Genomic DNA, 140,210 nt, shown 5'->3' with positions numbered 1-140,210 from the left:
CTCTCTCTCTCTCTCTCATCAAATCTGTGCCATCATTCAATAAGATGATGGCTGTTCCTGATTTGGCCTCCACATAATGTTCCATTCTCCCTTGGTTCCCTTGCATCCAAATATCAGTCAACCTTTGCAATGAAAATATATAAACTCTGCCTAGGCTTAAAATTCCAATGATTCACAACCGTCTGAGAGAGGAAATCCCTCTCCATTGCCATCTTAATGCATGGTTACTGCCTTAGTCTGAAATTTCATGCTCTTACTTTAGATATTTCTCCTGGGGTTTTTTTTAATCCTTGCTATTTCTTTATTTCCATCATTAATACCCCAATTTCACCCTTCAGTGGACCACACCTACTTGTTCTCTGGTTTTCAGTTGCTAGATTACTCTCATACCCTTATCTTTTCACTCAATTTAGTTTACAAAAGTTTCCAAAAAATTTACAATCCTTTGGTTGACAACTGATTTTCTCTGCATTTCTAAAGATAGACACAAAAAGCTGGAGTAACTCTACGGGACAGGCAGCATCTCTGGAGAGAAGGAATGGGTGATGTTTCAGGTCGAGACCCTTCTTCAGACTGGTTAGGGATAAGGAAATAACAGATATAGATGGTGATGTGGAGAGATAAAGAACAATGAATGAAAGATATGCAAAAAAGTAACAATGATAAAGGAACAGGCCATTGTTCGCTGTTTGTTGGGTGAAAATTAGAAGCTAGTGCAACTTGGGTGGGGGAGAGAGAAAGAGATGGAATGCCGGGGCTACCTGAAGTGAGAGAAATCAATATTCATACCACTGGGCTGTAAACAGCCCAAGAGAAATATGAGATGTTGTTCCTCCAATTTGCGTTTTGCCTCACTCTGACAATAGAGGAGACCTAGGACAGAAAGGTCTGTGTAGGAATGGGAAGGAGAATTAAAGTGTCCAGCAACCGGGAGATCAGGTAGGTTCAGGCGGGCTGAGCAAAGGTGTTCCGCGAAACGATCGCCCAGTCTGCGTTTGGTCTCACCAATGTATAAGAGTCCACATCTTGAACAACGGATACAGAAGATGAGGTTGGAGGAGGTGCAAGTGAACCTCTGCCTAACCTGAGATGGGTCCCTGGACGGAGTCGAGGGAGGAGGTATAGCGACAGGTGTTGCATCTTCTGTGGTTGCAGCGGAAGTTACCTGGGGAGGGGGTGGTTTGGGAGAAAGGGATGAGTTAACCAGGGGAATGGTCTCTGCAAAAAGCGGAAATGTTTCCTTCATGTTGATCCCATTCTTAACATTCTTAGTTCACCATGGATGGTGTTATTGCTGAAATTTATGAATTAACTCCTTAAATCATTGCCAGTGGTTTCCTCGCATTTTAATCTATTTTCCAATTCCTGTCACAAAGTGGGATCTAATTGTATGTGGAGCCGTATTTTTCCTCATTGAGGAACATGTTGTAGGTTGTTCACATACATCTCCCACCCAGTGGACTACATTCATGGCACATCCTGATAGAAATGGATTGGGATAAAGACCCCAAACCACAAAAGGCCTCATTCTGGTGGTGTCTGAATACTGGGTGAAGGGCCACAAGAAACTGAGCACTCTGTACGAACTTTGCAGGAATCCCAAGTAATCCTCATTATAGTGGACATAAGGTGAAATGCAGCCGTGAAGAGATCCTACAACCAGTTTACCATTCTCATTCTGTTGGATTAGCTGTGTTTATTTCATTCACCATATTAGTTTTGTGGTCTGACGTGTCACAAATCTGTCCAACTTGGCTCCAGGGTCTAGCGCAGACAGCTCTTTAAGTTAATTGGGTTATTGCTTGTATAATGGAACCTGGACAGAGAAACTGTTCTCTTCAGTAAATAAATTAAAGTTGTGATAAACACAAATAAACTCTTCCACGATTCACATCATCGATAGGTCAATGAATGTATTTAGCGAGTGCTGCCGATGCTTTTGTTGGGGATGCATCTTAGCTTTATTGAATAAAGGGATCAAACAGGAAGGTGACTTGGGAGTTACAATTCGTCCAAGTGCTCTGAAAAAAGAAAAAAAACAGCCAGCTTTCACATTTCCTGACCTTCTTGGAAAGTTGGCAGGTGTAATCGCTGAGTGGGGCTGGGCTGTGAAACAAGTCATGGTGGGGGTTTTCCTGGCAATGCTGATTATAGGCTCACTCACTCAACGTTCCTCTAACCTCTGGGGTATGTCAGAGGTAGCCAAACCTCAGCAACTGAGGAGCAAAACAATGGCAAGTCACGGTAAGCTTAATATAATTTATTCTATGAAGAGAATTTGTGCTGAAGAATAAGCCACGTGGTACTAAGATCCAGTTACAGAAGTATATATCTGCCATAGATCACCATGCCAAATAGGACGTGTGTCCATAGACCTGGCCCCAGTGTGATGGGTGCAGTAATGTCTTTGATTAATCTAGATAATTTAAATACAAATCCAATACATAAAAGGCATTGACATAAATGAGCATAAATTGTTAGATTGCCATTAACTGTTCACATTGTTAATTCTGGCTTGCACATATTTGTACTCAAACACCTACACTTCTCTGCCACTCCTGAGGAAGAGTCGGAATGGATCACTGGCATTGCTTCTCCTCAAACCCCAGGCATCTTCTCCAGTCTGTCTGCTGCAGAGCATTTTCCGATGTCCTCCTCCTGTGGCTCCCTGTGTATTCTCCCCACTTCACTCCCACCAACAATCACAGCAACTGTCCCCCAACAGAGCTTCCACCCAAACCCATCCACCTATTTTAAGGCGGGGCTGTGGAGTCGGAGTTGGAGCAATTTTGGTGTTGCTTGAGTCGGAGTCGGAAAAAAAGTGCCGACTCCGACCTTAACATAAATTTCAGAGACTATGTCAATCGGAAAGAAACCCCACTTTTTCAACATACTGTACACTTTATTTCCACCCGAGAGAATGAGAAATCACATCAGATTTTGCAAAATATTTAGATAAAATTGAACAGTCGAGCGCAAAGCGTTCCTGTTTAAACTTGCGAAGACAGCCTTTTGATGTTATTAAGCAAGATTTTCTTGGTGGTTTAAAAGTAGAGAAATATGATTGCACATCTAAACTTACAGTACTAGAAGTCATCCCTGCTTATCCAGAAAGAGTAAAATTTGCAGCTATGGTAGTAACAGCCACACCACCCACTCACGTCAGCGTGGAGAGACTGTTCGATTAGGAAAAGGGGAGATGCAACGAGACTTGGGCGTCATGGTACACCAGTCATTGAAAGTAGGCATGCAGGTGCAGCAGGCAGTGAAGAAAGCGAATGGTATGTTAGTATTCATAGCAAAAGGATTTGAGTATAGGAGCAGGGAGATTCTACTGCAGTTGTACATGGTCTTGGTGAGTCCACACCTGGAGTATTGCGTACAGTTTTGGTCTCTTAATCTGAGGAAGGACATTCTTGCCATAGAGGGAGTACAGAGAAGGTTCACCAGACTGATTCCTGGGATGTCAGGACTTTCATATGAAGAAAAACTGGATAGACTCGGCTTGTACTCGCTAGAATTTAGAAGATTGGGGGGGGATCTTATAGAAACTTACATAATTCTTAAGGGGTTGGACAGGCTAGATGCAGGAAGATTGTTCCCGATGTTGGGGAAGTCCAGAACAAGGGGTCACAGTTTAAGGATAAAGGGGAAATCTTTTAGGACCGAGATGAGAAAAACATTTTTTACACAGAGAGTGTTGAATCTCTGGAATTCTCTGCCACAGAAGGTAGTTGAGGCCAGTTCATTGGCTATATTTAAGAGGGAGTTAGATGTGGCCTTGTGGCTAAAGGGATCAGGGGGTATGGAGAGAAGGCAGGTACAGGATACTGAGTTGGATGATCAGCTATGATCATCATCATCACTGACACTTTCAAACTCCTTGGAACCCACATCAGCAACAACCTCAAATGGAGGACAAACGCAGACCACATCTATGGAAAAGCCCAGCAAAGACTTTTTCATCTCCGACTGCTAAGGAAGTTCAGAGTAAGGTCTCATCTCATGCTCCGCTTCTATACAGCCATCATCGAAAGCATCCTCACTTCATCCATCACAGTCTGGTTCGGCAGTCTCGACTCACTCTTCTGGAAGAAATTACAGCGCATCATCAACAGAGCATCCAAAATTATTGGCTTACCCCTTCCATCACTTGAATCACTCTACCATAAACGGACACTTCACAAAGCCCGCAAGATCATCTCTGACCCCACTCACCCTGCACACTATGCCTTTCAGCTACTGCCCTCTGGGAGGCGTTACAGGTCAATTGCCTCCAAAACAAACCGCTTCAAAAACAGTTTCATTCCCACTGCAATTAACTTTTTAAACTCTGGACGGTGAGGAAATACAAATAAGCATGGCCCTTATGTATTATGTAATGTGTCTGTTTGTATGTATATCTATGTTACAAGTTTAATGTTTGATGAAATGTTGGAACCTGAAATCAGCTGTACTGATAACAAATTCCACCAGCCTGGCTGTGTGGTCATTAAAATACAATACAATACAATACAATACAATATTGAATGGCGGTGCAGGCACGAAGGGCCGAATGGCCTACTCCTGCACCTATTTTCTATGTTTCTATGTTCTCCGCTCTGAAAATAATTAAATCAGATTTAAGGGCTTCAAGAGGATCTGGCAGAAGTAATTCTGTTCCTAAGGACATGTTATTAATAAATTTTTGGTATGTACTTTTGTAGCACAATTAACTATCTATGCATTTAGCTTTGCACTTGAGATTTCTTTTGTCGTAATTTAGACATTTAGCTCATACCTGTGGCCTTAGTTTAATAAACATTTGGAGTTTAGGCAGTGCAACGTAGGTTCAGGCAGTGCAGCGTAGGTTCAAGAGATTGATCCCTGGGATGGCGGGAATGTCATATGAGGAAAGATTGAAAAGACTAGGCTTGTATTCACTGGAGTTTAGAAGGATGAGGGGGATCTTATAGAAACATATAAAATTATAAAAGGACTGGACAGGCTAGATGCAGGAAATATGTTCCCAATGTTGGGTGAGTCCAGAATGAGAGGCCACAGTCTTAGAATAAAGGGGAGGCCATTTAGGACTGAGGTGAGAAAAAACTTTTTCACCCAGAGATTTGTGAATTTGTGGAATTCCCTGCCACAGAGGGTAGTGGAGGCCAAATCACTGGATGGATTTAAGAGAGAGTTAGATAGAGCTCTTGTGGAATCAAGGGATATGGGGAGAAGGCAGGCACGGGTTATTGATTGGGGACGATCAGCCATGATCAATGAATGGCTCGAAGGGCTGAATGCCCTCCTCCTGCACCTATTTTCTATGTTTCTATGTAATGCTTTTATAATTTTTACTTAATTCAATGGAATTTTAATTTTGTCATAGTCCTATATGTAATTTTCTTTTCTTTTAGCAGAATTATTATATATTTTTTTCAATAATAACCAATTAAAAAGCTACAATATTAGCTACAACCACTAGACTCAAAACTTTAAGGACATGGGTTTAAAAGGTAGCCTGATGATTCATGTAATTCTTATGAAATGCCATCTTGTATAATGTCAACATAGCAGATTTAGAATTATTATACCTAGGGGTCGGAATCGGAGTCAGAGTCAGTCGGAGTCGGGTGTTTTGGGTATCGACTCCACGGCCCTGTTTTAAGGTGCATCTTTAATTCACCTAACTAAAGCATCCATATTTGGCCTTCCAATAGGTAGACACAAAATGCTGGAGTAACTTGGGACAGGCAGTATCTCTGGAGAGAAGTAATGGATGATGTTTTGGGTCGAGACCCTTCTTCAGACTTCTTCATTCTGAAGAAGGGTCTCGACCTGAAATGTCACCCATTACTTCTCTCCAGAATTGCTGCCTGTCCCGCTGAGTTACTCCAGCATTTTGTGCCTATCTTCGGTGTAAACCAGCATCTGCAGTTCCTTCCTACACATTTGCCCTTCCAATATCCTTTCAATTGCTGAGGTGATTTCAATTGCTGAGGGAATGTTCACAAATATGTTGCAGGTGATATAGTGCAGGGTGTGGGGCAGGTGATTATAACAGAGTGAAAGTGATTAGTAGAATATCCCAAATACCAGGAGACAAAGGCAACAAAATGATGTCAGAGCTGTATCAAGCACAGAGTATCAAGCACGGAGGTTCCCGGAGGTTTTTGTCAGTCTCCGTACCTGCTTCCACTACCTACAACCTCCGGCAACCACCTGCAACCTCCGAGAACCGCACGGAAACCTTGGGTGAGGCGCAAAGTCTCCAGAGGTTTCCGTTCAGGTTTCCGAAGTGGGACAGGGGCATAAAAAAAGGAACAATATACATACTGTTAAACATGGCACAGCAGTGAAATGATAGAGTCACTGCCTTACAGCTCCAGAGTCCCAGATTCAATCTTGACCACAGATGCTGTCTCTACGGAGTTCGTACGTTCTACCCATGACCTCGTGGGTTTTCTCCGGGTGCTCCGGTTTCCTCCCACACTACAAAGACGTACAGGTTTATAGGTTGATTGTCCCTAGTGTGTAGAATAGTGCAAGTTTATGGGTTGATCGCTAGTCGGCACGGGCTTGGTGGGCCGAAGGGCCTGTTTCCATGCTGTATCGATAAAGTCTAAAGTAACATGGAACAGTACAGCACAGGAACGGGCCCTTCAGCCCACGATGTTCATGCTGGACATGACGCCAAGCTAAGCTGATCTCATCTGCCTGTAGCTGATCAATATCCCTCTATTTCCTGCACTTATGTGTGTCTATCTGAAATCATCTTAAACACCACTATTGTATCTATTGCTCAATGGCGGCGCTGTGATACAGCTGCGGCTCGCCTGCAGTCTGTCTGTTTTTACTTTTTGTGTTGTTTTTTTTGTCTAGTTTAGTAATTTTTTTGGTTATTAGGTGGTGTTATGTGTGTGGGGGGAGGGTGAAACAGATCTTTCTGTCTCTCCCTTCGGGGGAATGCGACTTTTTGTCGTATCCCCCTTCTCTTCCCCCGTCTGCGCTGAGGCCTAATGGCGGAGCTGGCGGCCTCCAACCTGCGACCGACCTCGAGGGTCCGGAGGTAGAGCCAGCCAGGACTCACCAACGCGAGGCTGTCCGTCTTCGAGCTGCGGCGGCGTTCGGGCAGCGGCACGATTCGGCGCTCCGGTGAGGGCGGACGGCGCGGGGCTGAGACACTCCCGTGCGGCCGGCACGGCTACTGGCTGGAAGGCGCTCCCGTGTGAGCAGCCCGGTGCAGGGCTGAGACGCTGCCGTGTGGGCGGACCGGCTCCCGGCTGGAAGGTGCTCTCGTGGGGGCAGCCCGGTGCGGGGCTGAGACGCTGCCGTGTGGGTGGCCTGGCTATCGGCTGGAAGGCGCTCCGGTGAGGGCGGCACGGCTACCGGCTGGAAGGTGCTCCCGTGGGGGCAGCCGGGTGCGGGGCTGAGACGCTGCCTTGTGGGCGGCCCGGTGCGGGGCGGAGACGGTGCTACGGCGGCTGAGGCGGCGTTCTGGCGGCGGCGACCTGGATCCGGGGCTCGGCCGCGGGCCAGTGGAGGACAATGTCGGGAGCTCGCAGGTCACAGGCTGGTGCCTGTTTTCCGGAGCACCCGTTGCAACAGCTGCGGGCAGCTTCGACCACCCCCCGGGCCGCGGAGCTTGAACCGCGGGACTGATGCCATCGCCCGGTGGGGTATCGCCTCGGCGCAGAGGGAGAAGAGGAGGGAAGAGACAGTAACTCTAAGACTTTTGCCTCCATCACAGTGAGGAGGTGTTTGGTGAACTCACTGTGGTGGATGTTAATTTGTGTTTATTGTGTTTTGTTATTATTACATGTATGGCTGCAGGCAACAGCATTTCGTTCAGACCGAAAGGTCTGAATGACAAATAAAGGATTCAATTCAATGTAGTACTCAGATGATGGTTTACCTAGGAAAGAAATAAAATGCTGGAGTAACTCAGTTAGGCAGCATCACTGCAAGAACATGATGTTTTGGGTCAGAACCCTTCTTTAGACTGATTGCAGCGGTCAAAAAAAAATTGTAGGTCTCACAGAACTCCTGTCCGAGAGAGGGAGAAATCTACTTCAAAGTATGCATGCCTGGAGGAGTCTTTGCAGTGGAACAGCCAACATATAGAAACACTGAAGAAGGGTTTCAGCCAGAAACGTTGCCTATTTCCTTCGCTCCATAGATGCTGCTGCACCCGCTGAGTTTCTCCAGCATTTTTGTGTACCTTCGATCTTCCAGCATCTGCAGTTCCTTCTTGAACATATAGAAACACTGAACTGCAGATGCTAGTTTACCATGGAAAGACACAACTTAGCGGGTCAGGCAGCATCCCTGGAGAATGTGTATAGGTGATATTTCAGGTTGGGATCCTTCTTGAAACTAATTGCAGGGTCTGGGCCCAGATGAAACATCACCAACAATTAAATGATAGAGATTGTTTCCTTTTGAACGATGAAGGTTGAGAGGAGGTATGATGGGGGGAGGTGAGGTTATGAGCTTTAGAGAGGGTTGAAGGAAGCTGTTCCCTTTCTCAACTGATTCAGGGACCAGTATCACATATTTAAACTTTAGGCTGAAAGTTACAGGGATGTTTGAATGGAATGAAGGGTTGTGGCTGGGTGTGTGTGCATGTAGGTGTGTGGGTGTGTGGGTGTGTGTGGGTGTGTGGGTGTGTGTGTGTGTGTAGTGTGTGGGTGTGTGTGTGTGATGTGTGTGTGTGTGTGGGTGTGTGGGTGTGTGGGTGTGTGGGTGTGTGGGTGTGTGGTTGTGTGGATGTGTGTGGGTGTGTGGGCGTGTGTGTGTGTGGGTGTGTGTGGGCATGTGGGTGTGTGTGTGGGTGTGTGGGAAGTGGTGCTGATCTGGAGTTTGGATGTAATAGCACATGTATTGTAAGAAAAGTAACGTGGGTTGCATGGAAGATGCTGGAGAAGGGGACAGATGAAGTTTCTGTACTTAAAAGCACGCATGGTGCTGGAGTCACTCAGCTGGTCAGGCAGCATGTATGGAAAACATGTATAGGTCAAGACTCTACTACAGTCTTGTGACCCCTAAACGTCACCTATCCATGTTACTCCAGCATTTTCTGATTTTTTGTGTATTAACCAGCACCTGCAGTTGACTGTTTCTACATTTTGAAGTTTCTGTACGATAGCTGGACAGACTTATGGGCCTGCCCCACTTAGGTGGCTTTTTAGGCGACTGCAGGAGACTTTGCAGTGGCCACATGGTCGCCACATGTTCGTGGGTGGTTGCCAGGGAGTTGCCTTCATGGTCGTGAGGAGTTCCCATATTTTGGGAACTAGTCGCGGCCTCATTATGGCGCCGAGAATTTTTCAACAAAGTCGCCATGGGGAGTCGCGAGAATTCTCGAGCCGTAGGTTGGTCGCAAAGTGGTCCTAGTGGGTTGCCAGGAGGTCAAAGGTTCTCGGAGGTTCTCGTAGGATGGAGCCGGTACAGACCGGTGATTTTCATTTGCTCATTGCGGGAAAAAAAAGGTAAGCAGTAGTTTTCAGAACCGAGGAATGTTAAATATCTTCCGAACGTCACAGCCGTGTATCTCTGGCTTCTTAAAAGTTGTTGCCACCCCTTCTCCCCCATTCTCTCCCCTTCTCCCTCCTTCTCCCTCCTTATCCCCCCTCTCCCCCCCTTCTCCTCCACTTCTCCTCCCCCTCTCCCCCCCTCTTTTAAAGGACTTACCGTACACTGTGCTTTAGCTGTCTTAATTAAAGCGCCAACCTTCCTGTTCATCGCAGTGTGTGTCTGTATCACCCTGGCTTTGCATTGTGGGAATTTTTTAGACAGCGCTCCCTCACTTGCCCTGGCCCCCGCCTTTGAGATGTGTGTGATTGTGTGTGTGTGTGTATTCAACTCTGACAGTCGCCGTTCCAGTTCCCGGTTTTTCAGGCGACTACCAGCCACTTGACAGTCGCCGGCAATCAGCTGAAAAATTGCCTAAGTTGGACAGGCTGAGAGGTGTTCTATGTCACATTGTGATCTTGTGGTTCAAACTGTCCCAGGCCAGGTACAGCACAGACACAAAATACAATAACACCAACGTCCATCATGCATTCCAGGCATTGCACGGATTAAAAGCAGTTTAGCCCTTCCACTGCATCACCAGGCACCCCATGAGCAGGCAGAGACGGCAGAGGTTAAATAGACAGGGAATAAAGCCATGACTACACAACCTCTTTAAGCATTCTGTTGACCCTATTACCTCTATCAACTGACGTGTCGAACAAAAGACTCTAAACCAAGGTTTAGTTTAGTTCAGTACAACTTAATCTTTATTAACACTCGAGTAACTTTGAACATGCATGTAAACAATTGACTTCTAATAATTTTGCATTTACGTTATTATATCAACTTATCACTTAAACTAAATCACGAAACTCATGACTTGGAGTCACATATTACCCGTATGAATTCAGATTCACTCTGGTAGGGTGTTTGTCTTCTCTGAGCTATGAACTCAGGTCGCTCCTTCTTGTGATGATTGTTCCTGGGTTGTCGCTGCCGATCTCAGACTGCCCTTCTTTTATACAATTTTTCCTTCACTCCTAAAGGAAGCCTTTGTTCTAACCCAAGGCTCTCACAATTCTAAAGTCAATCATTTCGAGTTGCCACTCATCCAAGTGCTGAATAAACAAAACGCATCTTCGTTCCTTATCAGGCTAGAGAGTTCTTAATTATGTGTTCAAAAGGGAACTGCAGATGCTGGAATATCAAAGGTACACAAAATTGCTGGGGAAACTCAGCGGGTGCAGCAGCATCTATGGAGCGAAGGAAATAGGCGAAGTTTCGGGCCGAAACCCTTCTTCAGACTGATGGGGGGTGGGGGGGGGGGGAAAGAAATAAGGAAAAGGGGAGGAGGAGGAGGAGGAGGAGGAGCCCGAGGGCGGGCGGATGGGAGGGTGGGAGGAGACAGCTAGAGGGTTAAGGAAGGGGAGGAGACAGCAAGGGCTAGCCAAATTGGGAGAATTCAATGTTAATGCCATAAGGACGCAAGGTCCCCAGACGGAATATGGGGTGCTGTTCCTCCAATTTCCGCTGTTGCTCACTCTGGCAATGGAGGAGACCCAGGACAGAGAGGTCGGACTGGGAATGGGAGGGGGAGTTGAAGTGCTGAGCCACCGGGAGGTCAGGTAGGTTATTGCGGACTGAGCGGAGATGTTCGGCGAAACGATCGCCCAACCTACGCTTGGTCTCACCGATGTAAATCAGCTGACATCTAGAGCAGCGGATGCAGTAGATGAGGTTGGAGGAGATACAGGTGAACCTTTGTCGCACCTGGAACGACTGCTTGGGACCTTGAATGGAGTCAAGGGGGGAGGTGAAGGGACAGGTGTTGCATTTCTTGCGGCACGAGTTCTTAATTATGTTGCCTGGTCATATTTCCATTCTCATCATACAGTTTCTTTGCAAAATGGCCGTTCCCAGACACTTTATCTTCTCAAGGCTATACTGCCTAGCCATGAAGTCACTCACAGCTCTGTTCTCATCAGATGTCCATCACATGACCATTTTCACAGTGTTTCTTTGTTCTTCTGTTCCCAGGGTTTGGCTCTGTGTCTCCAGCTAGTGTAATCCTCCCAAAGCCTGTCGACTGAATAACATCCAGTCCCAGGCTATAATTCACAGACCACATTCACCATAGATTAGACGTGGGAAAAATTATCTTCAACAATACATCCCAGGAAGCAGTAAATCACAGATAATGTGGAGCGTAAAATAACTCATCACGACTTTCACATCCATGCAGTCTAATCCATGCCAAAGCTGCAATTGCCTACAAAAGGTTTTACTTTATTATAGGAATTTAGGGACTAGAGTACTTAGCTCTGTACCTTCCACTCCCACAGCTTCAGTACTTGAGTACTCCAGATCTGTGCCTCAACTCAGTTTAGCTGTATCTTTTGAATATCAGCTAAAGTCCAGCAATTATTTGTTATACACGGTCAAAATTTGTTGCTGTGATCTGGTTTGGACAGCGATAGACGACTTGAATTCCTTAGCACCAAAAATTTTGACATGGCCAAATGAAATAAGAATAAAAGGATGGCAAGGGAAGGAATGGGTCCCCTTAAAGATAAGTTTGTGTGTGTGTGTGTGTGTGTGTGTATAAAGATAAGTTTAGTTCAGTCAGTTCAGTTTAGTTTATTGTCATGTGTATCGAGGTAGTGTGAAAAAACTTTTGTTATGGTCGAACCAACCAGAAGTGCATGGCTATCTTTGTGTAGACATGGGGGAGATGTAAAATGTATATTTCTCATCCATTTTTACGGAGGAGAAGATCATGGACACTAAAGAATTCAGGTATAAAAAGTTATGTCTTAGTTCATATACAAATTATGCAGCTATGGAAACAATGTCATAAAGTTGGAAAGGCTGTGGAAGAGATTTGCCAGGAAGTTATCTGGACTTGTGGACTTGAATTATAGGGAGAGGTTGGATAGGGTGGGACTTATTTCTTTGGAACGTAGAAAACCTTATTGAGATGTACATGTTCATGAGGGGCATGCATAAAATGAACAGTCACAGTCTCTATCCCAGGGTAAATGTTTCTATAACTGTAGGGGGCATGGAATTAAAGTGATTGGGGAGATATTTAAGAAGAACCACATGGGCAACCTTTCCAGTCAGAGAGTAATCCATATATGGAATGAGCTGCCATAGGAAGCAATAAAAGCAGATATAATTATGACATTTAAAATATATTCGGAAAAATATATATGGATAGGAAATAGTCATTGTGTCATCGAGTCATAATGTTGATCAAGATGCCCCATCTACATTGGCCTAACCCAGTTTGGCCCATATCCCTCTAAATCTGTCCTCTCCATGTACCTGGCCTAATGTCTTTTAAAACTTGTACCTGCTTCAACAACCCACTATGGCAGTTCAGTCCATTAACCAATTAACCTGTGTGAAAATGTTGGCCCTCTGGTTCTTGATGTTCCCACTCTGGGTAAAAGACTCGTTGCATCTACCCTATCCATTCCCCTCATGTTAAGAGGGCCATGGGGTCAGGTGCAGATAAATGAGACTGGCTCAATATTCCAAAGTGGTTGACATGGACAAGGTGGGCCGAAGGTCCTGTTTCTGCATTGCATAGCTCTGTTACATTATGATTCTACAACACAATAAAATATATTATTTAATAAAGAGGAATGTCTGCTAATAATTAGAGCTCAGAATGACCAATGTTGCCAAAATTCCCTTTTGGAACTGATATAGAAACAAGGCTTCAGCTGATTCCAGGAATATTGGCAAGAGCAACATATTGCAGTCAAATTAATTTCAGTTCAATTTCTGCCAATCTTAGTTTCAATATTTATGTTCAGAAATTGGCTCCAAATTATTTCCCTTTTCGCCAGTACCAGAGGTAGACAATCGACTAATCCTGACTAGACAGAAGCAAGGGAGCTTCAATCTAATGACACATAAAATGAGCAGATGTTAAAAATCTAAAATAAAAGCAGAAGATGCTGGCAATATTATGATGGAAATGTAGCAGGACAAGCCAGATCTGTGGAAGGAGGAACGAGTTAACATTTCAGTTTGAAGACCTTCGTTATAGCCGGGAAGGAGACAAAAGAAGTTGTTAGGATGTGGTGAGGGAGGGTCTGATTGGGTAATTGTATCTGTGATATTGGCTCAGCTTGTTTTTCTTTATCTTTTTATTCTTTATTTTTATCCATCTGGGAGTGGAAGATATGCCTAGATTAATAGCCCTGTCCCACGGTGCGAGTTCATTCTAAGAGCTCACCCGAGTAAAAAAAAAATCAAACTCGTGGTAAGCACGGAGAATGAACGTAGCGGGTCGTCGGAGCTCGGGGACGTCTCTTAGCGCTAACGGCAGGTACTCGGGAAGACTCGCTAACGGCAGGTAAGCACGGGAAGACTCGTGAAGCTTTTTCAACATGATGAAAAATGTCCACGAGAGCCCCGAATACCGACGAGTGGCCATTACGGTAAATCTCTGAGTTTGAATCAGGGCAAACTCGGGAGAACTCTTGGAATGAACTCGTACAGTGGGACAGGGATTTAACCTGCTGGTCAAATCCTCCTGCTCTGCATCTTGCAACTTCTACATTCTTCTGCGTAGTATCTGCAGTTCCTTGTGTCTCCATTATTTTATCCGTGTTTTTTTGTCTATGTTCACTCTAACTACTCCATTCACACATTGACAAGATAACATTGTTCACATCTTAGCTCCATGGTCACCGTGGTTTTATCCTATCAGAAACGTTCTTCCTCCCTCCAGTTCAGAGAGTTCTAGGTTTGTTACCTAGAATTGGAGAAATCAATGTTCATACCATTGGACTCAAGAATATGAGTTGCTGTCCTCCAGTTTGTGTGTGGCCTCACTCTGGCAATGGAGGTGGCCCAGGATAGAAAAGTAAGTGTGGGAATGGGATGGGGAGTTAAAATGGTTTGCAGCCAGAAAATCCAGCAGGCCTTGGCAGACTGAGCATTAGTGTTTATGGATTTATGAACTCATGATATGTGTAGCTTTATTGTTCAAAAAAATGGAAATAATACGAAGGAAGTGTAGGTTTTCCTTATGGTTTGTTGTCCATGAAAGGTACTAGCCTCCCAGTTTCGCATGTCAATGATCCAATTGAAACGAGGCCTGGTGGACGTAGATGTTTGAAGGTGTGATGTTAGCTGGGAGGTGTTAGCGGAAAGCCCTGCTAGTTGCAATGCTGACTGCAGGTCAGGTGGTGGTTATGGCGGTGCAGCGGTAGAGATGTTGCTTTACAGCGAATGCAATGCCTCAGATCCGGGTTTCATCCCGACTACTGGTGCTATCTATATGGAGTTTGTATCTCCGAGATCTTCGGTTTCCTCCCACACTCCAAAGACATACAAGTTTGTAGGTTAATTGGCTTGGTAAATGTAAAAATTGTCCCTAGTGTGAGTAGGATAGTATTAATGTGCGGGGATCGCTGGTCGGCGCGGACCCAGTGGGCCGAAGGGCCTGTTTCAGCGCTATATCTCTAAAGTAAACTAAAGGTTCCAGGGCTGTGGGGCAGCAGTTTAAGAGAGCATTGACCATGGTTTTTAATACAAAGAAATGCAGAGGCAGGGAGGTGCTTGACCTATTTTTCAGATACAACCACTATTTCTCTGCAATTCACATTCACAGGTCAGTCCCATGCTCAAGGATGGAATCCATTTAAAGTAGTCACAGTAGTCACACTTAATGTGTACGAATGAACTGCGGATGCTGGTTTAAACCAAAGAAAGACACAAAAAGCTGGAGTAACTCAGCGGGTCAGGCAGCATCTCTGGAGAGAAGGAATGGGTGACGTTTCGCGTCGAGACCTTTCTTCAGACTGGTTAGGCATAAGGGAAACAAGAGATATAGACGGTGATGTGGAGAGATAAAGAACAATGAATGAAAGATATGCAAAAAAGTCACGATGATAAAGGAACAGGCCCTTGTAAGCTGTTTGTTGGGGGAAAGTTGGGTGTGAGTTGGGTGGGGGAGGGATAGAAACAGAGGGAATGCCGTGGCTACCTGAAGTGAGAGAAATCAATATTCATACCACTGGGCTGTAAGCTGCCCAAGCGAAATATGAGATGTTCCTCTAATTTACGTTTAGCCTCACTCAGACAATGGAGGAGACCGAGGACAGAAAGGTCTGTGTAGGAATGGGAAGGAGAATTAAAGTGTCCAGCAAACGGGAGATCAGGTTGGTTCAGGCGGGCTGAGCGAAGGTGTTCCACAAAACGATCGCCCAGTCTGCGTTTGGTCTCGCCGATGTGTAAGAGTCCACATCTTGAACAACAGATACAGTAGATGAGCTTGGAGGAGGTTCAAATGATCCTCTTCTTATCCTGAAAGGACTGTCGGGGTCCCTGGACAGAATCGAGGGAGGAGGTGTAGGGACAGGTGTTGCATCGTCTGCAGTTGCAGGGGAAGGTACCTGGGGAGGGGATGGTTTGGGTGGGAAGGGATGAGTTAACTGGGGAGTTTCGGAGGGAACGGTCTCTGCGGTAGGCGGAAAGTGGTGGAGATGGGAAAATGTGGCTAGTGATGGGATCCCATTGGAGGTGGCGAACATTTTGTAGGATTATGTATTGTATGCAACGGTTAATGGGGTGGAAGGTAAGGACTAGGGAGACTCTGTGTCTGTTGCGACTAGGGGGAGGGGGAGCAAGTATAAGCTGCAGGGTACCGAGGAGACATGAGTGAGGGCCTCATCTATAATGGGATAGGGGAACCCCCATTCCCTAAAGAATAAAGACATCTCGGATGTTCTAGTATGGAACACCTCATCTTGGGCACAGATGCGGCATAGATGGAGGAATTGGGAGTAGGGGATAGTCTTTGCAGGAAGCAGGGTGGGAAGAAGTGTAATCAAGATAGTTGTGGGAGTCAGTGGGTTTGTAATAGACGTCAATTTCCTGCGATGGAGACTGTGAGATCAAGAAAGGGGAGGGAGGTGTTGGAGATGATCCAGGTAAATTTGAGTGCAGGATGAAAATTGGTGGTGAAGTTAATGAAGTCCATGAGTTCTGGATGGGTGCAGCAGGTAGCACCGATGCAGTTGTCAATGTAATCGAGATAGAGTTCGGGGATAGGGCCAGTGTACGCTGGAACAGGGATTGTTCAATTTCTCTCACGTCACCTAGCCCCTGCATTCCCTCTCTCTCTATCCCTCCCCATCCAAGTCGAACTAGTTTCTCATTTTCACCCTACAAACAACTAACAATGGCCTGTTTCCCTTATCATCGTTACTTTTTTGCATATCTTTCATTATTTGTTCTTTATCTCTCCACATCACCGTCTGCAGTATTCCTCTCATTTCCCTCATCCAGAACCTGTCTGAAGAAGGGTCTCGACCCGAAACGCCACCCATTCCTTCTCTCCAGAGATGCTGCCTGTCCCACTGAGTTACTCCAGCATTTTGCGTCTTTCTGTGGTCACACTTAAACCTATTGTAGACCATTAAATCCACTACTAACACATGAATGTTCTGCTGGATACATTTCTCACACATCAGCCGTTTGCTCTGGGCTGCACCTTTTGCTGATATATAAACTGACAGCTCACAACTTACCCTGATGCTATGATAATAGACTGAGTTTAAACCTTGAGATTTACTGGAAAATAGTGAATGGTTTTGACTTATTCAGTCAGGCATATAATGCAGAAAATCAGCCCAGTTAAAACATGACAAGTGTTTACCTCCTCAGGGAAATACTGAAGCTGTATAATGCTGTGGTTTGCATAAGTTTGTGTTTTTAAATTGTTGATCTAACAATAGTTTTGACTTGTGGACTCCAGTCTGCTGTGGACTCTACAGCCAACACGAGGACTTTGACAGAGTACCGATTGCATGATGTGGACGCACATGCAAGGATTGTGGTGGTTCCAGTGCTGGCATAAGCACATTCCTGAACTCAGCAACTCATTGCCAGAGCCCTAATCTGCCTGCATGTGATGTGCAGGCATCACCCATGTCAGCTTAATTGCTTGGATGGGGTTGTTCAGATTTGCACACTCCACACCTTCCATGATCAGACTGCAGCTCATCCTCATTAGTCCAGTGAAGAGAGACGGGACTCAGATCTGTGTTTTTTTTCCTGTATCCCCTGACTTCCCTTCCACTGTGTACATTTAATTGAGGATGGAGTAGACTCCCCATCTGCTCTGACAAACTGCAGCTGCCACCTCCACTCCTCCGTTCCCATTGTTGCATTGCAGGCTCCATCGTTAAATCATTTAAGTGAAATCATTAAATATCTTAAATATATTGTTGTTATACACTATGTCCAGTTGTGGAGTAAGGAAAGGATATGACAGCAATCTTATATCTGTGCAAAGGTTGCTGCTGTGGATCAATTCACTTGTTTTGGATGATTGCATTTGCTCAGAGCTGTCTAGATGTTACAGTAACTTCATTTTAATGGTACTTTACTTATCTTCTTCCTTTCACTGTTTCCTCCTTTTTCTTTGGATCTCTTGAGGACAGAACAGAACAGTTTTTAGTTTAGAGATACAGCACGGAAACAGGCCCTTCAGCCCACTGAGTCCATGCCGACCAGCAATCCCTGCACAATAACACTATCCTACACATAATAAGGACAATTTACAATTTTACCAAGCCAATTAACCAACAAACTTGTATGACTTTAGAGTGTGGGGTAAACTGGAGCAACGGAAGACAACCCACGCAGGTCAAGGGGAGAACGTAAATACTCCAAACACTGCACCCATATCCAGGAATGAACCTGCAAGTCTGGCGCTGTAAAGGCCCTGTCCCACTTACGTGACCTTGGCACGCAAATTCCGCGACCTCGTCGTCGCGTTGAGGCGCACGGGCATCGTATGGCCACGCGGGGCAGGTCGCATTGAGAAGCGCGGAAGGGTGTGTAGTTGTGCGCGACATTGCGCGGCGCTCCGAAATTTTTGTAGCGAACAAAATCTTCGCGCACCACCGCCTTGTCACGTAACTGACGGCCAAAGTGGGACAGGCCCAAGACCCTGGCACGACGCAACGTCTGACCTTCAACAGCAGCAGAAGCAGGCAAACAATCGGCGAGCTCGGCCTGGGGCTCATGGCCGTTGCGGTCCGGATCCGCCCCCACTTCTACTTCCAGAGCGGGGCCAAGAAAATTGAAGATAGACACAAAATGCTCGAGTAACTCAGCGGGACCGGCAGCATCTCTGGAGAGAAGGAATGGATGACGTTTTGGGTCAAGACCCTTCTTTCAGACTGAAGAAGAGTCTCGACCCAAAACATCAACCATCGCTTCTCTCCAGAGATGCTGCCGGTCCCGCTGAGTTACTCCTGCATTTTGTGTCCATCTTCAAATGACGTAATGCGCTCCAGACGGCTGTGCGGGCGCATGAAGTCGCGCGAAACCTTCGCGGGACCGTCGCGCCTCAGTGCAACCACGAGGTCGCGTAATTAGCGTGCCAAGGACATGTAAGTGGGACAGGGGCTTAAGGCAGAAACTCTACTGCTCCGCCCAGGGTGATTACGGCAAACCTGTGGTTATGGCATCCAATAGCAGGTCCAAATAATCTACTGGAAAATAAGATAAAATCTCATCACGGTAATAAGAGAATTTTCAAGGTTCAAGATCAGTTTATTGTCACATGTACCAATTAAGGTACAGTGACATTTGAGTCACAATACAGCCATACTATGTGAAAAGCAACAAGACACACAGCCCCATAAAAGTTAATGTAAACATCCACCACAGTGGATTCCACATTCCTCACTGTGATGGAATCAATAAAGTTCACTCTTCCTCTTTGATCTCTCGTGGTCGGGGGAGTCAAACCATCTGCAGTCGGGGCGATCAAAGCCCCTGCAGCCGACGATCGAAGCCCCCATCGGGGTGATCGAAACTCCCGCGTCGGGGTGGTTGAAACTCTCACCGCGGCATGGAGCTCCCGAGTCAGCCTCTTCTTACCAGAGACAGCGGGCTTCACGCTGTTAAAGTCCACAGGCCCCGTGGTTGGAGCTTCGATTCCCGGTAAAAGATCGCAAGCTCCGCGATGTTAAAGTCCTGCGACTTGGAGCGCCCATCGGTCTCCAGGAAAGGCCGCCAACTTCACGATGTCAGTGGGGGCGGAGATACGATACGGAAACAAATCGCATCTCCGTTAAGGTAAGAGGTTGAAAAAAGGTTTCTCCCAACACCCCCTCCCCCACGTAAAACAAACCAAGGAACACTAAAACACACTTTCAAACACATGCTAAAAATAACAAAACGAAGAAAGGACAGACCAAGTTGGCGAGGCAGCCACTGAATTAACTTTAAAAAAAATTTATTCATTTAAAGGTTAGTCTCTGTAAATGAGACCACTGAGCTATTGAAATGTCATACAGACCCAATCACATCAGTAGCTTCCTTCAGGGATAAAAACGTGGTTGTATGACTCCTGCCTCTTGATAGTATGATACCCATGGCAAACTACTTGAAAGAATGATGTAGCTGCTGCAGATGAAGAGTCCTGGGGACAATCACTACTGGCCTTGCCAACAAGATCAGTCTGAAGAAGGGTCTCGACCCGAAATGTCGCGAATTCCTTCTCTCCATTGATGCTGCCTCACCCGTTGAGTTTCTCCAGCATTTTGTGTCAACCGACAATTTCTACCTCCCGATAAAGGATTTATAAGTGACTAGACCAAGTGCAGAATGTGTGAAAATGGGAAGGCTGTGGCCTAGCGTTTGGAAGAAGATAGGAAAACCAGATTGACACAGAGACACATCGTGGGCACAAACACAAACAATAGGAAGCCTTTTAGTATTATGTATAGATTTCTGTAGGTTTCTAGAATGGAAAGGGGAGTATTAGGAGCAGGGGCCTATCAAACTTCCCCTTTAATCTAAACACTGCATTTTTGAAAATCTTGAACGTTATTTTTTGTGAACATAAGAAATAGAAACCAGAGTTGCCCATTGAGCCCCTCAAACCTGCTCAAATGTGATCTACCGTATCCCTAACTCCACCTTCCTCCCTGGCCTTATACACTCAACCTCCTTTACATCAAATATAAGTCTTGGTTATGAATATATTCAGTGACTCTGCCTCCGCAGCTCTCCAGGGCAGAGAATCCCAAACGATTCATGATCCTGTCTCATTATTCCAAAACATCCTAGGTCCTGGCCCAAATACCTCCTTGACAGGAAATGTCTGACCATCACCAAAGACATACAGGTTTGTAGGTTGGCTTGGTATAATTGTTTCCATGCTGTATCTCTAAACTAATCTAAACTAAATCACCAAATGTCATTATTCTGAATAAACCTCAGGACCTTGTGGCGTGGGGGATCGGGTGAAGGAGTGATGTGGATGGGATGGTCTTTCTCCTAGCCTGCCTCATACATTCTGGGATGAGTAGTGTGGCTGCAGGATCCACTGTGATTCGAGGCTAGGATCCACTGCAGAAACCTGTCTGGATTTCTGCAGTCACAAGTGGTAGGAGCAGAATTGGGCCACTCGGCCCATCAAGTCTACTCCGCCATTGATGGCTGATCTATCTCTCCCTCCTAACCCCATTCTCCTGCCTTCTCTCCATAATCTCTGACAGTCAGGGCACACAGAGCAATTGACGTGGACTGGCCGGTGTGGTGGAAGGGTGCCCTCTGGGCCTGGGTCAGTCATCGGTGGTGACAGGCCAGAGCCCTTCAACCTTTCAGACACTAATGACGGCCAAAGTTTAAAAAAAATAATGTTTCTTAAATATGGTCAGAAACGTTGGATAATATTAAACAATCAATAAACCGCTCATTCATGTTCAAAGTGATGTCATCCAAACCATTTTTTGCATTCAGTACCAGACATCAATGTCTCTTTTAGAGGACATGGGATAACTGTTTCCATTCTGACAAATCCAAGCCCGGGAATCCTTGCCATGTAAAAACCAAAGAAAGTTCGATGTTTTTATCTTACCAAATTCCATCTGGCAGCTTTAGCTGCAAGCTATTTTCCTGTGACTGGTTATGAGCTTGCTGCGTGTGTGTGAGGTCGAGAGATTTGGCAGGCAGACAACACTTCATAAAGTGGAATAAAGAAGGGGAAATGATGCAGCAGATCGACAGCAGCCAGTTCCTGCTCCACACAGCTTCTTCATGCATTTCACCACACCACTCTTTCCTCCAGGACTGTGTGAACTGCAGATGATTTCTTCAGAATGGCCTTGGATCTTGTGTTGACATAATATCAAGAAGTCCTGGCTTCTATCGGTTTGAACTCTTCCATTGAATCTGGTTCAGGGACTACATTCTTGGATGGATTTTATATGCAAAATATTTTGTTTCGATCACTCATCTTTCTGAAAGATTAAGCGTATGTGGACAGTGACTCTGACCCAGGATATATTGAGACGGGAGTCCCTTGCATTCTGGAGCCACAATGAATTCAGTGCTGTCTGCTGCAGTAATGCTGCTCCTCACTCAGGTTGCACACAGTCTCCCCACCTTTTACCACAGGGGGTGGCTGCGGCTGCTGCACGAAGGGGATGGGTGTGGGGTGTGCCAGCCAGAGCTGTGCCCCCCGCTCGCTGTCTGTGTGGCGGGCACAGTGCAGGATGTGTGTGACTGCTGCCCCGAATGTGGCAACGCCGAGGGACAAATCTGTGACCTGGACAACACCAACCACTTCTACGGAAGGTGTGGAGAAGACTTGGAGTGCCAGCTCGACACCAATGTCCTCGTCTCTGGAGACATCCCTGAACCCCAGTGTACATGCCGATCACAGGAGAGTGTATGTGCGTCGGATAGAATGACTTACAGCAACATCTGCAGACTGAAGGAAGCATTTCATAGTGGCATGCATGGCAATCTCAGCCTCACGCACGACGGGCCGTGTGAATCAGGTAACCATTCACTACTCTGTCCTAATGTGCTCTTTACAGCCTTTTCCTCCAGATTGTTTGAGCATCTTACAACATCTGTTTCAATTTATTGCATCAGTGGGTTTTTTCTGATTGTGTTCCCATCATGTACCGAGAAGCAGTATATTGTTCTGATCGGGTATTAACCATGTTAATATATTCCTAGATTCCGGGAATTATACATCTGAGAGACAGACCCTTCACCCACATTGTCCATGTTGACCACATGGTCACATAGTCACAGGGTATTAGATTCATCCAGCAAGTAAACAGGCCCTTCAGTCTAACGCATCAATGCTGACCATGGTGACCAGAAGAGCTACCACCACTCATCTCCCTTTGTCCTATCTACCTTTCAACCTTTTCTATTCATGTCTTTTAAATGTTGTCATTATATCTATCTCCACTACCTCCTCTGGCAGATTGTTTCATATATCAACCCACTCTCAGTGTGAAAATACTTGCCCCTCTGGTTCCCTCTCATCTTACAAGACATGTATGCCCTCTAGCTTTAGAATCCTCTACCCTGGAAAGCGGACAATAACCTTTCACTTTCTCTATATCTCTCATAATGTTATCTGTGTAACATCACCCCTTGCTCCAGGAAACAAAGCCCAGCCCTAATTATAACTCAAGCCATCCATTTGCAGTAACACTCTCATGAAACTGTTCTTCACCCTTTCAGCTAAATAACTAACTTCCTACAGCCAGGTGACTAGAACAGCTCACAGTATTCCAGGTGGATTCTCACTAATGTCTTGCATGTCTTGCATGACATCCCAGTTCCAATGTTCAATGCCATGACTGATAATGGCTCGCTTGCCAACTGCTGTCTTCACCACCCTGTCTAACTGTATACACCTAAGCCTCTCTATTCTACAACACTCTCCAGGATATTACCATTTACTTGTAAACCCTGCCCTGTTTTAATTGTCCAAATTGTAACATCTCACACTTGTCTGAAGTAAATTCTGCCTTTTTCCCAATTGACTATATCTGTGAATTTAGATTTTCATTAAACATTTATACTGAGATTATTCAGTGCATTTCCACAGATCACATTACAATTCAAAATAAAGCTGTGTGATGGGCTTTATTCTTTGGAGCGCAGAAGGTTAAGGGGGGACTTGATAGAGGTCTTTAAAATGATGAGAGGGATAGACAGAGTTGACGTGGATAAGCTTTTCCCATTGAGAGTAGGGAAGATTCAAACAAGGGAACATGACTTGAGAATTAAGGGACTGAAGTTTAGAGGTAACATGAGGGGGAACTTCTTTACTCAGAGAGTGGTAGCTGTGTGGAATGAGCTTCCAGTGAAGGTGGTGGATGCAGGTTCGTTTTTATCATTTAAAAATAAATTGGATAGTTATATGGACGGAAAGGAATGGAGGGTTATGGTCTGAGCGCAGGTATATGGGACTAGGGGAGAATACGTGTTCGGCACGGACTAGAAGGGTTGAGATGGCCTGTTTCCGTGCTGTAATTGTTATATGGTTATATGTGTATGAAGAAACTGCAGATGCTGCTTTACACCGAAGATAGACACACAATGCTGACCCGCTGAGTTACTCCAGCATGTTGTGTCTGTCCCATATGACAGATGTGTCTTACTTAATAACAATTGTTCCTCGTGTACCCTTCCAAGCTCCTACCTAATAACATTGTTGTTTGCCCTTCTCCAATTTAGCAGCGTGCCATAATGTCCAAACTTCTCTCTATTCAAAATTATATTAAAACTTACGTATTTGTGATCGCTATCCCAAAATGCTCAGCCACGGAAACACCAGTCACCTGGCCAGGCTAATTTCCCACACAAGGTCCAGTATGTTCCTTTCTCAGGTTGGACGATCCACTTACTGTTTCAAGAAAACTTCTTGGATATACCTAAAAAATTCTGCCCCATCTAAATCTTTAGCACTGAGCAAGTCCCTGTCAAAATTGGGAAATGTTAAATCACCCACTAAGGTAACCATGTTTCTTTAGCATCTGTCGGTAATTATTCTCCATATCTGGTCCTCTATCTTCTGCTTGCTATTGGGGTGCCTATAAGTACAAACTCATTAGAGAGCTTGTACCTACCTTATTTCTAAGTTCCATCCATACCACCTCAGCACACAAATGCTCCAATGTCCTCTCTGATGCTGCCGTGACAGTCTTCCTGACCTGTAGTGCAAATCCTCTTTTGTCTCCCTTTACATCACATCTGAGACATTGAAATCCAGAACGTTGAGCTGCCAGACAAGTCCCTCCTGCAACCATGTTTCCACGGTACACAAAAATGCTGGAGAAACTCAGCGGGTACAGCAGCATCTATGGAGCGAAGGAGATAGGCAATGTTTCGGCCCAAAACATTGCCTATCTCCTTCGCTCCATAGATGCTGCTGCACCCGCTGAGTTTCTCCAGCATTTTTGTGTACCTTCGATTTTCCAGCATCTGCAATTCCTTCTTAAACACCATGTTTCCACAATGGTCACAACATCACAGTCCCATGCGCCAATCCAGGCTCCAGGTTCATCTGCTTTCTCCACAATACTCTTTCTTTGAAATAAACACACTTGAGCCCATCATCGTCACCATATTCCTTCACCTCTCGCTACCTGTCCTTCCTTTGAGACTTACTGGTCCTGATCTCTACCTTCCCATCATCACACCTTCCAATTTCTGCGCTCCTACTCTGGTTCACACCCCCCCTGCCTCTCTAGTTTAAACATTCCTGAGTAGAACTAACAAACCTCCCTGCAAGGATACCTGCCGCCTCCATTTCAGATGCAACCCGTCCCTCTTGTACAGGTCAATGCTGCCCCCGAAGTGATCCCAATGGTCTAACAATCTGAATCCTACTCCCGGCACCTTCTCCTCAGCCATGTATTTACCTGTCCTATCTTCCCATTTCTACCATCACTTGAATGTGACAACAGGATAATCCGGTGATTACTACCCTTGGGGTCTTGCTTTTTAGTCTGCTGCCTAACTCCCTAAATTCACTTTGCAGAACCACATCCCTTTTGCTATCTATGTCGCAGTGCCAACATGCACAATGACTTCCAGCTGCTCAACTTCTCCCTTGAGAATGGTGTGCAAGCACTTGGACCCAAACACCATGGAGGCAACACATCTGGAATCTCATTTGCCCGACATCACAGGCCCGACCACTGCTGTTGTAACATACTTACTGCAGGTCCTTAAGGGCACTGAAAATTCCCCTAACTTGCAACATCCTGCAGGAAGTGTCTGCCATTATCCCACCTGCCATTTCTCCAAGGCCAAAATGGTGGGAAGAACAGACTAACCTGCTAATACCCTTTCCTCAGTTCTCTCACCAAAGCCTCAGTGTTACACTTTCCCTCAATGACGTTTTCCTCACAACTGTGCCACTCTGCTCTTTATTGGCTGTTGAACCTCTTCCTCAGCCAAACACACTTTTTTCAAATATCCCACCTTCACTTGAAACAAAGCTCTTCTTTCAATCAAAACATTGTTTTCTTTCCATTCTCCTGGCGATTTTGTTTCCTCTCCTCTCAAAATGGCTGCCCACCAACTCTCTCCTCTGGGGTTTAACAAAATGACAACCAGTACATTCAGAGTCATGCTCTCCAGCAGACTAAGACACTGCCATGTAAGATGTCAGGGCTCATTGTGTGTTCACTGTAGAATGGTGCACATCAAGCCCAGGATGAAGTTCGTGTGCTACAGAATTTTCTCTTCTTGGGAATACAAGGGAGACCTTCGTGAACTACATCCAAGTCCTTTTGGCCATAGTTCTGGCATTGATCTCTGGACTATCTCTGCTGACTGGCCCCTTGAGCAAGTGATTGGAGGCGCTTCACTGGGATGGAGGGCACCTCTCCCCCAACAATGGGTCAACGGCAAGACAGCTTTCATGAGGAATCACCCAGTACAATCATTCAGATAAGCACCCCACTCCTTCTATCTTAACTTGGGAAAAGTAAAATAAAATATGGGTTGCCACACTATAGGAAGAATGTGATTTATGGGAAGAAACGACAGGAAAGTTATGAATCTACACAACAAGAATTTAAGATGACAGAAATGAATGTCAGATGATGTAAGCCACTCGGTTCTCGAGTCTGTGCTCCTTTTCAGTTACCACCGGCTTGAGATCCTAACTCCTCCTTTCCATTTACAGTCTAAAAAAATAATGTTCATGTCCATAACTCCTAGAAAGTGGCAATAATAGCGGTGGATGCCATATATCATGATTGCTTTCATAGGTCAGGACATAGCACACCAAGGCCCTCAGCCCACAGCTAACAATGGCCTGATCCTTTAACTCCGTTACTTTTTACCATATCTTTCATTCATTTGTACTATATCTCTCTATATCACCATCTACATCTCTCTTATCCCTTTCAGTCTGAAGAAGGGTCTCGACCCGAAACATCACCTATTCCTTTTCTCCAGAAATGCTGCCTGCCTCACTGAGTTACTCCAGCTTTTTGTGCCTATCTTCCGTTTAAACAAGCATCTGCAGTCCATTCCTTCACATAGAATATAAAAGATGGGTCAATACAATAGACAATAGACAATAGGTGTGGTAGTAGGCCATTCGGCCCGTCGAGCCAGCACCGCCATTCAATGTGATCATGGCTGATCATCCCCAATCAGTACCCCGTTCCTGCCTTCTCTCCATATACCTTAACTCCGCTATCCCTAAGAGCTCTATCTAAATCTCTCTTGAAACCATCCTGAGAACCAGACTCCACCACCCTCTGAAGCAGCGAATTCCACACACTCACAACTCTCTGAGTGAAAATGTTTTTCCATTCGAAATGGCATACCACTTATTCTTAAACTATGGCCTCTGGTTCTGGACTCCCCCAACATTGGGAACATGTTTCCTGTCTCTAGCGTGTCCAAACCCTTAATAGGGTGGGAGATTGCAACCTTCTCGTGGTCCGCCCTGTTTCGACAAATGCAATCAACCAGGTGTGCATATTCAAATAAGATCAAATAGAACAAGTTGTCCTACAACTTTAGGCTGTGCATGAGCAAGAAGAAGAAGAAACCCTTAATAATCTTACATGTTTCAATAAGATCCTCTCTCATCCATCTAAACTCCAGAGTGTACAAGCCCAGTCGCTCCATTCTTTTATCATATGACAGACCCGCCATCCCGGGAATCAACCTCGTGAACCTATGCTGCACTCCCTCAATAGCAAGAATGTCCTTCCTCAAGTTTGGAGACCAAAACTGCACACAATACTCCAGGTGTGGTCTCACTAGGGCCCTGTACAACTACAGAAGGACCTCTTTGCTACTATACTCATCTCCTCTTGTTATGAAGGCCAACATGCCATTCGCTTTCTTCACTGCCTGCTGTATCTCCATGCTTACTTTCAGTGACTGATGAACAAGGACCCCCAGATCCCATTGCACTTCCCCTTTTCCCAACTTGACACCATTTAGATAATAATCTGCCTTCCTGTTTTTTATACCAAAGTGGATAACCTCATATTTATCCACATTAAACTGCATCTGCCATGGATCTGCTCACTCACCCAACCTGTCCAAGTCACCCTGCATTCTCATAGCAACCGCCTCACAATTCACACAGCCACCCAGCTTTGTGTCATATGCAAATTTGCTAATGTTATTTTTAATCCCTTCATCCAAATCATTGATGTATATTGTAAATAGCTGCAGTCCAGGCACCGAGCCTTGTGGTACTCCACTAGTCACTGCCTGCCATTCTGAAAGGGATCCGTTAATTCCTACCTTTTGTTTCCTGTCTGCCAACCAATTTTCTATCCATGTCAGCACCCTACCCCCAATAGCATGTGCTCAAATTTTGCCCACTAATCTCCTATGTGGGATCTTATCAAATGCTTTTTGAAAGTCCAGGTACACTACACCCACTGGCTCTCCCTTGTCCATTATCCTGGTTACATCCAGAAAAAAAAATTCAGAAGATTAGCCAAGCATGATTTCCCCTTCGTAAATCCATGCTGACTCGGACCGATCCTGCTACTGCTATCCAAATGTGCCGCTATTTCATCTTTTATAATTGACTCCAGCATCTTCCCCACCGCCGATGTCAGGCTAACTGGTCTATAATTCCGTTTTCTCTCTGCCGCCCTTCTTAAAAAGTGGGATAACATTAGCTACCCTCCAATCCACAGGAACTGATCCTGAATCTATAGAACATTGGAAAATGATCACCAATGCATCCACAATTTCTAGAGCCACTTCCTTACGTACCCTGGGATGCAGACCATCAGGCCCTGGGGATTTATCAGCCTTCAGTCCCATCAGTCTACCCAACACCATTTCCGGCCTAATGTGAATCTCTTTCAATTCCTCCGTCACCCTAGATCCTCTGGCCACTAGTACATCAGGGAGATTGTTTGTGTTCTCCTTAGTGAAGACAGATCCAAAGTACTGTTCAGCTCACCATTTCCTTGTTCCCTATAATAAATTCACCCTTTTCAGTCTTCTAGAGTCCAACTTTGGCCTTAACTATTTTTTTTTCCTCTTCACATACCTAAAGAAGCTTTTACTATCCTCCTTTATATTCTTGGCTAGCTTACCGTCGTACCTCATCTTTTCTCCCCATATTGCCTTTTTAGTTATCTTCTGTTGCTCTTTAAAAGTTACCCAATCCTCTTGCTTCCCGCTCATCTTTGCTATGTTGTTATACTTGGTCTCTTTTATTTTTATACTGTCCCTGACTTCCCTTGTCAGCCCCTTACTCCCCTTGGAATCTTTCTTCTTCTTTGGAATGAACTGACCCTGCAACTTCTGTATTATTCTCAGAAATACCTGCCATTGTTGTTCCACTGTCATCCCTGCTAATGTATCTTTCCAGTCAACTTTGGCCAACTCCTCCCTCATGGCTCCATACTCCCCTTTGCTCAACTGTAATACCGACACCTCCGATTTACCATTCTCCCTCTCAAATTGTAGATTAAAATTTACGTTACAACTTTACAAACACTGGATAGATTGTATTTGGAATACTGTGTGCAGTTCTGGTCACCACTCTATAGGAAGGATATGATTGCAATGGTGAGAGTCCAGAGGAAATTCAGCAAGACGTTGCCTAGAATAAATGAGTTTAATTATGGGAAGAGATAGGATGGGGTGGATTTGTTTTCGCTGTAGCAATGGAGGATGGAGGGTAACTTTATAGAAGTATATAAGATTATGAAATGCATTGATGGGGTCGATACTCAGAATTTTCCTCCCATGGTGTAGTTATCAAAACATAAACGGCCTGTACCACTTGGGCGTCATTTGCACGTCATTTACGCGACCGGCTAGCATGTGGGTAGCATGTGGGTAGCGAGTGGGTAGCATGTGGGTAGCGAGTGGATAGCATGGAGTAGTGTGGAGGAGTGTGGTGAGTGTCTAGCCTGTTGCGTAACTGATGGCCAAAGTGGGACAGGCCCAAGACCCTGGCGCGACGCAACGTCTCACCTTTAACAGCAGCAGAAGCAGGCAAACGATCGCCGAGCTCGGCCTGGGGCTCACGGCCGTTGCGGATCCAGATCCGCCCCCACTCCAACTCCCAGATCCGCCCCCACTCCAACTCCCAGAGCGAGGCCAAGACGATTGGAGATAAACACAAAATGCAGGAGTAACTCAGCGGGACCGGCAGCATCTCTGGAGAGAAGCAATGGGTGACGTTTCGGGTCGAGACTCTTCTTCAGACTGATTTTGTGTCCATCTTCAAATGACGTCACACGCTCCAGACGGCTGTGCAGACGCATGATGACGCGCGCGACCGTCGCGCGACCGTTGAGCGCCGGTCACTACCGGCCTGTCGCGTAAATGACGACCAAGTGGGACAGGTCCTTTAGGGCATCGGTTAAAGGGAATCTGAGGGGCACATTTTTTATTTAATAGTTTGTAGTTAATATTTGGAACTCGCTGCTAGAGGAGGTGGTGGAGTCAGATATAATTATCAAGTTTAGGAGGCGCGTACGCAAACATTTGAACAGGCAAGTCATGGATGGATGCAGTCCCAATGTGGGCAAATGGGATTAGTGTAGATGGGCAAAAAGCTTGGTGTGGTCTGAAGAAGGGTTTCGGCCCGAAACGTCGCCTATTTCCTTCGCTCCATAGATGCTGCTGCACCCGCTGAGTTTCCCCAGCAATTTTGTGTACCTTTGGTGTGGACATGATTGGCTGAATGACCTGTTTCTATGCTGTAATGCTGTAATGTAATAATTCTCATCTTCGATTTACAATGAATTCTTAAACACCATCCTAAATAAAATCAACCCCACCCCCCCTGAGTAGTCCCAGTTCCATGGTATCTTTCACAAGTCACAATGTGCTTTGCATTAATTTATCCAATGTCATTTTCAGCCTGACTCCTACTTTCTATTTTGTTGACTCTTGCAAACACTAACGTTAAAAGTGTTGGTTGGATTTTCATGGTAAGACTTGTCCACCAATCTCTCCTTTTTAAATCCCGGCGCTCAGTGCGTTAAAGGGCCATTTGTTTATCGCTATCCTCCACCAAACCTCTGTTGGCCACAGGAATTTAAATCTGGGGCTTGATGGTTGTCAGTGAACACTGGCCAGGATGCTGGGTAGAAGGTTTTTTCAGTCAAGTTTTGAATTATTCAATTATTTCAGCACCCAGGCATTTATGGAACATCTCCAGATTTTCTCAGTCCTTTGGCAAAAGGTTTCATGAATACTTGCTCTTCATCTGAATGTTCTAGCAGATAGAACTGATTCCAGATAGAAATGTTCCCTTGAGTGCCCCTTAATTATCCTGAAATGTCTGCTGGGTTTACAGTCAACTTTCAGTCTCAGGGGATGACATGCAAATTTATGTAGTTTGGATACATAATGTTATGTAGAGATTTAGACCCAGAGGAATATGCGTGAAAGCCAAAAACTAGAGCATAAGGAAACATGATGCTTGGCAATACACAATACTTTATACTCAAATACTAAGTCAAAAATGAAATAAAAATAATAACATGAGGCCAGCGAGATATGGAAGTTTGTTAGTGACTATAACAGAACTTGATAGAACTGACAACTCAATATTCACGGTTGAAGTGTTTTCAGACCAGCTGGATGGAGCAACGAGAAGGGAAAAGTTTAGCAATATTGGTTAAAGAAGAAACCAGGAAACATTTGTTTGAAAGATTAACAAAGTCAGTCATTGGTCTGAAGAGGACCCTGACCTGAAATGTCATCTGTCTGTTTCCCTCCAGAGTTGCTGCCCGACCTAGTGAGTTCCTCCAGCAGTTTGCATCTTTGGAGAATATAGATAGGTGACGTTTCGGCTCCAGACCATATTCTCTGGAGAAGCAACCTGACACAGCATTCTGTGTCTTTTTTTTTGAACCAACATCTGCAGTTCCTTGTATCTCATAACAAATTACGCCCAATGTGTTGAATCTACGAACAAAACTTGAGCAATTTAATTGCTGGAAGTGTGCTTTAGCCCCCTAAATGTTAGATACAAGAAAGTTTCTGACATTGCACAGTAATATGGATGCAATACCACAGGATTTCAATAATCTTAACATTACCTAGGTCGGTTACAGAGCATATCGTACAAAATGGGGCAGAATCCTTCATGTACTTATGAGAAGACGTCTTTAATGAGCATGCAGTAAATGGCCAACAGAAAAGAGTGCGGTCTTTGGTTTAGTTTTAGGGAATGAACCAGAACAAATGAAGGAGACAGCTCAGTACGGTTTGGCATAGTTATGGAAAAGGACAAAAAACATCTGGAATAATTGGTTAGAGTTGACACTACCTGGCAGCAAGTTTCAATAAACATGAAGGAGAAAAACCAGTTAAATGTAAATGATGGCAGAACTTAAGTAGGTGTTTAAGGTTAGGATATAAAATTCAGGCACAGTATGTTCGCAACAAAAAAAACAGAGAGAGGTCGTACTCCCGGACTTCCCATATATACCCAGGCACAAGGACAAGAAATAAATCGTGGACAACTGTCAAGGGCTCCACGCAGCAGCAAACTAGAAGGATCGAAAACTGTGCCGTGAAAGAGGATATCAAATGAAAACATTGATAAGCCGTGAACAGGACAGGAAACTAAAAGGCAATGGTGAGGACAGGGAGTTGAGGGTCTTACCATTGATACTGTCCCCTTACATTCAGCTTCACAAAGTCCAACACCTCTTGTTCATATTGGCCAAATCAGAGGTATCGCAAAATGGAGGATCTTGCAGTTGCATGGCCTGTTTGGTCTCTTTCTGTGGAAAGTTACAAGCTGTGAACGGGCACCATAAAGTCTGAAGCCTAGATAGATGGGCAGGATAAGGTGCGCACCAGATGTCCTTCCTTTGTCTAAATTCATGAGGACATTGCAGAGGAGCTCAGAGGTGTTGCAAATACATGATGATGATTAGCCGAATGGAGGAGGAGTTGTAAGTACCGTTAATATGTTGCCGTATACTCAAAACTGTTTACAATTACCTGGGCAAATGTTTCTTTTCATATGCAAGTCTTGTTAACTGAGTTCCTGCTAGAACTTTCTGCAGAAACAATGTAATGGGGTACTTTGTGATTGGGTTGGGGAACTGTCAATAACTGTATAATGTAATCGATATTTGTGATTGGTTTGTAGGGGCTACCACCCCCATCTAGTTCCGCGCCACAATGACCTATAAAACAGTGAAGGGCACTGGACATTATGTGCTTGGATTTTATTAAGGTATTTGATAAAGTCCCTCATGCTAAGCTGATCCAGAAGATGCATGGCATCCACGGTAACTTAGCAGTCAGGATTCACATGGCCCCGTCGCGCAGAGAAGGTCAGGCCCTCTCCCTTGCAAGGGCCTCGTCAAATTGCCTAAGGAACCTTTCCTGAACAAACGTGACAGATTCCATTCCATCTAAGCCTTTAGACTGTAGAGATATAGCGTTGAAACAGGTCCTTTGGCCCATTGAGTCTGTGCCAACCAGCAATCAATACACTAACTCTATCCTATAGACTAAGGACAACTTACAATATTTTTAATCAATAGACAACAGACAATAGTGCAGGAGTAGGCCATTCGGCCCTTTGAGCCAGCACCGCCATTCAATGTGATCATGGCTGATCCACAATTAGTACCCCGTTCCAGCCTTCTCCCCATATCCCCTGACTCCACTATCTTTAAGAGCCCTATCTAGCTCTCTCTTGAAAGTATCCAGAGAACCGGCCTCCCTCCGAGGCAGAGAATTCCACAGACTCACAACTCTCCGTGAGAAAAAGTCTAAAGGGCCTGTCCCACGAGCATGCGTCTCCATGTGGCAAGTGCGACCTAACATGGTCGCTTGAGCCGTACGGCCTCGCGGGGCCGGTCCCACTTCGATCGCTGGAGCCGTATGGAGTTGTGCGGAGCTGGGCTCCGAAAAACTGACCATGTTCAAAAATTCCACTCGACAATGGCTTGCCGGCCCGCCACTGCCTCAACGCCGTACGCACCGCCTCGACGCTGTATGTCACGCGCGAACTTCCCGTCACTCTATCAACCTTCGCGCGGCCCCCGCTTCCGGTTTGGTCGCGCTTGTCGCATGCAGGCGCATGCTGGTGGGACCGGACCTGTAAGGGGATCACTCGACCTACGCGTGGCTCCCGCTTCCGGTTTGGTCGCGCTTGTCGCATGCAGGTCGCATGCTCGTGGGACAGCACCTTAAGTCGATAAACTTACAAACCTGTATGGCTTTGGAGTATGGGAGGAATCTGATGCACCTGGCGATGACCCATGTTGGTCACAGGATGAATGGACAAACTACATACAGAGAACACCCTTGGTCATGATCGAACCCGGGTCCCTGGCGCTTTAAGGCAGCAACTCTTCCCGCTGCGCCACAGTGCTGCCACTGTATCGACAATGTGAGTTCTTGAACATCGCCCAGTCTACCAACTCTGAGCAGTCCCAGAGTTGTTCCACTGCCCCCCCTCTGACCAGCAACATTCAGTCCTCACCACAACGTTACTGCGGCACCACTGTGCCACATGTGGCCCTTGGCAACATGGCAGTCCCAGTCTATAATTGGAACGTAAAATATCCTTACTATGTAATCCTATCATTCTTGCAACTAGATAGGGGCCTATGGTTCAACCCCAACAAGTTGATCATCTTTTTAATTCTAGTGTCAAGAGTGTTTTATTATCATAGGTTCCAAACTGGAACTATGAGATTCTTAATTACAACAGCACAACAGATATGTAAACATAGTTCTCTATAAAACCCCCAATAAACAACAACAAAGTGTGCAGTATATATACTGTATAAAAGAAACAAACAGACAAATAAATAGCAATAATAGAGCAAAAATATAGTCCCCAGGTCTATATAGTTTGGAGTATCTGGAGGTTGTAGTGTTTAATAGCCTGAAGGTTTTAGGGAGGAAACTACTCCTGAACCTGGACGTTACAGTTTTCAGGCTCCTGAATGAGGGATCCTGAAATGAGTGTGTGGCCAGGGTGTTTGATTGATTGAATACCTTTATTGTCATTCAGACCTTACGGTCTGAACGAAATTTCGTGCCTGCAGTCATACATACAATCATACAATAATAAACAACAATAAACACAAATTAACACCACCACAGTGTATCCTCCAAGCACCTCCTCACTGTGGTGGAGGCAAAAATCTTAGGGTTACTGTCTCTTCCCTCCTCTTCTCCCTCTGCGCTGAGGCGATTCCCCACCGGGCGATGGTACCAACAGTCCCGCGGCTCACCGAACCCCGCAAACGGGCCGGTTCAAACACCGCGGCCCGGGAGTGGTCGAAGCTGCCGCCCTCCAGTCCAGCACACGCAGCCGCTGGCCCGCGGCTGAACCCCGGACTCAGGTCACCGCCTCAGAACGCCGTCCCAGCCACCGGAGCACCGTTCCAGCCCCGAGCCGGATCGCCCTCACGTGAGTACCGTTCTCCCTCGGGCTGGGCCACTCCGACGGGAGTGCCGTTCTCCCTCGAGCTGGGCCACTCCGACGGGAGTGCCGTTCTCCCTCGGGCTGGGCCACTCCGACGGGAGTGCCGTTCTCCCTCGGGCTGGGCCACTCCGACGGGAGTGCCGCTCCTCCCTCGGGCTGGGCCACTCCGACGGGAGTGCCGCTCCTCCCTCGGGCTGGGCCACTCCGATGGGCCACAGCCCCTCACGGGAAAGTCTCTCAGCCCCTCGCCAGGCCGCTCTCACGAGAGCGCAGTTCCAGCCCCGGGCTGGGCCACCCTCACGGGAGCTCAGGGCAAGTCCTGTCAGCTGCCTCCAGAGTCCCGAGGTCGCCAGCTCCGCCATTAGGCCTCAGCGTAGACGGAGGCAGAGAAGGGGGTTACGACAAAAAGGTCGTATTCCCCCGTAGGGAGAGACAGCAAGCCCCGTTTCACCCCCCCCCCACCCCCACCCCCCACATAAACACGACCTAAAAACCAAAAACGTAACTAGACAAAACGAAAAAATACAACACAAAAAAGTAAGACAAACGGACTGCAGGCGAGCCGCAGCCGTTCCCGGCGCCGCCACTTCCGGTTTCTGATGATGCTGGCAGCCTTTTTGAGGCAACAACTCTTGTAGATCCCTTTGATGGTGTGGAGGTCAGTACCTGTGAATGTACTGGACAGTGTTCACCACTTTCTGCAATCTTGTTCATTCCTGGATGTTCGAGTTACTGAACCAGGCGATGATACAACCAGTCAATATGCTCTCCCCCTGTGGCATTGGTGGGCTTTCTTTATGATTGCATCAATGTGCTGGTCTTTAGAGATATTCACAGTTCTTCAGCGATATGCACACCCAGGAATTTGATGTTTTTGACTCTTTCCACTACCGTCCCGTCGATAAAACAGGTTTGAGGATCCTCGTTCTTCCTCTTCGTAAGTCTGCAATCAGTTCCTTGGTATTACTGATGTTAAGAGCAAGGTTGTTGTTCTGGCAAGATTTGACCAGTTGACCCTCACCCGATGCTCAGACTCATTGTCATCTAAAATTCATCCAACAACGGTGGTGTCATTGGCAAACTTGAAGATGGAGTTTGAACTCTGTCCGGCTGTACAGTCATGAGTATAGAGTGAGTAGAGCAGGGGGCTGAGCACGCAGCCTTGAGGTGCTCCCATGCTGATGGTTATTGAGGAGGAAGTGTTGCATCCAATTTATACAGATTGTGGTCTGTTGATGAGGAAATCAAGGATCCAGTTGCAGAGGGATGCGCAGAGATCCAGTTCTGTGAGCTTGGTAACCAGTTTGGAGGGGATGGTGATAGCTGCTGTCTATGAACAACAGCTTGACATATGTGTTTTTATTGTCAAAGTGGTCCAGTGCAGATTGGCCAGTGAGATCGCATTCTCCGTTGACCTGTTGTGGCGGTAAGCAAATAGTTTCAGGTCACGGTTCTGGTTGAGGAAGGATTTGCTATGCGCATAACCACCTATCAAAGCACTTAATCATCAAGGCACACAAAATTGCTGGGGAAACTCAGCGGGTGCAGCAGCATCTATGGAGCGAAGGAAATAGGCGACGTTTCGGGCCAAAACCCTTCTTTGACAGGGACTGAAGAAGGGTTTCGGCCCGAAACGTCGCCTATTTCCTTTGCTCCATAGATGCTGCTGCACCCGCTGAGTTTCCCCAGCAATTTTGTGTACCTTCGATATTCCAGCATCTGCAGTTCCTTTTTGAACACTAATCATCAAGGCACATCACTTTATTGTTATTGGGCACCGGTATTATTGATGCCCTCTTAAAGCAGGTGGGAAACTCAGACCGCAGTAATGAGAGGTTGAAGATGTCTGCAAAAACTCCAGCCAGTTGGTTTGCACAGGTTATAAGAACATGACCGGGTATACCATCAAGTCCAAAGTAGACAAAAATGCTGGAGAAACTCAACGGGTGAGGCAGCATCTAAGGAATAGGCGACGTTTTGGGTCGAGACCCTTCTTCAGACTGATGTCGGGTGGGGGTGGGGGGTTGTGGGAAAAAGAAAGGAAGAGGCAGAGACAGTAGGCTGTGGGAGAGCTGGGGAGGGGAGGGGAAGGAGGGAGAAAGCAAGGTCCAGATGCTTTCCAAGGGTTCACCCCCATGAAGGATCTTCTGACATTGGCCTCTGTGACTGTGACTAATACCATCAAGGTGTATGAAGGCTCGGGAAGGCACATCCCTATCAAAGCGTGCATAGAACTCATTGAGCTCATCAGGGCATAATGCCTCGCTGTCAGATTCACATTCAGATTCAGATTCAAGTTTAATTGTCATTGTCAGTGTACAGTACAGAGACAACAAAATGCAGTTAGCATCTCCCTGGAAGAGCGACATAGAATATGATTTCAATAAATAAATCTATTTACATGTATACAGTCATTGTGTTTTTCCTGTGGGAGTAGTGTCCGGGGGGGGGGGAGGGGGGGGTGATTGGCAGTCACCGAGGTACATTGTTGAGTAGAGTGACAGCCGCCGGGAAGAAGCTGTACCTGGACCTGCTGGTCCGGCAACGGAGCGACCTGTATCGCCTCCCGGATGGTAGGAGGGTAAACAGTCCATGGTTGGAGTGGGAGCAGTCCTTGGCGATGCTGAGCGCCCTCCGCAGACAACGCTTGCTTTGGACAGACTCAATGGAGGGGAGCGAGGAACCGGTGATGCGTTGGGCAATTTTCACCACCCTCTGCAGTGCTTTCCGGTCGGAGACAGAGCAGTTGCCGTACCATACTGTGATACAGTTGGTAAGGATGCTCCCGATGGGCAGCGGTAGAAGTTCACCAGGATCTGAGGAGACAGATGGACCTTCTTCAGTCTCCTCAGGAAGAAGAGACGCTGGTGAGCCTTCTTGACCAGAGTTGAGGTATTGTGGGTCCAAGAGAGGTCGCTTGAGCTGCCTTCTGATTTTGTCTTGTATGTGGTGATGGCATTCAAGTCCTGCACCGGTTGCTGAACATCCTTCTCATCCTACAGTTTGGAGTGAAACCTACATGGCCTTATTGGACAATCTTTCAACAACGTAATCTCATCTCCACCCATATAACCTCAGTAAACGATATCCAGTAATTATTTTTCAGACCACTGCCGTGATATTCTCCTTAATCAAAAAAGCAACTCTTCCTACTTTTACTCTCACCCTTTCTCACCTGCAGCACCTGTCCCCTGAAACATTATGCTGCCAGTCCTGTCCCTCTCTTAGACAGGGTCTCATCATGGCTACAACATCCCAGTTGCATGTACCGATCCACACCCTGAGTTCATCCGCTTTATCTGCCAGGCCTCTAGCAATGAAATAATGCAATTTAATCCAATTGCTTTCATTACACCTTGTTAGTCTCCTGCCCATCCTATCCACTGAACTTGCTGTCATTGCCTTGTGTACCAGCCTCCAACTGTACTACATTGGATTCCCGTCCCCCTGCCAATCTAGTTCAAACCCTCAGAGTAGCACGAACAAACCTCCCTGCCAGGATATTGGTCCTCCTCTAGTTAAGATGCAACACATCCCTCTTGTACACGTCACCTCTGCCCCAGAAGGAATCTCAATAGTTCAAAATCCCTGACCCCTGCACCAACTCCTCAGCCACATCTTGCTGAGAAGTTATCCTATCTTTCCAGTCCTACCCTCACCAGCAAAGTAGCACCAGGATCCATCTGGAGGTTCCTGCTTTTTTAAACTTTTGCCTTATTCTCTATATTTACTCTGTAGCACTACATCCCTTTAGTTCAAGTTCAAGTTACATTTATTGTCACATGCACCAATTGGGACCGTGAGATTTGAGTTACCATACAGCCTTACGAATAAAAAAGAACACAATACACGATAGAGTTTAACATAAACATCCCCCCCACAGCGGGATCAACATGAGGGAAGGCAATGAAGTTCAGCCATCTTCCTCTTTGTTCACCCGTGGTCAGGGCCTTTGAACCCTCCGCAGTCATCGCTACGACGGCCCGATGTTCAGGCCGTCTCGCCGGGATGATCAGAGCACCGGCGTCGGAACGGAAGAACACACTCAGTGGCTTGGAGTTTCCAAATCGGCCGCTTCCTACCGGAGACTGCTACTCCCGAAATCCACATGCCGAGTTGGACGGAGCTCCAACACTAGCGACCCTTGGCAAATGGTCCCAGGACTCCGCGATGTTACAGTCAGCGCCGCACGTGGTTAGAAGCACTGCAGACCACAGCTCCACGATGTTAAAGTCGGCTGGCCCAACACTCCGGAGCTCCAACACGGCGATCCCCGGTCAGGCATCGCCCGCTCCGCCATGGTAACTCAGTGCTGCGCCGCCGCTGATGCTCTGGCACATCTCCGGCAGGAAAGGCCGCGCCAATCCAGTTGGTAGGCCGCGAGAGGGGGGGGGCGAAGATGCGACTCGAAGAATGGACGCATCTTCAACCAGGAAGTGACTGAGAAACGGTTTCCCCCTTCCCCTCCCCACCTCCCCCACATAAAAAAGATGAAGAAACCTCCAAATACATACTTTTAAACAGACTAAAAATAACAAAAAGGGTGAAATAACGGACAGACTGCTGGCGAGGCTGCCGCATGCAGTGCCACCCGATGACGTTTACCTCCCTCCCTATGTCATTTGTGCCAATGTGTATAATGACTCTGGCTCATCTACCCGCTTGAGACTCATCTGCTGCCACAGAGACTTCTCGGGCCCTGAAACCAGGGAGACAACACACCATCCTTGTGCTCGTTTGCTGTCACAAAATCCCCTGTTAGTCCCATTAACTAATGAGTCTCCTAATGCCATAGGAGTAGGTCTGACCTGGCCATGACAGTATCCAAAAGGATATGGACACAAAAATCCGGAGTAACATAGCGGATCAGGCAGCATTTCTAGCGAAAAGGAATAGGTGACGTTTTGTGTCAAGACCCTGCTCCACTCCTAAAGGATGTAGTTGTTGTGGAAGAGAATGTCCTCCGTTCCTAGTTGATGCCTTTTTCTGGTGGCCACCCATCTATTGGGTGTACCTTCCTTTTACATTAGGTGTGACCACCTCACTATAACACCTATCTACGATGATCTTAGTTACCCGGACAATCCTGAGGTCATCCAGCTGCAGCTCCAGTTCCCTCATTCCCTCGGTGAGGAAGTGCAGCTGGACGCACTTCCCACAAGTGTAGTGCTGATGGAGACTGGGAGTCTCCCTGACTTCTTGCATCCTGCAGGAGGAGCATATCACAACCCCATTTGTCACCTCTGCTACACTGTGATGAAGGAAGAGTTACACAAAAATATAGACCTTACTAAATTTCACTCTCTGTTTGGCCTCCTGGACAAAGCCTCACGAGCCAAAGCCTTTGCACTTACCCTCAGTAAAAGACTTGCAATTCAACACAACCTTTCCAACACAGCTGCCCCCAATACATTGCTCTCTTATTGCTTGTCTTCCTTTTATACACAAATGGGTGCAACAGCTATCGTACACTCACTCGCAAGTGAAACTGACCTGAGCCCGTGCTAACAGCTGCTGTTTAATGCTCCCGCACCCCTGCTCAGCCACTGAGTGAATAATGCTAAGAGACTGAGAGTGATTAAGAGCTGAGACTTTTAAGTTTTAACCAAATTTTTAGCTGGAGGAACTCAGCTGGACAGGCAGTATCTCTGTAATGAAACAGTTGCAAACATTGAGATTGAGAGGCATCGACCTCTCACACTCATCAAACAGTAGTCTTGATCATCAACTACATTCTCTAATGTTCAAACATCCCGTCACTAGCTCTCACACTGGCCATGATTCCAGCAGTAATAACTCCAAACTGTAGATTGCTTGGTCTTCCAGGCATTTGACTGTGCCAATTACATATCGCAGCACATTGCATAATGTTCCCTGACACTCCACCCTTTCTCCTTTCTATTCCTTATACGTTTTCATAGTAAATTGTGAATGTCGTAAGGGTGAATTTCCTTTGCCCAACTGCTGTAATCTGGGGGTACATTGGAATAACATCGTAGAGGAGGAATTCATGGATTGTATTCACAATTCACAATTTTGGATCACTATGTTGAAGAATAAACTAGAGAGTGGGCCAGCTTTGATTTGGTCCTGTGCCATAGGACAGAATTGTTTTGTTAGCCCCCTTTGGGGAAAAATAACCAACACATGGGAGAATTCATCATTAAGATGGAAAGAGATAGAACTGATTCTGAGCCAGGCTCTAAATACAAATAAAGACAAATATGAAAGTGATGCAAATTGACTGTGATCATAGAAACATAGAAAAAAAGATAGGAGGAGGAGTAGGCCATTCGGCCCTTCGAGCCAGCACCGCAAGTCAATACGATGATGGCTGATCATCTAAAATCAGCATCTGGTTCCTGCTTTTTCCCCATATCCCTTAATTCCTTTAGCTCGAAGAGCTTTTGATAAGGTCCCACACAGGAGATTAGTGAGCAAAATTAGAGCACATGGTATTGGGGGTAGGGTATTGACATGGATAGAGAATTGGTTGGCAGACAGGAAACAAAGGGTTGGAATAAACGGGTCCCTGTCAGAATGGTAGGCAGTGGCGAGTGAGGTGCCGCAAGGCTCTGTTCTGGGGGCGCAACTATTTACAATATATCTTAATGATTGATGGAATTAAAAGTAGCACTGGCAAAGTTGCAAATGACACAAAGTTGGGTGGCAGTGTGAACTGCGAAGAGGATGCTAGGAGGTTGCAGGGTGACTTGGACAGGTTGAGTGAGTGGGCAGATGCATGGCAGATGCAGTATAATGTAGATAAATGTGAGGTTATCCACTTTGGTTGGAAGAACAAGGAGGCAGAATATTATCTCAACGGTGTCAGATTAGAGAAAAGAGAAGTGCAACAAGATAGTAAGATTAAACGAGAACTTACCAGTTCGAAGTTTGATCTTTATTTTATGAGGAGTACCTTCAGGGAATACGTGAAGAACCCCACCAGGACGCATGCGTGTCATTCTTCAAAGCAGCGGTGTGAAATCACAGATAACTGTAATGACTGAACATAGTAAGATTAGAGAAGAAATACCAGTTGAGTATATGATCATGGGTGGGAGCGGAGGGCACGTATTCCCTCAACCTACTCCTCATAAAATGACGATCAAACTTCGAACTGGTAAGTTCTCGTTTAATCTTACTATTTTACTTCGGAGTCACGTGAGTGACTACGTGAAAATTTCAAAGCTCTGTGATTTCATGCCGTGGAAACGAGTCCATACATCACATCTGCCTTAATGACTGTGGGAGGAATTGTGTCAACATAATTTAGACATGAATCCGACATTGAAATCCATGAAAAATGTATTTACACCAAATTATAGCCCCTATTTATGGGGTAAATTAAATTACAGAACTTAAAATTGTTTCTGCAAACGTTCCAGGTTTAATGACTGGTTTATGATAAAATAGTTGGAAAGTGTTTTCCCCTGACCATCCTGCTGTCTTGAGGATTTGGTCCATTGGTACATCCAACTGCATAGCTGCCGATGTAGCTGCAGCCCTGGTGGAATGAGATTTAAAAATATTAGTATCCACCCCAGCCTGTGTTAGAACCTGTTTCAGCCATCTTGAGATGGTCTGGACCGTCACTTTTTTGTGTGGTTGCTTGTGGCTGATTAAAAGTGCCTTCTCATTGCCTCTGATGATTTTCGTGTTCTCCATGTATAACAACAAATGTCTTACTATACAGAGACGATCATCTGTTGGGTAAGACCTAAATTATATATTGAGGCCTGCTGATCCCTGTCTGTTCTGCTTAACTAATTCATAAATATGAAACGTAATATTTCCAGATGAAGAAGTCATGTTGTCCAGTCTTAATTTATGTAACGACTGTACCCTTTGTGCCGTGACCAAAGCCATTAGCATGACTGTTTTCAGTGTCAGTCTATGTAGGGACAGAGCTGTTGCTGGAGACCAATTCCTAATGCGGCTTTTTCACGGGGCGATTTGACGCAAGATGTAACCAGAGTGAAGTGGTCGTGGTCTAGCACGATATCACACGATATAACGGGGGGTAGATAAAGAGTTCCCACGGTACTCGGCATTTCTGTTATTTGTGCGAGTGACTTGTCCGTCTCCCGAGCTTTCTCGTTAAATCTTGAATGAACATTGTGAAGTGTTGTTAAATCATCACGTGGCACAAATGATGTCACTTTTTTTTCACACACTATAAATATCCTCCCTTGGTTGAATTGGCTCATTTGGAGACATGTTTTACTGTGTATGTGGGAGACACAGATGGACTGAGCACAGTACCTCGGTCTTACTGTGTGTGGGAGAGGGGGAGAAAGAGACGTACACTCACAGAGGCAGAGTCTCTCAGCCTGTGTAAGAGGGAGGGAGGGAGAGAGAGAGAGAGAGAGGCACACACAAGGTGGATGTGAAATCTCACCTGCCTGTTTCAGTGACAGACACCCGCCGCCAGTAAATGAAGACTGTAAAACTGGGACCCTGGTTCTGGACTCCCCCAACATCGGGAACATTCTTCCTGCATCTAGCCTGTCCAATCCCGTAGATACTGATTAGACCGGTATCTATTTATTTACTTTATTGATGATTTCAATTAAATATTGGGAACATCAGGCCGCAAACGTTATTTCTTGAGTGTTAGTGCTGGACTTTGACTCGACCTTCCTAGTTAGCCGGCGCCTGAGACTGAGCCAAGCAATGTCCAGACCTGACTTCAACACAAAGTGATGGAGGAACTCAAAGGGTCAGGCTCGTCCAACGCTCTGTGTTTTGCTCGTGATTCCTGCATCTGCAGTTCCTCGTGTCTACAGACCAGAGTTGCCACTTGACTCCGAGATGACCATCACAGAGCATACGGAAGATAGACACGAAATGCTGGAGTAACACAGCGGGATGGGCAGCATCTCTGGAGAGAAGGAATGTGTGACGTTTCTGTTCGAGACCCTTCTTCAGAGTCTCGTCCCGAAACGTCACCCATTCCTTTTATCCAGATGCTGCCCGTCCAGTATTTTATGTCTGTCTCCAGTATTACTGTGTCTATCATCGGCGCAAACCAACATCTACAGTTTTTCCCGACACATTAGAGGATACCGTCTCGCCATCGCTCGGATTACCCGCTTCATTTCCATAACGTTGCCACCTCTCTTTACTTTGCTTACTGAAGCCTGATCCTTGTCACACTCAGTGCTCTATCGCCCAGCCTCTCATCTTTCAATCGGGTTCGGCCAGGAAGGAACTGCAGATGCTGGAATAAAACGAAGATAGACACAACATGTAGCTCAGCGGGACAAGCAGCATATCAGAAGGGTCTCGACCCGAAATGTCACCCATTCCTTCTCCCCAGAGATGCTGCCTGCCGTCGAGTTACTCCAGCATTCTCTTTAAACCGGCATCTGCTGTTCCTTCCGACACATGCACAAGAAATAGGCAACTTTTCGGGCCGAAACGTTGCCTATTTCCTTCGTTCCATAGTTGCTGCTGCACCCGCTGAGTTTCTCCAGCATTTGTGTGTGGGGGTGGGAGTTGGGGGGGGGGGGGGGGATTCGAATCGGAACCCTTCTTCAGACATCCTAATCGGAATTGAGTCTGAAGATGTGTCTCGTCCCGAAACATCACCTATTTTTCTCCAGAGATGCTGCTTGACTCGCTGAGTTACTCCAGCTTTTTGTGTCTGTCTTCGATTTAAACCAGCATGTGCAGTTCGCTCCTTACACGGGTCTCTGGAGAACATTGATTGGTAGCGTTCCGGACCCTGCTTCGGAAAGGCATCGATCGCTAGTTGGCGAGGACTCCGAGCTGTATCTCTCAAAGAAGTACATGTGAAAAATTTCTCCCGAACCTTAAAAATGCGGGACCTTTCAGTAAAGTCCCTTTTAAAGATTCTTGAATCTCATTAACATAACTCATGAATAAGTTGATGTCCATATGCGGATGCAAATCTTTATTTTTTAAATTCAATCCCACAGAAGACAATTTTTACTCACCTTCTGTCCCCTCTGTCCAGCTTCCGGGTTCACCGTTCGCAGGAGTTCCCACGGTAACCGCAAGAGTTATTACGGATATCGCACTGGCCACTACGTTCATATAATGTTGCAATACTCAACCACAAGTGTACAAGTCACTCTTGGAGAAATTCAAACTTTCTTGAATTTTCTCCCGAGTCACCAAGTTACACGATTACCTGCCGTTAGCGCCACGGTGGTCCACGGTGGTCCACGAATGCCGTACTGTTATCGCACGAGGTTCCCACGATGTTAAACTCTGGTTAACTCTTGCGTCAAGTCGCCCCGTGAAAAAGCCCCATTAGCATCGTCAGGACAATACTCACATCCCATATTTGAGAGTACCTGATTCTTGGGGGATTGGTATTAAAAATTCCCCTCATAAGTTTTGTTACCAGGGGGTGAGTCCCAACAGAATGACGCTCTGTTCCTTGCCATAGATAAGTTGATAGGGCACTTCTGGCGCAGTTGATGGCACTATAACTGAGCCCCTCATCATAATGGAGGCCTGCCAGGAATTCCAGGACAGACGGGATGTTCATTGATCTGTAGGTGATGCTGCTTCTGTGACAATACATCTCCCATTTCCTGATATAGACCAGATACTGTTTTTTGGTGGACTGTCTGTGGGCCGCCGAAATTATGTTCACTGTTCGGTCCGTCAGTCCCAGCTGTAGTAAAGGTATTTTTAGACTCTACAAATTAATAAATTCATATAGTTATGACATGGGTGGCTATCCCTTGTTACGGGATGAACCAATAAATCTGGTCTATTCGGGATGGTGATACATGGTTCTAATACCATGTTGAGTATCACAGGGAACCATGGTTGAGTAGGCCAATCGGGTTCTACCAAAATACCAGACGCAGAGTCTTGCTGTATTTTCCTTAATACCCGACTAATGAGGCAGAAAGGAGGGAATGCATAAATAAACAATTTCCCCCAATGCAGCGAAAATGCATCTGTCGCTGCTGCCCCAGGGTCTGGTTCCCACGAAACATAGTTTGATAACTGGTGATTAAGTCTGGATGCGAATAGATCGATGTCTGGTGTTCCATACCGTGCTGTAATATCAGCAAATACTTTTTTATTCAACATCCATTCGGTGTTTTCATTAAATTTGCGTGACCTGGTGTCTGCCACTGAATTTAGTTTACCTGGTAGGTAAGTAGCTGATATCCAAATATGTCTCTGGATACACCATTGCCAAATTGTATTAGCCAGATTGTCACATGATGTTGATTTGTTTCCACCCATGTGGTTGATATATGCTACCACGGTGGTATTGTCAATCTGTAGTCTAACATGCTGGTGATATAACCCAGAACAATATGACTTTAGGCCATGGAATGCACCCAACATTTCCAGGTAGTTTATGCCCAGTGTTTGTAATAATGATGCCTCCTGTGCAGTCCATCTACCTCCACAGCTGGAGATGGAATTGGTGGCACCCCAACCAAGTGCACTGGCATCAGTTTGTAGCACCATAGAAGGGTTGCTGATAATGATTGGATTGAAACAAAGCCGAATGTTATCTTTCCACCATTTTAGTTCCATTATAGCTTTGATTGGTAGCTTCATTGGTCTGTCAAAATGACCAGCATTAATTTTGAGTGCTCGTATTTTTGCTCTCTGTAAATTTTGGTAATGTAAAGGCCCGAATTGTGTGACTGGAAAAGCAGCCACCATTTTGCCAATTACTTTTGCTACCAATCTGATGGACGGTTTACTGATGTCAATTAGGTTATTGCAAGCCTCTATTAAGTCTATAGCCTTTCCCTTTGGCAAAGTCACCGAAATGTGAACTGAGTGAACCCCAAATAGTCCATAGTAGTGGAAGGCGTTAATTTAGATTTAACTGGATGGATAATAAACCCCAGTTTTTCAAATAACTGTTTTGTGGCTGTTACGGTTTGTTTGGCCAATTCCAAAGTTTTGCCCACAATAAGCATGTCATCTAGATATGCCATGACAATGTGTTTTCGTTTCCGTAGAAACGCTAGGGCTGGTTTCAAAATTTTTGTGAACAGCCTGGGGGCTGATGTTAAACCATTTGGCAGTGCTCTATACTGCCAGCGCTGTCCCATCCAGTTGAATTTTAAGTAACATCTGTGGTCACCTCGTATAGGCACTGAATAGTAAGCATCTTTTAAATCGATGCTAGCCATGAAGTAACCTTTGGAAATCAATTGTTTTGCAGTAACAAAGGTTTCCATTTTAAAATGAATATATTGTACAAATGTATTCAATTTGGTCAAATCTATGATGATGCGACAACCACCATCTTTTTTGTTTTTGGTAAAGATATTGGACACGAATTCTAGTGATTCGTGTTGGGATTTTTCAATTACCCCTTTTGCATAAAACCGCTCCAGTTCAGCATGCGCTTCTGATTTTTCTTTACCTGAAGGTACGAACATTCGGTTCGGTACATGCTGAACTGGAGGGCTGTATTTCTGTATAAATTCTATGGTATATCCCTGGATACTGCTTAAAATATAAGTGTCGGTAGTTAACATACTCCATGCATCCAGAAAGAAGTGTAATCTCCCCCCAACCTCCATGCTCCCTGCAATTTGTAGGGGACCAGACCCACCTACCTCCATAGTTACCAGTAGCAGGTTTACTTCTTTTTGTAAATCCTTCGTTGATGTTGAGGCGCCGTGTCTGGGTTTGTGGTTGGGTTGGTGTTGGAGGTTTGCGTATCTTCCAAAAAGGCCGGCCTGGGCCATGGCCTAAAAAAGACTCATGTTCGGTGTACCGGACCTTTAAGCTTTCACCAGTTTGTCTTGTTCTACTGGTGGGTGCGTAAGGGTGCTGTTTATGGCCATAGTGGGTTTTTGATGAAGTCGCTTTTATGAGCCCCAGGGTTTTTGCCTCCTCATCGAGCTCCTTGACTTGCTTCGATAGGTTACCTCCAAATAGTAAAATTGGTGGTTTTACGTTTCCAGGTTTGCACAGACCTGCGAATTTCGGATTTAGAGCAGGTCGGATGGCACTCTTCCTGATGCTGTTTATTTCATATTGTGTGTTGCAAAGCAGTGCCAGTGTATCCTGTTGGTCCTGCGACATGTCCTTCTCATCTACTGTGCGGGTGAAAGCTGTTATTCCCGCTGTTAGGAGCTTTAGTACCTTTTGGAGTTTGACATCCATGCCTCTAACTCCTGCTCCGATATGTTTCCATATGCAATTATTTACAACAGGAACATTCAGGGATATATAGTCACCCGGTGCCAAGTGTCTTGCCGTGGTGTCCAATAAAGCCTGTTCCTGTAGCTGGTTAAAGGACATATAAACTATACTGGCAGCTAGTTTTTGTTCCAGGTTTTGGCCAGTCTGGTCTGGCTGTATGAAGTTGGACACCATGTCCAGTAGATTTTCACGTTCCTGCACCCCTTGCACACTTGATTTCTCTTCTGCAAACCCCTCTTCAGGATCAGCCCAGAACTGACCCCCAGTACTCCCCTCTGACGAGGGAGATGCACTGTGCAGCCCTACAAGAGGTGCTGCTGTGGGTTTAACATAGTGCCCACAGTGACTAGACTCCATCTCCCGGAGCCTGTCATGTTGGAGCATCTGCTCCACACACCGCTCCATCCGGCTCCAGCGCTCACGGTCGCTGGCCGCTCGCGGCTGCTCTAAGTCGGACTCATCTGAGTCAACGACTTTGTTGGTTTTTTGTTTTGCCTTACCGCCCGGCCGCGGAGTGGATCTGGCCGATGCGGAGGCGAAGTCGGGCACAGCTGTTCCCATTACGGGTGATTAATGTGCTGCTGGCCGCTGCTAGCTGCCCGCAACTCCGCGGTCCTCCCCCGCCAGCTTTGTCGCAGCTCTCGTTGTTTTCTTGGACTTGTCCATTGACTCCCCACCTGTAAATCAGTATGGGAACAACACAAAAGACCTGCAGGTTCCGGCTTTTAAAACTGCCGCTGCGGGGGAACGTCGTTCCACCCCGCCTGACTGTTTCGCAATTCGTGTAGCGATATGACACGCATGCGTCCTGGCGGGGTTCTTCACATAATCACTCACGTGACTCCGAAGTAAAACCTGGGTGTCCTTGTACACCTGTCACTGAAAGTAAACATATGGGTACAGCAGGCAGTGAAGAAAGCTAATGGCTAATGAATGAATACGTTTATTGGCCAAGTATGTACACATACAAGGAACTCGCTCGCAAGCAACAACACGACATACAGTAAACCATTAAGAATAAAACATAAAACATTAAAACATTAAGAATAAAACGTTATAGTTTAAACATGTGAATGAAATAAAATACCAGAGCAAAAGGAGGCTACAGACTTTTGGTTATTGAGTAGATACTGCTCATGGAAAAAAGCAGTTTTTATGTCTGGCTGTGGTGACTGATAATCTGGAGTTGCCTTCCAGAGGGAAGTGCTTCAAAGAGTTTGTGGCCAGGGTGAGAGCGGTCAGAGATGATCTTACCCGCTCGTTTCCTGGTTCATCAATGGAGGGAAGGTTGCAGCCAACAACGTTCTCAGCTGATCGAACGATTCGATGCAGCCTCCAGATGTCGTGCTTGGTGGCTGAGCCATACCAGACCATGATGGAGAAGGTGAGGACTGACTCTATGATGGCAGTGTAGAATGTTGGCCTTCATAACGAGAGGATTTGAGTATAGGAGTGAAGAGGTCCCTCTACAGTTGTACAGGGCCCGGGTGAGACCACATCTGGAGTTTTGTGTGCAGTTTTGGTCCCCTAATTTGCAGGACATCCTTGCTATTGAGGCAATGCCACGTAGGTTCACGAGGTTAATCCCCCGGATGGTGGGACTGTCATATGAGGAAAGATTGGAAAGACTGGACTTGTATTCACTGGAATTTAGAAGGATGAGAGGAGATCTTATAGAAATGTATAAAATTATAAAATGACTGGACAAGCTAGATGCAGGAAAAATGTTCCCAATGTTGGGCGAGTCCTGAACCAGGAGCCACAGTCTAAGAATAAAGGGGGGGGGGGGCATTTAAAACTGAGATGAGAAAAAACGTTTTCACCCAGAGAGTTGTGAATTTGTGGAATTCTCTGCCACAGAAGGCAGTGGAGGTCAATTCACTGGATGGATTTAAAAGAGAGTTAGATAGAGCTCAAGGGCCAGCGGAATCAAGATGTATGGAGAGAAGGCAGACACGGGTTTGATCATGCCATGATCACAATGAATGACTGTGCTGGCTCGAAGTACCAAATGGCCTTCTCCTGCACCTATTTAATAATAGAAATCTAACTCCCTCTTGAAAACATCCAGTGAATTGGTTTAGTTTAGTTTAGTTTGGAGCATGGAAACAGACCCTTCTGCCCACCAAGTCCATGCCGACCAGCAATCCTACACATACCAGGGACAATTTTACATTTATACTCAGCCAATTAATCTACAAACCTGTACATCTTGGGAATGTGGGAGAAAACCAAAGATCTCAGATGATGTTAGGGAAACTGAATGGATTAAAGACCAATAAGTCTCCAGGGTTATATCACCTGCATCCTAGATTATTTAAAGAAGTGACCCCAGGAATACTGGATGCATTGGTGATCATTTTCCAACATGCTTTAGGCACTGAAACAGTACCAAGATTGGAAGACAGTTAATGGAACTTCAGTGTTGAAAAAAGGAGACAGAGAGAAAACAGGCAATTGTAGGTTTCTCTACAATTTCTTCTCCACTTTGAAGAATTTTGTGCAGTTCTCATCGCCCCTGCATAGGGAGGATGTGGAGATATTGGAGAGCATACAGAACAAATCCCTCTAGTGGTTTGTATCCCCGCTGGTCACGTGGGAGACTGGGGTTCAATTCTCTGACGGGGAATTAGTTTTATGTTGTCAAATTTAACGGGACTTTGTTGAGTTATCAGTTCACTGGACATTTGATCTTTGGAGAGCCCGGGACGGGAATGTGTCCCAAGAAGAAAGACACTGTGTTTCTTTTGTCTTTCAGTGCCAGAGACCCGTGTTCGATACTGACTACGGTTGCTGTCTGTAAGGAGGTTGCACATACTTCCTGTGACCATGTGGGTTTCTTCCAGGTACTCTGGTTTCCTCCCACATTCCAAAGACGTGCAGGTTTGTAGGTTAAGTGGCCATAGTGTGTGGGATAGAATTAGTGCACAGGTAATCGCTTGTGAGCGCAGACGCAGTGGGACAAAGAACCAGTTTCCATGCTGTTTTTCTGAAATGAACTAAATTAAACAGATTTACCAGGATGTTGCCAGAATTATTTTCTCTGGAGGACTGGAGGCTGATGGAAGACCTGATAGAAGTTCATATGATTATGAAAGACGTAGATAATGTAGACAGTCAGAACCTTGTACCGAATGTGGAAATGTCAATGACTAGATAATATGCTCTAGCTTTAAGATCAGGTGTGGAAAATGAAAGGAAATGTGAGGTGCATTTCTTTACACAGTGCCTGGTGGGTGTTGTAAGCAGAATCGATGGTGGCATTTAAGAGGCTTTTAGATAGGCACAGGGAGATGCAGGGAATGGAGAGACATGGATCACATTCTGGCCAAGTTGATTAGTTTAACCTGATATTGTGGGCCATTTGGATAGCAAACTAGTTGGCCAACAGGACACAGAGTATTTTTCAGTAGCAAGTAATCAACAGCACGGTACAACAGCATGGGTTGTGTGCTGGGACACCAGCTATTAGTAATATATTTTAATTATGTGGACGAGGGAATTAAATGTAGTATTTGGGCAAGCAAATTAAATATGTGGAGCAAAAAACAAATGCGGGAGGAACTCGTTGGGTTGAGGCAAAGGAGAAAATTACATTTTGAGTGAGTCCCTGCATCAGCCATCAGAGTTACTCAGCTTGTTTTATTGTTCGAGAGATCTGTAGTCTTGTGTACCTCGCCTTATGTGTGATTTACAGCAGTTGCTGCTTCTTGCAACCCTGATGACTTCACAAGACTTATAGGATACATTGTCTGCCATAGCATGTAGATCAAAGATCCTTTGTTATCCATCTCCGACCATAATAGATGGCATTTATTAAAGAGCTATGGAGATTCCGGCAGAAACAGACCTGAGTAAATCATAGTAATTCATAGACCTTACACCAAGGGGTAACATACACACTGATCTGTGCTTCAACATCCTGAAAAGTTACTGCCAAAATATTAGGAGTGACATTTATGATCAGTGACAGAAAGACAAATTGCAAATGCATTTAACCCATTGGAGCTGTGCCATATCTCAGCCTGCTATGTGGTAAAATGGGCCACATGTGCTAACCAGACTGAGTGACTGTCACTTCTAATGACTCACACTTGGCAGGTCTTTGTTTATACTTACGTGTCTTCCATAAATTTGCATTTTAAATGCATTTGGAAGCGATATTCCCTCTGTACCAAGCCGTAAAACTAGCTCCACTACCATTGCTTGTCAATGCACATGATGCAATGGTGGTGATTTGCATTTTGTGCCTATTTTCCATGACATTGAAGCAGGCAATGTATAAAAAATCCTATTTCCCAAATAGGGCATATTTTATCAGGAATTACCGTTAGACACTAAAGAGAGGAATTTACTGCACATTTTCCAGCGAGAACAAATTCCTACACAACTCAGGATACAGCAAGGGTTCAGGTTAATTTATCACGTCCTGTCGCCATCTGAAATCTGGTGTGCGGCGTGTAATGATTCATGTGCTGCTTTATCTGCTCGTGTCCAATAATTTCAGGAGTCCCCAGCCCCAGCAGCAGGTAACTGGCCCATTATGGATAGTCAGGATAGACGTCATGCCTAGAAGGCTTCCCGACTGGCCGTGGCTGTGGACTGGGAACGTGGCCAGGGGCCTTTATCAAGGCGCCGTTGTCTCGATGCATTCCAGATTGCCGTGTAGTTGGGGCCCGGCCGGAGCCTCATGGGTCGGACGGAGGAGCCGGGCCTCGCGGGTCAGAGTCCGGGTCGGCGGAGTGACTGACGTAGCCCGCGGCTGGAGCCTGGATCGGCACCACGGAGATGTGAAGTGGGGCGTCGACAGCGGTGAGGCCTCGATGGCGGTGAAGTTCAAATTCAAGTTCACATTTATTGTCACATGTGACAGTAAATTGAAGGGACGGCAGCGATGAAGCCTCACAATGGGGAAACCAAAGGTGCCTTGGATGTAGCTAGGGAGAGACTGGACAAGGGGGTGATGAGTTCAGATGGAAAGGAGCAGACAAAAACAATGGGTGTACCTGAGCAGTCCTGTTTGTGGATTTTGGGGAGGAGATAGAAGCGGGCAGTGTGGGAACTGTGGAACGACAAGGTTAGAGCTGTGGAAGGGAGATCGCAGGACGATGTGATCAAATACAGGCTAAGAGATGATGACATGGTGTCTGTCTGTAGAGTCACAGTCAAGGGGTATCACATGGTATTGGGGGTAGAGTACTGACATGGATAGAAAATTGGTTGGCAGACGGGAAACAGATAGTAGGGAAAAACGGGTCCCTTTCAGAATGGCAGGCAGTGACTAGTGGAGTACTGCAAGGCTCGGTGCTGGGATCACAGCTCTTTACAATGATTTAGATGAAGGGATTAAAAGTAACATTAGTAAATTTGCAGATGACATAAACCTGGGTGGCAGTGTGAACTGTGAGGAGGATTCTATGAGGATGCAGGGTGTCTTGGACAGGTTGGGTGAGTGCGCAGATGCATGGCAGATGCAGTTTCATGTGGATAAATGTGAGGTTATCCACTTTGGTGGCAAGAACAGGCAGGCAGATTATTATCTGAATAGTTAAGAAAGAACTGCAGATGGTGGAAAAACTGGCTGGAGGAACTCAGCGGGTGAGTCAGCATCTATGGCGAGGAGAAATCCTTCAGAGAGAGGAGGAGAACTTGTTCAAAGTAGACATACCATGAGAAGATTTTGCAGTGGATTAGATGAAATGTTTAAGAAAGAACTGCAGATGCTGGAAAAATCGAAGGTAGACAATAATGCTGGAGGAACTCAGTGGGTGAGGCAGCATCAATGGAGAAATGTGAATTTCCTGCTCTCCATAGATGTTGCCCCACACACTGAGTTCCCCCAGCATTCTTGTCTACTTATTATCTGAATGGTGTCAAGTTGGGAAAAAGTACAACGATATCTGGGTGTCCTTGTACAGCAGTCATTGAAAGTAAGCATGCAGGTACAGCAGGCAGTGAAGAAAGCTAATGGCATGTTGGCCTTCCTAATAGGAGGAGTTGAGTGTAGGAGCAAAGATGTCCTTTTGTAGTTGTACACAGTCCTGGTGAGGCCACACCTGGAGTATTGTGTGCAGTTTTCGTCTCCAAATTTGAGGAAAGACATTCTTGCTATTGAGGGCGTTCAGCGTAGGTTCACGAGGTTAATTCCCGGGATGGTGGGACTTTCATATGTTGAAAGAATGGAGCGACTGGGCTTGTACACACTGGAATTTAGAAGGACGAAAGGAGATCTTATTGAAACATATAAGATTATTAATGGGGTGGACACGCTAGAGGCAGGAAACATGTTCCCGATGTTGGCTGAACCAGGGGCCATTTAGAACGGAGATGAGGAAAAACGTTTTCACTGAGTTGTGAATCTGTGGAATTCTCTGCCACAGAAGGCGGTGGAGGCCGATTATCTGGATGCTTTCAAGGGAGAGTTAGACCGAGCTCGTTAAGATCGCGGAGTCAAGGGATATGGGGAGAAGGCAGGAACGGGGTACTGATTGTGGCTGATCAGCGATAATCACAGTAAATGACGGTGCTGGCTCGAAGGGCCGAAAGGCCTACTCCTGCACCTATTGCCTATTTTCTATTGGCCTTTCTGTCCTGGGCCTCCTCCACTGTCAGAGTGAGGTCCAGCGCAAATTGGAGGAACAGCACCTCATATTTTGCTTGGGCTGCTTACACACATCCTACATTTTCTTATCAACATCTACTTGGATCTGTTGTTTTCACACCTTACCCTTCCATATCTCAAGACTCCCTCTCCCCATACTCTCAGTCTGAAGAATGGTTTCAACCCAAAACGCCCATCACCCATTGCTTCTCTCTAGAGATGCTGCCTGTCCCTCCAGCATTACTCCAGCATTTGGTGTCTCTCACTCGTGTAAACTTCCTCTGAACCCTTTCCAAAGCCGCCAAATCTTTCCTGTATTGGGGCAATCAGAAGTACACACAATACTCCAAATGTGGCCTAATCCCCAACTCATTCTTGAATTTCATTGACTTGCTACTGGCAACAGGGATGTCAGATCTTAAGGAGGAATACACACCTGGAGTATTGCATACAGTTTTGGTCTCCTAATCTGAGGAAGGACATTCTTGCCATAGAGGGAGTACAGAGAAGGTTCACCAGACTGATTCCTGGGATGTCAGGACTTTCATATGAAGAAAGACTGGATAGACTCGGCTTGTACTCGCTAGAATTTAGAAGATTGAGGGGGGATCTTATAGAAACATACAACATTCTTAAGGGGTTGGACAGGCTAGATGCAGGATGATTGTTCCCGATGTTGGGAAAGTCCAGAACAAGGGGTCACAGTTTAAGGATAAGGGGGAAGTCTTTTAGGACCGAGATGAGAAAAACATTTTTCACACAGAGAGTCGTGAATCTCTGGAATTCTCTGCCACAGAATGTAGTTGAGGCCTCATTGGCTATATTTAAGAGGGAGTTAGATGTGGCCCTTGTGGCTAAAGGGATCAGGGGGTATGGAGAGAAGGCAGGTACATGATACTGAGTTGAATGATCAGCCATGATCATATTGAATGATGGTGCAGGCTCAAAGGGATGAATGGCCTACTCCTGCACCTATTTTCTATGTTTCTATGTTTCTTTGGTGTGAGATAAAGGATGAAGAGGCAGGATGATGCTGACTTTGAAGGAGTTGACAGAGATAGAGAGGGGAGTAACATAGTACCTAAAGAAGCTCAGAGGCGATGGGTGAGCAGAACTTGCTGCAAGTTAGGACATGGCGGCAGAGTATTGAATAATTCAACATGATGGAGAATAGAACAAATAATTACATCCAGGAACAAATCAGGTCTAGAAGCAATAAAACATGGACGAGGGTTACAGCATAAATTAAACTGAGTGGTTGGGAATTAAAGCAGCTGGTATTGGTGATGGCATGGATATGTGGTCTGAGCTTCAACTCAGTATCATATTGGGGATAATATAGATTCGCTGGTATAATATAGTTAGTTCAGTTCTACTTGGTTTCCAGGATGCAGCAAGAAGCTGGTGGCTGAGGGCAGAGTTTGTGGCATTCTAATGCAATGAATGACCCTCTAATCAAAACCCTTGAGTGATCTGATGATGTCTTACAAAGGAGATCATTGAATCTGTTACAGATAATGACCCTAAGATCGAATGTATTGTCTCAATGGATAACCCTATAGCTACAGTATGTGATCCATGTGATCTATTATAATGAAGTTTAAAACAATGGATTTTCCTGCAATTACTAATAACGATGGGCGCTATGATCGATTGGAACAGGTCTCTTTAATCTTTTGAAACAACTGATCAAACATTCTACTAATTATTATAAGCCTGTGCCCTAATACTATAGATGACCATGTACTCTGCTGCAACTGATGGCCTTACAAACCAATATAGGCATTTAGGTTTGTGATCCATTGTATCATATTATAGATAACCAGAGTTCCTCTGCTTCATCGTAAACAATGATGCTCTCGCAAGCTGCTACAAAGGATGACTTTAAAATCATATATTACTTTCAATAATTCAGAGAACTGAGGATTCAATTTATTATAATGTGTGACCATATGATCTAATGTAATGGACAAGTGTAAAATCACTTGCAATTAAGTAAAAACAGATAATGCTGGAAACACCCACTAGGTCAGGCAGTATCCTTGGAACGAGAGCAGATAGTTTCAGGCTGATGATCCATGAATGGATGAACAATTTATTATGATGTATAATGTAATGTATAATAAATTGAATAATGCAGATGGGCTTGCTTTGCACAATTTGTTACAGCAGATGGCCAGGCAATGTGTTATATGTTATGCAGACTATTTTATTTTGATACATGGCCATATAATTAATTTCAGTGGAAGGCCTTGCAATGGAAGCTTGTAGAATATGCTTTAATTGGCAGCTCTATATCTATTACAACATCTAACCATACCATCTATAATGTTGCATGGTGCTGCAATTGACCACAATGTCTGGGCTTTAAATTTGGAAGAATTTTCCTCTACCATGGTTGGTGTGTCCTAGTTCAAGATGAAAACTAATTTGCATCATGTACTCCAATTATTTAAACTGTTAGTTTAGTTGAGTTTAGTTTAGAGATGCTGCGCAGAAACAGGCCCTTTGGCCCACCGAGTCCGCACTGACCAGCGATCCCCGTACATTAGCACTATTCCACACACACTAGGGATAATTTTGCAAATTTACCAAGCCAGTCAACCTACGAACCTGTACGTCTTTGGAGTGTGGGAGGAAACCGGAGCTCCCTGAGAAAACCCATGCAGGTCACGGGGCGAAACGTACAAATCCTGTACAGATAATACCCATATTCACCAAAAATATATTCCCATATGGGGACCGCTGAAAAAATCTACCCAGTGTCTTTCCAACAAGTCTTAGTTTTTTATTCTCTTCAGAGAAAAACAGGGAGGTCCAATGCAGCTCCAGTATGTCTCATTATCATCAGTTAATGCCTTAGATGTCTTGCAACCTTAGAGAACTCAATAGCTTGGCTGCTTTTACATTGTGTTCATGTACATCAGATTGGTTCTAGGTTGTTGCTTTATCACATTTCTCATCATGTGTTGCATCTATCATCGCCAGATAATGTGTAACAGAGAACATGAAGTTATGAGGCACAACATGTTAGGTGTACATATATTTATCCTTTTAACTATCCTTCTTCTGCATTACAGACTTTGAGAAATATGTTCTGCGAAAAAAAACAAGAAATCTGAGAATAATGAGATACTGTGGGAAGTGAAACTAAGATATAACATTTATGGTGAAAAGGAATCAAAATGAGGAATGACAGGCAATATAGGGAGTCAGGCAAAAAGTTAAAAAACAGGTCCTTGTGGGTAATAATCTTTGGATTACTACTGGTTCCTCGTGCTTATGAGGGTATGAATGGGAAGGTGGGATGGATTAATGCATGGCTGAGTTGGTGCATGGGACAGGGATTCAGATTATTGGACCGTGAGGATCTACTCTGTGGCAGCAGTGACCTCTCCAAGAGAGACGAGTTGCACCATGGGGTCTAATATCCTTGCAGGGACATTCGCTAGTGGTACTCAGGAGGGTTTAAACTAGGGGTGGGGAAGCAAAGAGGAAAGTCAGCAAATGGAATGTAGAGGTGATGTCCCAAAGGACGGACAGGCACAAAGAGGCTCAAGAATGGGGTGAGACTGATGGGCTGAAGTATGATCATTTCATCACAAGGAATATTGTCGGTAAGGCAGATGAACTTAGAGCTTGGATCCGTGCTTGGGACTAGGTTGGTTTACTCCTGCACCTATTGTCTATTGTCTATTGTCTATTGTCTATGCTGTTGTGGATATTCTTGGTTACAAGAGGAGTAGTATTGGCAGCTCAACAATGCAGGGTTTCAATGTTTCTGATCTAATAGAGAGGGAGGTAAAAGAGGTGGAGCAATTGCTTTAATAACCATTTAATCGGGATGTGGAAGGAAATCAGATCACCAGCGGAAACTCATGTGGTCACAGCTAGAATGTGTAAACTCCACACAGACAGTATCCAAGGTCAGGATCGAACCGGGGTCTCTAGCACTGAGGCAGCAGCTCTAGCAACTGCACCACTGTGTTTTCCTAACTACTGAAACGGGCCGAGAAATGGCAGATGGAGTTTTGCACTTTGGGAGGTCGAATGTAAGGGGGAAATATATAATGAATGGCAAGACCCTTAACAGCACTAATGCACAAAGGAATTTTGGGATCTAAGTCCATAGCTCCTTAAAGGTAGCAACACAAGCAGAGAGAATGGTAAATAATGCTAGTGGTATGTCTGCGTTCATGAGCCCGGGCATTGAGTATAAGAGTCTGGAAGTCGTGATGCAGCTTTATAGGACTTTAGTTTAGTGTTGCTCACAGTTCTAGTCGCCCCATAGCAGGAATAATGGCACGGCTTGTTAGATGGCATTAGGTATAGGTGAGGTTGGCCAAACTTGGAATTGTTTTCACTAGAGCATGGAGACTGAGGGAGAACTGATAAAAGTGCATAAAATTATGAGTGGCATAAATAATCAGAATCTTTTTCCCAGGGTGGAAATGTCAAAGACTGGCGGGCATAGTTTTAAAGAGAGAAGAGCAATTTTTAAAGGAGATGTGCAGGGCGTGGTGGTGGGTTCCTGGAAGACACTACCAGGGATGGTGGTGGAGGCAGGTACGATAAAGCCATTTAAGAAGCTTTTAGATGGGCGTGTGGATGTGCAGGAAATGGATTGATATGGATCATGTGCAGGCAGATGAGATTAGTTTAGCTTGGCATCATGTATGGCACAGACATGGTGAACTGAAGAGCCTGATCCTGTGCTGTAGAAACTTACAAACTTCTTAAGGGGTTGGACAGGCTAGATGCAGGAAGATTGTTCCCGATGTTGGGGAAGTCCAGAACAAGTGGTCACAGTTTAAGGATAAGGGGGAAATCTTTTAGGACCGAGATGAGGAAAACATTTTTCACACAGAGAGTGGTGAATCTCTGGAATTCTCTGCCGCAGAAGGTAGTTGAAGCCAGTTCATTGGCTATATTTAAGAGGGAGTTAGATGTGGCCCTTGTGGCTAAAGGGATCAGGGGGTATGGAGAGAAGGCAGGTACAGGATACTGAGTTGGATGATCAGCCATGATCATATTGAATGGCGGTGCAGGCTCGAAGGGCCATATAGCCTACTCCTGCACCTATTTTTTTATGTTTCTATGTTTCTATCTGCTATGTGCTATGTGCTAAATAATAGGTGACTTGAATAAAATAGAATAATTACACCATCAGCATAGATTTGCTGAGGGGAAATTATGTTTACCAATTTATAGTATATTTTAGCCAATGGTTAGAGTTGTAGGTAGAAAAATTGACATGATATAGGACTTCCAGAAGACTTTTGATAAGTGTGACAGATCTGACAGTAAACAGTCTGAAGAAGGGTTTCGGCCCAAAATGCTGCCTATCTCCTTCGCTCCATAGATGCTGCTGCACCCGCTGAGTTTCTCCAGCATTTTAGTGTACCTTCGATTTTCCAGCATCAGCAGTTCCTTCTTAAACACTGACAGTAAACTTGAAGCAAATGGTAATAAAGGACCTCTGATGCCATAGAGAAATAATTAATTACTTTAAATAACGGATGTTGAACGTTATTAGTTGTTTTTCAGGAAGGAAGATGGTGAATAGCAGACTGTAGCTCTGCGGGCATTAATGGTGGCCCCTTACATTTTTAAAATATATTAAAGATCTAGATGGGGGCTGCAAGCTGAAGCTTAATGCACAGGAAAGTGAATGGATGCTGTTCCAAAAGGGATGGAGGAGCAGAATAACCAGAGGGTATGGTGCATAGGTCACTGAAAGCGACAAGATAAGTTTAGAAGTTTAATAAATCCATTCACATTTCTGGCAAAGCACAAATTGCTGGAGGAACTCAGCAGGTCAGGCAGTACCTAAGGAGGTCTGAAGAAGGGTTTCGGCCCGAAACGTCGCCTATTTCCTTCGCTCCATAGATGCTGCTGCACCCGCTGAGTTTCCCCAGCAATTTTGTGTACCTTTCTGAGGTCTGAAGAAAGTTCAGTTTCTGTGTAGTTTATTGTTACATGTTCCAAGGTACAGTGAAAGGTCCCGGCCCGTAACATTGCCTATCCATTCCCTCCCCAAATGCTGCCGAGTTCCTCCAGCACATAATGTTTCGCTTAAAATTCCAGCATTTGCAGTCTCTTGTGTTCCCATACAGATTCTGGACTTTATTAATGGAGGCATAGAGGGTAAAATCAGGGAAGTCAAGTTGAATTTAATAAGCCTCAACTAAAATGTTATGTTCAATTCTGGTCACTGTATTATAGGAAAATGACAAGGCTTTAAAGAGGGCCCAGAAAACATTTATCAAAATCATTGATGGAATACAATGACCGGAATAGGTTAGAATAGCTGGGAGAAGAGAAAGCTGAGGGGAAATGATGGACTAAATGAAGAATGTGAGGCACTTCCCATTGATGGAGAAGTGGAGGACAAGAGGTAACAGCTATGCAGTGGCACAGCTGGTAGAGCTGCCAGAGACCTGGGTTCGATCCTGAGTTGGGGGATTGTCTGTGTGGACGTTGCACGTTTGCCCTGTGACCACGTTGTGCATCGGTTTCCTCCCACATCCCAAAGACCTGCAGGTTTGTAAGCTAATTGAATTGTGCAAAATTGCCCCCAATGTGTAGGGAATGGATAAGAAAGTGGGATAACATAGAAACAGTGAGAACGGATGATCGATGGGCAGAGTGGACTTGGTGGGCCAAAGGGCCTGTTTCCATGCTGTGTCTCTAAACTAAACTAAACTCAACTAAATAGTAGAATAAAAGGTAAAGAGACAAGATTGACACAGGAACTGCTGTGGTTGAGACCTGGACAGAGAAAATAGGCCAAATTGCCCCCTTTTCATGTTGTAATCATCCTGGGATTTCAGGAAGAAAAGAATTGAAAAACAGGGAAATTATGTCAAACATAGAGAATCTAGGTTCACAAATTCACAAGTTACAGGAGTAGAATTAGGTCATTTGTCCATCGAGTCTATGTCATTCAATCATGGCTGATCTCTGCCTCCTAATCCCATTTTCCTGCCTTCTCCCCATAACCTTGACACCCGCTCTAATCAAGAATTTGTCTATCTCTGCCTTAAATATTTCCACTGATTTGGCCTCCAAAGCCATCTGTGGCAATAGGTTCCACAGTGAATTACCCTCTGACTAAAGAAGTTCCTCCTCACTTCCTTTCTAAAAGAGTGCCCTTTAATTCTGAGGCTATGACCTCTGGTCCTAGACTTTCCCACCAGTGGAAACATCCTTTCCACATCCACTCTGTCTATGCCTTTCATTATTCTGTGAGTTTCAATGAGGTCCCCCCTCAACCTTCTAAGCTCCAGCGAGTAGAGGCCCAGTGCTGTCAAATGCTCATCATATGCTAACCCACTCATTCCTGGAATCATTCTCACATTCTGTCATGTTGTGGAGACAGAGGAAAATGTGTTCCCTGCATCAAAGGCATTTACACTTCAAACTACCTGGTGAAAGCAGCCAACGTAATTACGGACCTTTTTTACCCTGGTCCTACCCCCTCCCATTGGGCAGAAGATACAAGAGCTTGAAAGTATATACCACCGGATTCAGGAACAACTTCTTACGAACTGCTAACAGACTACTGAATGATCCTCCCATAAACTAGGATGTAGTCCTCATGTGCCAACCTATTTCATTGTGGACCTTGCACTTTTTTTAATTTGCGCGCTCTGTGTGTAACTGTAACAGGATAATGCTGCAACATTATATTCTGCACTCTATGCATTACCTGTTAGAAACATAGAAAACATAGAAAATAGGTGCAGGAGTAGGCCATTCGGCCCTTCGAGCCTGCACCGCCATTCAATATGATCATGGCTGATCATCCAACTCAGTATCCTGTACCTGCCTTCTCTCCATACCCCCTGATCCCTTTAGCCACAAGGGCCACATCTAACTCCCTCTTAAATACAGCCAATGAACTGGCTTCAAATACAAGTGCATGGCTTGATTGTCCTCATGTATAGCATCATTTGACTGAATTTGACTGAAACAAATACTTTCACTTTATCATGGAAACACATAACTATAATAATAAACCAATACCAACATTGCCACCTTGTCGTGATGGAAAAGCTGAGAGCGATGCCGTTTGGAGCTATGCTCCTGGTAGAGCCACCCATGGTGGTAAGGTCGAGGGGGAGGACTGTGACAAAGAGCAATCCAACCATGACCTCAATTGTGGAGCAAGCGGAGGATGATGGCTGACCTTAGTGGGGCGTCACAATGGCTGGGAAGGCGGATGAAGGCTGCAGCAGCAAAGGGTCTCCAGTCATCTTGGACTCCATGCCACTGGATCCTGACCCAGATCTGTCAAGGACCGTGGGGTGGCTGTCTGTGCACCTGTCTCCCCACGTTAAACAAAGTCACGCACAGACGTACTCTAACCCTGGAGACATCCATGGTCAGCCATGAGTGAGGGGGGGGGGGGGGGGGGGGGGGGGGGAGCCTAAGAACCAACATTAAAAAAAGATTTATGAAAATAATACCAGAAATGATAGATCATGACCATGGGGAAAGGTTGGATCGGCTGATGTTTATATCGCTAGAAAGAAATTGAGGAGTGATTTGATAAAGGTTTTTAAATTTATGAAGTGTTTTGAGAAAATAGACATAAGTTTTCACGTGAAGAACAATACAAAATTGTGTCCACCGTTAATATGAAAGTGACTAATAAATCCCATTCAAGATTCAAAAGACATTTCTTTACACAGAGAGACATGATTTTATGTGACTAGCTTCAATGCGGAATAATTGTGAACACTAAAACTGCAAGCTGGGTAGGTAAATTGATATAAGAGAAATGGAATAACGTGATATGCAGATTGGGTTGGATATAAAGAAAGATGGTTCGGGGCTAGGGTGGAGTATTGAAATCAGCCTAGATCTGGCAGGTTGAATGGCTGTAAATTGTGCATCAACCCTTTCAAACAGTTCCAGCAAGTGGAGACATGAAAACTATTTCTGAGTTGACATAAATAGGATCCTTGCCTTTGCTTACTGTGAGTGCCCCTCATCGCTCATATTCCACTACTGCATGATTTATAAGAGCTTGTAAAACCTTTCACAATACAGGTCTCACTGCGCCATGCATGGAAGGCGTGTTCATATTACAACTTGCCAGGCTGTTCGTTAGTCTACAAATATTTTCACACCATGCTCCAGGGAAAAGTTTGAGGAATATGAGCAATTACACCATGGATCTCTGATGGCAAAGAACAAACTTGCAATGATATAGCAGGTCTCACAACAGCAGGGCTTTTCAAAGTGCTTCACAGACCTTTAGGAATTCATAACTTCATAAATCATATAGCGGAATTAGGCCATTCGGCCCCAATTAGAAATGTAGAAATGTTGAAACATAGAAACTAGGTGCAGGAGGAGGCCATTCGGCCCTTCGAGCCAGCACCACCATTCTAAGACTGAGGTCCCTGGTTTTGGACTCGCCCAACATTGGGAACATTTTACCTGCATCCAGCTTGTCCAGTCCTTTTATAATTTTATGTTTCTATAAGGTTTTCCCCTCATCCTTCTAAACTCCAGTGAATACAAGCCTAGTCTTTTCAATCTTTCCTCATATGACAGTCCCGCCATCCCAGGGATCAATCTCGTGAACCTACGCTGCACTGTACACAATACTCCAGATGTGGTCTCACCAGAGCCCTATACAACTGCAGAAGAAATTATGGCTGATCTATCTTTCCCTCACAACCCTATTCCCCTGCCTTCTCCCCGTAACCTTTGATACCCTTGCAGCCTCCACAGCATTCTGTGGCAATGAATTCCACAGATTCACCAACCTCTGGCTAAAGAAATTCCTCCTCATCTCCTTTCTAAAGGTACGTCCTTTCATTCTGAGGCTGTGCCCTCTGGTCCTAGACTCTCCCAATAATGGAAACATCCTCTCCACACACACTCTATTCAAGCCTTTCATTATTTGGTAAATTTCAATGAGATCCCCCCCACATTATTCTGAACTCCAGCAGGCACAGGCCTAGAGCCTTAAAACACTCATCATACGTTAAGCCAATCATTCCCAGGATCATTCTCATAATCCTCCTCTGGACCCTCTCCAATGCCAGCACATCCCTCCTCAGATATGGTGCCCAGAACTGCTCAGAATACTCCAAATACGGTGTGACCAGGGTTCTATATACCCTTAGCATTAAATCCCTGCTTCTATATTCTAGTCCTCTCAAAATGAATGCTAACTTAGTACCGATTCAACCTGCAAATTAACCTTTTATTGAATCCTGCACCAGCACTCCCAAGTCCCTTTGCATCTCTGATTGTTTTAGACATCTCCCCATTTAAAAAGTAGTCTACTCCTTTATTCCCATTATCGAAGTGCATAAACGCATACTTTGCTAAGCTGTATTCCACCTGCCACTCTCCTAACCTGTCCAAGTCCTTCTGCAGATTCCCTGCTTCCTCAACATTATTTTGCTCCTCTATCTATCTTCATATCATCCGCAAACTTGGCCACAAAGTGATCAATTCCATCATCCAAATCATTAATATACAACATGAATCGTAGAGGACTCAACACCGACTCCTGCGACCAGCCAGAGAAAGCTCCCTTTATTCCCACTCTTGGCTTTCTGCCACTCTGCCAATCTTCCATCCATGTTAGTATCTTCCCTCTAATACAATGGGATCTCATCTTGTTTAGCAGCTTTACATGTGCTACCTTAGCAACCACCTTCTGAAAATCCAAGGATTCCTGAAATAATTCCAATAGATTTGTCAGGCAAGATCTCCCTTTAACAAAACCAGGCTGACTTTGGCCTATTTTATCCTGTGCTTCAAATACTTCGAAACCTCACCTTTCATGATGCTCTCTAAAATCTAAATCCAGCCTAAAGCCAGGCTAACCGGCCTATAATTTCCATTCTTTTGCCTCTCTCCCTTCTTAAACAGTGGAGTTACATTTGCAATTTTCCTGTCATCTGGGACTACCCCGGACTCTAGTGATTGTTGAAAGATCACCACAAATGCCTCTACAATCTCTAAACCTACTTCTTTGAGAACGCTTGAGTATAGTCCATCTGGTCCAGGTGACTTATTTACCTTCAGACCTTCCAACTTCCCAAGTACCTTCCCCTTAGTAATAGGCACTCGACTAACTTCCACTCTCTTGAATTTCCTGTACGTTCCTGGTGTCTTCCGCTGTGAAGACTGACGGACAAAATGTATTCAATTCACCAACTATTTCTTTACTACTTCTCCAGTGTCATTTTCCAGTGGTCCAATGTCCACTCTTGCCTCTCTTTTATTATCTATATATCTGAAGGTACCTCTGGTATCCTCCTTTATATTATCAGCTAACTTATCTTCATATTTCTTCTTTTCTGCCCTGTCTTTTTAGTTGACTTTTAAGCTTCCCAATCCTCTAGTTTCCTGTCAAAATTTGCAACAATATATGCCTTCTCTTTTACTTTTATGATATCTTTGACTTTCTTTGTCAGCCACGGTTGCCTTATTCTCCCTTTAGAATCTTTCTTCCTCCAGGGATGAAAATACCCGATATCTTCCGAAACTCTCAGAAACCCCTGCCATTGCTACCCCATGTCATTCCTGCTAGGGTCCCTTTCCAATCAACTTTAGCTAGTTCCTCCTTCATGCCTCTCTAGTTACTCTTACCAAACAATAATAGCTGCACATCTGATTTCACCTTCTGCTTCTCAAACTACAAGTTTAATTTTATATTATGGTTACTGCCGCCTCGGAGTTTCTTTACCTTAACCACCCTAATCAAATCCTGAATTGCCTTTTTCCTACAATGCTCGACCACAAGCTGCTCTAAGAAGCCATCTTGTAGGCATTCTACACATTCCTTCCCTTGGGATCCAGTACCAACTTGTTTTTCACAGTCTACCTGCATATCAAAATTCCCCATGATCTCGGTAACATTGCATTACTGACATGCCGATTGGATCTTCTGATGAAGTGTTTTGACAGTTTTTATGTGGGCAAATATGCAGCCAACATGTACGCTGCAAAAATCACACAAACACCAGGAATTATCTGTTTGTTAGGGACACAAAGTGCTGGAGTAACTCAGCGGGTGAGGCAGCATCCCTGGAGAACATGGATTTGTGACATTTTGGGTCGAGATCCTTCTTCTGGCTTTTTGTAATCCAGCATCTGCAGTTCCATGTTTCTACAAATATCTAAGTTGTTGCTAAAAAATACCCCAGGAGAAACATCTGTTTATCTTCAAGATTTATAAGGGAATCACTTAACTAAATGACTTCATCCAAAAGCCACCACTTCCAATAGTGTAGCATTTAAATATTCAGGCTACAATATGTGATGATACTGCAGTAAAGACAAGTGGTCTACAAGCTGAGCCGAAGGGGCTCGACCCAGAACGTCACCCATTCCTTCTCTCCAGAGATGCTGCCTGTCCCGCTGAATTACTCCAGCATTTTGTGTCTACCAAGTGTGAAACCTGGGTGTGAACTGAATGGGGAAGCATAGTGTGATGGAAGCTATTTCAGGAAGTGTTAAAGTATTTGTAACTAATTCTACACCAGATAGAAGTATATAAAATTCTACGAGGCACAGATAGGTTAGATTGTCAGAACCGAGTTCTCTATTTCGAAATGTCAATGACTAGAGGGTATGGCTTTAAGATTAGAGAGGAAAATTTAAACAAAATGGGCAGGACAGGTGTTTTTACACAGAAAGTGGTGGGTGCAAGATATGCACTGTCAGGAGTGGTGAAGGAAGCAGATACAATAGTGGTGTTGACATTTTTAGCTATGCACATGGATATGCAGGAATTGAGAGGATATTGATTATGTGCAGGCAGAGGAGATTGGGTCATAGAAACATAGAACATAGGTGCAGGAGGAAGCCATTTGGGCCTTCGAGCCAGCACCGCCATTCATTGTGATCATGGCTGATCATCCACAATCAATAACCCGTGCCTGCCTCTCCCCATTTCCCTGGATTCTACTAACCCTTAGAGCTCTATCTAACGCTCTTTTAAATTAATCCAGTGAGTTGGCCTCCACTGCCTTCTGTGGCAGAGAATTCCACAAATTCACGATTCTCTGGGTGAAAAGGTTATTTCCCATCTCAGTTTTAAATGGCCTCCCCTTTATTCTTAGACTGTGGCCCCTGGTTCTGGACTCGCCCAACATTGGGAGCATTTTTCCTGCATCTAGCTTGGCCAGTCCTTTTATAATTTTATATGTTTCTATAAGATCCCCCTTCATGCATCTAAATCCCGGTGAATACAAGCCTAGTCTTTCCAATCTTTCCTCATATGACAGTCCCGCCATCCCGGGGATTAACCTCCTGAACCTACGCTGCACTACCTCAATAGCAAGGATGTCCTTCCTCAAATTAGGAGACTAAAACTGCACACAATACTCCCGGTACTCTAGGGACGAAGGGCCTATTTTGTGCTGAACTTTTCCATGTGTGTTCTATGTTCTAGTTCCATGGATTGCCATGCCTCCTCGCAACACACATAATGTTGCAGGCAATTATGTCATCTTCAGCTGTGAAGTGTCAGCTAATCCCATGGCCCTGGTGGAATGGAGGAAGAAAGGGAATGAAAACTTCCTGCCTGGAGATGATGCACATATCTCTGTTCAGGTGAAGACTCTACTCTGCAAATCGGGAAGGGTGCTTCAGTACACATTCCCGCAGGATGAATAAAATAAATAGATTTAAATTAATTTCTTAATCGACATGTCAAAATTTATTTCAAATGATTAAAGTTCTTGAAACACCAAAAGATGAATTGGTGGAACCTTAACAACCGATCAATCTGGCCCTCAATTCCATTGATTCACCTTTACCCTATAATAATTATCACTATGAATTATGAAATGTTCAATTGATTTCTGACATTTACAGCTGTTGGGGAAAATATATTCTGTTCTAATAATGCTAGATGTAGGATAAGTGTTAGTTAAGAGCCTGGGCGACATCTTCTGCTCTTCATCAAATTCTGCTATAAGATCTCTTAAATCCAACCAAAAGCCTAATTTAGTCTAAAATATAATTGGGAAGACAACTCCTGCAGTAATTTCAGCATCCCCTCATTGTTCCAATTAGAGTAGTGGCTTGAATTATGTAGTTACGTTTGAACAATGGTGCTTGAATACATGATGGAATCATAGTCATACAGTATGAAAACAGTCCCTTCATGACCACCAACATGCCCCATTTACACGTCCCACCTGTTTACATATGACCTGGGTAGGGTCCTGGGGCAGGGAATGAGAGTGAGGAGGAGGAGGATGGGGGAAATGAGGGAGGTGGGGTGGGGAGTGGGGTGGTAGAGGGAGATGGGGAGGGGTGTGGAGGATTGAGATGGGGAGGGGCGGAAGAGGGAGATGCCCCCTTCCTATCTACCCTCACTCCCACCCTCTCTATCCCATCCCTCTCTACCCCCTCCCTCTCTACCCTCCCTCCCCCACTATACCCCTCCCTCTCCCTTTACCCCCATCCCTCCCTCTCTCTACCCCCTCCCTCTCTGCCCCTCTCCATCTCTACCTCCCTCTCGCTCGCTCTACCCTCCCTCTCTACAACCCCCCCCCTCCCTCTCCCTCTCTCCCCCTCCCTCTCTACCCATTCACTCTCCCTCTCTACCCTCATCCCCCTCCCTCTCTGCCTCCCCCCCTCTCTGCCCCCCTCCCTCTCTGCCCCCCTCCCTCTCTACCCCCCATCCCTCTCTACCCCCATCCCTCTCTTGGGATTGAAGAGGGTGAAGAGGAGGAGTAGGGAGTGCTGGGGATGAGGAGAAATGAGCCGTCCCGAAACAGTTGGGGGCTATGCGTGAGTGATGCAATATTGCGATGGGGGAAGGGCTTGCATTGGGGAACGGGTGAGTGGTGGAATCTTGCGTTGGGGGATCAGACCCAAAAGGTCTGCACTTGGTCTAGTATACTTCTAGACCTATCCTATCAATGTACATGTGCAAATGTTTTTTAGTTTTCTATTAAATTAAGTTTCCATTAAATCTTTCCCCCTCATCTTAAATCTATGTCCTCTGGTTCTTGATTCCCCTACTCTGGGTAAAAGACCATTTACCCAGTGTGCATTTATTTACCCTATCTATTCTTCTCATGATCTTATATACCTTTATAGATTACCCCTCATTCTCCTGTGCTCCAAGGAATAAATTCCTAGCCTGCACTCCCGACGGCTCACACTGTCTGGAGCGCTAGTATAGGTATTGTGGGCGGAAGGGTCTGGTTTCCAGATGGCTAGTATGGACATTGTGGGCCAAATGGATTATTGGGGTGAGAGCTCAGTCACTCAAGCCTGATGTGCTGGCAGCTCACTCATGGCTGGTGGGTGAGCAGTTGACTCACGGCTATTCCTTGAAATTCCATTTCAAGCAGGGTGCAAGGCCACCAAATTCAATTGCAGTTTCATACCACTTCAAGCAGGGTGCAAGGCCACCAAATTCAGACGCAGTTTCCTACCACTTCAAGCAGGGTGCAAGGCCACTGAATTCAAGTGCAGTTTCATGCCACTTCAAGCAGGGTTCAAGGCCACCAAATACTAGTGCTGGTTATGCCATTTCAAGCAGGGTGGAAGGCCATCAAATTCAAGTGCAGTTTCACACCATTTAAAGCAGGGTGCAAGGCCACCAAATTCAAGTGCAGTTTCATACCATTTCATGCAGAGTGCAAGGCCATCGAATTCAAGTGCAGTTTCACACCATTTCATGCAGGGTGCAAGGCCACCACATTCAAATGCAGTTTCATACCATTGCAAGCAGGGTGAAACCACCATAAAACCACCATAAAACCCACACAAAACACCACATAAACACCACACTCACAGTTCAGTAGACATCCAGTGTGTTCAGTTGATTCATAGCTCAGACAGAGTCGTGACCTCTCCTTCCCCCATCTTGCAGAGACTGAGCCACACCGACACTTCCGGGTTTTATAATCCCTCCCCCTCCCACCGGAAGGGGCGTGGCCTTCATGGCGTGATTGACAGGAGAGAGATTCTCAACATTTATTTAAACACTAATAACACTTGTATTTTATATTGATGGGAAGAATGAGTAAGATGGCCAAAAATCATAGCCGTAAGTGGTGGCGTTTTATCTAAAATCAATATACAGTGTAAACAGGAATTTGTCCAGTTACCACCACCAACAACCATTTGCAGTGCAGCATTTCAAAGCAGTTGCCGCCACCAACAACCATTTGCAGTGCAGCATTTCAAAGCAGTTCCCACCACCACCATCCATTTGCAGTGCAGCATTTCAAAGCAGTACCGTCACCAACAACCATGTGCAGTGCAGCATTTCAAAGCAGTTACCACGACCTCCATCAACCATTTGCTGTGCAGCATTTCAAAGCAGTTAACACCACCAACAACCATTTGCAGTGCAGCATTTCAAAGCAACCACATTAAGGGCACTCACAGTTGAGTAGACATGTGTTCAGTGTTATTCACAGCTCAGAGATACGTGACCCTCTCGCTTCCTCCATCTTGCAGAGAATGTGAGGCACAACACTTCCGGATTTTATAGTCCCTCCCCCCTCCCACCAGCAGGGGCAGCAGAGAGAATGTCAACATTTTTAAAACATTAATAACTCTTTTATTTTTCATCTATGGGAACAATCGTCTTGTTCTGCACAGTAACAAGACGATTAGTAATATAGATAATTGTGTACCTTCATCAGCATTCGTAACCTCCTCCACTACGGAAAAATAGGCCTAGCCTCTCCAGTCTCTCCTCTCAACTGAAACACTCCATACTGGACAACATTCTGGTGAATCTCCTTCACCACTTGTCATAGTCATAGTGATACAGCGTGGAAACAGGTCCTTTGCCCACAATGACCAACATGTCCCAGCTACACCAGTCCCACCTGCCCGCATTTGGTCCATATACTTCCAAACCAGCCCTATCCATGTACCTTTCTAACTGTTTCTTAAATATTGGGATAGTCCCTGCCTCAACTACCTTCTCCGACAGCTTGTTCCACACACCACCACCCTTTGTGTGCAAATGTTACCCCACAGATTCCCATTAAATCTTTTCCCCTTCACCTTAAACATCTGAATTGAATTTCCTTTATTGTCATTCAGACCTTTCAGTCTGAACGAAATTTCGTGCCTGCAGTCATACATACAATAATACAATAATAGACAACAGAACAGACAGTAAACACAAATTAACATCCACCACAGTGAGTCCACCAAGCATCTCCTCACTGTGATGGAGGCAAAAATCTTAGGGCTGCAGTCTCTTCCCTCCTCTTCTCCCTCTGTGCTGAGGCGATACCCCACCGGGCGATGATAAACCAGTCCCGCGGCTCACCGAGCTCCGCGAACGGGCCAGGTCAAACACCGCGGCCCGGGGTGGTCGAAGCTGCCGCCCTCCAGTCCAGCGGACGCAGCTGTTGACGACATCGTCCACTGGCCCGCGGCCGAACCCCGGACTCAGGACTCTGTCTTCTGGTCCTCGATTAACCTACTTTGGGCAAGAGACTCTGTGCATCTACCCGTACGGTGCTATCATAGCTTTGCCTTTTAGCAGGAAGGGTGGCAGGAGGAATGATCACAACAATTCGTATTCCCTGTTTTATATATTTCCACAGGCTCGAGGAGGCCCAGAACGATATGGTATCACAGGATGGTTGCAGATTCAGGGTTTGAAGAAGTCTGATGAGGGAATCTATACTTGTTACACATGGAATAAGTATGGAGAAGCTCACGCCTCTGCAAGTTTGAGCGTCAATGATCCTGGTAAGATGAAGTAACGGAATCCTGTCCAATCTCACATTAACCTGTCACTGAAACATAACATTCTGGATAAAGTATCCCTTCTTTTTTTACCCAACATTATTCCATCTTGTTTCTCAAAAATATTACAAAAATATAGTACAGGAAGAGGCTTTTCAACCCATCAAGTCTGAGAGTTTTTCCAAAGATCAGTCAGGTCCGTCTCACTCCCTGGCATTTCATCCTTTTGTCTTCGTACTTTTCCCTTTTGAAAGTAGAAATTCTATCAAGTAGTTACTAAACAAAAATTCCCTCCTCATGTGGCCCTTGGTTAGATTTTCTTAAATCATTGCCTATGTTTCAATAATTGTGAACATCTCCTCCTCTTTTATAAATAACTATTAAATACCCTTTTAGCCTTCTCTGCCCCTAGCTTCTCCAGTCTTTCCATACAGCAACAATCACTCAACCCTGGAATAAATCCTGGAAATCTTGTTAAATTACACTGTTTAAAGTATTATTCATCATTGTCCTTTCCAACAAATTGTATATCCTCACTGTCTGCATTGCATCTCATCTGTCATTCTTTTCCCTTTCTGTTTTAGACCCTTTTTTGAACTCTTTAAACTTCAAAATTGTGCCCTGTCTCTGAAGTCTGAATTACTAAATGTATGTAGACTTCAGCAGTCATACTGATATTGAACCCTGGGGAAGTGCATAAACCACAATATTTTCCATCCTTAACCAATTCTCTCTCCACGCTGAGGGTGCAACAGTATTGCAACCACACTAAGAAAGTTAACATGTCAAATATCTTTTGGAAGTCCACAGACACAACATCACATTACTGCGTATTTCTACCTACTGTTACATTATTAATGGTCAGAAAATTAATAATTTCTATTTGAGCATATTCTACATGATGGCGTAAGGCAGGCAAACTGCAGGAACATTGCATAAGGGCCGAATGGCCTACTCCTGCACCTATTTTCTATGTTTCTATGTTTCTATAATGCCCAGGACACAGTGTAAGAAACAGCGACCAGGTTCAGCTATGAGAGATTGTTTGAAAGCGGCTTCAAGTGAGGATGAAGTGAAGGTGGGTAAGCGGCAAGTGTTGTCTGTTGAAGATCATGGTGGTGGTGGGGTGATTGAAAGGATTGGTGAAGAGATTTTGAGATTAACCTGTTGAGGATCTCAGCAGAATTGGAGAAAGAGTCAGTTCAAGGTTTCAAGGTCAGTTTATTGTCACATGTACCAGTTAAGATGCAGTGAAATTTGAGTTACTATACAGCCATACTAAGTGAAAAGCAACAAGACACAACCACATAATAGTTAACATAAACATCCATCACAGTGGATTCCACATTCCTCACTGTGATGGAACGCAATCATTTAAACCTTCTTCCTCTTTGTTCTCCTGCGGTCGAGGCAGTCAAACCATCCGCAGTCGGGGTGATCAAAGCTCCCGCAGCCAACGTTCGAAGTCCCTGTCGGGGTGATCGAAACTCCCGCGTCGGGGTGGTTGAAACTCTCTACGCGGCACGGAGCTCCCGCGTCGGCCTCTTCTTACCAGAGACAGTGGGCTTCATGATGTTAAAGTCCACAGGCCCAGCTGTTGGAGCATTCAGAAGAATGATTCATTAAAGGGTTTGGAGCTAGTGTTGGCTACTGAAGATCAGTGGGAGAACTATAGCAAAGATTAGGCACTGAAGCTCGATAATGGGCGAAGCCTGAAAGGCGGTGGTGGTGGAAGGGGATGCTGCTGGTGGGGAGAGGCAGTTCTGTGCCAGAGGAGTGTCGGACAGGAGATCAGTAGGTCCTGATCTGAGCTTGGTGATCACAATACAAAACATAAAATATAGGACAAATAATAGTCCACATAGACCTTCAAATGCCCCAGAATACAATCATGACTAATCCTTTGTCCCAATATTCCTGCTCTTTTTGTTACCTCTTTCTTGATGCCATCGTGTCTCTGGAGATTTATTTGCCTAATTCTTAAATATTGGGAGTAGATGAGGATTGGGAAGACCCAACATACTTTGGGATTTAAGACAATCTTCATGAATAGCTGGACTCTGTGGCTTGGAGATTTTTGAGACAGATGCATTCAAGTAGTCTGGAAGCAGTGTTGACAACTGCCATGGCAGCTTGCTTCTGCCCGAGTGAGCAGCATGTCTGCAGGCAACAGAAACCAAACAGGAGCATTCCTCCGCCGACTGCAACCCATTGAACGGCAACACCCATGTCTAGGGTCCTCCGTGCAAGAAATAAATTTACAGTGTATAGAAGCTTAAAGAATTATCAAGGAAGCACAATGGGCCCTTGATTATACTGTCTGCTTAATTGTTTGTTATAAATAAATCATGTTGCGCACAAAAGCTTCCAGACACAAATATTTCAGTTGTTAATTAAAGATAGTCTCCCCTTAAAGACACTGAATTTTCAAGATTTTGGATTCGACACATTTGGACAGGGAGGAACTGAGAAACGGAAGGATTCAGTCCCTTGACCTCAATGAATAAAATAGTAGCTTATCATCAACAAAATTCCTTCAAATCTAATTGAAAACGCTTCACGAGATCCAATAACCATGTCCTTCTGTGGGAAGAGAACTATTCTTTGTGCAATAAAGTGTTTATCGTTATTCCTGAAGGGTGGCCTCTTATGTTAAGGTTAGTTCATAAAAATAAAAGTGACTGCAGGGGCTCCGCAGGTCAGGCAGCATCTATAGACCCAGAAACAAAGCTGAAGTTTCAACTACAGTGGTTCAGGGGGATACTGGAACACCCAGAAAAAGCCCATGCAGTCACAGGGAGAAAAGCAGATGGCACTGATGATAAGACTGCATCTGGGTCAGTGGAGCTTTGAGGCAGCAGCCCTTACTACTATGTGACGGTGCCATAAGGCACTGGATTGAATTGCTCTCTCTTAATGATAGTGTTACGGAAAGGAAAGATGGCGGCCGTGAGGCCCTGCTTCTATGTTACGCACTTTTGTTTTTCTATGATAAAATCTCCTTCTGCATACTCAATTACGATCGAATTGAGTTGCTAACTATAAGGGCTAGATCGAATGGAGTTTTGGGATCTCCGTTCCATGCACAAACCCTTCCTGTGGAATTACTCGCCAGGAACACCTCACCTGGTCCACACCCTGGGACCTCTCCTAGGCCCGGTCGACGGCGAGCAGGAGTCCTGGCTCGGTTCAGGAAGCGGCCCTACCGGCCTCCACTACCGGCACTACTACTCTCCAACGTCCGATCACTTCGGAACAAGATGGATGAACTCCAGCTTCTGATCCACACAAGGAGAGGGTACAAAGAATCATCTGCCATCTGCTTCACGGAAACCTGGCTGGATCAATCTGTTCCCGACTCAGCAGTAACCCCACCTGGCTTTACCATCTGCAGAGCCGACAGGTCGGCAGTGCTGTCACATAAGTCCAAGGGTGGGGGTATCTGCTTCCTTGTCAATCAACGCTGGTGCAATAACATCACTATACAAGCACAACACTGCTCCCCTGATATCGAATTCCTCTGTTTGAACATCAGACCATTCTATCTACCCAGGGAATTCTCATCTGTTGTGTTAATTGGCGTTTATGTCCCACCCGACGGTAACGCTAACACGGCTATGGATAAGTTAGCACAGCACATTTCCTCTATGGAAAGCTCACGTCCTGATTCCATCATTATAGCCTCGGGCGACTTCAAGCACAGCTGTCTAACTAAAGAACTCCCTAACTACACTCAGCAAATGACATGCCTGAGCAGAGAAAACAATATATTGGATCATTGTTACACTAACATCACTGGCGCTTACCGTCCCTTTCCTCGTGCTCCATTGGGCAGATCCGATCATGTAATGCTGCTGCTCATCCCCGCATACAAACAAAAACTGAAATCCATCAGGCCCAAAATAATAACCGTTGAGTCCTGGTCAGAGGATGTCATCGAAACGTTAAGGGGATGTTTTGAATGCACTGACTGGGACCTCCTCCTCGACGCATCCGGCAACAACATCGACGTGTACACTGACGTGGTGACGTCATACGTCCGCTACTGTGAAGAACTGTGCGTCCCCTACAAAACTGTCACAATACCCAGTAATGGTAAACCCTGGTTCAACTTCTTCGCAAAAAGAAGAATGCAGCCTACACCAATGGAAACAGTGATCAGTACAAAACAGCAAAATATTAGATTAGATTAGATTAGATTATTTATTTATATGAACTCAGGTCTGCAATACGGAAGGCAAAGTCAGCTTATTCAAAGAAATTGGAACAACAATTCAAAACTCATAATTCAAGAGAAGTCTGGAAAAATCTACAGAAGATGACGGACTACAAAAAACGTCCTGTTCCCATCCCAGATGAGGATCCGGATTTACCGGAAAAACTGAACACTTTTTATGCACGCTTTGATAATGCCACCCCGCTATCCATGCCTCCCCCCCCACCTAACTCAGCACCATTCACCATCTCTGAGGAGGAAGTTAGAGCGGCCTTCAAAAATCTTAATAAAAGAAAAGCGGCAGGGCCTGACAACCTCAGCCCCGCTGCTCTCAACTACTGTGCAGCTCAGCTGGCTCCTGTGTTCACCTCCATCTTTAACACCTCCCTCAGCCAATGTAGAGTCCCGCAGTGTTTCAAATCATCCATCATCATCCCTGTGCCCAAGTCCTCCAAGGTGAGCTGTCTGAACGATTTTAGACCTGTTGCACTAACATCAGTTGCCATGAAGGCCTTTGAGCACATAGCCCTCACCCATCTGAAAACACACACTGCCCCCATCATGGACCCTTTCCAATTTGCATATAGGGCCAACCGGTCTGTTGAGGATGCTATCAACTTAGCTCTTCACTACTCCCTACATCATCTGGAATCACCGAACACTTATGCACGCATCCTGTTTATAGACTTTAGCTCGGCCTTTAACACCATACATCCAATTAAATTCTATAATAAACTGTTGGACATGAGCATTCACCCAGCCATGTGCCATTGGATCCTGCACTTTTTGACAAACAGACAGCAAAGAGTCAAGGTGGGTGAAAAACTCTCCAGCCCTCTGACTCTCAACACAGGAGCCCCCCAAGGGTGCGTTCTGTCACCTCAGCTCTTCTCACTTTACACCAACAACCTCACATCCCAATGCAGCTCAGTCAAAATTTTCAAATATGCAGATGACACAACAATAATTGGCCTCATCTCAGACAACAACGAATCACAATACCATCAAACAGTCGACAGCGCAGTCAAATGGTGTGCAGACAACAACCTCCAGCTTAATACATCAGAAACCTTGGAAATCATCATAGACTTCAGACGCAAACAAAACCCCAAACCCCCGGTCCATGTCAACTCCAATCCCATAACCTCCACAAACTCATTCAAGTTTCTGGGTACCTATATCTGCAATAATCTAAAATGGCACATCAACGCAGACCACATAATTAAGAAAGGACAACAACGCCTATACTTCCTCAGACAGCTCAAAAAGTTCAGAGTCCACAAACACCTCCTGGTCCGTTTCTATCAATCCATTATCGAAAGCATCATCACCTCCTCAATCACAGTCTGGTACGGAAACACTGACAGTCACTCACTACACAGATTACAGCGCATTGTCTCCAAGGCCACCAGGACCATCAACTCCCCCCTCCCCTCAATCCATTCCATTTACCTCCAATGTACCTCAAAACGGGCAATAAAGATCATCTCGGACCCCTCCCATCCAGCAAACCACCTTTTCCAGTCTCTCCCTTCAGGGAGGTGCCTCAGGTCACTTGCCACAAAATCCACCCGTTTTAAAAACAGCTTCTTCCCCTCAGCAATAAAAACACTCAATTCCCTCCAATGACAGACAACACTAAGGACTCTTCAGAATCAGAATGCTTTATTGTCATTGCATGTGTCACATACAACGAGATTACTGTGTCTCTCCATTTAAAAGAACTTCAAACATTCACATACTCATACTTTTTACACTCCCTCCCTCCCCAAACCCACCCATGGATTCACATTTACATAAATTAACACTGTCTCCCACCCCCCCTCCTTCCCCATAACCTGCTCACGAGACAGAGTTCAGTTCCAAGATTGCTGATGGGTAAAAGCTGTTCTTGAGTCTGGCAGTGCGTGACTTTAGCGACCTGTACCTTTTTCCTGAGGGCAGCAGTGTGAAAAGGTGGTGACAAGGATGTGTAATGTCTTTCACGATATTACAGGTCCTGCTGCGGCATCTGGAGTGGTAAATGTCCTCCAGAGGGGGCAGGGGGAGTCCAATGATACCCTGGGCAGTTTTTATCACCCTCTGGAGAGCTGCTCTGTCAGCTGCTGAACAGTTCCCAAACCAGGCAGTTATGCAGTAAGTCAGTATGCTTTCTACCGAACAGCGGTAGAAAGACTCCAGCAGTTTAGCAGACAGATGGGCCTTCCTCAGTGTTCTGAGGAAGTAAAGTCTCTGTTGCGCCTATTTTTACAACTACAGCAGAGTTCACAGACCATTTAAGATCCTCACTGATGTTGATCCCCAGAAATTTAAAACTAGGCACCCTCTCCACCTCCTCGCCCCCTATCTCCAGTGGCCTGAGCTCCACTCTATGTCGCCTGAAATCAGTGATGATCTCCTTTGTCTTTTTAGTGTTCAGAGAGAGATTGTTGTGAACACACCACTCAGAAAGTCTGTGCACCTCCTCTCTATAGGCGACCTCGTTCCCATTTGAGATGAGCCCCACCACGGTTGTATCGTCCGCAAATTTTATGATCCTATTTGCGGGGTGATGGGGCAAGCAGTCATGTGTGTATAGGGCGTAGAGGAGCGGTCTGAGCACACAGCCCTGCGGTGCTCCTGTGCTGAGGGTCAGGGATGTCGAGGTGTAGGGTCCAAGTCTCACCGTCTGTGGGTGTTCACTGAGAAAGTCCAATATCCACCGACACAGTTGACTGCTGAGGCCAAGGTCTAGCATTTTTGTGATCAGCTTGCTGGGTATGATTGTATTAAAAGCTGAGCTGTAATCAACAAAAAGCATCCTGACATATGACCCCTTCTCCTCTAGGTGTTGTAGTGCAGCATGGAGGACAGTGTTTATGGCATCCTCTGTAGATCTATTAGCCCTGTATGCATACTGGTGTGGGTCGAGTGAGGGGGGGAGAGATAATTTAAGGTGACCTAGGACCAGCCTTTCAAAGCACTTGGAGACTACAGATGTAAGAGCAACGGGCCTGTAGTCATTGAAGGAGTTGATGATTGTCTGCTTGGGCACCGGGATGATAGTGGTGGTTTTCAGGCACTCTGGCACGGAGGAGTGTGCTAGGGAAAGGTTAAAAATGTCTGTGAATACCCCAGCGAGCTGGTGAGCACAGTCCCGGAGCACCCTGCCTGGGATCTCATCCGGGCCAGCAGCCTTACTAGCATTAACAGTTCTCAGGGCCTGCTTTACCTCCTCTAACTGGAGGGTAAGTGGCTGGTCAGCAGGGTCCAGTTGGAGAGAGGTTCTTTCATTCGGACCTCTCTCGAAACGGGCAAAAAAGTGGTTGAGCTCCTCTGCCAGCGATGTATTTGCAGCTGTCGGTGGATCCCTGCTGCCCCTGAGGTTTGTTAGGTGATGTATTCCCTGCCACATGCGTGCTGTATCCCTGGAGGTGAACTGGTCCTCGATCTTCTCCTTGTAGGACATTTTAGCTGATTTAATGCCCCGCTTAAGGCTGTGTCTGGCAGCGCTGTACAGTTCTTTGTTGCCAGATTTGTGGGCCAAGTCCCGCTCCTTCAGAAGGCGCTGGACCTCCGTAGTCATCCATGGTTTCCTGTTCGGAAAGACACGGATGCACTTGTTGATGGTGACACATTCCACACAACATCTGATGTAGAAGAGTACTGCTGCAGCGTACTCTTCTAGGTCCTGGTTATAAAATAGACTCCAGTCTGTGCTCTGCAAGCAGTCCTGCAGTTGTAAGGTTGCATCCTCTGGCCAAGTTTTAATGATCCTGGTAGTGGGTTTCTGCTTTCTACTGATGGGGATGTAGGCTGGGATTAACAACAATGACTGGTGGTCTGACAGTCCAAGGGGGGGGGGGGGGGGGAGGGGTAAGGCTCTGTAACCTTTAGGAATTTTAGAATAAACACAGTCTAGTGTGTTTTCCCTCGAGTTGGGCATTTAACATGTTGCACAAACCGTGGCAGTACTTTCTTTAAGTTGGTGTGATTAAAGTCACCAGCCACGATAAAAACCCCATCAGGATGTGAGTTCTGTTGTTTGTTGATCGCATTTAGCAGGTAGCCCAGTGCTACATTAGCTTTAGCCTCCGGAGCTAAGTACACGGCTGCAATAAAAGACTCTTGATGTATATAGTGTCTTGTCTATGGTCTTTGTCTGTTCTTTTGCACTATGTTCTGTTGGTGAGATTTGTGATTTGTGATGTAGTATGGATGCACTTTATTACTGTGATCTGTGTTGTTATATGTGTTAATGTGACTAAAGCAGTGTACCATCATGTACCGAACCCAAATACCACCAACCCTGGTTGCGTGGCAAATAAAGATTCTATCTATCTATCTATCTATCTATCTATCTATCTATCTATCTATCTATCTATCTATCTTATGGAATCTTTTACATTTTCCTAAGTGAGTTAGCAAAATCTGCTTTCAAATGAGAATAATCTCACCCATGACTGCCTTGGTTGTTCAAACGCACAAAGATCCGACTCAAAAGTGGAAGCATTCGCACATCAAAGTAACTTATTGGCTAAGAAAATTCAGCATGACTCGATTGACTCTTACCAATTTCTTTAAATGCACTTTAGAAAGCATCCTATCCGATGCAACTAAAATTGGCATGGCAGCTGCTATGCCCAAGACCTGCCCAAACCTCCCCCCCCCCCATGGACTCCATCTGCACTTTACGCTATCTCAGAAATGCAGCCAACATAACCAAGAATCATTCGCACTCCAGTCATTCTTTCTTATCCCCTCTCCCGTCAGGCAGAAGAAACAAACACGTGAAAGCATGTACCACCAGAACCTTCCCCGCTGTTATCAGATTCTTAAATGGACCTCAAATGTTCCAAGGATGAATTCCTGATCAGTCAATCTCTTAGAAACATAGAAAATAGGTGCAGGAAGAGGCCATTTGGCCCTTCGAGTCAGCACCACCATTCATTGAGATTTTGGCTGATCATCCACAATCAGTAACCCGTGACTGCATTCTCCCCATATCCCTTGATTCCTAGAGCTCTATCTAACTCTCTTTTCAATTCATCCAGTGAATTGGCCTCTACTGCTCTCTGTGGCAGAGAATTCCACAAATTCACAACACTCTGGGTGAAAAAGTTTTTTCTCACCTCAGTCTTAAATGGCCTTTGCATTATTCTAAGACTGTGGTCCCTGGTTCTGGACTCGCCCAACATTGGGAACATTTTTCCTGCATCTAGCTTGTCCAGTCCTTTTATAATTTTATATGTTTCTATAAGATCTCCCCTCATCCTTCTAAACTCCTGTGAATACAAGCCTAGTCTTTTCAATCTTTCCTCATATGACAGTCCCACCATCCCAGGGATCAATCTCGTGAACCTACGCTGCACTGCCTCAATCACATTATTAACCTACATTTATTGGCCATTGCATCATCTTGTCTGAATGTGAAACCAATATCTTACATCATCACCAGCACAGCACCAGTTCAAATGTGATGGTCACCATCACCCTTTAGATGAACAAATGTTAAACTTGCTTGTGAGGCCCGTACCCAAGAAAGAGAACCTAAAATTGGCATGCAGGAATATAGATGTTATATGAGATGTGTCCCATATAAGTGGCATGGTAACAAGGTGACAAGACTCGCACTGTCCTGGGCACACAAGCGATTACAAACATTCCTTTTTTTGAGCTTGCGGAATATGTTTAACGAAAAAACTTCAGCTCATCGTGCCTGTGTCACATCTTTCAATGAGCCAACCAAATAGTTCCAATCCCCTGTAAAATGCAAAGTACTGAAAGAGACACAAGAACTTGCAGATGCTGGATTCTCGAACAAAACACAAAGTGCTGGAGGAACTCAGCAGGTTAAGCAGCATCTGTCGAGGACAAGTCAATGTATATTTTTAAGGCAGAGATAGATAGATTCTTGATTAGTATGGGTGTCAAGGGTTATGGGGAGAAGGCAGGAGAATGGGGTTAGGAGGGACAGATAGATCAGCAATAATTGAATGGCAGAGTATACTTGATGGGCCGAATGGCCTAATTCTCTTCCTATCACTTATGACATTATGAGGGAAAGGATGGACAAAGTTGCAGGTTGAGATCCTTCTTCAGACTGACTCGATAAGTCGTCTGTGGATTTTCCTCCACAGAGAGACAATAGACAATAGGCACAGGAGTAGGCCCTTCGAGCCAGCACCGCCATTCACTGTGATTTTGGCTGATCATCCACAATCAGTACCTCATTCCTGCCTTCTTCCCATAGGCTTTGACTCTGCTATCATTAAGAGCTCTATCCAACCACTGCCTTCTGAGGCAGAGAATTCCACAGATGCACAACTCTCTGGGTGAAAAAGTTCTTCCTCATCTCCATTTTAAATGGCTTACCACTTATTCTTAAACTGTGACCCCTGGTTCTGGAATCCCCCAACATCGGGAGCATGTTTCCTGCCGCTAGCATGTCCAATCACTTAATAATCTTATATATTTTAATAAGATCCCCTCTCACCCTTCTAAATTCCAGTGTACACAAACCCAGTCACACCATTCTTTCAACATATGACAGTCCCGCCATCCAGGAAATTAACGTTGTGAACCTACGCTGCAGTCCCTCGATAGAAAGAATGTCCTTCCTAAAATTTAGAGACCAAAACTGCACACAATACTCCAGGTGTGGTCTCACCAGAGGCCCAGAAGGACCTCTTTGCTCCTAAACTCCTCTTGTTATGAAGGCCAACATGCCATTAGCTTTCTTCACTGCCTGCTGTACCTACATGCTTACTTTCAGTGACTGATGTACAAGGACACCCAGATCTCGTTGTACTTCCCCTTTTCCTAATTTTGACAGCATTCAGATAATAATCTCCTTCCTGTTCTTGCCATTAAAGTGGATAACCTCACATTTATCCACATTAAACTGCATCTGCCATGCATGTGCCCACTCAACCAACCTGTCCAAGTCACCCTGCATCCTCATAGTTCACACTGCCACCCAACTTTGTGTCATCTGCAAATTTGATAATGTTTCCTAACCTGCTAAATTCCTCCAGCACTTTGATTTTTGCTCAAGATTTCAGCAGCTGTAGTCCCTTGTGTCATGGACAGGTTCAGCTTCAGAATCCAAGAGACACCAATCCTAACTGTCTCCGAAAGGCCAATTAAGAGTCTTAGCAAGGTGTTTAACAGCAGCCTGAAAGATACTGCATCAGTCCAGGCAACCTGTTAGGAGCTGGAGAGCTGGTTGAGAGCGGTGGACTGGTCGGGGCTTCTCGGCAAGTTCAAGGCATTGATTTACCAGCATGGTATCCTGCCAAGGATACTCTAGCCACTGCTTGTCTACGAAGTTCCAACCTCCATTCCGTAGAGAGGATGGAGGAGAAAATCAGCAACTTCCTCAGCCTTAGCAGCATCGCCGTTTACGGAACTAACACCAAACTCCAGCTGCCCCTGAAGTCCTTGGAGGAGGAGTTTAAGGCGACTCGGGCCAGAGAGGTGATGCTGTACAGGGACTCCAGTGACCCCAAGGTGGGTCAGGCAGGGGTGGAGGTGAAAACTGGGAGGAAGTGGAGAGCCGGCAAAGCCGTGCTGCAAGCGGCGTCTCGGATACGCCACAGAGTCCTGGTGGGAGCAGTGACTCGGGGAAGAGCTGGTCTGGGAATCTTACCAACTCCCCAGTTTGACAAGGCCAAGGGGAAGGAGAGGCGCAGGCTGGTCCAGGATACAACAGTACTTATACTGTCCATTGGACTCCATACATCCTCCTGATTTGGTCCCCTGATTTTTATTAACCGCCAAAATTGATTTTACTTCATTTTTCTTGATTTCCTTGATTTTACTTGATTTCCTAAGCTTCTGATTTTTCCTCTCAACTCCCTTTACCCCATTCTCTCCACTGTATAGCTATCCCTCCTTTCCTGTTCCTTCTTGAAAGTTAAAATTCTAGAATATTTAATTCACAATCTTGGTGACTTTGCCTTTTTCCATTCAACATCATCAATTTTATGCCAGGCAACATGTTGAATAATTCATCCCCAGATGTATCTTGTTCATAAAGATCTTAAATACAATGGCTTTCATTTTAATTTCCTCTGTTTGATTCCCATCTGTTACAAGGGAATGTTGCTCAACTAATTATTTCCCACTCTGATTTGACTGACTGTCATTTTATACTTTATGGCAGGTGTGGGGAAGGGAAACTTGTCTCACCTGAAGCCAACTAGGTCTTCAATTAGTTTGCAGAGGGCACAGTAACCGATTTACAACACAAACAGCTTTAAAAAAAATATTCAGCAGTTGACTTAAAGTCTGTTTGAATGATTTCCTCTCAAATCAGACATCTTAGAGGTCATGAATGGCCTGAAGAATCCCAGCAAGGGGATATTTTTTGATGGTTTTCGTGCGCTCTGGAAATGTGTTCCTTTAGTCCCCATAAAACCTAGACATTTCTTTATGTCAGATTATTGAGAGAGACAAGAATGGAGATTGCAGGGCCCTTGACAGAGATCTTTGTATCCTCTCTAGCCTCAGGTGATGTCCCGGAGGGTGGTGAAGAGCCACAGTTAGGGATAATCCAGCAAATTATAGGCGGATGATCTTTACACCAGTGGAAGAGAAGCTATTGTAGAGGATTTTTATGCCCCTGTCCCACTTAGGAAACCTGAACGGAAACCTCTGGAGACTTTGCGCCCCACCCAAGATTTCCGTGCGGTTCCCGGAGGTTCCCGGAGGTTTTTGTCAGTCTCCCTACCTGCTTCCACTACCTGCAACCTCCGGCAACCACCTGCAACTTCGGGGAACCGCACGGAAACCTTGGGTGGGGCGCAAAGTCTCCAGAGATTTCCGTTCAGGTTTCCTAAGTGGGACAGGGGCATTAGAGATAGGATTTACTTACATTTGGAAGACATGGGTTTATTAGTGATAATCAGCATGGCTTTATCGAGGGGAGGCATCTTTAATGAGAATTATTGAACTTTTTGAGGTGACAGAGATGAAAGATGAGAGTAGGACTGTGGATGCTGTCTCCATAGATTTTGACGGCATTTGACAAGGTCCCTCATGGTAGCCTGATCGAAAGTATTAAGGTACACGGGATCCACAAGGTAGATTGGATTCAAATTTGCCTTGAGAGCAGTGGTAGAGGGACATTATTCTGACTGGAGATCTGTAACCATTCACCAGGACTAGAGGGTCTAAGCTATAGGGAGAAGTTGAGTAGATTGGGACTCTTTGCCTTGGAGTGCAGGAGGAAGAGGGGTGACCTTATAGTGGTGTATAAAATCATGAGAGGAATAGATTGGGTAGATGCACAAAGTCTCTTGCCCAGAGTAGGGGAATTGAGGGCCAGAGAACATTTGTTCAAGGTGAAGGGGAAAAGATTTAATAGGAATCTGAGGGGTAACTTTTTCACATAAAGGGTGGTGGGTGTATGGAACAAGCTGCCAGAGAAAGTAGTTGAGGCAGTGACTATCCCAACATTTACAAAACAGTTAAGACAGGTACATGGATAGGGCAGGTTTGGAGGGATATGGACCAAATGCGGGCAGGTGGGACAGTGTATCTGGGACATGTTGGACCGAGGGGGCCTGTTTCCACACCGTATAACTCTATGACTGATATATAAATGACTTGGATAAAAGCGTTGGTGGACTCATAAGTAACTTTGCAGATGACTTAAAAATTGGTGAAGTTGTGGATTGTGAAGAAGGTTGTCAAAGGCTACAGCAAGATATAGATCAGTTGTGAGATACAATATGGGCAGGAAAATGGGAGATGGAATTTAATCTGGACAAATATGAGGTTTGGGAGTTCAAATGTATGGGGAAAGTAGACAGCAAATGATAGGGCCCTTAGGAGCATTGATGTACAGAGGGATCTTGGGATGCACGTCCATAACTCCTTGAAAGAGTACACAGGGTAGTAAAGAAGGCAAATGGCATTGAATACATGTAAGAACGTCATTTTGCAGCTGTATAAAACTTGGTTTACATTTGTTCTGTGTTCAGTTCTAGTTTCCACATTATGGGAAGAATAAGGAGGTTTTGAGGAATGTGTAGGATAAGTTTGAAGGAGATGTATGAGACGTTTTTTTTATACAGAGAGTGGTAGCCATCTGTAACGCACTTCCAGTGGGAGAGGGTGTGAAATGGTGCAAAACAGACATGCTAGTCTCATATAAAATGAATTTAGAGAAGCTAACATGCAGGGAGTGCGGGATATGGATCATGTGAAGGCAGATGGGGTTAGTTTAACATCATGGTTGGCTCAGAAATTGTGTGATGAAAGGCCTGTTCCCATGCTGTACCGTCCTGTGTTCTATCATTCACATTCTCCACTGATATTCCCTTCCCTGAGTATTAACTTAGTAGGACCCAAAATGCTGGTCAATTGAATAGGCCATCCTGGCTCCTGCAGAGGCATGGACTGAGAGGTAAAAGCACACTTCGTCATTTGGGTGGTGTTCACTGCAATGATTCCACCATGTGGTAATATCAAAACCCATGTAAATTTATAACTTATCTTATGTGATTAATGCTTGTTGTTTTAATGTGCAGATTCTTCATCAGCAATGGAATTGAATTTGCCTACCAGAAATAGTAAATATATCACAGATGATGAAGATGAAGAGGATAATGATGAAGATGATGAAGATGATTATGAGATCTCTGGTGACAACGGATAATAATAAAATGTGAACCTCCTGGTTCAATGTGGCATGCAAAATGCCCGTGGAGCATAGCTATGTAGACACAAAAAGCTGGAGTAACTCAACAGGGCAGGTAGCATCTCTGGAAGAAGGATGTTGCCTGTCCCGCTGAGTTACTCCAGCTTTTTGTGTCAATCTTTGATTTAAACCAGCAACTGCAGTTCTTTCCTACACACCTGAGCATAACTATGTGTTCATTCGCCATTTTAAAAAACAGCTTTCTGCACTATGAGTAATGAACTGACCTGTATATAGTTAAACCACTGAGATTCTCTCAAAGGGGCCTGGAACTCTGTTATTATATCTTTTGTACAACACACAACTCTATTCTTACAAATGTCTGAACTCATGCAGGTGATATTGTTTGCTGCATTGTCCAGGTGCTGACTCTTGCTGTGAGCAACAATCTGCTGCTCCTACAGAGTCCAGCGCAGACTGGATCTGCAAATCATCTGTTCTGTGTCATTTACATATTAAAGGTGTGGGTTAGTCGGTAGGTATTGGATATCTTCATTTCTTCCAGCAGGTATGAGGAGACATTTCTAAAGATCCTGGCTCTTGCACCATACAGTAATCAGCTTTATTCCCAGTCATACGTAAGCAATAAATGTAAGGTTGCAGGATTTCAGATTTGGTTATCATAGATTGCAGGTGTTCTAACATAGAGGCAGGTAGGTGTCTGTGCATGCTCATTGTCTTAAAGTTCTGTTGAGTTATCGGCTTCATTGTATATATCATGCAGGTTTGTAGGTTAATTGTTTTTCTGTAAATGGACCCTAGTTTGTAGGATAGAACTAGTATACGGGAAGCACTGGTTGGCATGGACTTGGTGGGCCAAAGGGCCCGTTTCCACAATGTATCTCTAAACTAAACTAAATCTAAAGCACACCTAATGAAGCAAGCACCTCAAAATGTAGTCTAAGCAGAATTAAAAAGGGAATGAGAGAAGATGTGATTTACAAATTGGGAAAGGGATTTAACATAAGAGAAACATAATTGGTAAAGAAAAAAACATTAATGTAGGCTGGTGGAATGATGAGGATACGAGTGTGCAGGAGAAATGGCTGGGGCCATTGCAAAGCTTGCATAGTAGCCCATTGATCTCCAGTCTAAAAAATGTAACCATGATCTTAGTAGGGTGTAGGAAGCTTGTGCAACTTTACAATCTGTATTCTTGGCTCCTTTACATGAGCTTCATGTTACTTAAATCAAATCAATTCCATATTTACATCTCTGGTATGTGTGTTTGATAAACCGACATTCATGTCAACAATAAGAGTTGCTGTGTTTAGATTTTAACATTTAATAATTTTCCCAGCACTGCATCATCAAATACTCCCATAGGAAATAGTATGACACCTACAAATAATCAGAGACACAGCATGGAAACAGTCCCTTTAGCTCACTGAGTTCACTGCCATCTAGCACTCATTTACACTAATACTTCTCAAATCTGATTATATTCTCCTCACATTTCCATCAGCTCTCCCCTGATTCTACTACTCTCCTGCATGCTAGAGGTATTTTATGGTGGGCAAATAATCCTTTTTTAATTTATTTTATGTCCCAATATTTAGATTGCAATGTTCATGTGTCAATATTCACCAACCATATTAAAATACTTTTTCAAATCATTGTCTGGAGAGGTCATATTGAAATTCAACTGGTTAAATTAACAGGATTCAGTGTCAAACAGTGATGTTAACATACATTTAAAAATAATCACTTTCAAGATGTCTGTTAAACTCTTCTCCCTCTTTGATAGGGGTTGTTAATCTGTTCAAATTGAAGAGTAATAACAAAAGATGTTAGAAATACTTATCTGCTAAGGCAGGTTTGGAAGAGAAAACAGATTTCACCTTTTCAGATCAGTGATTTCTCAAGTTTATCAACAGTATTGCTACTGATTACTTGTATTATTATGGACAATACAATTATTAGAAATTATTTTAAAATATACATGCATATTTTTTTAAACTACCCTTAGACCGTAAGCCGATTTTTCGTTTCAATTTGTGACTCACATTCCATATCTACCTGTATTTATAACATATTATGCAAAAATATTATAGAAATCATATCTGAAACTCATCAAGAAAAATACCTGCACATATTTTTTAAATATGGAAAAAAACTCAAATTTTCCGAGTAGTAATTGTCCAATCAAAACACGTTTGACATTGAGTTGGATGCCTATTGACTAATCATGCACTTTGTTTCAGGCTAGCTAGGCAGGGAGCCCGCTGGGATCATGGCAGAGAGGAAGGTTACTGCAGGAGGTTTTAACTGTCAAAACAATAATATAAATAACCTCACATGATTATCGCACACCATAATGAACCATGACAGTATGGTTGATGAATACTGTCAACTTTCAGCAAGGGGGTGAACTGCAGATTGCTGTGCATGCATATGTTTGAAAGAGTTCAACTTTAAGTAATACCCAACTGTATTAAAGTAACAATGTTCTCCAAAGAGGAGACTGGTCCAAGACATGATTATTATTGTGAGATTGTTGTGTTTTATTTTGTACACCGCGTGTTCTGATGTAAACAAAAAAAAATGCAATATTTCTGAGTTTATAAACTTCCATAGGCTGTTGCGTCTGGAACAAGATGTAAAATTGTTTTTTTTAATCAACTCAATTCTTTTTTTTTTTTAATTTTTATTTTATTAGAAGTAAGTATAAAATAATGTGGTACCTTGTAGACACCTAATATATATACACATGTTACATTTTATGTACAACTTCTTATTTTTTTTTTAGCAGTAAAAGAAAGAAAAGAAAGAGAATAGTAGAAAAATAGAGAAGTGCGTGATAGCGAACAGTGAGAAGAAGGAAAGAAGAAAAGAGAGAGAATAGAGAGAGAAAAAGAAGAGATAGAAAACAGGAGATTGCAGGAGAAATAGCTATTTATTATTCTTGACCACCCTTCACCCGATCCTGAAACAGTTAATTTCTACGGTTATGTTGAACCATTGTAAGAAGTCGATAAATGGAGACCAAATCATTAAGAATTGGTCTGCTTTGTCTGTTAGGAGGAGTCGCATTCCTTCAAGATGTGAGGTTTCCGACATGTTTAAAATCCACATTTTCAACGTTGGTATGGATGTATTTTTCCAAAATTTAAGTATAAGTTTTTTGCCGTTATTAAACCATAATTAAGGAAGGATTTTTGAAACATATTCAGTTTATTCCCATCTTCCATTGATCCGAATATAATCATTTCAATGTTAGGGTCATCAACTCAATTATTAACCATCTGCTGTACATTCCTGGTTTATGACAATCAAGAAATGTGCCAATCCCACATCAAAGAACAGAACACATTTTGGTCTTCAACAGATGCAGAAGAAACGTTCCAATGAGTTGGTGGAGAGTTCCTTTCCACAGCGTGTGAGGAGTGCGGTCCGGGTCAGCACGACCTGGGCTGCACAAAGTAGCAAACTTGGCTGGGCAGCTAGCGGTAAAGTTGCGGGGAGGGCGGGAGCGTTGAGAAGGAGGGGGTCGGGGATCATGCCAGCAAGTCACTCACTCACTCACCGCTGCCGCAACGTTCCAGGCGTGGTGCTAGGGCATGGTGGCCGGGGAGGGAAGTAGCTCAGGTGGGTGCGAGCATCCGCCGGGACTTGACAGCGGACCCGACCACCACCTCAGTGCCTTCTGCCGGCCCGTCTGCCAGCCAGCCATGGTGTTCTACTGCACAGCAGGCGGAACCGGTGGTGGTGGTTGGCGGAGAGCTACCTATTATTGAGCACGAGGGTGCTGTTACTTTTTGTAATAGATTTTTGAATTATCTGAATTAATTAGTGTGCAACCTTTGGCACTGATGAATCACAAATTCCTTATGTAAATGATATTTTATGTAAATCTGTGCCAAATTTCAGGAAGATACCAGACATGGGTCACGATATTTAAATTCTAGGCGCTTTTTCAATGCGTTAAACTTCCATAGCAAACTTCCTTTCGAACATTGCTAGCTACACTGAAAACATTATATATATTCAACATTTTACAATATTCTTATCTATAGTGTACACCTGTGCTCCAGAATATGTGCTCCCATAATCTTTGTGACAAGGCTGTCTTTTCTGGGTTAGGATAATTTGGATTTAGGAAGTATAAACAATTCTAAACTACCGTCTTTTAAACCAGGCCACTAGTTCCGAATTGAAGGCAGTCACTAGGTTTAGGTTTATTATTACCACCTGTACTGAGGTACAGTGGAAAGCTTTGATTTGCTTGCTATCCAATCAAATCAGATAATGGTCTACATAATACAATCAAGCCAAACCCAAGTACAATAGGTTGAGCAAAGGGAAAATTACAGATCGTTCTTAGCATTGTAGGCACCAGTTCCGGAGACAACGCCAAAATGGGATAGAGGTGAATCAGACAGTGCCCCAGTTTATGGAAGGATCGTTAAGAATGCTGATGATGGAGTCGAAACTGTTCCTAAGGCTGATGGTGCAAACATTGAAGCTTCTCTACCTTCTGCCCGACAGGAGCGGGGAGAAGAAATATTGACTGTGGTGGGACATCTTTGATTATGATGGCAGCTTTTCCGAAGCAGTGTAAGGTGTGGATGAAGTTAATGGTGGGGAGTCTGATGTGTGTGTTGGGCTGGGCAACATCTACAGTTCTGCGATTTTTATCGGTGTTCGGCCAAACTGTTCGAAACCAAGCTGTGCTGTAACCTGACAGTATGCTTTCGATGGTGCATCTGTACTAAATCTGCTAATAACTTTTAAATAATAAATATAGCAATTTGTATCTCGTCCATATTCTTTGTGTCTTATTTGAGTTGAGTTTTGTCGCAGAGTGTAGAATGCAGCACAAGTTTGTTACTCTAGCATTTTGTGTTTTTTTTGTAAACCAGCATCTGCAGTTTCCTGTTTCCACCTTGATTATTTTCCCCCATGTGGCATATAATTTGTCAGAATGTATGGTGATCTGCTTGACCAAGAATCTTCCCTATATTTCCATTTAGACAATAATTTCCATCCCGCACTCAACTTCACTTGGACAATCTCTGACATCTCCCTCCCATTTCTTGATCTCACCATCTCCATCACAGGAGATAGATTATCAACTGACGTCTATTATAAACCTACTGATACCCACAACTATCTAGACTACATTTCTTCCCATCTGCCTCCCGCAAAGACTCTATCCCCTGCTCCCAATTCCTCGGTCTATACCGCATCTGTGCCCAAGATGAAGTGTTCCATGCTAGGATATCCGAGATGTCCTCATTCTTTAGGGAAGGGGGGGTTCCCCTCTTCTATCATAGATGAGGCCCTCACACGTGTCTCCTCGGTACCATACAGATCCACTCTTGCTTCCCCTTCCCTCAGTCGCAACAGGGACAGAGTCCCCCTCGTCCTCACTTTTCACCCCATCAGCCATCGCATACAGCACATCATCCTCTGACATTTTCGTCACCTCCAATGGGATTCCCCACTAATCACGTCTACCCATCTCCACCCTATCCTGCTTTCCATAGATCGTTCCATCAGCACTTCCTGGTTTCTGGTCCTGGTCCCTTCCTGGTCGCTTCCCACCCAAGTCACTCCCCAGGTACTTTTCCCCTGCAACCTCAGGAGATGCAACCTGTTCATAAACATCTTCCCTTGACTCCATCCAAGGGCCCCGACTGTCCTTTCATGTGAGGAAGAGGTTTACTTGCACGTCCTTCAACTTCATTTTACTGTCTCCTGTGTTCTTGGTGTGGGCTCCTATACATTGGCGAGACCATTCATAGACATGGTGATCGTTTCCAGACTCCCCTGCTGTGTGGAAAATAACCTGTCCATCCTACTTATCTGTAGTTTGGCTACTCTCCGGTCCTCCGGGACTTTGCTTATGGCTAGAGAAGAAATAAATATCCATGTCAAGGCACCTACAAGGCAAGAGAGGGGAATACCAAGAGACAAGGTAATCTCTTCTCTTGCCCCCCTCAATAATCTGGGATCGATCTCATCAAGCCCTGAAGAATTATCCACCTTAATGCTCTTCAAGAGCCTCAGCATGACCTCCTTAAAGCCCTGTCCCACGGTACGAGTTCATTCCAAGAGCTCTCCCGAGTTTGCCCTGATTCGAACTCGGAGATTTACTCTTAATGGCCACTCGTCAGTACTCAAGGCTCAACATTAGATGTTGAAAAATCGTCACGAGTCTTCCCGTGCTTACCTGCCGTTAAGCGAGTCTTCCCGAGTACCTGCCATTAGCGTTACGAGCTGCTAAGAGACGTCCCCGAGCTCCGACATACCCGCTACGTTCATTCTCCGTGCTTACTACGAGTTTGATTTTTTTTAAACTCGGGAGAGCTCTTGGAATGAACTCGTAACCTGGGACAGGGCTTTTAATCTCAAACTGCCCTGGCATATTTATTTTCTCCACACTAATCTCGTTGTCCTCCAGGCCCTTCTCCTCAGTGAGTACAGATGCAAACTACTCTTTTAGCACCTCACCTACATCATCTGACTCCAGGGGCATGAGATAGCTGGAAGTTAAGTAGAATCCAAAAATATTTAATAAATATATCAAGAGGAAGAGGATAACAAGAAAGAATAGTGCCTCGGTGAAATCAATTTTGTCATCTATGTTTGGAGACGCAAGAGATGTGCAAAACTCTCAATTCTCACAAATTCCTTTGTTTTTATCCTGGAGAAAGACATGAAGACTGGGGACCTTGGGAAAGTTAATGGAGATCTTTTGAGGACAGTATATTACGGTCATACAATAATTAATGACTACATTTGTTACATTTGTTACATGTACTTAAATACAATGAAATGCTTTGCTTTGCATACAATCCAGTAAAATCATAGTATACATAAGCACAATCATATAAGCAAAAACACAAAGAGTGCAACAATAGTAGTGTAAAAAGTTGTAGATTTCTTCTGGGGTAGCACACAAAGAGGCACAACTTTTCTTAAAAAGTCCTTAAAAATATCGAGTGTTATCTTGACCTTAAAGGCCCATTGACTGGCGGCGGGATTGGTTTGGTCATGTAGGGGTTGGCCTGGCCTGGCAAAGTTGTCGGTGTCTTCTACTGATGCTCCATGTTGCTGCAAGCCATGCTCCCTCTTCGCACGTGTTTGACTTCCGTGTGGCATTTGATCAATGCAATCCCCCAGCTGTTGCAGGGCTGCTAGAGACCTCCTCGACTGACATGTCGACCTGCCAGCACGTCGATATGCCATCTTCTTGCCTTTTGCTGACCACAATTATTGGAGATCTTCTAAGGGTGCGAGAGCGGAGCTCACTGTCCACTCATGTGATCTTCCCATAATCTGCTGCCGCCACCATCCTGACGAGGACATGCTGAACTTCCCGAGATGAATGAAGGTCGATAAATCTTCCTCTCGTGATATATCCGTCGCTGTGGGAAGAAAGTGCAGGAGTCCTAACTGAGAGATATGAATCAGCGTTAGAGCTGGGTGAGGTGCCGGAAGACTGGAGGCTGGCTAATGTGCATTTATTTATGAAGGTCTGTGAAGAAAAACATGGGAATTATGGGCCAGTACCTCAAACATCTGAAGTTGGAAAGTTATTGAAGAGATTCTGAGGGCTAAGATATATATTAATGATCAGTGCTGTGATGAGAGTTGAGTGGATGGGGGCGAGTGTGGGGGGTGGGAAAGAAGTGAAGGGGGGAGTGGTGGGGTTTGGTAAGTTACCTAAAATGAGATAATTCAATGTTAACACTGTTGAGTTGTAAAGTACCTAGACAGAATTTCAGGTGGTGTTCCTTCAATTTGTGCTTGGCCTCACTCTCAGCTTTCATGAGGCAGAGTGAAGTATAGATGGAATCAATGGTTGGGAGTCTGGTCTGTGTGATCGACCCATCTACATCTACAGCTCCCTACAATTTCCTGCAGTCTTGGGAAAAGCTGTTCTCAAATCAAGCTGTGATGTAACCCGACAATATGCATTCTATGTTTTATCTGTAGAAGCTTATACACATCATGCCAAATTTCCTCAGCCTCCGAAGGAAGTAGCGGTGTCGGTGTGCCTTCCTGGCTATCGCTGGTGCACAACAGATTGTTGGTGATCTTAACGTCAAGGAACTTGTAACTGATGATGATTGGGGCAGGAACTCCACCACACTTCCTGAAGTCGAGTTTGCTGACATTGAGGGAGAGGTTAATGTTATGTTCTCTATCTCCTTTCTGTATTCCATCTTGTCATTGTTTGTGATCTGGCCCCCACAGTGGTGGCATCTGCAAACTTATCGATGAATATAGAACCAAATTTGACCACACAGTTGTGAGTGTGTAGGGGACTGTAAGGGACTGAGAACACATCCTTATAGGGCACTGGTGTTGAGAATTATGGTATATAGTGTTCAGCCCGAAACATTGCCTATTTATTTCGCTCCATAGATGCTGCCGCACCCGCTGAGTTTCTCCAGCACTTTTGTCTACCTTCGATTTTCCAGCATCTGCAGTTCCTTCTTAAACATCCTATTCATGCTGGTTGGAGTAAAATTCTTAAGCCGGAAAGAGGTGATAGATTGGTCCTCCCAATCTGCATGGATCCACCTCTGACTCAACAGGTTAAGCTCTCATCAGGCAACAGCTTGCTCACAAAGTATCCTTGCTGTCATCTTTCTCCTTATCTTGCAGATATGTGTCCAACGGTAGAGTTGCTGCCTTACAGCAAACGCAGTGTCGGAGACCCGGGTTTGATCCCAACTACTGGAGCTGTCTGTACGGAGTTTGTACGTTCTCCCTGTGACCTACGTGGGTTTTCTTAGAGATCATTGGTTTCCTCCCACACTCCAAAGACATACAGGTTTGTAGGTTGTGTTCAAGAAGGAACTGCAGATGCTGGAAGATCGAAGGTACACAAAAATGCTGGAGAAACTCAGCGGGTGCAGCAGCATCTATGGAGCGAAGGAAATAGGTGACGTTTCGGGCCGAAACCCTTCTTCAGACTGATAGGGGGTGGGGGGGGAGAAGGAAGGAAAAAGGGAGGAGGAGGAGCCCGAGAGCGGGAGGATGGGAGGAGACAGCTCGAGGATTAAGAAAGGGGAGGAGACAGCAAGGGCTAGCAAAATTGGGAGAATTCAATGTTCATGCCATCCGGACGCAAACTACCCAGGCGGAATATGAGGTGCTGTTCCTCCAATTTCCGGTGTTGCTCACTCTGGCAATGGAGGAGACCCAGGACAGAGAGGTCGGATTGGGAATGGGAGGGGGAGTTGAAGTGCTGAGCCGCCGGGAGTTCGGGTAGGTTATTGCGGATTGAGCGGAGGTGTTCGGCGAAACGATCGCCCAACCTCCGCTTAGTCTCACCGATGTAAATCAGCTGACATCTAGAGCAGCGGATGCAGTAGATGAGGTTGGAGGAGATACAGGTGAACCTTTGTCGCACCTGGAACGACTGCTTGGGTCCTTGAATGGAGTCGAGGGGGGAGGTGAAGGGACAGGTGTTGCATTTCTTGCGGTTGCAACGGAAAGTGCCCGGGGAGGGGTGGTACGGGAGGGAAGGGAAGAATTGACAAGGGAGTTGCGGAGGGAGCGGTCTTTGCGGAAGGCAGACATGGGGGGAGATGGGAAGATGTGGTGAGTGGTGGGGTCACGTTGGAGGTGGCGGAAATGGCGGAGGATTATTTGTTGTATTTGCCGGCCGGTGGGGTGAAAGGTGAGGACTAGGGGGACTCTGCCCTTGTTGCGAGTGCGTGGATGGGGAGAGAGAGCAGTGTTGCGGGGTATGGAAGAGACCCTGGTGCGAGCCTCATCTATGGTGGAGGAGGGGAATCCCCGTTCCCTGATGAGCGAGGACATTTCCGATGTTTGTAGGTCTGTAGGTTAATTGGCTTGGTAAATGTAAAACTTGTCCCTAGTGGGTGTAGGAAAGTGTTAATGTGCAGGGATTGCTGGTCAGCACGGACCCAGTGGGCCGAAGGGCCTGTTTGTGTGCTGTATCTATAAACTAAACTAAACTAAGCTAAACGAGCAACCCACACATGATTTTATAAATAAGGGATATGGGCCAAATGTGGGCAAATGGGTCTACCTTAGTGCATGGCGCATCTTGTCCATGGGCATGGACAATGGTGGCCCATGAACCTCTATCCATGCTGTGTGTGTTGCAATATGATTTTTGGTACAGTGTAAATAAACCTATCCTGAGAGACAGCTTGTGAAAGTTGTCTTTTAGTTGTGAACATAGAGAATGATGAAAATAACCCAAACTACAGAGAGATTGTATTGTTGAGCTGGAAACTAGCCTATGATTCTGCTATTTAATGTGTCTTTTTGTGGCTTATGATTTAATGTTAAAAATGTTGTTTGTTAATAATAAAAGAAATAGAAACCTGAAGGTACTTCTGTGTAATGGGCTGATATGATCACTCTTGGACAATATATTCATTACCAGTGACAATATTCTTTTCACTTTGTTGCTTCATTCGGCAGTATATCTCCCACTGAGATGTGTTTTATTTAATGTTTAAATTCCAGAAATTGTAGAAATGCTTTTTACATCTTCATTCTGGGTGTTAGAAAGACATAAACTAGATTTTCAGTGTCTGTCATGGAAAGGATATGCACTGCAACTTAGATTTATAGGTGCTGTCTTTACTCGGGAGACTGACCTCAGCTCATTCACCAGTTTATTGCACATAAAGTGACCAGTTTTCCTCACTCTTCCGCTGGATTGCATGTTACACGCAGGAATTTATCCATTTGAGGGATTTAACTAAAGTGAAGTTGGAGCAGTTGGTTTATTGCATATAATATTAGAAGGGACTGTAGCTGGTCAGTTGTCAGGCATTCTGGTTATCATCTTCATTGTTATTCCTTTTAATGTCATCAGCACAAACATTCCCTTTATAAGGCATTTTTAATGTATCGGTAGGTCCCAAAGTACTTGTGTCTGTAGCATTACCACGTTAATTTTGTTGCTGAGCCACAATGAGTTATTAGGCTCGCAGACCAAAAACCCGGTCAAGCAGAGAGGTTTTAAAAGACCATTTAAAAGGAAAAAGAATTTGAGAGATGCAGTGATTTAAGGAGGGAATCAGGGTTTTAGCAAAAGATACAACTGTTAAAGTGTTAACTTTGGGAATGATGAAGAACTTGGACGTCTCAGGAGATTATAGGACACAGAATTTAGATTCTACTCAGACTTCAGCCACGTGTGGGAAATTTACCTAGTCTCTTGCATGCTTTGTTTTGGCATGTGGGAGGAAACGAGAGCACCCAGTGGAAAGCCGCGTGGTCATGAGGAGGATATACAAACTACAGAGAGAGCACCTAAGGTTACATTTAACCATGTTTGCTGAAGCTGGCAGGCAGTAGCTCTGCTGTGCTGCCTGTTATTCAAGACTGGTATAAAATACAGGATTTTCCAAATCTATTTAACTTGCTGACCTGTCATGAAATACCGTTGCTCAGTGACTTTTTGGAAAATGTCATGTTTTTAATTACTAAGTAGAATGGGTGGTCCATCCATTCACCTTGTTTTGTGTCCTTCAATGCCATATCACAAGGTTTTCGAATAAAATTGTTAATCTTGTGTTTTTTGTTTTGTAACCTAGCAGTAGGTACCGGTACTCTAAAATATAGAAGACTATTTCTCTTTAACACAATGCTGATTATTTTAACATAGACATACTAATACAATATTTTATTTTCTCTTTATTTAGTCAAAATGGTTGTGGAGTTGTGGAGCATTGGGGTTAATTTTTGATTGTATGGATAAGAAGTTCTTGAATTAAGGGTTAACAACATCTGGAGATAGGCACAAAATGCTGGAGTAACTCAGCGGGACAGGCAGCATCTCTGAAGAGAAGGAATGGGTGATGTTTCGGGGTAGATCCTTCAGTCTGAAGAAGGGTTTCGACCCAAAACGTCACCCATTCCTTCTCTCCAGAGATGCAGCCTGTCCCGCTGAGTTACTCCAGCATTTTGTGTCTATCTTCGGTCGGTTTAAACCAGCATCTGCAGTTCCTTCCTACACTAAACAACATCTGGACGCAGCTTCTACGAGTACAACATTTTTAAAGTTAATTTTGGATATTTTATGTAGGTTTGCAAGTTAAAAGGAAATTGATGTGGTTTTATTTAAAATAAATTGCTGTTTGGGTTATGTAGCTGCTTCTTCTGTGTTGTACCGTTCATATGTGAGTTTCATAAATTTTGCAAGACTACATCCACAGTACATTTCAAATATTAAAAGCAGAGTTTTAATAGCATCCGTTTATGCAAGTAATGAAGTACCTATTTGGAAGTGTGCTTCAATCGTGTATCTTAACACTGTTCTCCTTGTGATCTCGGACCTGGCATATAATTTTGTAAGCAGCTTTGTGAAGCCACAGATCCAGCTCAGCAACTACAAGCAGAAAAAAAAAAAATCAGGATTGAGCTTACTGAGAGCCCAGAATGTCTTAGCAGGGGCCAACACTTGCTGCAACATGGTTTTTTTAAAGTCTATTTTCAATCTTATCCATTCATTGGACCGCTGGCCCTGATGTACACACACAACAAACATATATCACATATGTTATACATCATTCAGACAGACATACACACATATGTTAGATTCCCTTTGTACTTTATTTAATAACTAGACTAAGTGGGACCTGCCCAGCTTCACATGGGAGGGCTGGTCCGCCAACGCAATATTCCACCTCTCCACCAATTCCAATATTGCTGGTCAGTGGGAGGGGGGGGGGGGGCTTTCTGGAGCACTAGCATGGTGTTGTGGGCCGAAGGGACTGGTTTCCAGAGGGCTAGTAAGGACATTGTGGGCCGAATGGTTTCTTGGGATGGCAGCTCAGTCACTGAGACCACACACTCACTCACTCACTCACTCACTCACTCACTCACTCACTCACTCACTCACTCACTCACTCACTCACTCATTCACTCACTCACTCACTCACTCACACACATGCACACACACACACACACAAACACGCACACAAACACACACACACACCACACACACACACACACCCACCCACACACACACACTCCCACACACACACACACACACACTCCCACTCCCACTCCCACACGCACACGCACACACACACTCACACACACACACACATTCACAAACACACACTCACAAACACATAGACATACACACACACATACATACACACACACACATACACTCACAAACACATACACACACACACACACACACACACACACACACACACACACACACAGACACACACACACACTCACACACACATACTCACAAACACATACACATACACTTACTGACTCACACACCATATATATGGCAGTATACTTTCTTGAATACTCACATGGCTGAGCGCGGCCTCTCCACTTTGGGGCTTCCGCAGTCAGCGGAACTTCCGCAATCAGCATGACCCCTGCACTTACCGGTAATTACACAATCAGCATGACCTCTGCACTCACCGGAAATTACGCAATCAGCGCGACCTGTCCACTAAGTGGAAGTCACAAAATGAGCGGGACTTTTGAACCAAACACAGTTGGACCTAATAAAGCATTTATTCCTTCCAAACACAGTCGGACCTAATAAAGCATTTCAGTTTCAAGCACAGGCAGAGCAGCAGGCCAAACAACTCATGGCATTGTCATTAAGGGCTAACAAATCATTTATTGCAAGTATATTGCAGACTCACAGTTCAGGTGATTCACAGCTTAGAATGAGAGCCTCTCCCTCGCGATCTTGCAGAGTTACTGAATCACGTCCAGGCATACAGGGTTTTATAGTTCTGCCCCTCCCACCCCACATGGAAGGGGCGTTATCTTCATCACGGTGATTGACAGGCGAGAGGATCTCAAGCTTTTTTAAACACTCATAACTTTTTTCTTTTTCATCGATGGGAAAAATCCTCGTGGCCTGCTCAGCGGAGGAGGACTGTGAGTAAGATGGCCAAAATCATAGCAAAATATGGTATCGTTTTTTCTAAAGTCAATATATACATGCAGACAGGAAGTGGTCAAGATGAGACTTTAATTATATAGATATCCTAAAATCCTAAAACAGGTGCAGATTTCTCCACACTTCATGACAGTCAAATGACCCAATGAAGATTTATTTTCAGAGTCTTACACTTGTGGTATCCTGAGACCATAGAATTCTGGGGCCACAAATGGCCATGGGGTAGTTTTTGAGTTGCTTCAGTCAAATTTCTTACAGGAAAATAATGAATGAAATTGGTTCTTCATTTTGTTTTAATTGAACCAGTAAAGTATTCAGATAATTGACTACTCCTGCTGTCAACCTTCAAAATTGTTCTGTTTATTCTATACTATTACATTTAAATACCTTTGGTAGAAAAGAGATCTAAAAGTTGGAGATTCAGCATTTATTGGGTACCCAGTGTCTGCTTAATCAAAAAATCATACTGAATTTCCACAGTAGTCTCAGAAGGTAAAAGTGTGTGCCTTCTTGGCTGTTACATCAATATTGTTGGTCCACGACAGATCATTGGTAACATAAACACCAAAATAGCAACGCCAGACATGGAGTTCTCAATCATTTCCATTTCCGTCCCATTGATCTGATTGGGACATGAACTCCACCATGCTTCCTGGAGTCTCTTCTAGTACCTTCTACTTGCTAGTCCCTTCTACTTGCAACTAGTCCCTTCCACTTGCTGCCATTGAGGGAGAGGCTATTGTCCTGACATCATGTCATTACATTCTCGAACTCTTTCCCGTACTACATCTCGTCATTGTTTGCGATTCGGCCCACAGGAGTGTTGTCTACAAACTTATAGATGAAATTACAACCGAATTTGTAGCGATGTTCAGCGGCGCTGCAGTTCTGCCTCTGGCCGTGTGCGCGACTTTGGCGTCTTTGAGGGGGGGAGCGGGATTAAATCCAGTTTTGTACTGCCTGTCGGATTTCCTCGGGCTGCCAGCTGATGAATAAAAATCTACAGGACTTCCGTTCCCGTTATATATATTTGTTTTAATTCGCTGGACAACTTAATAATTGGGTTAAAATGAAAAGCGACTTCTAACGCCCTCAATGCCTACAACGTGACGGATCGCAAGAATGGGACAAAACAAAGGGTGTCGTTTATTTTACATATAATCTTGCTTCTTGGGATGGCATTAATCTAATTTTACGTTGCGAAAATGTTATTTGGGCTCCATACGAACCGCCAGTGGCTTCCCAGAGGCCCAGGGAGCCGTTGGTGCGAGGGGAGGAGTACCTGCGCTGTAAGTATAAAATACATCGCGGGGCTTGCTTTCACAGAGGCCCAGGGAGCCGTTGGTGCGAGGGGACCTGACACCAAAATCGGCAACGTTCCAGAGAAGGAGTCTGGTGGAAGCCTCTGATTGGTGGAAGAGGACCGGGTTTACATTTTTACATTTCTGCCTTCAGGTTAAGGATTCTGGGAGTTAAGGATTCTGGGAGTTAAGTGTACAGTATTTATTAGTATTTATTAGTAAAGTTTAAAGGATAAAGTTTTGTGTTTTTTAATATTTAATATAGAGTTAATTTGGGAGTAAGATATGTCAGTGGAGATTGGCCCCGTGGTGTGCTCAGCCTGCAACATGTGGGAGATCAGGGATATGGTCGGTGTTCCTGGTGACTAGGTTTGCAGGAAGTGTGTACAGCTGCAGCTCCCGGCAGACCGCATTGAACGATTGGAGCTGCGGCTGGATTCACACTGGAGCATCCACGATGCTGAGAAAGTCGTGGATAGCACGTACAGCGAGTTGGTCACACCGCAGGTAAAAGGTAAGAGGACAGAAAGGGAATAGGTGGCCAATAGCCAGCAAAGCAGTAGGCAGGTAGTGCATGAGTCCCCTGCGGTCATCTCCCTCCTAAACAGGTATACCATTTTGGATACTGTTGAGGGAGATGGCTCATCAGGGGAATGCAGCAGCAGCCAAGTTCATGGCACCATGGGTGGCTCTGCGGCACATGAGGGGGGGGAAAAGAGTGGAAGGGCAATAGTAATAGGGGATTCAATTGTCAGGGGAATAGATAGGCGTTTCTGCGGCCGCAAACGAGACTCCAGGATGGTATGTTGCCTCCCTGGTGCAAGGGTCAGGGATGTCACTGAACGGCTGCAGAACATTCTGGAGGGGGAGGGTGAACAGCCAGTTGTCGTGGTGCATATTGGCACCAACGAAATAGGTAAAAAAAGGGATGAGGTCCTACAAGATGAATTTAGGGAGCTAGGAGCGGCTTTAGGGAGCGGCTGCGTCAGCAGGACTGGTGGGCGGCAGCTTCGACCACCCCGGGGCGCGGTGATTGAGCCGCGGGACAGTTTTTAACATCGCCCGGTGGGGGATCGCCTCAGCGCAGAGGGAGAAGAGGAGGGAAGAGACTGCAGACCTAAAGACTTTTGCCTCCATCACAGTGAGGAGATGCTGGGTGGACTCACTGTGGTAGATGTTAATATGTGTTTATTGTTGTTTTATATTGTATTGTATTGTATTGTATGTATGACTGCTGCAATTTCGTTCAGACTTCGGTCTGAATGACAATAAAGGCTATCTAATCTAATCTAATCTAATCTAGGGAGCTAGGAGATAAACTTAAAAGTAGGACCTCAAAGGTAATAATCTCTGGATTACTACCAGTACCACGGGCCAGTCAGAGTAGAAATAGGAGGATATTGCAGATGAATACGTGGCTTGAAAAATGGTGCAAGGGGGAGGGATTCAAATCTTTAGCGCATTGGAACCTGTTCTGCGGGAGGTGGGACCAGTACAAACAGGACGGTCTGCACCTGGGCTGGAATGGAACCAATGTCTTTGGGGGAGTGTTTGCTAGTGCTGTCGGTGAGGATTTAAACTAATGTGGCAGGGGGATGGGTACAAGAGCAGAGAGGCAGAGGGGTGTAAAATGAGGGTAGAAGAAATAGGTAGCAAGGTGAAAAGTAAAAGAGGCAGGCAGACAAAACCAGGGCAAAAATCAAAAAGGGTCACTTTTCAACATAATTGTATAAGGGGTAAGAGCGTTGTAAAAACAAGCCTGAAGGCTTTGTGTCTCAATACAAGGAGTATTCGTAATAAGGTGGATGAGTTGAACGTGCAGATAGCCATTAATGATTATGATATAGTTGGGATCACGGAGACATGGTTCCAGGGTGACCAAGGCTGGGAGCTGAACATCCAGGGATATTCAATATTCAGGAGGGATAGAGAGAAAGGAAAATGAGGTGGGGTAGCATTGCTGGTTAGAGAGGAGATTAACACAATTGAAAGGAAGGACATTAGCTTGGAGGATGTGGAATCAGTATGGGTAGAGCTGCGAAACACTAAGGGGCAGAAAACGCTGGTGGGTGTTATGTACAGGCCACCTAACAGTAGTAGTGAAGTTGGAGATGGTATCAAACAGGAAATTAGAAATGCGTGCGACAAAGGCAAAACAGTTATAATGGGTGACTTCAATCTACATATAGATTGGGTGAATCAAATTGGCAGGAGAGCTGAGGAAGAGAATTTCTTGCAATGTATGCGGGATAGTTATCTAAATCAACATGTAGAGGAACCAACGAGAGAGCAGGCTATTTTAGACTGGGTATTGAGTAATGAGAAAGGGTTAGTTAGCAGTCTTGTTGTGCGTGCCCCCTTGGGCAAGAGTGACCATAATATGGTTGAGTTCTTCATTAGGATGGAGAGTGACATTGTTAATTCAGAAACAATGGTTCTGAACTTAAAGAAATGTAACTTTGAGGGTATGAGACGTGAATTGGCCATGATTGACTGGCAATTAATTCTAAAAGGGTTGACGGTGGATATGCAATGGAAGACATTTAAAGACTGCATGGATCAACTACAAAAATTGTTCATCCCAGTTTGGCAAAATAATAAATCAGGGAAGGTAGTGCATCCATGGATAACAAGAGAAATCAGGGATAGTATCAAAGCGAAGGATGATGCGTACAAATTAGCCAGAAAAAGCAACATACCAGAGGACTGGGAGAAATTCAGAGACCAGCAGAGGAGGACAAAGGGCTTAATTAGGAAAGGAAAAATAGATTATGAAAGAAAACTGGCAGGGAACATAATAACTGACTGCAAAAGTTTTTATAGATATGTGAAAAGAAAGAGATTAGTTAAAACAAATGTAGGTCCCTTGCAGTCAGAAACAGGTGAGTTGATCATGGGGAACAAGGATATGGCGGGCCAATTGAATAACTACTTTGATTCCGTCTTCACTAAGGAAGACATAAATAATCTGCCGGAAATAGCAGGGGACCGCGGGTCAAAGGAGTTGGAGGAATTGAGTGAAATCCAGGTTAGTCGGGAAGTGGTGTTGGCTAAATTGAATGGATTAAAGGCCGATAAATCCCCAGGGCCAGATAGGCTGCATCCCAGAGTACTTAAGGAAGTAGCTCCAGAAATAGTGGATGCATTAGTAATAATCTTTCAAAACTCTTTAGATTCTGGAGTAGTTCCTGAGAATTGGCGGGTAGCAAACGTAACCCCACTTTTTAAGAAGGGAGGGAGAGAGAAAACGGAGACTTACAGACCAGTTAGTCTAACATCGATAGTGGGGAAACTGCTAGAGTCAGTTATTAAAGATGGGATAGCAGCACATTTGGAAGGTGGTGAAATCATTGGACAAAGTCAGCATGGATTTACGAAAGGTAAATCATGTCTGACGAATCTTATAGAATTTTTCGAGGATGTAACTAGTAGCGTGCATAGGGGAGAACCAGTGGATGTGGTGTATCTGGACTTCCAGAAGGCTTTCGACAAGGTCCCACATAATAGATTAGTATACAAACTTAAAGCACATGGCATTGGGGGTTCAGTATTGATGTGGATAGAGAACTGGCTGGCAAACAGGAAGCAAAGAGTAGGAGTAAACGGGTCCTTTTCACAATGGCGGGCAGTGACTAGTGGGGTACCGCAAGGCTCAGTGCTGGGACCCCAGCTATTTACAATATATATTAATGATCTGGATGAGGGAATTGAAGGCAATATCTCCAAGTTTGCGGACGACACTAAGCTGGGGGGCAGTGTTAGCTGTGAGGAGGATGCTAGGAGACTTGGTGCATGGTGACTTGGATAGGCTGGGTAAGTGGGCAAATGCATGGCAGATGCAGTATAATGTGGATAAATGTGAGGTTATCCACTTTGGTGGCAAAAACAGGAAAGCTGACTATTATCTAAATGGTGGCCGATTAGGAAAAGGGGAGATGCAGCGAGACCTGGGTGTCATGGTACACCAGTCATTGAAAGTAGGCATGCAGGTGCAGCAGGCAGTGAAGAAAGTGAATGGTATATTAGCTTTCATAGCAAAAGGATTTGAGTATAGGAGCAGGGAGGTTCTACTGCAGTTGTACAGGGTCTTGGTGAGACCACACCTGGAGTATTGCGTACAGTTTTGGTCTCCAAATCTGAGGAAGGACATTATTGCCATAGAGGGAGTGCAGAGAAGGTTCACCAGACTGATTCATGGGATGTCAGGACTGTCTTATGAAGAAAGACTGGATAGACTTGGTTTATACTCTCTAGAATTTAGGAGATTGAGAGGGGATCTTATAGAAACGTACAAAATTCTTAAGGGGTTGGACAGGCTAGATGCAGGAAGGTTGTTCCCGATGTTGGGGAAGTCCAGGACGTCCACCACTTTTTTCACACAGAGAGTGGTGAATCTCTGGAACTCTCTGCCACCGAGGGTAGTTGAGGCCAGTTCATTGGCTATATTTAAGAAGGAGTTAGATGTGGCCCTTGTGGCTAAGGGGATCAGAGGGTATGGAGAGAAGGCAGGTACGGGATACTGAGTTGGATGATCAGCCATGATCATATTGAATGGCGGTGCAGGCTCGAAGGGCCGAATGGCCTACTCCTGCACCTAATTTCTATGTTTCTATGTTTCTATGTTTCCTGCCGATATGGGGTTCAAATTCACTGCAAATGCAACGTTCCAATTGATCGCGTTCTAGAAGCAAGATGATTAAAATGCCCATTTTTTTTGGACAATCATGTCATAAGCCGTCTATATTTTGTGTTATTCTCTCTCCATGATCATTATTTTTAAACTAAATATTCACAATAGTTTGAGGCACATGTATTTTGCAAAAAACAATAATTTTGATTATATTTTGAGTGGATGTTTCTGGATTAATTTATGGGAATTACACTTTAAATTCCTTCCATCTGGCATATAAATTCATGACAGTGAGATTAAAAAATCATGTTATATTGTGAATTCTTGTGTGAATGGGATTAGTTTGTTATTTGGATACTTAGGCTATTTAAAAAAATTATTATTTTCTGAAGAAATGGAATCTACAGGACATTGTTAATGGGAAAGTAGTGGGCAGAAAGTAAGTAAGTAAGTAAGTTTATTGGCCAAGTATTCACATACAAGGAATTTGCCTTGGTGTTCCACCCACAAGTAACAACATGACATACAGTGACAGGTACGAATGACTCAGAAAACACTAAACATTAATAATAATAAAACATTAATGATAAAACACCATTGATCAAGCATGGGAACCAACAAAATAACAGATCAAAAGGAGGCTACAGAATTTTGGCTGTTGAGTAGAGCAACTACTCGTGGATAAAAACTGTTTTTATGTCTGGCTGTGGCAGCTTTGACAATCCGGAGTCGCCTTCCAGAGGGAAGTGATTCAAAGAGTTTGTGGCCAGGGTGAGAGGGGTCAGAGATGATCTTGCCCGCTCGCTTCCTGGCCCTTGCAGTGTACAGTTCATCAATGGAGGGAAGTTTGCAGCCAATAACCTTCTCTGCTGATCGGACAATTCGCTGCAGCCTCCAGGTGTCGTGCTTGGTGGCTGAGCCAAACCAGACTATGATGGAGAAGGTGAGAACAGAATCTACGATGGCCGTGTAGAATTGGACCATCATTGCCTGTGGCAGATTGTGCTTCCTCAGCTGCCGCAGGAAGTACATCCTCTGTTGTGCCTTTTTGACTGTGGAGTCGATGGTATCTCCCCACTTAAGGTCCTTGGAGATGATGGTTCCCAGGAACTTAAAAGACTCCACAGATGTGACTGTGTTGTTGTTGATGGTGAGTGGGGTGAGGGGAGGAGGAGCTCTCCTAAAGTCTACAATCAATTCCACTGTCTTAAGAGCATTGAGCTCTAGGTTGTTGCTATGGTACCAGGACGCCAGCTGTGACACTTCCTGTCTGTAGGCAGATTCCTCCCCATCCTGGATCAATCCAATAAGGGTTGTGTCGTCCGCAAACTTGAGAAGCTGGACAGGGAAGTCTGTGGAGGTGCAGTCGTTGGTGTAGAGAGAGTAGAGAAGAGGAGTGAGTACGCAGCCTTGCGGTGCTCCTATGCTGAGCATTTGCGGGTCCGAGATGTACTTTCCCAGCCTCACATGCTGCTTCCTGTCTGTCAGGAAGTTGCTGATCCACTGACAGAGGGGCTCAGGCACAGTCAACTCAGAAGGTTTGGTGTGTAGTAGCTCTGGCACAATGGTGTTGAATGCAGAGCTAAAAACAACAAACAGGATCCTCGCATAAGTCCCTGGCAGACTAGGTGCTGTAGGAATAAGTGCAGGCCCAGGTTGACTGCATCATCCACAGATATATTGGCCCGATATGCAAACTGCAGAGGGTCCAGCAGGGAGTTTGTGATATTTTTCAGGTTGGTCAGCACAAGCCTTTCAAGGGTCTTCATGACTACAGAGGTCAGTGCGACAGGCCTGTAGTCATTAAGACAAGTAATCCTTGCCTTTTTGGGTACAGGGACAATAGTGGAAACTTTGAAGCAGGCAGGGACAGTACATGTTTGCAGGGACTGGTTAAATATGTCTGTATAGACTGGTGCCAGCTGTTTGGCACAGAGCTTAAGAGTAGAGGGGGAAACATTGTCAGGCCCTGGAGATTTCCGGCTCTTTTGTCCTCTGAAAAGCCTCTCCACCTCCTCTATTTTTATTGTTGAAATTGTATATGTTTTGTTGTGCAGCACAAAGGGTGTGGGTGATTGTGTGTGAAGTGGTGATTGGAGGGGGGTGGGTGTAGAAAGGCATAGTCTGCAGACTGAGGTCAGGCTGTGAGTGGGTGTGAAGTGTTGGTTGGGGTGGGAAATGGAGGGAAAAGGCATGTCATGCATGGTTTGAAGAGCAAAAAATTGTAGTTTACAATGCCAAAATTAAAAAGTTGAGGAAAAACAAGGTGTACAGAGTTGCTTATTGGTTAAAATGTGAGGAGTGTGATGATGCTGCTGAATATGATAGGTCGATGTACCAGCTAGCAACTGATCTTCTTCATAAACACTTTGTCCATTGCTAGAAATTGTAATTTATTTACCTATCTGTTATGGACTTACAGCATATAATATAGTAATATTAAAGTTCTGATCTTGAGAATACCACCTTTTTGACTTTTAGAGGCAATCTGGGTGTTTATTACTATTTCCGTCACAATGGCCAATTTTGTAATTAGCTACAATTATCTAATTATATGCTTTAATTTCAGGTCATCCAAGTAAGATGTTTTATATTTGTTTCAGAATGCTTCAATCTATAATAACTGAAAATTTCATTCAGTTCTCTTAATTTTTAAGAAAGTTATGGGCGTTTGACTGTCCTCGATCACAGCTTTTGTGTTAAGTCAATGGAAAAGCAATAGGGAACAAGATGCTAATTTCCGAGTATGAAAATGGCCATAACTGTTTTAATACTGAAGATATGAAAGTGAATTAGGTGTCAAATTAAACTTCCTTTTATGCTTTATCTGATAGGATAAATTTCAGACTTGATTTTTAAAATCTCAAAATGTTGTAACATTGCTAGAATTTGGCCGTACGGATGTGAGTATATACAAACACACTCGCAACGTGGTGGTGCTGGTTTCTGACGGGTACAGTAATGGACGGCACCACACATCTCTGTCTTCCACGCAGCTGACAAACTCCTCTTTTGTCTCTACACATGCGTCTTCCATCAACGTCTCAAGCATCGTCTTGATTAGCCGTCCCGGTTCAGGTCTTCCATGTGTGGGTTCACACAGAACAACCTTGTTTGCGGACATTTCTGGGAGGTGATGGCTGTATCCAGCGAACCTCATCCTTCTCGACCTGATCTTCTCGGTCAGAGGTGGAATCTCCAACCTCCAACCGACATTTTGTTCCTCCAACTGACATAGATAAGGAGTATAGTGGGGGACTGAGAATGCATCTTTGTGGGTAACCAATGTTGAGAGTTTTTGTGGTGGAGTTCCTAACACCTATCCTCATCAATTGAGGTTTGTGGATCAGAAAGTCAGGGTTCCAGTGGCAGACGGGGGGCAGCTGATTCCTATGTTCAGGAGTTTGGAGATGTGTTCGGATGGGCAGGGCTATAGTCATAAAGTCATACATTATGGAAAGAGGCCCTTTGACCTAATTTGCCCATGCCGATCAAGGTGCCCCATCTACACTAGTCCCACCTGACACATTTGGCCCATATCCTTCTAAACCTTTCCTGTCCATGTAACTGTCCAACTTTCTTATAAATGATGTTATTTGAAAGTGCCTCAACTGTTTCCACTGGCAGCTCATTCCATGCACTCACCACTGTCTCTGTGAAAAAGATGTCCCTCAGAATACTACAGAATTTTTTGCCTCTCAGCTTAAAACCTTTGCCCCGGGTTTTTGATTCCCCAACTCTGTACATTTACATTATCTATTCCCTTCATGATCTTGTACACCTCTACAAGATCAACCTTCATTGACCACCGGCTTGGAATGTGGGGTAATCAAATTCCTCCAATTTTTGTGTGGTCTGCAATCTTACTAAATTAATCGCCGGCTGAGTGGCGCAGCGGTAGAATTGCTGCCTTACAGTGCCAGAGACACGGGTTCGATTCCTGACCTCGGGTGCTGCCTGTACTGAGTTTGTACATTCTCCCTGTGACTGCGTAGGTTTTCTTCGTGTGCTCCGGTTTCCTCTCACACTCCAATGATGTGCGGGTTCGTAGGTTGGATTGTCTTCTGTAAATTGTCCCTAGTCTGTAGGATAGAGCTAGTGTATGGGTGATTGCTGGTCGGCGTAAACTCGGTGGGGCGAAGGGCCCATTTCCATGGTATATCTCTAAACTAAACTAAACCAAACTAAACTAATCCACTCCACCTACAATTGCATCCACATTTATGTATGATCAAAACAACAGAGGTTGCATCACTGATCACTGCAGAATTCGACTGATTGCAAACCTTTGATTAAAATAACACCCTTCCATCACTACCATCGGTGTTCTAAAGCCAAGCTAATTTTGATTCTAATCTCCCAAATCACCGTGATCATATCCAAGTGTACAACATCCATTGCCCTAGCCTCATCCTGCAGCAGGGGACATGGACGGCTTCAGTGGGGGGCTGGTGCTAGCGTTCTGTAGCCGAGGGATGGGGACGGCTTCAGGCTGGGGCCGGCGGGGAGCGTCCTGCAGCCGGGGGAGGGGGACAGCCTCAGGCAGGGCCTGTTGGGGCTGGTGGGGCCTGGGGAGTGCAGCTGTGGCCTACGGCTGCCGTGGCCTATCACTGCTGTGGCATACCGCTGCTGTGGCCTACCCCTGCTGTGGCCTACTGCTGCCACTGCCTACCGCTACCTACTCCTGCCGCTGGCTTTAGGCAGGGACCGGTGGGGAGCAACCTGCAGCTTGGGATGGGGCAGCCTCAGACGGGGGCCGGTAGTGGGGAGTGTCCTGCAGCTGGGGACGGGATGGCTTCAGGTAGGGGCCAGTGGGGGGGGGGGGCGTCCTGCACCTGGGGATGGGGACCGGTTGCAGCATCCTGTAGCCAGGAGAGGGGGACGGATTCAGGCGGGTGCTGGTGAGGGAGAAGGGAGTGTCCTGCAGACGGGGTGCGGGTACGGCTTCAGATGGGGCCTGTCGAGGGCCAGTGGGGGTGGGGGGGGGAGCTCTGCCGTGGCCTACCGCTGCCGTGGCCTACCCCTGCCGTTACCTACCCCTGTCGCTGCCATGGGCTTTGTAAACTTGAAAATGTGAATAACTTGGAAAATATAACATCAATCTGAACGAAACTTGATAAAAAACACACCACAGGCCAATTGTGAGTAAGGTGGTCCAAAAATTGTAGCACTATCGTGTACCGTGTTGGCGTAATTTCAGGATCACATACAAAGGCATCCACACACATGGAAACAAACAAGATGAGAGTTTTAGTAATATATAGATAGATAGATGTCATGTATGTATCCTATAATGCCACGGCAATTCAAATGCCAATCCAGTTTCTTCTTAAATGTCGCGTGATTCCTGTTTCCAATCACCATCTGGGTGATTTTTTTCCTTAGATTTTAAAGGGTTTTTGACCAGAAATATTAACTCTGTTTCTCATTTTACAGATACTGAGTTTTTCCAGTATTTTCTAAAATATGTCAAGAAAAGTTTTCAGCATCTGTGGAATAATCAGTTTCACATTTTGTTTGACATGCGGCTTATTTCTAACATATTATCCAAGAATTATGCTCGGTGTAGTAGTGAGTTAATCTATCATGTTTGATTAGCTGATTTGATGAACTTCACATAGCCCTTTCCTTCCCTCTTTCTCCATCCCCTCCCCTTCCCAGTTCTCCCACCAGTCTTACTGTCTCCTACTCCATTTTATCTCTGTCTCGCCCAATCCCCTGACATCAGTCTGAAGAGGGGTCTCGACCTGAAACGTTACCCATTCTTTCTCTCCAGAGATGATGCCTGTCCCGCTGAGTTACTACAGCATGTTGTGTCTACCTTCATTAAATAATTAGGCAGGAAGCCTCTAGTGAAGATCTCTAAACTGCAAGTCAAATTTTGTATTCAAAAAGGAACTGCAGATGCTGGAAGATCGAAGGTACACAAAATTGCTGGGGAAACTCAGCGGGTGCAGCAGCATCTATGGAGCAAAGGAAATAGGCGACGTTTCGGGCCGAAACCTTTCTTCAGACTCTCCATCCCCTCTTTGTAGCTTTGATATATGTCTTTATATATGGCTTTATATTTTCTTGCCGAAAGTAAGTTCTTACCGAAAGTACATTTCTGAGGGAAAGGGTCTGCTGTTTGTGTTGCAAGGTAATGCAATGATATATTTGATTAGAGACCACATATGCACAGCTGCTGGCAGAAACCTGCCTTATGAACCTTGTGTCTCAAATGAATCCATTGCATTACAACAAAGAATTGACATCAGTAAGTAGGTTTTTCTGTTTATTCTCTCAAAATGTGTGGTAAGGTATTGATTCTTTTCATTCTTCATTCTTTTCTTTTGTGAATGTTCTTTATGACAGCACATAATACATGCAGGCTCCAACCCCTGGTATGTACTGAATTAAATGACTTGAACCAACATGGCATTTTGATGGTTGGCTGCATTTTGTTCGGCTATATCGGGCTGTTCAAGGCTATATTCTTTTTTGTGATTGCTGAGCTGTTATTTTTGCCAGAAAATGTTCAAACACAGTGAGGGGGGGACGATAGAATTCTGTAACATTTTAACTTTTTCCAAAGGTTACACAGAGGGACAAAGAATAGAAGCATTTTATTGTTTAGTGTAATTTAGAGACACGGAACAGAGTTCATGACGACCAGCGATCACCCCATTCATTAACACTATCCTACGCAGTGGGGACAATTAACAATTTTTTACTGAAGCCAATTAACCTAGAAACCTGAACATCTTTGGAGTGTGGGAAAAAAAACGGAACACCTGGAGTAACCAACGTAGTCTGTGTAAGTCCCAAAACTGTTGAAGGTGCTTTATTTATTAAATACATTTAATAAAGTCACCAGCGACTCCTTCAATGTCACAAAACCATTTCCAACATTGCTATGCCCTCTGCTGCTTCACTTTGGTCCTGCGAATTGCAATACCCATTGCCATCTCCACTATGCCCCAGCTCTGACGCATATACCATTAACACATTGTTCCCTCTCCTTTGTGTTCCATTGCTCGTGAAATTCCAAAGATGCTAACGCATTGTCTTTACCTTAACTCATTGTGGCACTCAGAAACCGCCAGCCAGAAACCACTATTGAGCACAGGTACCTTCATTATCCATGTATCCTGTGGGGCCAGTTGCGATCTAGTGTCTGTCAGGATTATTAACATACTAATTATCCTTACCTTTTGTACCCAGTTAAGAATGGAAACAAAAGGTGTCGACGTTTGTGTAATGAAAAAGTAAAGTGTAGATTCGGTAATTTACATATATCAATCTACTTACTTAAGGGCTTGTCCCACTTTGCGATTTTTTCGGCGACTGCTGTGACTGATGCCCGTAAAACCGTCAAGTTGCACGACATATAACGCTGACGTATGCTGTCATGCAGGTGATGCCAGGTTAGGGTTAGGGTTCGGGACCACAGATGGGCTGTGAAATGTCCTGCTCCACTCTTCTCCCCTTCTCCACTCCTCCCCTCCCCACACATCCCCTAATCCCCCTCTCCCTCCCTTCTCCCATTCTCCAACCCTCAGCTCCCCCCCGCCCCCCCCCCCCCCACTTTCCCTGATGCCCCCCCTTTGTGGATCCAGCCTGTGACAGCTAGATCCCACTAATAGTACTGCATAAAGGCCACATCATCTGTTTCAGTAACATTGACTATAGGATAAATGCAGACTTTGGGAACAACACCCCCCACCTCCCCACCCCCCCCCCACCTCCCCACCCCCCCTCCCCCCCCTCGCCTTGCTTCAAAATGGGTGGTGGGTATTTAGACCCAGTGGCCGGAGCAGGTGGGTGGCACTGGTACATTGACAACATTGCCTGTACCCAGTTGAAAAGCCCGCTGCCTCTGGGGGTTTGGAGAGACCATTGGAAGAAGATCTGCCTCTGGGCCAACTCGTGGCCAACATTTTAGTTCCCATGAAGAGCAGGCAGAACATTGGGGGTTGGAGTCCAACCCCTGGGGCCCCTGTGTCACATTTAGTTCAGAGATACAGTGCCCTTCGGTCCACCGAAACCGCACCGACCAGCGATCCCCCGTACACTATTCCACACACGCTAGGGACAATTTATACTAATACCAAGCCTCTCAATATAGAGTTAGGGTTAGGGTTACGGTTATGGTTCGGGTTAGGGTTAGGGCTAGGGCTAGGTTTGGGGTTAGGGTTAGGGCTAGGATTAGGGCTAGGGCTAGGGTTAGGGTTAGGACTAAGGTTAGGGTTAGGGCTAGGGCTAGGTTTAGTGTTTGGGATTCCTCCCGTACTCCAAAGGCGCACAGGTTTGTATAAATTGTCCCTAGCGTGTGCGGGGGATCGCTGATCGCAGGCTGGGTCCACAAATGGGGGGCGTCAGGGAAAGTAGGGGGGGGGGCGTAGACTGGGAGGAGGGATGGAGAGGGGAGGGGGGAGAAAGATGGGGGAAGGAACGAAGGGGGGGGGAGGGTAGGGGAGAGGGGGAGAAGGGGATGTGAGGGGAGGGGGGAGGGGAGAAGGGGGAGAAGAGTGGAGCAGGGAGGGGGAGAAAGATTGGGGAAGGAAAGAAGGGGGGAGAGGGTAGGGGAGAAGGGTAGGGGGAGTCGAGAAGGAGGGATGGGGGCAGTAGAGGGGTGGAGGGGAGAGGGGAGTTCAGTTTACACTCACTGAATACATCCCTGTGAAAAGTTATAGAGACGGTGATTGGGTCTGGAAGGGGACCAAAACATCTGTAAATAAAACTGAATGACTCAGACATCTTTTCAATTGCACAATTGATTTTATTGTATTAATTTTAATATACTAATGTTTAAAATCCATGCATTGAAGGAAGAATATTTTACAGCCCACCTGTGGTCCCTAACCCCAACCCTAACCCTAACTGGTCGTCACCCACAGGACAGCACACGTCAGCGTGCGACAGGAGGCACGACATGATGAGACACCCAAATGTCGCCCCTGGATTTTGAACATTCCAAAATCCTGTGGCGACAGGGAGAAACTACGTGTCACCTGCGCGTCACTGCACGTCACTATATGCGTCACCTTGCGTCACCACGCGTCACGCCCTGACCACGACACGACAACCTCTTTCCAAGCTGTCACCGAAAATGTCACCCAAGTGGGACGGCCCTTTAGTAATTATCTTTGTGGTGTATAACTGCTCTCTGTACCAACTTAATTTTAGACTTGTGATCGCAGGCTTTCACTGTGACACTTCTCTCCTTCTGCAAGTAAAATAAACTCACTGCTCATGGTTAATCAAGTCGTCCACGAGTCTTATTGAAGGGTTTGACTTTGACAAGTCACAGGGAGAACGTACAAACTCCGTACATACAGCATCTGTATTCAGGATCGAACCCGGATTTCTGGCGCTGCAAGGCAGCAACTCTATTGCTGCTCCACTGTGCCACCCTTCAGTAAATACATATGTTACCGTCATTATCAAACCAAAATAATATAAATTAAACCAATTACCTTAACATTCTGCAGTTTGCTAATAACTGTTTCAGTGAAACAGGTATCTTGGCAATGACCATGGCAATAACAAGCTTTATCCACCTCATCATTGTTGCATTAAATAGTTCAAAGTGCCAGGTCTAGATTTTTACGGAGGTTCCACTGCAAAGAGCAGTTAGTTTGCTGCTGTCTTTTGCTCCTCATGCAGAAACCTAAAGGGCCTGTACCACTTTCCCGAGTCCTCTTCCGAGTTGAAAGGACCTTAAAAAGAAATCACGATTTTTGTGATCTACGAACTCCTCCTCCCGACTAGAACGGTTGGGGGGAGGGACTCAAATAGAGAAAGCTGGTGGACAGTGTGTGAGGCAGGAGGCAGAGAAGGGAAGCCAACATGTAGGGGGGAAAGAAGAAAACAATAATAAACACAGAATAAGAGGTGGTGGGGTTCTTAAATGTGTGAGCAGAGAGACAGAGGGGTGTAAAATGAGGGTAGAAGCAATAGGTAGCAAGGTGAAAATTAAAAGTGGCAGGCAGACAAATCCAGGGCAAAAATCAAAAAGGGCCACTTTTCAACATAATTGTGTAAGGGGTAAGAGCGTTGTAAAAACAAGCCTGAAGGCTTTGTGTCTCAATACAAGGAGCATTCGTAATAAGGTGGATGAGTTGAATGTGCAGATAGCTATTAATGATTATGATATAGTTGGGATCACGGAGACATGGCACCAGGGTGACCAAGGCTGGGAATTGAACATCCAGGGATATTCAATATTCAGGAGGGATAGACAGAAAGGAAAAGGAGGTGGGGTAGCGTTGCTGGTTAGAGAGGAGATTAACACAATGGAAAGGAAGGTCATTAGCTTGGAGGATGTGGAATTGATATGGGTAGAGCTGCGAAACACTAAGGGGCAGAAAACGCTAGTGGGTGTTGTGTACAGGCCACCTAACAGTAGTAGTGAAGTTGGGGATGGCATCAAACAGGAAATTAGAAATGCGTGCAACAAATGTAAAACAGTTATAATGTTCAATCTACATATAGATTAGGTGAATCAAATTGGCAGGGGTGCTGAGGAAGAGGATTTCTTGGAATGTATGCGGGATAGTTTTCTAAACCAACATGTAGAGGAACCAACGAGAGAGCAGGCTATTTTAGACTGGGTACTGAGTAATGAGGAAGGGTTGGTTAGCAGTCTTGTTGTGCGTGGCCCCTTGGGCAAGAGCAACCATAATATGGTTGAGTTCATCATTAGGATGGAGAGTGACATTGTTAATTCAGAAACAATGGTTCTGAACTTAAAGAAAGGTAACTTTGAGGGTATGAGACGTGAATTGGCCAAGATTGACTGGCAATTAATTCTTAAAGGGTTGACGGTGGATATGCAATGGAAGGCATTTAAATACTGCATGGATGAACTACAACAATTGTTCATCCCAGTTTGGCAAAAGAATAAATCAGGGAAGGTAGTGCATCCGTGGATATCAAGGGAAATCAGGGATAGTATCAAAGCAAAAGATGAAGCGTACAAATTAGCCAGAAAAAGCAGCATACCAGAGGACTGGGAGAAATTCAGAGATCAGCAGAGGAGGACAAATGGCTTAATTAGGAAAGGGAAAATAGATTATGAAAGAAAACTGTCAGGGAACATAAAAACTGACTGCAAAAGTTTTTATAGATATGTGAAGAGAAAGAGATTAGTAAAAACAAATGTAGGTCACTTGCAGTCAGAAACAGGTGAGTTGATCATGGGGAACAAGGACATGGCGGACCAATTGAATAACTACTTTGGTTCCGTCTTCACCAAGGAAGACATAAATAACCTGCCGGAAATAGCAGGGTCAAATGAGATGGAGGAACTGAGTGAAATCCAGGTTAGCCGGGAAGTGGTGTTAGGTAAATTGAATGGATTAAAGGCCGATAAATCCCCAGGGCCAGATAGGCTGCATCCCAGAGTACTTAAGGAAGTAGCTCCAGAAATAGTGGATGCATTAGTGATAATTTTTCAAAACTCTTTAGATTCTGGAGTAGTTCCTGAGGATTGGAGGGTAGCTAATGTAACTCCACTTTTTAAAAAGGGAGGAAGAGAGAAAATGGTGAATTACAGACCAGTTAGTCTAACATCGGTAGTGGGGAAACTGCTAGTCAGTTATTAAAGATGGGATAGCAGCACATTTGCAAAGTGGTGAAATCATTGGACAAAGTCAGCATGAATTTACGAAAGGTAAATCATGTCTGACGAATCTTATAGAATTTTTCGAGGATATAACTAGTAGAGTGGATAGGGGAGAACCAGTGGATGTGTTATATCTGGACTTTCAGAAGGCTTTCGACAAGGTCCCACATAAGAGATTAGCATACAAACTGGAAGCAAAGAGTAGCAGTAAACGGGTCCTTTTCAGAATGGCAGGCAGTGACTAGTGGGGTACCGCAAGGCTCAGTGCTGGGACCCCAGCTATTTACAATATATATTAATGATTTGAACGAGGGAATTGAATGCAACGTCTCCAAGTTTGCGGATGACACAAAGCTGGGGGGCAGTGTTATCTGTGAGGAGGATGCTAGGAGACTTGGTGCATGGTGACTTGGATAGGCTGGGTGAGTGGGCAAATGCATGGCAGATGCAGTATAATGTGGATAAATGTGAGGTTATCCACTTTGGTGGCAAAAACAGGAAAGCTGACTATTATCTAAATGGTGGCCGATTAGGAAAAGGGGAGATGCAACAAGACCTGGGTGTCATGGTACACCAGTCATTAAAAGTAGGCATGCAGGTGCAGCAGGCAGTAAAGAAAGCGAATGGTCTGTTGGCATTCATAGCAAAAGGATTTGAGTATAGGAGCAGGGAGGTTCTGCTGCAGTTGTACAGGGTCTTGGTGAGACCACACCTGGAGTATTGCGTACAGTTTTGGTCTCCAAATCTGAGGAAGGACATTATTGCCATAGAGGGAGTGCAGAGAAGGTTCACCAGACTGATTCCTGGGATGTCAGGACTTTCTTATGAAGAAAGACTGGATAGACTCGGATTGTACTCGCTAGAATTTAGGAGATTGAGGAGGGGTCTTATAGAAACTTACAAAATTCTTAAGGGATTGGACAGGCTAGATGCAGGAAGATTGTTCCCGATGTTGGGGAAGTCCAGGACAAGGGGTCACAGCTTAAGGATAGAGGGGAAATCCTTTAGAACCGAGATGAGAAAAACATTTTTCACGCAGAGAGTGGTGAATCTCTGGAACTCTCTGCCACTGAAGGTAGTTGAGGCCAGTTCATTGGCTATATTTAAGAGGGAGTTAGATGTGGCCCTTGTGGCTAGAGGGATCAGGGGGTATGGAGAGAAGGCTGGTACGGGATACTGAGTTGGATGATCAACCATGATCATATTGAATGGCGGTGCAGGCTCGAAGGGCCGAATAGCCTACTCCTGCACCTATTTTCTATTATTCTATGTTTCTATGTTTCTATCTTTTTACTCGTGGTCCTTTTTGTCATGCTGGAAAAAACGTCCCGACTTACCTGATGCCCCGAGTACCTACGGCTGGCATAACGAGCTGCTACGATATATCTACGGACTCCTATGGCTTCCTACGGACTTGCTACAGACATTCTCTGAGTTTGAATCAAGAGGAAAACTCGGGAGAATTTGTGAGTAACTCGGGAAAGTGGGACAGTCCCTTAAATGTTCTTGTGCAAAGGCTTCAATAACGGGGTGGAAGAGTGCAACCTTCACGTGGTCCGCCCTGTTTCGACTAATGCAATCAACTCGACATGCACAAACGGAAGATCAAATAGAACAAGTTGTCCAACAACTTTAGGCTGTGCACGCCACATGAAAGAAGAAGAAGGCTTCAATAACAACCTCAATCCATCAATGAACCAACTGCAATTAAACAGGTTCTCCAAGCACTGATACAGTGGTATGGTATATCAATCCACAATATGGTATGATATATCATACATATATGTGATATATTGTACCATATATGGTAATATAGTGGCGGCCCTCAATTCTGCATCTAGTTTAGACACATTTATTCTGAAATCTACTCTCAAAATCTCAACTCCTTAACTCCTTAAATGGTTTATCCAAAACAATACTGTCATACAGCATGGAAATGGGCCCTTTGGACCAACTTGGCCATGCCCATCAAGATGCCCCATCCATATCAGTCACTACCCGCATTTGCCACATATCCCTCTAAAACTTTCCTATCCTTGTAGCTGTCCAAATATATATTTTAATATTGTTATAGTACCTGCCTGAACTATTCCTCTAGCAACTCATTCTGTATACCCTCTGTGTGGAAAAAGCTGCCCCTCAGGTTCCTATTATATCTTTCCCCTTTCACCTTAAACCTGTATCTCCTGGTTCTTGATACCCCAACTTTGGATAAAAGGCTCTATGGATTCACTCTCTTTCCCTCATGATCTTATACATTTCTATAAGATCAACCCTCAGCCTCCTGTGCACCAAGGAATAAAGTCCTAGCTTGTCCAAGCTCTCCCTGTAGCTCAGGCCCTCAAGTTCTGGCAACATTCTTGTAAATATTCTCTACACTCTTCCCAGGTTAACATCGTCCCTACTATAGCAGGACAACCACAACTCAAATACAATACTCAAAATGCAGCCTCATCAACTTCATTGGGGTGAGGTTTGCCATAGCAGGTCTTGGAAGTGAGTGAAAATAGCTGTAACTGTGCATTAGAAAATAGGTGCAGTAGGCCATTCAGCCCTTCGAGCCAGCACCGCCATTCGATATGATCATGGCTGATCATCCAAAATCAGTACCCCATTCCGGCTTTTTCCCCATATCCTTTGATTCACAACCCTAAGAGCTAAATCTAACTCTTGAAAACATCCAGTAAATTGGCCTCCATTGCCTTCTGTGGCAGAGAATTCCACAGATTCACAACTCTCTGGGTGAAAATATTTACTTCATCTCAGTCCTAAATGGCCTGCCCCTTATTCTTAAACTGTGGCCCCTGGTTCTGCAATCCCCCAACATCAGGAACATTTTTCCTGCATCTACCCTGTCCAATCCACGAAGAATGTTATATGTTTCTATAAGATCCCCTCCCATCCTTCTAAATTCCAGCGAATACAAGCCCAGTCGATCCATTCTTTCATCATCCGTCAGTCCCACCATCCCGGGAATTAAACTGGTGAACCTACACTACACTCTCTCATTAGCAATAATGTCCTTCCTCAAATTAGGAGACCAAAATTGCACACAGTACTCTGGGTGCGGTCTTACCAGGGCCCTGTACAGCTGCAGTAGGACCTCCTTGCTCCTAAACTCAAATCCTCTCGCAATGCCATTGGAATTCTTCACTGCCTGCTGTATCTGCTGCTTATTTTCAGTGACTGATGTACAAGCACACCCAGGTCTCGTTGCACTTCCCCTTCTCCTAATCTGACACCATTCAGATACCAATTTGCTTCCCTGTTCTTGCCACCAAAATGGATAACCTCACATTTATCCACATTAAACTGCATCTGCCATTCATCTGCCCGCTCACCCAACCTGTCCAAGTCACCCTGCAGCCTCATAGCATCCTCCTCGCAGCTCACACTGCCACCCAGCTTTGTGTCATCCACAAATCTAGAGATGTTACCTTTAATTCCCTCGTCTAAATCGTTAATATATATTGTAAACATCCGGTCCAGCACCGAGCCTTGCGGCACCCCACTAGTCACTGCCTGCCATTCTGAAAATAACCCATTAATTCCTACACTTTGCTTCCTGTCTGCCAAAAAGTTTTCTATCCATGTAAATACCCTACCCCCAATACCACGTGCTCTAATTTTGCACACTAATCTCTTGTGTGGGACCATGTCAAAGGCTTTTTGAAAGTCCAGATACACGACATCCACTGGCTCTCCCTTATCCATTCTATTTGTTACATCCTCAAAAAATTCCAAAAGATTAGTCAAGCATGATTTCCCCTTCATAAATCCATGTTGACTAACCAATCCCGTCACTGCTTTCCAATCCCCATTGGTGTGGTAGAGGGAAAGATGGGGTTGGGGTGTTGGTATTTGGCAAGAAACAAGATTTAATACAACAGGCCTTGGAGCTATGGAGATGTTGAATTGGAAAGACTGGGTGAAGGGATTTTGTGTTACAGGTCTTGGAGTAATAGGTAAGTGGGTAGTTAGAATACTTGGCTTTAGAGAAGAATCAATTAAAATTGATGATTTTCACAGTTCTCAAAGTGAAGCATTGGGTGTAGGCCATGCACTTTACATAACCTTCAGCTCTTGGGGGAGTCACATGTCCTGGTGACGAGAGGTAGGGGTCACAGTATGCCCCTGGGGTATATTTAAGGGGTTAACCACGCGCGCACAGGGTTGGTGAGGAGAATTAGTGTAGCAATAAAGAACAGTATTTTCGGACAAACTTCATGTCTGCCTCGTTGTTTAACGGAAAGCTCCACATCCGCTACAAGCTAATGTTATCCCACTTTTTAAGAAAGGCGGGAGAGAGAAAACAGGGAATTATAGACCAGTTAGCCTGACATCGGTGGTGGGGAAGTTGCTGGAGTCAATTATAAAAGATGAGATAGCCGCACATTTGGATAGCAGTAACAGGATCGGTTCGAGTCAGCATGGATTTACGAAGGGGAAATCATGCTTGACTAATCTTCTCAAATTTTTTGAGGATGTACCTAGGAAAATGGACAAGGGGGAGCCAGTGGATGTAGTGTACCCGGACGTTCAAAAAGTATTTGATAAGGTCCCACATAGGAGATTAGTGGGCACAATTAGAGCACATGGTATTAGGGGTAGGGTACTGACATGGATAGAGAAGTGGTTGGCAGACAGGAAACAAAGGGTAGGGATTAACGGGTCCCTTAGAGAATGGCAGGCAGTAACTAGTGGGGTGCCGCAAGGCTTTGTGTTGGGACCACAGCTATTTACAATATACATCAATGATTTAGATATACATTAATGATTTAGATAAAGTTACATTAGCAAATTGCAGATGACACAAAGCTGGGTGGCAGTGTGAACTGTGAGGAGGATGCTATGAGGATGCAGGGTGACTTGAACAGGTTGGGTGAGTGGGCAGAGGCATGGCAGGTGCAGTTTAATGTGGATAAATGTGAGGTTATCCACTTTGGTGGCAAAAACAGGAAGGCAGATTATTATCTGAATGGTGTCAAGTTGGGAAAAGGGGAAGTACAACGGTATCTGGAGGTCCTTGTACATCAGTCACTGTAAGCATGCAGGTACAGCAGGCAGGGAAGAAAGCGAATGGCATGTTGGCCTTCATAACAAGAGGAGTTGAGTATAGGAGCAAAGAGGTTCTTCTGCAGATGTACAGGGCCCTAGTGAGACCACACCTGGAGTATTGTGTGCAGTTTTCGGCTCCAAATTGGGGAAAGACATTCTTGCTATTGAGGAAGTGCAGCATTGGTTCACGAGGTTAATTCCTGGGAAGACAGGACTGTCATATGTTAATAGAATGTTGCGGCTGGGCTTGTATACTCTGGAATTCAGAAGGATGAGAGGGTATCTTATTGAAACATCTAAGATTATTAAGGGTTTGGACACGCTAGAGGCAGGAGGCATGTTCCCAATGTTTGGACTCCCCCAACATTGGGAACATGCCTCCTGCCTCTAGCGTGTCCAAACCCTTAATAATCTTAGATGTTTCAATAAGATACCCTCTCATCCTTCTTAAGTTTAAGAATAAGAGGTAAGCCATTTAGAACAGAGATGAGGAAAAACTATTTCACACAAAGGGTTGTGAATCTGTGGAATTCTCTGCCTCAGAAGGCAGTGGAGCCAATTCTCTGGATGCTTTTAAGAGAGAGTTAGATAGAGTTCTTAAAGATAGCGGAGTCAGGGAATATGGGGGAGAAGGCAGGAACGGTGTACTGCTTCTGGATGATCAGCCATGATCACATTGAATGGCGGTGCTGGCTCGAATGACCTACTCCTGCACTATTGTCTATTGTCTATTAAGTAAAAGTGTTATGGGACAAGAAGAAAATTACAGCATGACATATTACTGTGATATGTATATCAATTTAAATCATGCATCTGAATATCATTTTCAAATGAATGAGTGCGGCCAGAATGCTGCAAAACCTTATTCATCTCATATCCAGAAGCCATCTTAAGGTGTAGGGTCTGCCCACCCATGATTTTGTCTATATAATAGTAAGATTAAACAAGAACTTACCAGTTTGAAGTTTGATCTTTATTTTATGAGGAGTTACGTTGGTGATTACGTGAAGAAGACCCGCCAGTCCGCATGCACGTCAAGCTTCAAAGCAGCGATCACAGATAACAGAATATTTGAAGTAACATAGTAAGATCAGCAACATGAGAACTACCATATGACCTTTATGAGAGAGAGGGTTGGGCGTGGTGGGCACGTAATCACCAACGTAACTCCTCATAAAATAAAGATCAAACTTCAAACTGGTTAGTTCTCATTTAATCTTACTATTTTACTTCGGAGTCACGCGAGTGATTCCGTGAAGAGTTCAAAGCTCTGTGATTTCATGCCGCTGATTCAAATCCCGGCGTCTCACTGCATCGATTGTCTCAGAATGAGTGAATAATCAACAATGCATTAACCATAACATTGATTCAAATGTATTAATGACTTATGTGAATAAAGCAATCAATAGCAACCCCTCTATGTCACGGGAGGCTAAAAGTGAACGCAAAACAGAATGGGCAAACAGCCCGGTTTCGGCAATCAGCCTATGGTAAAACATTTTTGTAAATGCATTCACTTGACCATCCTGCGGTCACGAGGATATGGCTGATGGGAACGTCCATTCCGCCCTGATGGAATGAGATGTAAAATCATCAGTGTCAATCTAGTGGCGGCGCGGCTCTGGCTGCAGCGGCTTTCCGGCAGTCCTGTTTGTTTTGTGTTTTTTGGGTTGTTTATTTTCGTTTTGGTTAGTCTTGGTTTTTGGTTTTTAGTTTGTGTTTTGGGGGGGGGGGGGGTTGAAACGGGGCTTGCTGTCTCTCCCTGCGGGGGAATGCGACTTTTTTGTCGTATTCCCCTTCTCTGTCTCCGTCTGTGCTGAGGCCTAGTGGCGGAGCTGGCGACCTCGAGGCTCAGGAGGCAGAGCCTGCCAGGACTCGCACTGAGCTCGCTCCCGTGAGGACGGCCCGGCTCGGGGCTGGAACAGGGTTTTCGTGAGGGGCTGTGACGCTACCGTGAGGACGGCCGGCCCGAGGAAGGAACGGTGCTCCCGTCGGAGTAGCCGAGCTCGGGGAGGTACGGCGTTCACAGCCTGAGGGCGGAGCGGTGCCCGGTCGGGGCGGCCCAGCCTGAGGGAGAAGCGGTGCCCGGTCGGGGCGGCCCAGCCTGAGGGAGGAGCGGTGCCCGGTCGGGGCGGCCCAGCCTGAGGGAGGAGCGGCGCCCGGTCGGGGCGGCCCAGCCTGAGGGAGGAGCGGCGCCCAGTCGGGGCGGCCCAGCCTGAGGGAGGAGCGGCGCCCGGTCGGGGCGGCCTGGCGCGAGGGAGGAGCGGCGGCCTGGCGCGAGGCTGAGACGGTGGCAGTACTCACGTGAGGGCGATCCGGCTCGGGGCTGGAACGATGCTCCGGGGGCTGGGACGGCAGTTCTGGTGGCGGTGGCCTGAGACCGGGGGTTCGGCCGCGGGCCAGCGGCTGCGTCAGCGGGTCTGGTGAGCGGCAGCTTCGACTACCCCGGGCCGCGGTGTTTGAGCCGCAAGGACAGGTTTTAACATCGCCCGGGGGGTATCGCCTCAGCGCAGAAGGAGAAGAGGAGGGAAGAGACTGCAGCCCTAAGACTTTTGCCTCCATCACAGTGAGGAGATGTTGGGTGGACTCACTGTGGTGGATGTTAATATGTGTTTATTGTAGTTTTTTATTGTATTGTATTATATGTATGACTGCTTAAATTTCGTTCAGACTTCGGTCTGGATGACAAATAAAAGGAATAAAAGGAATTCAATACCTGCATAAAACCAGAACCTGCTTCAGCCACCTTGAAATAGTCTGAACTGACTTTTTCTTGTGTGATTGTTTGTGACTAAAAAACAATGCTAGCAAACCTGCCCTCACACATAAACGTGAGTCCGTGGGGTATGTCGAAATACGATCTTAAATCCTGCCACCCTTGGTCTGCTCTGCTTGTGTAGATGAGAATGTAGAACATAATGGCATCTGCAGCCACTTCCATCCTATCTAGCCGCAGCTTCAGCAATGTCTGCCCTCGTTGTGCTGATCCTAGTGTCATGACTAAGGATGTAGCTGGCTTTGGTGAAGTATTGTTAACCCAATGTCAATATCCCATACTGCGTATATGTGTACTGGGAGAACTTGTGTTAAAGACATCTTTTACAAACTCGATATCCGGGTTTGAAATAAAACCCGACTGGAAGACGTCAGTAATCTGTACCATATTAAATGTAACATTAAGATTAAACAAATCCCCTTCCCAACTCCTGAATAGGAAAGTACTGCTTTTCTGATGCTCTCCCTGCAACCTGCAGTGAGCACATGAATGGCTCGATGTGACAACCTGAGCCGTAAGGCAGTCCATTGAGAATGTGTAAATCAATAATTGTTTTTTTATGCAGAGGCTGGTTTCCTGAACCAAAGTTTGAACCAGCAAAGTTTTCATTTCTTTAGACTAACCTTATACAGTTGGATTATCATGCCCGACGGAAGCGGGAAGCATGTCTGCACAGCCAGTCAGACAGTATGAAAACTAAAGCGAGATCTTGCTGACTTTATTTCAAGACCCTACTGATGAGGCAAAATGGAGAAAGGCATAAAAGAACATTCCTCCTTCTTGTGGCGAGAATGTATCTCTCACCACTGTTATACCACATATTTTTGCAATCAGTGAAAAAGCATGAACCATATTTTCATAAATACTTTGTGATTCAACACTTATTCTGTGTTGTCCTGAATCCTTTACTTGATTGCCATGTGACTAACATCTGCCACCGCCGTATTGTATCAACTTGAAGTTGGGTTTGTAGATTATGTATTCGCTCAATAGCCCTTTACCCATGGGATGCGTCTGGCGTCTATAGCTAGTTGATACCAACAACTGAAGAATTGGCAACTCATGCAAAACTCCTGCACCTCCAACTAGAGATGACATTCACAAATTGTTTCCCATCTTAGAGCACTTAGCTGGAGCAATGCTGAATACAGTTTGTTCATCATTGTGGACTTAGGTAGCTTCAGCTGTTCAAAGCATAAGCTTGTTAACAATCACCCACATGTCATTAGAGAGATTGCTACTTTCCTGACTTGCACAGCTGAGTCACAGCTACTATATTGCCAATACTCTAGATGAATAGAATTGAGCTTTAACAGGTTTCTATTAACTCCCATCTCATGCCCCAAGGCGGAGTCATAACTAATCAATAGTTAAAGATAAATCCCAATGACCAACAAGTCTATTAGGTAACAACTTAAAGTTAGCTGGATGGCTGAGCCCAATTTCTCAAATATAGTTTGAGACTGAACCGGTGATTTTTACCAAAATACAGCGTTAGAATATCATCCAGACAAACATAACAAGTGTTTTCGAACTCCGAGTCGAAACACCGCTTTTATAATTTGTTAAATAAGCTAGGAATATAGTTTATCCCATTTTGCAATGTTTTACTGTTATTAGTACAGTCAAATGGTCTTTTTCATAATGAACAGGCCACTCCAGCCATCATTCCATGGGTGCTTTGCACGACAACTCTGCCCAATTTTTGAGCCTGTCTGGAAAACCAACAATTCTGGCTCTCATTCCAAACTTGTTTGAAATGCTAGCATTGTGCCTTCTAAGCATGCTTTTATCCTTTGTATGCTGTACAAACAAGTGTAAATATTACCAACTTGTGAGTGGTCCACTTACCCATGTTTTGGAAGTGCCAGACCCACCTTGTTGAGTAGGACTGGTAGGGTGCGTGGAACCTGTGCCCAGTTGTCATGCTGCCACCAGCTTCAGTGAACCGCCCACTGCCGATGCAGCCCAATTGATGAACTCGCCAAATGATGAACTCTGCCGTTCATCCGTGGTCCCGCTGCAGAGCGCCAGCTGCGCATCTGCATCGACGGCCGGCTTGTTCCTGGTCCAAACCCGGAATCTGTACCTCTCTTGTAGGGATACCTTCTCAGATTTGCCGACCACCGGTGGCTTAACCTTGCTGCGTCTCGGACAGCTGCCCTTTCTAGCGAACGCAGTAATTCCTGAGCCCAGCAGCATTCATTGCAGCTTCATTTCCTGGGCACGCATGCCACACCCATCTGACCCCATATCAGCTGGTTCACTGCCAGCACCTTAAGGCAACACGCAGTTCCCCGGGGTCTCGTGTTTCTTTGTTGTCTCATCCATCGTGAGCTTCTGTAGCTGATGGGAGAGTAAATAATTTATCGTGGAGGCCAACTCATCTCCCAGTGGCTCTCCTGAATCTGACGGGACAGCAAATTGTACTGCCAGGGATGGGACATCTGGCAGCTGCCGTTCTTCGCCTTGATTGAACTCACCGTCAGAGTCGGGGTCAGAACTCAGCTGACCCATGACACGCGCCTCATCAATGAGGGTGCTATCGAGCAGCCCTTTACTAGGTGCTGCAGGCTCGGCCTCTTCTCCAGCATACCGCCGACACCACTCCTGCTCCTGGAGTGTGCCCTGGGGAAACAACCTCTGCAAGAGATGCTCCATTTGGGATAACCGTTGAAAAAACGGTATCCAGCCCCGGAGGGGAATTCTCCGCTCCTGACTCTGGCTAGTCAGTGGGCCTAACAGACTTGCTGGTGGCCTTACGCCCGACTGGCGCTGGCTCTGTGCTTTGCAGCATCCAAGTCTGCAGTCGCCCCGCTCCCGACCGGTGACTGTGCAGGGGTATGAGGCAGCCGTTCACAGACCACACTCCCGCGGCTGTCTACCGATTTTCTTGCGGCTTGCCTCTTTCCCTTGATCGTCTTGTCCATGGCGTTGTCCTGGAAGAAATACACAGCACAGCACCACAGCAAAACAACCCAAACTTCAGCTAAGTTTGTGGCAATTACCTGGAGATTTAAATCCTCACAGCCTCCATGCGCCAATACGGCTGGTGCGCTCACACACTATGCAGCCCTGTCCCAGGCGCTGCTGGAGCGGCCTGTACCATAGGCCCGCGCTGACACATTGAGCAGTCCTGTCCCAGGCGCTGCTGGTGCGGCCTGAAACATAGGGGCGCGCTCATACACTAAGCAGTCCTGTCCCAGGTGCTGCTGGCGCGGCCTGTACCATAGGCCCACGCTCACACTCTAAGCAGTCCTGTCTCAGGTGCTGCTGGCGCGGCCTGTACCCTAGGCCCGCGCTGGTGCCTGTGAAGGGTTAAAAAATAACAACAAAAAGCACACAAATACATATTTATTTCCCCAAGGGAATCCTTTCAGCCCGACTACTCCTTGTTCAATAGGGCTGTTTGACTATCTGTGATCGCACCCCATGACTGGGGCCCACAGATCAATGATTCTGTGAGCCACTGACCTCACTGTCAGCAACTCTGGCGGTAGCCCCGCCCACCTGCGTGTTTTACCCGACCCTGGGAACACAGCAGGTTTGAAACACTGACTGTTTGTCAGTGGCTTTAAACGCGAAAATCCCGACATCACCCGACTATCCGCTTCCACGGTCGGAACCGGGGTCTCCCCACAGCCCATAGTCGGTCCACTCGCTGGACTTCGCCAAATCCTGCAGGATACTTCTGTGAAGAGAAGTTCAAGCACGAATATCAACCCTGATAAGTAATAAAACTCTTACCTGCAGGTTTCACCTTACTGTCGGCAGAAGCGAAGCCCTGCACGTCCGGTGCCTTGCCATGCGAACGACATAATGACGTGCATGCGCACTGGCGGGTCTGCTTCACGGAATCACTCACGTGACTCCGAAGTAAAATGAACCTTTATATCACATCCATCATGTGGGCTTGAGAAATCCTAAAAACACAGTGTAATGTGGCTTTCTATTCATGAATCTTACTATTTTGGATACAATTGCTTTCCTCACTGATGCTCTGGTGAGTAAGAACTCTGGATAAAAAAAACAAAATGTTAATGTTCTTGTGCAGATCTAATTTAAAGAGGTAAAAGAAAGGGTAATTCTGAGCACATTTACATTGGCATCTTACTATCCCTCATATATTTCAGACTGCCCTCGGTGCTTTTATTAGTGTAAATTATTAAATATGTTCAATGTCATTTCCCCGCACTGTGAGCTATTTCTCACCTTTCAGCCATAACTCTATGTCCAATCTCAACGATGCTTCATCAGCCTATCATCCAAGTCAAGATAGTTTATTGTCATGTGGGACATTGAAATTCTTGCTTGCTGCAGCACACCAGAATATTGTAGGCATAAATACAGGACAGATCAGTGTGTCTATATACCATAGACCATATATATACAAATAAATGAACAGATAAAGTGCGATGGGCTGTTGTGTTATAGTGTTATAGTTCAGAGTTTGTTTGAAGTTGTGTTTAATAGTCTGATGGCTGTGGGGAAGAGGCTGTTTCTGAACCTGGATGTTGCAGATTTCAGGCTCCTGTACCTACTACCTGATGGCAGCGGAGAGATGAGTGTGTGGCCAGGATGGTGTGGGTCCTTAGGTACACAAAATTGCTGGGGAAACTCAGCGGGTGCAGCAGCATCTATGGAGCGAAGGAAATAGGCGACGTTTCGGGCCGAAACCCTTCTTCAGACTGCTTTTTTTTTTTTTTTTTTTGGGGGTGTGGGTCCTTGATTATGTTGGCTGCCTTTTTGAGGCAGCGACTGCGATAGATCCCATCGATGGTAGGGAGGTCAGAGCCGGTGATGGCCTGGGCAGTATTTATAACTTTTTGCAGCCTTTTCCGCTCCTGGATGCTCAAGTTGTCGAATCAAGCCACGATGCAACCAGTCAGCATGCTATCTACTCTACACCTGTAGAAGTTCAAGAGCGTCCTCCTTGACATACTGACTCTCCATAATCTTCTCAACAAGTAGAGGAAACATGCACGCCCAGGAATTTGAAGTTCTTGACCCTTTTCACCATAGACCCGTTGATATAAACGGGATTGTGGGTCCCCATCCTACCGCTTCCAAAGTCTACAATCAGTTCCTTGGTTTTGCTGGTGTTGAGGGCCAAGGTATTGTGATGGCACAATTTAGTCAATCGGTCGATCTCTCTTCTATACTCTGACTCATCCCCATCAGTGATACGTCCCACAACAGTGGTGTCGTCAGCGAACTTGATGATGGAGTTTGCACTATGTCCGGATACGCAGTCATGAGTATAGAGTGAGTAAAGCAGGGGGCTGAGCATGCAGCCTCAAGGTGCTCCCGTGCTGATAGTTATCGAGGATGACACATTTCCACCAATCTGTCTGTATTTCTGTCTGTCCACCAATACAGACAGACTGTGGTCTGTGAATGAGGAAGTCGAGGATCCAATTGCAGAGGGATGCGCAGAGACCCAGATCTGAGAGCTTGGTAACCAGCTTTGAAGGGATGATGGTATTAAATGCCGAGCTGTAGTCAATGAATAACAGCCTGACATATGAGTTTTTGTTGTCCAAGTGGTGCCGAGCGGAGTGGAGAACCAGTGAGATTGCATCCACCGTTGATCTGTTGTGGCGGTTAGCGAACTGTAGTTGGTCGAGGTTCTTGTCGAGGTAGGAGTTAATTTGCGGCATGATCAATCTCTCAAAGCACTTCATCACCACAGACTGTAAACGATCCGTCGATCGCTGGAGAGCACCCGACCCGACTGAGGATCACAGGTACTGTACCTGGAAACACCGGGGAGACCTCCGGAGCCGACGAGCAGGATCTCCCAGGAACAATGGAGCTGGAGCTGCCGTCTATGAGGGAACTACCGTTCGCAATGGAGCTGGAGCTGCCATCTGCAAGGGAATCCCAGTTCCAGCGCTGACACACTGCAGAAACAACAGGTACAGTGAATACAGTACCTGCAAACTATGGGGAGGCCTCCATTGTGTCTGAAAACATGGTCGATGGGCAGGACTTCAGGTCAGACTGAAGCGCAGGGGACTTCGACTCCCTCTCCCTCCCATCCCCCTGGCCAATGTACAGTCCCTTGAAAATAAAGTGGAGGATTTAAGAGCAAGGCTGCTTCACCAAAGAGAGCTGATGGAATGCTCTGTGTTCTGTTTCACAGAGACATGGCTCACCCCCAGCTCCCCAGACTCAGCGGTCCTGCCATGAATCTACCCACTCACCCAACCTGTCCAAGTCACCCTCCACCCTCATAGCATCCTCTTCACACTGTTCACACTGCCACCCAGCTTTGTGTCATCTGTAAATTTGCTAATGTCACTTTTAATCCCTTCATTTAAGTCATTAATCTATATTGTAAATAGTTCTGGTCCCAGCACCGAGGTTTGAACTCATCAAATTAGATTTTTTTTACATTAAATCACATAATATTGAGAAAATAGAGATTTCTTATAAACTCCTCGATAAACATTCGCAGAGAGTATGTTGGAATGTCCTAATTTTCCCGAGTTCAGTAGGGACTTTGCTGCTGGGAATCCACCTACAAGGGCATTAAAGTGGCTTACTTGGGTGCACAGCTGGACACTGGCCAGAATTGGGAGCTTAGGAAGGTTTGAGGTCCAAGGAGGTTTTTGGGTGCGGTGATTGGGTGCAATATCAAATATCAATCCTTTGACATACTGAGAACATGAGACAGTCTCAGATACAGGAAAGATGCCAGATGGAGCTAAAGCCTTCTCTTTTTCAAATGTGGTTTCTAAGATATTACTATTCAGAAAATGGTTTTTAATTTTCCAACAATTTTCATTTTCATTTATATCCAGTCTATATAAAATATTGACCAATAATTGACTTTAAGTCTGTCCAGTGCTGGAGATCGAGTAAAATTATGTTTAAATGGGAGCACAAATAAGATCATGATGACAGCTTCATGTAAGTATACAGTTCATTCAGATAGTATTCAGACCCCTTCACCTTTTCCACATTTTGTTACGTTACAGCCTTATTTTAAAATGGATAAAATTCATTTTTTTATCATCAATCTACACACAATACCCCAGAATGAAGAAGTGAAAACAAGTGTTTAGAAATTTTTGCAAAGTAATTAAAAATAAATAACTGAAATATCACATTTACATAAGTATTCAGACCCTTTGCTATGATACTCAAAATTGAGCTTAGGTTCATCCTGGTTCCATTGATTATCCTTGAGATTACAACTTGATTGGAGTCCACCAGTGGTAAATTAAATTAATTGGAAACACACACACCTGTCTATATAAGGTCCTACAGTTGACAGTGCATGTTAGAGCAAAAACCAGGCCATGAAGACAAAAGAATGGTCTGTAGACCTCCGAGACAGGATTGTGTCGAGACATAGAAACATACATAGAAACATAGAAAATAGGTGCAGAAGGAGGCCATTTGGCCCTTCAAGCCAGCACCGCCATTCATTGTGATCATGGCTGATCTGGGGAAGGGTATAAAACAATTTCTGCAGCATTGCAGGTCCGGACGAGCGCAGTGCTTCATCATTCTTACATGGAAGAACTTTGGAACCACCAGGACCCTTCATCGAGCTGGCCGCTCGGACAAACTAAGCAATCAGGGAAGGTGACCAAGAACCTGATGGTCAGTCCATCAGAGCTCCAGAGTTCCTCTGTGGAGTTGGGAGAACCTTGCAGAAGGACAACTATATCTGCAGCACTCCACCAAGCAGGCCTTTATGGTAGAGTGGCCAGATGGAAGCCACTTCTCAGTAAAAGGCACATGACAGCCCGCTTGGAGTTTGCCAAAAGGCATAAAAAACAAGATTCTCTGGTCTGATGAAACCAAGATTGAAATCTTTGGCCTGAATGCCAAGTGTCATGTCTGGAAGAAATCAGGCACCGCTCATCACCTGGCCAATACCATACCTACGGTGAAGCATGGTGGTGGCAGCATCATGCTGTGGGGGATGTTTTTCAGCGGGAGGAACGGAGACTAGTCAGGTTGGATGAAAACCTGCTCCAGAGTGTAGCGTCATACCCAAGAAGACTTGAGGCTGTACTCGCTGCCAAAAGTGCCTCAACAAAGTACTGAGTAAAGGGTCTGAATACTTATGTGATATTTCAGTTATTTCTTTTTAATTACTTTGCAAAAAATGTCTAACCACCTGTTTTCACTTTTTAATTATGGGATATTGTGTGTAGATTGATGATTAAAAAAATGAATTTCATCCGTCTTAGAATCAGGCTGTAACATAACAAAATGTGGAAAAAGTGAAGGGGTCTGAATACTTTCTGAATGCTCTGTATGTAGGTATATGGAATGAGCTGCCATAGGAGGTAGTTGAGGTGGTTACTATCACAACGTTTAAAAAAGCATTTGGACAGGATATGTTTAGAGGGATATAGGCCAAATGCAGGCAAGTGGGACTAGTGTAGATGGGGCACGTTGATCAGCGTGGGCAAGTGGGCCGAAGGGCCTGTTTCCATGCTGTATGACTCATAGATGCGTTCAATGAGGAGTGCTGTAGTAGTCATCAAGTAATTTGGCACAGAACAAGGTCCTTGACCCAACATGTCCATACCAATAAAGATGCCCCATTACGTTTGCAGATGACATCACTGTGGTGGGCTGGATCATGAACAATGATGAGAAAGAATATTGGAAGTAGATAGAGGACTTAGTAATATATCAGGACAATAACCTCTTCCTCAATGTTAGTAAGAAGAAGGAGTTGATCATTAACTTCAGGAAGCATGGGGGAGTATATTCCCCAATCAGCATTAATGGTGCTGAAGTGGAAATGGTTGAGGTTCCTTGGTGTTAATATTACATATGATCTGTTGTGGACCAACCACATTGTTTAAAAGGCACACCACTTACTGACTGAGGAAATTTGGCGTATCTTCAATGGCTCTTACAAACTCATACAGATGCAGTGTGCTTTGGGCTATATCACAGCTTGGTTGGGAACAGCAAGAAATTGCATAGTGTTGTAGATATAGCCCAGTCCATCACACAGACCAGACTCCACCATTGACTCCATCTACATTTCATGCTGTCTTGAAGAAGAAGCCAAAATAATGACAGATGCCCCACCATGGGTGTTCGCTCTTAGTTTAGTTTATTATCACATATACCGAGGTACAGTGAAAAGCTTTTTTGTTGCATGCTGTCCAGTCAGTGGAAAGACTGTACATGAACTTCACTTCATTAACCACTACCAATTTCCATCCTGCACTCAAATTCATCAAACACATCCCTTCCCACCCAGCTTGGGCAGCTTCATTATGATTTCACTAACCCTTGCATCCCCTCTCTCACGGTCCCTCCCACTCTATCCGTCATACTAGTTTGACTGTGGTCCTCTTGAGTTCTACTGTTCGTACTCGTTACCACATTCCCCACAGCCGAATATGTGGTGCTGTCCCTCCAATTTGCGTTTGGCCTCACTCTGACAGTGGATGAGGCCCAGGATAGAAAAGTCAGTATAGGAAGGGGATTTAAAGTGTTTGGCAACTGGGAGATCAGGTAGGTCCAGGCAGACTGAGCAAAGGTGTTCAGCGAAATGATCGTCCAGTCTGTGCTTGGTCTCGCCGATATATAGGAGTCCACACCTGGAACAGCGGTTACAGTACATGAGGTTGGAAGAGGTGCAAGTGAACCCCCACCTCACCTGATAGGACAGTTGGGATCCCTGGACAGAGTCGAGGGAGGAGGTATAGGCTCAGGTGTTGCATCTCCTGTGGTTGCAGGGGAACGTACCTGGGGAGGGGGTAGTTTGAGTGGGAAGGGACGAGTTGACTAGGGAGTTGCGGAGCGAACAGTCTCAGCAGAAAGGGGACAGGAACAGGTCCTGCATTTTATATTCAATTCTTCTTTGAATTGTTGTTTAACTGTAAAACTAACTTGGCGTATTTAAATGTTTTAGGGCAGCATAGAGCACTGTATGATAGGCATAAAGATCGTGTCTGAATTAACATAGGAAATGAACATGATATGTCTCTCTTTATTAATATGTTTTAAACATTGTTAGCCAGCTGTTGCACATACTTTGTAATTATTACATGCAGTACTCGGATTAAGCAAATTAACAACAATTGGACTATAATAGGAAGGGTCTCAACCCGAACGTCACCCATTCCTTCTCTCCAGAGATGCTGCCTGTCCTGCTGAGTTACTCCAGCTTTTTGTGTCTATCTTCGAACTATAATGGGAAATGGGGTGCGATGTTGCGGAATGAGAAAATATGGGATCAATTGACAAAATGATTTTTGGAAAGGACCAAAATAGTTGAAAAACGATTATAATAAAGTACAGATTTCTCTCTGGTTTCAATTCCATGCATTCCATAATAGTTTGTGTCTTTTTAAGGCAATGGTGGTGTGGAACACTATTAAGGATATTGCAAAGACAAACAGTTTTTCCATGAGCAAATAATCATGTTTTTTGCTCCCTGAGAACGGGGAAAGAAAGATATTTAATTTTCTTTAATAACAATAAAGTGGGCATAACGGTGCAAGAATTTAAGATTAACTATGCTTATTGCTATCAGAATCCATTCCGTGCACATTGTATTGTAGACTGGTACAAGACCACAGCCAAAGCACCGAAGAATTGCAACTTCATTTTGGGTTCATAAAATGTGTTTTCAAGTAAGGTGCTAATAAGAATTTTGTTCTTGTATGGGATGGCAATGTTTAAGACATTGTAAGTTTTAAATTGCCCTTGAAACATTTTTTTTTTAAATACCACCACTGGCACAACTCAGCGTTAACATGTTCCTTCCCAAAAATATACTGGTTAACTGATTGTGTTTTACATTGTTGTAATCTCACAGCAACTTTTATAATTACCATTACTTTGATTTACAAATGTTGTTGGCTCTGTTGGTTTTAAACTCTGCTGTTTGGATTCTTGGTTTCTTGGTTTCTTGGTCCTCTATTGGGTTAGGTGGCTGGTTAGTTCACTGTGTTATCTTATCCATGTTCATCTGTGATTTTTTGTTGTTGTTTTCTTTTCTCGCCTTCATGCAAATAGTTTCTCTCCTGAATATTCTGATTCTTGCTGGTTGTTCAAAAGGTTCAACGGTATTATTGTCACGTGTACTAATTAAAGTACAGTGAAACTCGATTTACCGAAAATTGATCGCAAATTAAATCTTAAAGTCATTTAGTCAGCATAATATCTGACAATGTCTTTATACAGAGACATAAGAGAATGCAGATGCTATAATCTTATATTCTTAAGAGGAATGCAGTGGGTCAGGCAGCGTCTCTGAAGGTAAATTGGACAGGTGACTTTTCAGTTCGGGTCCTTTCTTCAGATTCCTGTATTCAGACAGATTTAGGCCCCTGCTTAACAAATGAATGTAAATCTAGGTTTTTCTTTAGAATTTTCTCCAATAATTTCTCTACCACTAATATTAGGCTCACTGGTTTTATCCCTGCTGCCCCTAAAGAAACAATATAACCTATCTGTTTAAGAAAGAACTGCAGATGCTGGGAAAATCGAAGGTAGACAAAGCTGGAGAAACTCAGCAGGTGAGGCAGCATCTATGGAGCATAGGAAGGGGCGACGTTTCGGTTCAAAACCCTTCAGATCAGTCTAAAGAAGGGTCTCGACCCGAAACGTTGCCTAATCCTTATCTCCATAGATGCTGCCTCACCTGCTGGGTTTCTCCAGCTTTTTAGTCTAACATAACCCACCTAGAAATCTGGTACTTGTGGTGCACAGTGATGCAGATGGTAGAGCTCCTGCCTCACAGTGTAGGTTCGATCATGACCTCTGATGCTGTTTGTGTGGAGTTTGCATGTTATCCCTGAGAATGAGTGCATATCCTGAGTGTTGCGTTTTCCTCCTACATGTTTAAGACTTGCAAGTTTGTAGGTTAATTGGCCTCTGTAAATTGTCCCTAAAGGGCCAATTGGGCATCATTTGTCCCACTTGGGCTTCATTTGCGCGTCACAATAGACAATAGGTGCAGGAGTAGGACATTTGGCCTTTCGAGCCAGCACCGCTATTCAATGTGATCATGGCTGATCATCCTCAATCAGTCAATGTGTACAAGCCACCAAGTGCCAACTGGGATCTGCAAGTCCTACCCACCCTTCCCCACCCTGCCATCTATGTGGGAGACTTTAACAGCCACCACCCTGACTGGGGTTACCCAGCAGCGGATCATGATGGGGAGGCACTTTCAGACTGGGCATCCAGAAATGACCTTGCTCTCATACACGACCCAAAACAAAGAGGAACATTCCACTCTGCCAGGTGGAACAAGGACTACTCTCCTGACCTGTGCTGGGTCAGCTCTTTGAATGGAACCCATTACCCTGCACAGACCCTCATCCTGGAAGATTTCCCCCACAGTCAACACCGCCCCTCACTCATACACATCGGCCTACACCTCCCAGTCATAAACAGTCCAAGAAAGATGCGCTGGAATTTCCGCAAAGCCAACTGGAAGAAATACAGTGAAACTCTAGACCAGAGTGTTGTTACCATCCCACTCCACACCATCACTGTAGATGAAGCATACAACCGTTTCTGCAGCGCCATCTATAAAGCTGCCCACAAAACAATTCCAAGAGGCTACCGTCCCCTCTACGTCCCATGCCTGGATGGAGAAAGCGCTGCCCTCCTACAAACCTACAAAACATCAGGGGACCCTGAGATAGCAGAACATCTCATTGAATCACTATCTTCAGCTCGGCAAAGGAAATGGGAGGAGACAGTAGCAGAGCTAAACTTCACCCACTCTAGCAGAAAATGCTGGAGCCTCATCCGCCGCCTAGGAGCTGCACAGAAACCCCCTACCCAAAGCCGACCTCCTGTCACACCCAACCAGGTTGCATCCCACCTACTGAATATTGCAAAAGCACCCCAAGACAAGTCCACCAGAAGAGCTGTCGCAACAGAGCTAAGGACACTTCGACGAACACCTGGAAAGGAAAGAAACCCTGAGCCCTTCGAGGTGGCTGAACTGGAGAAGGTCCTGCAGGGCCTGAAATGTGGAAAGGCAGCAGGTTATGATAACATCTCTCCAGAGTTCATGAAACACCTGGGCCCCCGAGCGCTAACCTGGCTGACCCAACTCTACACTAGGGCCATACAGACTAACTCCATCCCAAAGATATGGCGGACAGCAAAGGTCATTGCTATACCAAAACCTGGCAAAGACGAAAAACTACCAGCAAGCTACCGCCCAATCTCTCTACTCTGCGTCCCACTCAAAATCTTAGAACGCCTTATACTACAACGTATATCTCCAGGAGTAGAAGAGATTCTCAGTGTGGATCAGGCAGGTTTCCGCAAGGACCGCAGCACAGGAGAACAAGTTCTGGCCCTA

At 45.0% G+C, this 140,210-nt stretch overlaps 1 protein-coding gene across 1 annotated transcript; it reads left to right on the top strand.

Moving 5' to 3' along the window:
• Window positions 1-21,499: 21,499 nt before the first annotated feature.
• On the top strand, window positions 21,500-90,243 carry LOC116978691 (kazal-type serine protease inhibitor domain-containing protein 1-like). The gene is made up of 4 exons (XM_033030011.1): window positions 21,500-22,325; window positions 68,434-68,594; window positions 72,578-72,725; window positions 87,456-90,243. Exons 1-4 carry the CDS (start codon window positions 21,863-21,865, stop codon window positions 87,581-87,583), a joined length of 900 nt encoding a protein of 299 aa, XP_032885902.1. The 5' UTR covers window positions 21,500-21,862; the 3' UTR covers window positions 87,584-90,243.
• Window positions 90,244-140,210: the final 49,967 nt, after the last annotated feature.

The sequence above is a fragment of the Amblyraja radiata genome, chromosome 11 (genome assembly GCF_010909765.2).
Source record: "Amblyraja radiata isolate CabotCenter1 chromosome 11, sAmbRad1.1.pri, whole genome shotgun sequence".
Classification (NCBI taxonomy): domain Eukaryota; kingdom Metazoa; phylum Chordata; class Chondrichthyes; order Rajiformes; family Rajidae; genus Amblyraja; species Amblyraja radiata.
This window is presented reverse-complemented; position numbering and strand designations above follow the sequence as displayed.

Excerpts from the sequence above, each read along its gene's own strand:
- LOC116978691 (XM_033030011.1), top strand. The coding sequence starts at position 21,863 with ATGAATTCAGTGCTGTCTGCTGCAGTAATGCTGCTCCTCACTCAGGTT. Across the intron at positions 68,595-72,577 it reads ATGCACATATCTCTGTTCAG|GCTCGAGGAGGCCCAGAACG; the intron begins GTGAAGACTCTA and ends ATATTTCCACAG. Across the intron at positions 72,726-87,455 it reads TTTGAGCGTCAATGATCCTG|ATTCTTCATCAGCAATGGAA; the intron begins GTAAGATGAAGT and ends TTTAATGTGCAG.